This window comes from Tasmannia lanceolata, unplaced genomic scaffold (assembly GCF_043159265.1).
Source record: "Tasmannia lanceolata isolate RefF3 unplaced genomic scaffold, GAP_Taslan_0.1 ptg000007l, whole genome shotgun sequence".
Lineage (NCBI taxonomy): Eukaryota > Viridiplantae > Streptophyta > Magnoliopsida > Canellales > Winteraceae > Tasmannia > Tasmannia lanceolata.
Genome location: NW_027518684.1, coordinates 9,241,967 through 9,345,721, shown reverse-complemented (window position 1 = coordinate 9,345,721; position 103,755 = coordinate 9,241,967). Strand labels below are relative to the sequence as shown.

Sequence of the window (103,755 nt, the reverse complement as noted above, 5' to 3'; positions counted from 1 at the left end):
GCCTTCCTTAAATTCAACTTTCCTACAATGTACATCAGCGGTTAGTTTGTAGTCAACTTTACTCGTAGCAATCATACAACGTATTTCAGCATGGAGGTCACGAATGTGCCGGGCAAAAGAATCAGCTGACTAAGAGGGACAGGCATCATATTTTGAACCATAAAGAATTTGAAGGAGCCAGTAATGAGACAGGGCATATGTTGGCTTAAGTGGATGAAGGAGCTCTAAAGCTCTCATCGGAGCCACTAGTTGACCTACCACCTGAGGTCAACCAGTTATTACAGGAATTTAACGATGTGATTCCTGATGAGCTTCCTGCAAAATTACCACCCATGAGGGATGTTCAGCATGCGATTGACCTAATTCCAGGTTCTAAATTGCCTAACCTTCCACACTACCGCATGAATCCTCTTGAGCGAACTGAGTTACGTCGACAGGTCGAGGAATTATCAGCACAAAGATTGTCGATCTTTGTGCTGACACAGAGGAACATGTTACGCAGTTTGATCAGGTCTTAGCATTTGCAGAGAGATTGACCTTGTAGAGCAACGATTGATGCTTCCCATGGCCATCACTCCAATACAGGAAGAGTATGTTGCTATATTCCATGCAGCATTACTTGTTAGGAGAGGTTCATTTCTTTATGGTTCTTCATGGATGATGCCTTCTATATCACTACGCTCGTGTTCCATACCACTTTCTCAGACATCACGAGCGTTGTACAGCATTCCAGAGTTCGACGGATTACGATTCATACGGCTTCAGTTGATCGTGTACATATTTGATCCAGGAGGACTATAACTCGAGGCCGAGTTCTTTTCAAGAGGAGGAGAATGATGCAGTTATTAGGATTTATTTCCATGTTATTTAGTTTCTAGGATTTTATTTCCTCTTTTTTTTTTTTGAAATGGCAAATTGAATTCATTAAGAAAGGAGAGGGCCGAGATGGACCCCATCAAAGAATACAAGAGATAATACAAATACAGATAAAAACAAGAAGACCCTCAAGGAGGAAGTCAAACCACTCCAACTCAACATGACAAACCCCACCCCTAGCCAAAGAATCCGCTTCCCCATTTGCAGATCTCCTGACATGATTAAAACCAATAGAGGAACCCGAGATTAGATCATCTATTTCATCAAAACTAGAAGAAAATCTCCAAGGCGGCAACACCGATCCACGCATCCATCTAATCACATTGAGTGAATCACCCTCCACTATAGCGTGATACTCATTCTATCAACCCTTTTGACACCTTGATATGCTGCCTTCACCTCAGCCTCTGAGGCATCACATAGCCCAAGAGGACAGGAATAGGCCCAAGTAACATTTTCGCAAGCACAGCAAAGACCACCGACCCCAGCTGGACCCGGGTTCCCGAGACTCGACCCATCGAAATTAACTTTAAGCAGCCCATTAGGCGGAGCCTCCCACCGCTGCATTACCTGAGGCCGATCCTCTCTACTGAAACATACTTCCCTACAACCCTCCCATAAGTCAAAAGCCGATACAAAACGAAATGCCGAAAGGCTCCTCGCCCAAGATATAGAGAGATCAATAATTTTCAAATATAGCCAATACGGAGATTTAGTTATTCCCTCAAAAACTCTAGAATTTCTCTCTTTCCAAATCACCCACCAAGTTACAAGAAGACAAATATTCCACAACAGTTTACCTTTTTTTTTTCCACGGCACAAAGACCCACAATCCATCAATTCCAAAATAGTAAATGGAAAAATCCAACAAATACCAAACCTCTGAAATATGAAACTCCATATCTGATGGGCAAAAGAGCAATGCATGAAAAGATGACCCACAGATTCACCATCTTTCAAGCATAGGGGGCAATGGTCAACAAGTATCATACCACGATTCCGAAGGAAGTTAATCATTTGAATCCGATCGCGACAAACCGCCCACCCGAAGATACGAACTTTAAGCGGGCAAGGAACATTCCATACCTTGGCAAAGAGAGGATGCACCACGAGAGAATAAAAAGATTTCACAGAGAAAATACCTGAAGATTTCACAGTCCATACTCTCTTATCCAACCCATTCCTCTTAATATAGCACCCATCTAAAAGCTTAAGAAAATGGAAAGATGAATCCAACTCCCTATCAAAGAAATTTTTCCTAAACCTTGGAGACTAAACTAAGCTACCATGGCTACGAATGAAGCAATCACAAACAAAAGCCTCTTTCTCAGAAGCAACGATATAAATCCGGGAACAAATTCATAAGAGGCTCAGAAGCACACCACTCATCACTCCAAAATTTAATACGATCCCCACAATAGACCCTAAACCTAACACTCATATTAAATGAGTGAGACATTTTCAACTCTGTTCTAAAAGGCGGCCGCCTAGGCGCTGGGCGCAGAAAAAACGCACCACCCAGGCCCTGGGCGTTTAAAAAAGCGGTCTCACCTCCTGGACGTTATTAAGCGGCCGCCCAGGTGATGAGGCGACCGCCCAAGCCTTGGGCGTTTGGCCGCCCAGCCGATGAGGCGACCGCCCAGGTTATGAGGCAGTCACCTAGGCCCTGGGCGTTTTTGACTTTTTATTATTATTTAATGTTTAGTGCTTATGCATAAAATGGTTTGGATTATTATGTATTCAAGTATTTGTATTTTACATAAAAAATGTAAGATATTATGAAAATATATTAATATGTAAAAAAAAAAAAAAAAAACGCCTCAAAACGCCTGAGCGCCGCCTGGGAGCTGGGAGGTCAGTTAGCCGCCCAGCTCCGCCCTTAGAACATTGATTTTCAATATATCATGCTACACAGTCAGACCTTGTTTATTAAAAAGGTTATTCAATTCCCACCTCCCTGTTTGCAACCATATTTACTCCCAATCACCTTTACCCACAAATGCGATTGTTCCTCCACAAACCTCCATAACCACTTTCCCAACAAGGCATGGTTAAATTCTTTCACACTTCTAATACCTAAACCACCATTCTTAGTAGGAAGACACTTTTTTCCAGTTCACCAAGGGAATCCCTTCTTCTCAGTAGTGCCTCCCCATAAGAATCTCCCTGAATTTGTTCAATACGACTAACTACACTGATAGGGCATTTAAACAAAGACAAAAAATAAATGGGAATATTGGCCAAAACTGCCTTAACCAACACAAGCCTACCCCCTCTAGAGGCAAGACTCCTTTTCCAAGACTCCAATCTCTTTTCAATTCTTTCAACGATCGGCTCCCACAAAGCTTTATTTGGTCTTCCTACCCCCAGAGGAAGGCCCAAGTAGGTCGAGGGCAGACTCTCTAACTGACAACCCAAGATCTCTGCCAGATCAAGAGCTTCGACCCGGGGGATGTTTAGGGCATACAACCTAGATTTGCAGAAATTAGATCTCTGGCCAGTAACCAACTCATAACATTTAAGGGAAGATTTCAAATTCAAAACTTGATTCACATCCGGCGCACAAAAATAAGGGTATCATCTGCAAATTGAAGATATGACACTTCAACCCGATCATTCCCAATTCTAAAACCATTGAATAATCCCATCCCAATCCCTTTGGAGATCAATCTACTCAGGGTCTCAGCCATGATGACAAAAAGGAAGGGGATAAAGGATCTCCCTGCCTAAGTCCTCATGATGACTTGAAAAATCCTTTAGGGGACCTATCAATCAGAATTGAAAACCAAGCAGAAGAAACAAATTTCTTCATCCATTCTCTCCACCGACTTCCAAAACCCATTCTTTCAAGCAAGGAATCCAAACAGTCTCATTCCACCCGATCATAGGCCTTTTCCATATCCAATTTGCATCCTCACCAAGTCTAGCATATGAGTCAATGACTTCATTAGCAACTAATGAGCAGTCTAAAATCTGCCTTTTACTTACAAAAGCACTTTGGCAATCTGAGATAATAGATGGAAGAACCACCTTACGATGATCCGCTAACACTTTTGCCAGCACTTTATATAAGAAACCCACCAGACTGATAGGACAGTAATCAGTTATCTTAGAAGCACCTGCAATCTTAGGGATAAGAGCAATAAAGGTAGCCCAGCCCCAATACCCCTATCCAAGGCCAATCCGTTATAGAACTCATCAAAGAATTTCATAATATCCCTTTTAACAAACGGCCAACACGACTGGAAGAATGCTAAACAAAAGCCATCAGGGCCAGGGGCCTTATCCCTACTAATCGAAAAAATTCCTTTTTTGATTTCCTCCTCAAAAGGTTTTTCTAAAGCATTTCTCTCAGACATACTAAGCTCACTAAACTCCAGCTCCACCGGGATTGGTCTAATGATAGATTCAGACGAATATAGGGCAGTATAAAAGTCCAAAATCACTCTAGTAACATCTTCCTTCCCCGACACTCTAGATCCCTTGTCTATCAGTGACTCAATCCTATTCCTCCGCCTTCGGGCACTGGCCATTGCATGAAAATACGCCGTATTTTTGTCCCCTTCTTTCAACCACTTTACTCTCGACTTTTGTCTCCAAGTAATTTCCTCATGAAGCAGCAAGCCTTTATGCTCTTCTTTAACTCTACCCAGTTCCTCCCTCGAAATAGCATTCCCAAGCCCAGATTCTTCCAACACAGATAGGTCCCTAATACGACTTTCCAACTAGACTTTTCTGCTCGATTCAACTAGTCTCCTTTCTGCCACCCATTCTAACTTTTTATTTGCATGCCTAAGTTTTTGCCCTATAACCACATCCGTTGGACCCTCAGACTTATGCGATTCCCACCATCCTCCCATTCTATCCTCCATGTGGGGAAGTTGAAGCCACGCAATCTCAAACTTGAAAGGTGGAGGACCCCAAGACTCCAATCTTGGATCAAAGAAGACGGGGCAGTGATCAGATACCGAATGGATGAGAACCTTCTGATAAACCTCAAAGACCAAGTTCATCCAATTGGGACAGATGAGGAAACGATCAATCCTACTACAGCTGTCTCCTCTGGACCACGTGAATCTAGCTCCAAATAGGGGTAGATCTATTAAATCATGCTTTGCAATAAAATCTGCAAAAGCAAGCATATTCTGATTTGCTCTCCGACAACCTAATCTTTCACAGACATACCTAATTTCATTAAAATCACCCCCAATACACCAAGGGAGAGACCATCTAACCCTAACTCGGTTTAGCTCTAAACACCAGAAAATAGCCACAAAGATGCATCTTCCACCCTACGAAGGACTATGGAAATCGAAAACCTTCCCTCCCATTCCTCAGACAAGACCCAACAAGACTCATCCCAAGCAACTAAAATGCCCCCCGAAGCACCAATAGCTTCAACAAATGAAAAATTCCATTCAGATCTTACTCCTAAACTTCTAATTGTATTCTTGTCTATAACCTCCAACTTTGTTTCTTGGATACAAATAAGATATGGTTTAGATTTTATAACAATCTCCTTTACTTGAGCCCTCTTAGCCAAAGATCCCAAAGCATTAATGTTCCAAGATAGAATCTTCATAAGGAAACAAATTTAGCACTCTTACTCCCCTTCCTCACACTCCTTTTTCTACCCGGCATAGATCTAATTGACTCCTCGCCAACAAAACTCCCATCATAGTTGACCTCAGATTTTCAACCTTGCCGATTCCCTCAATTTTTTCCTAGGTGTTTCAGTCAAGGTACTTGGCTTATTACCACAAACCTCAAAATCCCTAAGCTCAGAAGATCTGATCATGTTTCTAAATTCAACCATAGGACCAGAGTAAGATAGCCCAAGCCTTTTACTGACCTCTACCGTACGAATCACAAATTACTTCCTCCCTAATCCTCACCCCATCATGATTTGTATTAACAACCTCCAAATTAGTATCAACGGAACTACAGAAGTGAGATGCCCCAGCCAAGATCAAACGCTTCAGATCGATCACTACACCTTGAGGCATAGATACAGGAACGAGAGAGTATGGACCAGGATTATTGGTAATTTGACAGTCAAACGAACTGAGAAACTCCTTGGTACCCATAGATGCACCCTGCACATCAACACAAGAATAGGAATACACGTTACTCTTAACAAACTTTGAAAATTTCATACCTTCGGTAGGCAAGTCGCAAGGGCTGCAAGACCCCATGTTATTTAGATTTAGTTTCTAGGATTTATTTTCTATGGAACTTTATTTCCATCCCATTGCCTATATATAGGCCTCATTGTATTATGAATTTTAGCTTTGGATGATTAATAAGATTGAGTGATATTTCTCCCCTCTAATATTCCCTTCTTATTAGTTCTCTTCTTCCCTCTTCTCTTCTCCCCCTAATTCCTCTTCCCTTCTCCCCCTATTCTTCCTATGTTCTTCTCCTTGTCTTCTCTTTTTGTCCTCTTTTTCTCCCCTTTCGTCTATTTCTCTTCCCGGTTCTACATCAATGAACTACATATAAAGAAGAAAATATTCTAATCTAGATGGAGATATCCACTCATTCATAAACATATTAATCACGACGCAAACGGAATATCCTGTTTCAGACATTTTAGCAAAAAACTTGATTCTGACATTCTCATTATTATTTAGGAAGTGATAAATCCGCCCCTCTTGATTGCTTGGGACACCCAGAAGCAGTGTACGTGGCAATCAGCCCCAATGAATCCGTCTGACGTGAAATACATCAGCCCCTCTGCATTCATCGATACGCTGCTGCTGGGTGTCCCAAGTAATAAAAAGGGGCGGATATATCACTTCCCTATTATTTTAATGAACAGATTTTGGTTAATTTTCTACAACTCCAGTAGAAGAGAAGCATTTGTACAACTGAAATACATGGAATCCAATCTTCATTTTCACAATGCATTGAGAAGGAAATCATAGATGAAACAGTTTGACCAGGAAAACCCACATCACAAAACAAAGCATATGTTATGGATAGACACTTGACTGAAATATACAGCTTAATACTTAGAAAAGGAGTTGATGATATGTAAAACAGCATAAGAGGGAAAGCGAAGACAAAGAAATCCAGATCGCATAACAATGTAAACTGCCAAAAATGTGGAAAGTAATGCAGAATGCTAACAAATAATAGAAACACAATAGCACACATTTGAAGAGTAACAACAACCAAAACAATCATTAGCACAAAATAAACTACCAATAATATAGAAATTAGTGCAGAATGTCAAAAGAGAATACGGTATGAAAGTGAAATGAAGCAACGATTAAAAAAAACTCCTCTTGGAAAAGGGGAAAAGAGAAATTGAAACAGCGATTGAAGCAAACAGGAAACAAATAGAGAAATTCGATGGGGACAAAATGCAGAAAGGGAAGAAATACTTACGGAAAAACTCCATCGACGGGATGTTCTGTTAACGGGGCTCTGGAAGGTTTGCTTTTTCTTAACAAGTGGACGAATTTGAAGGCCGAGGGACCAGGTCCAAGTTATAAGTGGGACCACTTTTTAGAGGATCTAAACTCTTTGCGCCTCAAAGATCATCCTAACCATTCATGTATTATTGGCTTTATAATGAAGAGAAAAGCAACATTCGCCACTGATCGGATGGTTAGAGATGTATTACTCCAGGAGATTTTCGATCTATGGCCCAACCTGTAAATGAACGGTTTGGATCATCAAAATGGGTCCCTACTATTCATTTACCACCAATCTATTTCCTTGCAAAATATTGCCTGGTGTGAAGCATAACTTCTCAAAAAAATAAATAGTTCATAACACAAAAATACCCTTCATTGTTTTAGATTATGGCAGCCGAGTGTGGAGTTCCCAGCCGATTATTCGACTCAAATTTAGTGCAAAACAGTAAAAGGTTGTGGACTCCACAATCGGTTGTCATAATCTAAAACAAACAGAGGGATAGGATTGTTCGGTGAATAATATTTTTCGCTGGGGACCCAATTATTGCAGGGCCCATCCAAAAAATGCTGTGGATCACCAAACCTCTGGGCATTCTCGTATTTGCCCACCTTTGATCTAACTAGCGACCACAAAGGCGTGCCAAATACCGTCGATAATACCTCGGTGAGGATTATTTTAGTTACTTGATTCATCAAGCCTTGTTTAGTGCTAGGCCAAGGAAAGCTAAAGGGTTGATTTTAGTAACCCTTTATCTCACATAATATCCGATTTTCTTTTTGCCCTCTAAGCATCGCGATATGTTTATCCTTAATACCTTTTACTTGGTTAAGTTAGACTCATTGCCTAGAAAAATTGTGTAAATTTACAAAAGCTTCTGCTTTGGCATGTGACTTTTGCATTTTTTGAATGTTTCCCTTATCCTCATGAGAATCTAACGGTTACTCTAGCCAAGGGAATGGAATCGGCTTCTGCTTTGGCATGTGACCGTTCTATTCCCTTGACTAGCCAACCACTAGATGGCTATGGAAGACCATGGAGTTTAATTCTTTCAATTTGATCTCCATTTATCAACTTAATATCATAATAGTGGGAGTGTGATAACAACATGTCATGCATGTTTCAACATAAGTAACTATCCAATGGAAACAAAAACATGCATCAGAAAAACAAACCATCCACAAATCATTCATCACGTGAATACAACAATCAAACCATAAACTCAATTTGGTATTTGGGTTGTAGGAAACTCCGACTAACCTTATTTAAATAAGGGTATCCCCACAACTCAACGGTACCAAACCGAGGGTGAATTTTGGGCAACTTAGTGCTTTCGCACTAGGAATATTCTTCGACCTCAAGGCGAATCATCCAAAGGGGCAAAACTTAGATATATGCCTAATCATATAATACCATGTACATCAGTAACATTGATGTATAATTCCGTCCTTGGTCGAATCAAGAGCCGCCATCATTTTCTAGACCATCTGAAGCATCTCCATGCCACGGTTGATTTGATTCGTCCGCCGGCCTCCAAGTGAATGATCCGATCTTCAATTGGAGTTATATGAACATGAAATAAACTACCCTAGTGTCCTACACTAACCTAGGTAATCTATACATCATGATCAAATCTCCATGGGAAACCAGTTGTCCGCACAACTGTCCAGATGGAATATAACAATTAAATAAAATTAAAATTAATACATTGCAGACAATATGTGGAACAAACCACGAATGAGAAGATAAATCACTTGCACATCAACACATAAAATCATAAAATAACTTATGTTTGTAGTGCACAAGTTGAGGTCCAAACTCCCTTTCTGCCCAATATTCACCTTAAGCGATTATTTCGTACTTTTAATAGGTTGAATAATTTTTATTAATACACAACCATTCTGATTTCCTTTAGAATCATCATAAAACAATTTTATATGATCTAAGAAATCACCATAAAAAATATTGCGCGAAAACAATATCGTTTGATAGGAAAAACAAAAATTCGTCCTGTGCCGGGGACATTATCCGGATAGCATGATCTTTCGGATAATTCTGAGTAGGATTCAACTATCCGAAAGACCTATCATGGTTCTGCTAATGCTACAGACTCTCCAAGGTAGTGTCTGAAAAATCCATGCCTGGGTTATAGGTTTTTCAAACTTGTTTGGGTGAAAATCAAAAACCCGTTTTGATTTTCGCACGAAAATTTCAGCAATTCCAGCAAATTACATGCAACTTTAAAAAATCATCTCCTAATCCGCCCGTCGGATTTCAATGATTCTTGATGCGTTGGATTCGTATTCGAGTGTACTATCCAACCATGTAAAGCAATCATCCGAAAAAAATCCAGCAAGTAGATCAGATCCGCTGTTTTCTAAAAACAGTCCTATGTCTAACAAAATCACACAAAGACTAGGAACCTCGGATAGCCGGGATAAACGTCCGGGCTCACAGCGGGTAACCGCATGATCTATCTTTGGTTCGTTAGCCTCCTAATCTATTCCCTAATTGCTTTGATACCACTTGTTAGAAGGGTCGTATAACCCCGGGGCAAAATCACTATGCGCAGCGGAATCTAATCACATAGTATAATAATAATTTTTCAATTTCGCCCTTAGCCCAAGATTTCTAAGAACTAGATTATATTTTGGTGATAAAATAAATAAATTAATTCATACATTTGAAGAAGTTACCACGAAGAAAATCGTCTGGTTGATCTACTCCCCGAATCGTCACGAACGAACTCTTCTTCTCGAACGCCGCAAGTTGATCCGATGAGATCCGTTGCTTTTGCACAGATGAGAGATAGAACAACTCTTGTTCTACTACTTTAGATGTGATTGAAATAAGATCCAATGGATGGATTATCTTAATTCAAGATGGAGCTTTAATGGTGTTTGAGAAAACTTATGAGAGAGAGAGAAAGAAAAAACGATTTTTTTTACTTCTAAAGATTTTCTAGTCGTTTCTTTTTTCGTTTCTTTTTTTCATATAGGGTTTTTATAGAATTCCAAAATCAAAATTCCAAATCCCTTAAAAATCTCATAATAGAGATTTTGTTCAACTAGGAAACAAAGTTTCCATAAAGTTGTAACTACAACCCAACTTCCAACTAGTGCTGGACGTTTTCTCCATCCAAAAAAATAACGAGTGCAGTATTTTTGTTGCTATCCAACTCCAAAAATATCTCCAAAAATATCTCCCCTCTTTATGGATAAGGACGAAATTTTATTTTGTAGGGCACATAATCTAACAGATTTTTCTGAAATAACAGCCTATCAAGCAAAGACTTATAAAAGAAGACTTACAGGCAAAAGCGTCCATTCTTGGAAGGGGTAAAATTTTGTTTCCTGACCAGCCTAGATGCTAAATTCGGAAGTTTAGAGTTCTCTGTATAGACCAAAATAACTGAAGAATAAATGTACATACAAACAAATCCTCTTAGAAGCCAACACCAACAGCAACAAACTATAGGTAGTGTTTCAAGGCTACCCACAAACTCATACAGACAGACCAAGTTCAAGGAACTTGAAACTGCAACTACCTAACAATTCTGATATGGAATTCAAGGAAAATACCCCATGCAAATCTACAAATTTTCACATAAACAGTCAGAATGAGGCTGAACTTGTTCTTCGTAGCTGATACTTTGGTTCTTGCGGTGGGGCACAATGCAATATCCTTTCCAGCTCCTGCAAATAGAATAGTATATTGAATCGGATTTTTCTAATGATAGGGAGACTTTATGTGACAATTTGTCGTCTACTCACAAATAATAGAGTCAAGTAATTTTTATTAATAACCAATAGAACAAGCCGTAGCCGTTTAATCAACTTAGAAGGTAATGGTTTTCTTTCTTTTTTTAATCAATATTGAAGGAAACATGAAAATCCAGATCAAAATATGCTTTAACAGGTAGAACTGCATTTGTTGTCTCTCACTTAAAAGAGTTTAAAAAACTAACCAGTAAAGTCCCAATAGCAAATACTTATTTAGCAGCAAACCTTTTCAGCATAGAACGAATAACTAATAGGTCACTGGAGGTTCTTACATGCCGGATTTAAAAAAGATATATCATAGCAAAAATACCATCTCTTCATTCTTCTGTGATCATCGTCAAGTTGAATCTATGACAGTGGTCATTAATATGATAAAAGGGGGTATACTCACTGAAAGTAACTGTTTTATCCATTAGGAGAAATAAAGCCAAGGCTGCAACAAAAGACACAGACATGAGATATAAAATAAAGCAGTGCTGAAGCCTTAAAAGTTGAAAAGACTTGGGGACCATTTGTATACGCGGATTTTAGAATCCGGGATTTCTTCAAAATTGTAGCTAAGAGACAAGAGAAGAAGTGGACCAGCCGTCGTTTTTGATTTGTTTTTGGCTTCTCACCCTTCTTTTTGTCAGAAAGAGAGTAGCAGATCCTCCCATATTCCAGGTTTTAGAAATCTCAGGATGCAGGAGATTTTTAAAACCTGAATTTCTCACTTAAAATCCAAGAAATGCTGTCAGGACAGCATACAGCAACTTGATCATGAACCCTCTTTTACACTGTTTTCAAACTAAAAACCTGGATTCTAAAATCCGCGTATCCAAACGTCCACTTAAGAAATGACAGACTACACCAGAGGAATTAAATGCAGCAATGTAAGTGAAAACTGGATACATAAGCAATTGAAGGTTTTGCTTATTTTTAAAAGCTCCAAAATGAAGTTTCCATGGAATGCCATTCGTATACAACGCTCAACTCACCATGTAGAGAGCTTTCCAAGTTTTGCCCGGGAAAAGAATGACGCCAAATTTAGAACCGTAACTAAAAAGCATAAATCATGTCTGTTGCAGAGTAACTCTCCCTAAGAAATATTCCGCCTTCAAGAAGGCATTCTCTTCAAAGGAAGCATTTGGTTTTAGGACAGTAGTTTTAGCAGCCCTGTTGGACACCCAACCAGGCTTCTGGTTTCTTCCCAGTTCTGTCAAACTGAATTTTGACAGCTCCAGTATTGGCAACCCAAAGCCAGCTGGAGTCGGAGAGAATCTTTAGGGATCACGGAGGAGTAGTCAAACTTGCCTTTTTGGCCCATATGGTATTAAAGACTCCAATGAGGTGGAATGCCGAATCTTTAGGGACCACGAAGGAGCAGTCAAACTTGCTTATTTGGCACAGTTGGTGTTAAAGACCCCAATGAGGTGGACATTTTGAGTCATTTGACCCTTGATTAGGGCACCTAGCTGCCTCTGACATTTTAACCACATCCTAGATCTGCACGTAAGTGAAAATTTAAGAAGACATAAAAGGGTGCAAACCAATGCTCAACCAGTTTTCAACACAGGAGACACGGTTAAAGTTGGCAGTAGGAGATGGCATCTGTTTATCCCCTCATTAACAAGTCCCTAGTATTATTTTGCCTAAAAAATTCTGTTTCCTCCAGGTTACCCTTTCAGTTTTATAACTGGCAAAAGAAAACCTAACTTATAGTATCTAGTATGGTTGGAAGTGGAATTTGTAGATTCCAAATACTCTCAATCATTGGAAAATTTGATCCTCAGTCACATAAGCAGTCGCAAGTGGAGGTAGAAGAGTCCAGAGCATGGAGATTACAACAATAAGCAGAAAATAAGCTACTTTTCAGGACAAAAGCGGCTAGGAATTACAGTATAGTGAAGCTGGAAAACCACCACAAGTATTGCATTCTAGTCAGTGAAATATTCCAAGTACTATCTCTCAGATAACGTGGTCCCTCCCATGTGGGTCCACTTAATGTCAATACTGTGACACTTCTATGTATCTTTAACATATTTTTTTCTAAATGGTACAACAAATTCATAATTATCACATTTTTTTAGTGTTAACTATCCTAGCAATAAGTTTTTTATATGGAAACAAAAGATTATACTCACTTAACCTACTAAAATTCTCAACATATAACCATATTATCATGGAAAAGAATTTAAGATTAGTTGAATCCATGAATCATTTTTTAGGCTACAGGCGGATCCGACAATATCCATGTTGGATTCAGGCACTCATATCCATACTCATGCAACACAGAATTTCACCCATCAATACCATTTTGAACACCCATGTGTGAGGAGAATAAACAGCTCAAGTTCCTCCAGTTTTTGAATCACACTCAATTATTCTTACTATTCCAAAGGTAGGCTTGCCAATGGGCCAAGAGTGTCAGACGGATCCTTTGGATCCAACTAAGTTTAGACACAAGCTAGACATGCAACCAGATCCAATTCATATTTGAGGTGCACTGTCCAAAATAACGTTGGATCGGGACCTAAACTAAGTGTATACTCCATCGGACTCTCCCGCGTTCGATTATAATCTGTTAAAGTATAAAAGATTAAATACTGCCCTTCTCCAACAGCTTAAGCTTTTGGATAAGTCGGTAAGTTTCTAACATGGTACCAGAGCCAAAGGTCTCGCGTTCAAACCTCCCCGATATAAAAAAAAAAAAAAAAAACGCATGCAATGGTCGGCCCAAGGTGGGACCACATGTGTCACGTGTTTGCCAAGTGGGCCACACGTGACGGGGAGTGTTAAAGTATAAAAGATTAAATACTGCCCTTCTCCAACAGCTTAAGCTTTTGGAGAAGTCGGTAAGTTTCTAAAATAATCCATATGTACGAAAATACCCCTTTGCATTTTGTATATACATCTAAATAATGAGCATATTTTCAGTATTTTTGTATGAAAATTAGTTAAAAAAAAAAAAAAAACATTCCATATAGGATCTAAATGGATCGTGACCCATACATAGATGGATCCAATCCAAATTGGATCCGTTAGCAGGCCTATCCATAAGATAGTGCTCAAGTGTTCACAACAACCGTGGGTTTCCAAGCTCTCCAATAAGTTGTATATAAGGACTTCACTGTTTTAGCTGACACTAGGCATAGCAATCAAGCCCTCTAATGTTGATTTTAAATACTAATAACATGTGCCTACTTCATCAAAGTAAACTTACTAAAGCGCCTTTGCAATTCATAATATTAATAGGGTAGAACTAGAGGTCCAAAAACTTCCAATATAACCCTGATAATTTGCACCAATTAGATATCGTCAAAGCTCCAGAATGGGTATCTATTGAATCAAGAGAACAAATTTGTTCTTCATTTTTTAGCTGTAGGACCAACAAATCCAACATTCAACCTAACAGGTTAACAGTTTCATCATAAGAACTATATGAAATTTTCATATTATAAAAATGAATGATCTGGAAAAACATCTCCCAGGCCGCAATGTGACCATCTAGTTGATCAACTTCACAAAATCCATAAGTTCAGAGCGGGAGAAAGTTCTGCCTTTCAAAATTCTAAATTCTCTCAAACAGCTTAATAGATTCTTTCTTCCCTACTTTCACTCTTTGTTTTTATTTCAAAGAAATAAGTGGCCTACTTTAACAAAGGTCTCACCCATAATCTTAAATAAAGTTCCAAGGAGAAAAAGTTAGCCTTCATTAAGAAATATTTATCAACTAATGGCATGCAAGTATTGGAACAATCATGTTTTGTTAACAAAAAGGTACCTTTATGGGCATCAGCCTAAAGAAAGAACTTTTCGGGGAAAGATGAAATCCCTACCTCCTTCTTCTTGAGCCTTTCATTCTCTTCTTCCAGGCGATTAACCTTGATCTCTAGCTCATTCGTGTAAGCCTATTTGTAACAAGGAATAACTTAAGGTCAAAAAGGATAAAAAAACAAAACAATAAGTTTCAAAGAAGCAACACAATCATGGCCCACCTGTTTCCTGGCCCGAGAGCGAGCAGCAGATTCCCTGTTCTTGATCATTCGCTTTTGCTTCCTCTCAACAGTCTTCTCAACCACACCTCCTGGAGCAACCCGTTTATACCCTGCTGTTTGTGTATCTGGGGACGACATGGGCATTTGATTTTCAGAATATGCAGCATCCAAAAGAGGACTTGCACTAACAGACAAAGTCTGTGGCATTGAGTGGCCAGACATATAAGCATTCATCATATTTTGCTGGTGATGTTGTGTTTGTTGTTGCTCCTGATGCAAAGAAGGAAGCTGATACTGCAACCATTGTTGCTGTTGTGGGAAATTTTGCGAGCCCACCATTGAATCGACACCCAAAACGGAACCCACATTGCCGATCCCTTGTGAAATATCTAGATTATTTAAATCCTCTTCTCCCCTCCTTTTCTTCTCCGAAGCCTCAGAAACAACACCAGCCTTAGCCAAGAAATCTTCCAATGTCATTTCTCCGAGAGTCGGCTGCCTATCCCGATTCTTTATCGCTTCATTATTATTATTCTGTCCTTGTTGAATATCTTTCCACACCTCATCGACAGTTTTCTTGCTCAAGGTCCTATTTAAATTAACACTATCTTGGTGCTGCAAACCAGACACTGAGGCAAATTGGGAAGCACTTTCAGCATCCATCCCCATACCCATGTTTGCTTCTGCTGACCAAACATTCCTAAGAAGTTCGTCGAGATTCATACTACTTAAGGGTTTCCCTAAATCTCCTAACTGGTTCTGTACTTCATCAAGAGTAAGGTTATACAAAGAGCCCTGCCGAGACAGAGTCTGAAACTGAGATTGATGCCTACCCCCTTCAGACCCCATTGTCTGGATTCCCATTCAACAGCTTTCACCCAAATAATCAAACACCAAAATTTCCCAACCAAAACATCAAATCCAGAAACCGCGAAGAAAATCCCCAAACCCTATAAATAACTAAACATTTTGAGTTGTTAATGATAAATCTATCCCCAAATTTTCAACCCCAATTGATAAACTGAAATGAAAAATGGAACCAGAATACCTATAAAATATATCATAAACAATAATCCTTAAAAACACTTAAAATGTGTTAGGTTTTTTACTATTATACACAATTCCCATATCTCATAATAATCAGAAACTCTTAAACTAGCCCAAAAATAATTAGTATGGGCAAGAACATTTCATCTTTAATATACAAAAAACTCATCTCTGACATCCCATTAAAACATCTCAACCCAATCCAAAAAACTCAAACAAAGTAAAAGACAAAAAAAGGGCAATTCTCACTCTAACCAGAACAAAAATAAAAACCCATAAAAATGGCAGCCCAGCAACCACAATTCAAAACCCAGAAAATCTCCAAAGCATCTGACAATAAACAAACACCGACATTTTCAACAACACGTATAATTTTATGAAAACCGAACCCACAAAAAGAAAATAAAAGAAAGAGAACCTGATAATCCAAAGCTGAATAAAACTTATCTCAATTCATTGATTATGTTGTGAAGAAACAAATTCCCACAAATTACTGATAAAATAAAATAAAAATTCCCACAAATTGGTAGAGAATATTCTAACCCATTGCACTTACATGCTACTGGATCGGATCTGAAAGAAACCCTTCTTTCTATTCTGTTATATTTTTCGAATCCACACGTACTTACAATGGGACAAGTGATATGGAACCCAAAAAATAAATTCAGGGAACCCAAGTACTTATATGCAGGGGATATGCTCATATGCCTCTTTGCATGGGCCCCAACTAGTTGTGTAGAAAAACTTGTATTAATGAACACAAATGGGGAAAGTTTAACAAGTCCCTCATTGGTGACTAATCACGTACATGGGTTAAGATCTAGACCATCTAGACCATGCATTCAATGGGCCCCACAGCACAAAAACCATACCAAACAGAAACCCATTGAATTTAGACCTCGTTCTGCGACTATCTAAGAGTCTTCGAATGCTTAGGATCATCCAATTGATATAATGTTGAGCTATGGCACATCCAAAATAAGACACATGAGATGTATGGTCAAGATCTTTCAAGTGCCTGCACCATCAATAGAATTCTGAGTGACGATCCCCGTTGGATCAATGCTAACGATCAATTTTTGCGTTCCTAAGCGGTACATGTGTGTGCGGTTGAAACCATCAGTCATGTAGAACATCTTGAGGGGACCCACATGGTCTTTGTGACATGCAGAATGTACATCTCATTCATGAGATTGAGTGCCAGAACCCTGAATGAAACTTGATGGATTATGAGTACTCTGGGAACACCCAATCAAGATGTTCTCGATGGCATATGGAATCCATATGTGGCACAAACAGACCCTTAAAAAAAGTTCTGAGGAAAGAGCTAGTTAGGATTGTGCCCTAAATAGTTTGAGTACAATATTGCCCTAATTTGGGTAAGAGCAAGATGCCAAAATACAGGCATGGTTAGTACCTTAGTCCTTATATGTAAGGGATTCTAGGGTTAGTGTTTTGCTCATCAATTAGTTTGGTGGGGATAAGGGAAGTATTGAGGATGTGAGGCTAGGTGTGATCTCTATATGTGGATGTTACTGAAAGGTAGCCCATTCACTTGCCTGATGGGGTCTATATGGAAGTTCAAAGGATTTTATCAAAATGGCTAGGGAACAATAAATGGCAGGCGATGAGAATTATTGAAGAACATGCCTTTCTGCTTAAGAATTTACCCAAAGTAGACCTAATACTATGTGCTCCCAAATGTACTTTATACGCTTCACATAACCGAATTCTTCATTTCTTTTATTGACAATCGATTGTCCTACTCTTACATGTTGACATTACATGGCCATGTTCGTTTCAGATTGTGACAATTGGGCCAATAATCAGTTGGAGCCCTCACCATCGATTGTCTCAATCTGAAACGAAGAGGGCCTAAGCTGTTTCGATGGATATTCGGTAATGTTATGGATGGCAAGAAAAAACATTTATTATCAAAAATTATTTCTTGGAGATTTTTCTTTTCTTTTCTTTTCACGATTTAGAGGTTAATTTAGAGGGATTATCATAAATTAAAGGCTACACTAAAACAAAATTGAACTGGTTGGGTTCAAGGTATCTTTTTCCATATGTAGAAAAATGTAGGAAATTTTAGAAATATTTTTCCTCTCCAAACAGCAATCCAAACAGGCCTTAAGAAAGAGTACCATTAGCAAAACCAGGGTCTCATATTTTTTCAATTTACAAGATCTTTTTATTTCTAGCATGTGCCATCCATGTGCAATATAATATTCTTATATACAAAAAACAAGGACATAGTAGCTCTGCAGAATACCATCATATAGTTAACATATTTTTCTTCCCAACAAGTACACAAATTCCTCAAATTTCACTCATCTAGGGTAGGGATATTTATAAAGTGGCAGCAAAAATTATAACTTAATTCAGCTTTGAAATCTTCATGTCCTGTATTCCTAAGATAACAAGCCACTACTTACCTGTTGCTTTCTTGCATATTAAGGAAGGCTTTCAGTGTTTCTATTTCCTTCATTTTCTATCCCAAGTTAGTGTACAGAATAATGATGTGGAATTCCACTTGGCACTCGAATCTTGTGTAAGTGTGGATGACAAGTTTAGTAGTCTGCCGTGGGTCTTGGTGATCCACCTACTCCCATTGGTAAAAGTTATGTGGGTCCCACTAATCCGACCAATGGCGGATGGTGGCCCACAAGTTCCAAGGTTCTTCAAGGACCACCTGACCATCGGGATCTCAGGAAATGCTGGGGGGTGTGTCATGTGGCATTTGATTTTAATACTGGCACTATCAAAAATCTTATGTACTCGACTATGAACTGAAAAACCCTATAAAAATCTAAAAAAACCAAAGGATGTTATTTTTTTAGGGTGAAAGGGATGGCGGGCTTGAAAAGCCACCTACATATGCTTTGTGCTCAATCGTGCTCAATCAGTTTGAATAATGCTTGCATCCTCTGTCTTACTGCGGCTGCTGGCACAGAGTTAGCCGACACATAATCTCCCAGTACCGTCATTTGTACTTTTACGGGAAATCAAGTCTGCTAAGATTTTGCATTCCTCCCTCTGCTGTCTACTTCTTATTCATTTAGTGGGGCCTATTGGATCCATGTCGTCAAGGTGCCATCATTATACCTTTACTTTTACATTTTCAGTGCTATTATAAATACATTTTAGTGACGCAGATCCAATGAGGGTGTGATGCCTAGAGTTTTAAGGGCGCCCTTCACTTTAGCATTCTTTGTGTGAGTGAGTGCGTGCGTGCGTTTGTGCATATCAAAAGTTCATCACAGGCTTTTAACATACCACAATGTGAAGAAGTTGTGGTCTTCAATGCGGATCATATAAGCAACGACGAAAGGCAAGCAATGATGGTCATCCCAACTCACTGTCCTCGATGTTTATACCCTTGCTATATTCAAAGGGAAATAAGATTACAATATCCCCACTTGACAAACCACAAATGAAAATTATATTTATTTTCTATGTAGAAAATTATGAGATTTGAAATAAAAGAGTGAGAAAGAAGAATCAGAACTATGTTCATGTGTATTGAATACTGAAATACAGCCTTTTACTTCTCTATCCTCAGTTTTCTAAGCTCGTTTTTTGTCGCTAATTTCACACGAATTCATTAGAGATGAAATAAGAGAACAGGGATGTCAGATGTGTTGTCTGCCCGTGGAAAATTTTACATATAATATCCAAGTAATAAAATTTATTTTTGTTCTTGTAAGCTTTATTAATATAAGATCGTTAAGTACCTTCTCTACAGTGCAATGAAGTCGGGCATTGGTCGAATGATTCCCTTCTTGTGGTTTTCTTTTTCTTTAAGACCATGTTCAGCTAGACATGAGAGGATGGGAGTAAGGGAGGAGCATAAAGAGTTCCTAAAAAGTAGGAAAACAAAAAACCAATTCCAAAATAGGTATTTTCTTTTCACTAGTTTTTAGGGAGTTCTTATGCTATCTTTACTCCGACCCACTGATCAGCTCTCTCTCTCTCTCTCTCTCTCTACCTAAACCTATATATGCATTAGGGTAGGGCCCACCATTTTACTCGCATGCATAAGCATGGGGCCGGACTACTAGTAATGATGCATATGCATACAAGCATACCTCTTGCAATAAAATAAGAAGCAAAGTTCATCTTCCAACATGCCATTTGGTTTTAAAATGAGCAGACTATGCAAGGGATACAATCTCAAGTCTCAAATCAGAAGGTAGCTTGTAACTTTCGAGATTACAAACATGAATTTAAGTTAATAAGCTTAGTAACATTTTTTTTTTTGTTCAGATGTATAGCTTTTACAACTTCAAAGCTCTGTGAATTCAAGAGATATATGTGTTATATAATTCCATCCTCTTTCAGTGGAGATTGTCTTCACATTGCTAAACATTTTTCAGGACTCCAATGCATATATTATTTAAGAAACCAACACCAAACCCTAGACAACTAAAGCAGGTAATGTATGCATAAGAGAGACGGGTAAAGTAGGTTTTTAAGAACAAAAAAGTACGAAAGTGTGATTAAAAGTAGGTTAATAAGCACAAGTGTAGGGGAAGACAGACAAACGGATGCATGTGGGCACCCTAATAAGGTTCCACAAGTGTGACAGAGAATGTGCTGGTGTGAGCCATCAAACCGTACGTGCACTAACTGGAACACCAAATACAAAAGAACATGTAAAGTTTCAAAAGAAAATGTAAGGAATGGCAAAGGCAAGTTTAGCACAAATTTTCTAGTTTGAGAGAGATGCTAAGGGCATGATTGGCAACCATGAAAATAAAATTCATGGAATATTTGTTTTCTCAAGGTGATAATGGGTAGGGGGATATGTGGTGATATAGAGATTTGAGAGGGCCGTGTGTGAGGAGAGAATGGATCAGGTTGGTAAACAAAGAAAAAAAAATCTTGTTTAAAATAGGGATTTTTATTTTTTTCCTGTATTCCAACCCCATACTCATGCTCTCCTCAGCAAGGTTTTAAATTTCGGTTTCCGGGTATATTTCGGTCCTCATCGAAACCGAAATTTCAGCCAGAATTCGGTAAAGGGTCTCGAAATGTCAGTTTTTGTTTTTTTTTTTTTCTGAAGTTTCGACGAAATTACCCGAAATTTGGTACATTTTGCCGATTTCAGATTTTGGACGTTTCGGTTTCAGTCTTGACCGAAATCCGAAATTTAAAACCTTGCTCCTCAGTCACCACTCACCACTCCCTCAAGTCTCTCTCTCTCTTCCATCTCTTTGCCGCTCTTACATTAGGGAAACAAATATTCTATGATATTTTATTTTCACGGTTGCAAAACATGCCCTAAGGAGCTAATTTAACTACTTAAGCTAAGCAAGAGTTAAATTAGAGATTATACATATGGGGTATAAGTAATCTTGTTTGGAATGAACATTGATAAAGATAGAGAGACATCATCGACATGGGCATGCCCTTTCTTCTCCCAACCAGCTATAACCATGTAAGATGCATGATAATGGTGAAATGTCGTTTCTTTCTCTTAAAAAATTGGATGTTTTAGAGAAAAAGAATGAAAGTATTCCACACCCATGAACTAAAGGGAAAAAAAAATAAGAGAGAGAATTAAATGAAAAGTTGAGTGAAAGCTAGGGTATTTGAATCAAAAGGTGAGAAAGTAAATTGGAATGAAACAAAGATGTCATTATCAAAACAAGGTTATGAAGTCCAACCTGTTTTAAAGATTTAAGATATTTGGGGGTTGATTTATCACTTCCCGTTTTAAAATAGGAAGCAGTAGGTGTCTAGTTATCAAAACAAATATCATAAAGAAAATGTCATTATCAAAACTAATAGCATAAAGCAAGTGTCATTATCGCTGGATCAGGTTGACATAAATAACGGTTAGTTTCTAAGGAGCTTATGGCTTGCGAAATGTGCTCCATCAAATGAAATCTAATCTAAACTCAAACCCTAATCTCTCTCTCTCTCTCTCTCTCTCTCTCTCTCTCTCTCTCTCGCGCTCGCACGCCCGGCTCAATATCCCGTAATTATTTAAAATCTCTTGTTTTGGTCAATTCTCCGCTACAACCCCAGTCATCAGATCAAAAGAAAATTATTCACCAGGCCCTAATTTATCTGTAATCAATGATTAGAAGATAACATGTATCATTTTCAATTGATTTACACAGAAAAGCAAGGCTCGGTTTCTTTCAACCTAAAATGGGAGTAAAACAAATTTTGGTTAAGTGAGAAAATGAAATTAAAATTTGTTTCAGACTCATTTTATGTCCAAAAATAGCAATGCGCAGAAAACTCAACTCAACTAAGCCTTTATAAACTAGTTGGAGTCGGCTAATGAATCCTTTAGAAAATTTTCATGAGCAAGGCGCATAAATAACCAACTTAATTATAACCTGTAATGGTTCCTGAGGTTCATTTTCACTTGTTTTTCTTTAGCAATTGATAGATGTAACTTGTAATTTCATAATAATGACATCCGTTCACAACTAACGTGGATATGAAAACCACAACTTTTGGCTGAGTGTACTTACACAACGATCACTTACATTGGGGTTGGGCCTGTAGCTCAATGGTTGAGGTCGGTGGTTCGATCCCAGCTCCACGGCATAGGCAGCTAGAGAGTAGAGACCTCACGTGAAAATCATTCCACTAAACTATACTAGGAAAGCGTTTGGATTGCCCAGGAATTGGAATCGGCGATTCCCTGGAAATGGAATGAAACCAATAAAATAAAGGGACTTGCTAGCCAATTTTGCGGAAAGCCATTTCGCAGCTGGCTTTTGCTGTGAGAACAGCCACCTCAGGTGTATTAAATGAATAAGACAAAAATGTGCCAAAAGTCAACATGTGTGCCTGTACTGTACAGCCCAACTCTAAGCCCAAGGTTTTAAATTTCAGTTTCGGTACCTAGATTTCGGTCCGAAATTTGGTATTAAGCTTTGAAATTTGGGACCGAAATTCCAAAATTCCAAAATTTTGCAACATTTTTTTTTTTTTAAATGCCATTTTCTAGAAATTTCGAACCCAAATTTCCAAAATTCCCGAAATTTGGTATTTCGCGAAATATTATATCAGCACAACCATGTTTTGTTATATGCACAGGGGTCTACTTGTAACTTTTTAAACATTAGGGGTTAAGTTGAATGTGTCATCTAAGTGTATTTTTCCCTTTATAATAACATGGTTGTGCTGATATCATTTCCCTTTTTAAAAAAATCTAATAAAAATTTCATTCCGACCAGAGGAAAATCAGAATGCCCCAAGGCAGATTCGAAATAGGTATTGCCACAAAGCGAAGGTCCTGCCATATAATCAACCCAATAAGTCATTAAGGGCCCGGCAAATGCCAAGAAGAATTTGATTTGGATTTCTCACATTTGCAGAATTGCAGCCCTTTTCGCTTTGTAAATTAAATCCAGATCAAATTCTTGGATTTCCATTTCAGCAACTGATAGTGGAAAAAATCAGATTTCCAAATATGTTGTGAAAATAAGTAATTGGTAATCCACAGATCTCGCAGTTTCCTTCACCCTCTTTGCTCCTCAACCTCTCCCCTCCACTAGGAAGTACCCTCTCTCTCTCTCTCTCTCTCTCTCTCTCTCTCAACATGAGCTGGTGGATCTATTCACTTTGTATTCAAAAGTCAATTCCATATCCAAATACAAAACATGAGGTATCCAAACGGGCCCTAAAACATAAGGGGCCGTTTGGATATGCGGATTTTAGAATCAAGGTTTTTAGTTTGAAAACAATGTAAAAGAGGGTTCATGATCAAGTTGTTGTATACTGTCTTGACAGCGTTTCTTGGATTTTATGAGAGAAATTCAGGTTTTAAAAATCTCTCCTGGATCCTGAGATTTCTAAAACCTGAAAATATAGGAGGATCTGCTACTCTCTTGCTGATGGAAAGACGGGCGAGAAGTAAAAAACGACGGCTGGTCCGCTTCTTTTCTTGCCTCCTAGCTACAATTTTAAAGAAATCCCGGATTCTAAAATCTGCGTATCCAAATGGCCCCTAAAAATCTATATATATTAATGCTAGCAATAATTTGGGATTTAAGGAAGCTTGATAGCTGCCACTCCTTGTTTTCGTATCATCCACCCCTACCTAAATTTTAGATTGTGAAGGAATTTCTACATAGGAGGTACCAAGACAAGCAGGGTTGCTGTAGTAACAAACTAGAAATCTCAAACCAGAGGGAGGGATGTTGTCAACTATAAATTTGAATAATCTAAAACCATTCAAAAGAAAAAAATTGAATAATCTAAAACCCATAGCCATTTAGTTTTCCACCATTAGTCGTTTTCTAGAAAGCCATCGTCATCAAAGTATGAATAGGCAAAGTGCATGGTTCGAATGGGAATCCACCAAATAGATGTTCCTTATTAAAAGTATTTTTAGCCATTTGCAAATCCATAGAAAATGGCATTTGGCAGTTCAGTAGATATGAGAACAATCTGAGATATCAGACAACGAAAGCTCCTTGCATTCGGATTAGACCAAAATTCCCTTCTATGATATTGGACTACTAAGAGAAACAAACAAGCAAGGATGGCAGACAAACATATGTTCCTTCCTAAACAAACTAAAAGATTAGTAATGTCTGTTTAAGATGGCTAGTACCTGATTGAGGAGCATTACCTTCTGCTAGAGCTATGACCACTTCTGTCAACGGGCATATTGTTTTGCAGCTGTGAGGGGCCATACCTGAAAGAAAATGCAGTTCGGTTTCAACAAGCCAAAACTATGCAAATATGACGAAATAATCTGAACTTTTGGCTACAAATAAGGCCCTGTTTGTTTGGATTTTGAAATTTTGATAGTGGGTCCAAAAATTATTATTGGACTCGAATATTACATTTAATTTCGAGTCCAACAATCAGTTTCCGACTCGCAATCGGTTCTCAAAGTCCAAAACAAACAAGGCCTAATGCATCAAGTAGGCATTCAGATTGAAAGTGGAGAATTGGAACAGATAGGAGGTCCATGACATACCCATAACCCATGATTCTGTCTTAACACGTGTAAGCAGGCACACAACTAGTCAACTAAGTGAGTGAATTATTTGCCTGCTTTTCTATTAACGAAGATATTAATGTGGTATAATCTAATGTTGAAGTTGAAGATGAAGTGGATCAGCATTTGTTAATGATGGAGCAAAGATTCCTAAAACCTTGTCTTTCAAAAAAAAAAAAGATTGCTAAAACCTATTTAAAGAAACCAAGATAGGGATTGCTTATGACCCAGATAACGAAGTAAAAACCTATTGTTTGTGAGACAAGTCTTGACGCAGATGATCTCTATCCTTTAGTACTAAAGCGACTTCATTTTAGTTTTAGAGTTTTACACGAGTCTTGGAGATAGTTTTAAGTGATAGGGGTATAATAGGCATTATTCTAAAGTTTCAGTTGAGTTACTCAAGTGAATTAGAATGTGCATTCTCATGCCTTAACCAAGTGATTGATGTAGTACAATCTCATGTTGAGGTTGAAGATGAAGTGGCAGCATGTGCAAATGATGGAGCATCCAAAAGGTTGTTCAAACCTATGTAAGGGGAGCCAGCGATGGGGAATTGTCTGTGACCCAAAATTGGACCCGCGACATGCTCTAAAATGAAGGGAAAAGCTATTGCTCATGAGACAATTTTTGATGTAGATGAGGTCCATCCTAAGAATCAAAGTGAATTTTTATTTTAGTTACAGTGTTCTACATGAGTCTTGTAGATGCTTTAGTCATAGGGTTATGATAGCCATGGTTTTAAATTTCGGTTTCGATACCGGTTTCAGACCCCACCGAAATTGAAATTTCGTTCGAAATCCGACAGAATAAAAAAAAAGGCCTTTTTTATCCCACCTGAAATTTCGAACCGAAATTTCAGTAATTTCGGCCGAAATTTCAGGGGAATATTAAATAATGAATAAAATATAATTTTTCCTAAAATTTCGGACCGAAATTGCAGAAAACCGAAATTTCGACAAAAATTCTCGAAATTTTGGCGAAATAAAGTACCATTCTCGGGTATTAGCTGTTTCGGAGTCGGTCCCGACAGAAACCCGAAATTTTGGTCCGAAATTTCGGTCGAAATTTAAAACCATGATGATAGCCAATATTCTTAAGTTTCACTTAAGTCACTTAAGTGAACTAGAATAAAGAAGTATCACTCCCCAACCACAATATTATTCATATCACTGTTCACGACACTATTCATCTCATTGTTCATAATTGTATTCACTTCACTATTCAAAAGGTTTTGTAGGGAATTTAGGGCATTCTAGGCCCAAGTGTGGAGTTTTTAGTTTAAGATGTTTTGTTTTAAAGACAACTTTCCATTTTTTGGAATAAAGAAGAGTTTGGGTTTATTTTCTGCAAACAAATTTCTACAGATTCGTTCTTGAGCTACTGCAGGTTTCGTTTGTGAGAATTTTCCATAGATTCGACATAGGAAATACCAACAGATTTGTTTGTGGAGTTCTCTTGGAGGAAATTTCAATCTTTGAAGGTTTTCAACATGGAGTTCTCTTGGAGAAAATTTCAATCTTTGAGAGCCTTGTTGCAACAAAATTTTATAAGGTTTTCAACATATCTGAGCTACAATTGTAATCGACCTAGCTTTCGATCTATTTGCAACAATTATATCATCACGTGTTTATTATCAACCAAAAGGTGAGTGCTAAGAAATTTCTGCAATAATTTATCCCTTTATATTTGACTCTAGATCTGAATTATATCCTGGATATTTGAAATGAGAGCTAGCCATCAACTTTTGATTCATAGTTTTAGTATAATTCTCCTCATAAATTGGGACCGGAACATCGATTGTAAATTTGTTCTACATTATCTAGGATTTATAGCTAAGATGACTCCTAGAAAGCCCTCTATTCCTAATTCTACTGAAGATATGCCCAATAAATATCCCCCTTGACAATAATTTCAGCCAATGATTTGAGCTGCATAAGAAAATAATCAATGACAAAAATAAATTAAGGACAAAATTTTCAAATTGCTTTGAGGATTAGAAGATGAAGTATCTTATGAAAATTTGAGTGAAGAATCTTGAGGTATGTGAATCTTTTCTAATACCACACTAATATAGGAGAAAATTCCGTTCAATACCACGGTCGATGGAATTAGTGGCGTGAAAATTATGCATGATGAAATCCCTTCAAATGAAATTAATGCAAGAAAATTGACACACTATAACCTACATTGGGGTAGATCGATCGATGGATATATAGTCAATCGACGGAAGATAAGGTTGATCGAGTGGACAAGATATGTTCGTTGAGTTCTCTTAGAAGAAATTTTAATCTTTGAGAGCCTTGTCGCTGCAGATTTCTGCAAGGTTTTCATCATATCTGAACTAAAATTGTAATCAACATAGCTTTCAATCTATTTGCAACAATTTTATTTTTTTAGATTTGTTATCAACCTAAAAGTGAATTGTTTTGGGGGTCATTTATCCCTTTATTTTGGATTCCATATTTGAAGTATATTGTGGACATTTCTATGATAATTTGGTATCAGATTGTCAAACATAGATTTATTCTACATTAGTGATGCATCGCACAAAAGCGATGCATCACGACATCAAGGAGTTTAGGAGCTTATCCATTCATTCCTATAGTAGACAAAAGTTTACACTTACCATGAAGCAGATTAATGTTGGAGAAATAACTTGTCCTCAAGGAGGTCAGATGACAAATCTGAAAGGTGAATATTTTTCATTTTATCTTCCTACTCGCCTCCCTCAGTAGATAGAGCTCTACTCCCATTAACTATAAATCGGCATCTAAGCTATAGACACAAAGAACAAGGTTCATCAAAAACAAAAGACAAATTCATCCCTCTTTTGAGGGTGAATACTCAAGGTTGAAGGGATTGTTCCAATGTCATCTCTTAGAATCAATATTAAACTTGGGACCTTAGAAATAGGCAAATATTACACTAGCTATTAGAGACTTAACTAGATAGGTCATTTTATTCTTTAAGTATATTTCTAGCAGTGGTAATGTGATGGAGGACAGGCTTGATACAGAAGGAATTGGGTTGGGACTTGGGAACCCTCATATATTGGTTTTATACTGCAATCTTTCATTGCCTATAGTATTTGTATTTCTTTTTGTGGTTGTTTCTGCTGTTAAGACGACCTCAACTGTCACTCTTTGGATCTTCTTAATATACTCCCTTATTATCTCTCGACAAAGGGCTAAAAAGTAGGGGTGGCCAACCGGTTCGGTTCTCAGTCCTTGGTTACTTTTTTGTTCGGTTCTCGGTTCCCGGTTCCATGAACCGTAAGACCGAACCGAACCGTAGTACATAGTAGGACCGAACTGAACCGGACCGAACATAATCGGTTCGGTCTGGTCCGGTTCTCCGGTTCTAATGGCTAATTACTAATTACTAATTATAATTTATAAAAACTTTTAATTAAAGTTATAATATAAGTTACTTTCTTATTATAAGAATAGTATTAACTATTACTTATTAATATTATAAGTAATTTATATTAATAAGTATATGTATAATAGAAATATAAAAAATATTATATATAGATTCAAATAGTTCGGTTCTTCGGTTCCAGAACCGAACCAAGAACATTAGACCCAGAACCGAACCGAATAAGTTCGGTTCTTCATCAGTGGAACCGACCCATACCCAAAGTATTTTCAGTCCGGTCCGGTTCGGGTTTTTTTATTCGGTTCTGGCCACCCCTACTAAAAAGAATAAAACCACAACAGAGTAATCATTCAGGGAAAAAAAGAGAGTAAAATCCAGCCAGAAGTCAAAGGCAGCCTAACAGAAGACAATATCACCACCATATTTCTTATGCAGAAGCTGCAACACCCAGATATGGGTACAACATGTTACGCAGAGATAATTTCTAAGATCTATTTGTATATATATATATATATATAGGGGAAAGTGATGGTGAGCGGTCGCTCATATAGCTTATATGCGCAGTCGATTAATAACCGTGGATTTGAAACGATCAAAGCCATTCCCTGACCTTTTCAGAAACAAAAAAAACATATGTTCGACGTTCTCTCTCCCTCTCTCTTTCTCACCCAAAACCAGACGCCATCTCCGACGGAGAAATCTGCCGTCTCTCCGCACGGTGCCATCTCCGTAGCCATCCACGGTGGTGCCGCCTCTATTCGACGTTCTCTCTCCCTCTCTCTTTCTCGACCGATGCCATCCCCGCACGGTGCCATCTCCGTAGATGCGCCCAAAATCCGCCCTCCCCTTCCTTCTCGACGGTGAAATCTACCTTCTCCGCACGGTGTTTTCCTCCAACGAACCAGGCGTCGTTCTCCTCCCCAGGTAAGTTCTATATTTCATTTTTTATCTTTTTTTCCCTCTTCTAGGGGTTTCAGTTAGGTTTTTTTTGTTTCTAGGTTTTTAACTGTTAGGGTTTTGATTTTTTTAATAATTTTTCCTTTAAAAAATACTGGCCATACGAGCAGCTTCAATGGCGATGAGGAATTTGTGGGATTTAGTGATTTTTTTTCTTCTGTGTCTGTGTCTGTTTCTCTCTGCAGCTTCAATGTCGATGAGAAATTTGTACTGCAAAATTTGTACTGCAGCTTCAATGTCGATGAGAAACTTGGGGTTTTGCAGGGATTTCTCGATGAACAATTCGTTCAGCTGGAGGAATTACAAGACGATGTTAATCCCAATTTCGTGGAGGAAGTTGTCACCTTATTCTTCAAGGATTCAGCTAGATTGGTTGTTAATATTGAACAAGCACTGTAGGTGGAATTAATCCATATTTCCATATTGTTTAGAATTTCCTAAGATTTTTTCTGAAACTAAATGGAAATGATTTGCATTCTGAATATCATTTTTCCAGGGAGAAAAGGCCCCTAGATTTCAGCAAGCTGGATACATACATGCACCAATTCAAGGGCAGCAGTTCCAGGTAAATAATTAATAATTATAATGTTGATTAATTGTAATACTAATAAGGGTAACTATTATTATTTTATTATAGGAAATTATAATTCCACCCCATCCCTAGGATTCCTCCCCTTCTGTTTGTATTTCCAAAAATTACTGCTTTTCCATTCTCTTTTGTTTGTTTCTTCCTAAAATAAAGTCATTTTCAGGAAAAGACAAACAAAAGTGGGTGGAAAATGCTGAGGAGGGGGTAGAAATATCATTTCTCTATCTTTCTATAGAAATTTATTATAATCATTAGGGATTTGGTAGAGACCATCACCTAAAGGCATTTCGCGGCTGGCTGTTGCAAGCAAGGTTTAAAATTTCGGTTTAGGTAACCGTTTCGGACCTCACCAAAAACCGAAATTTCGTAATTTGGTTCCAAATTCCGGACCCAAATTTTGAAATTTTGGACGAAATTTTGTAACACTTTATTTTTTTAATAAATAATGTCCTTAAACCGAATTTCGGACCGAAATTACCGAAATTTGGTAAATGGCGAAAAATTGAATTTCGGAAATTTTCGGTTTCGGTCCCACCGGTATTCGGATTTCGGTCTAAATTTTAAACCATGGTTGCAAGTGAGAGCAGCCATCTCAGACGAATCAATGAATAAGATAAAATCTGTTGAAAAGTGAGCCTATGTTGCTGCTTTCTCATGCAATAGCCACCCACGAAATGCCTTATGCGATGGTCCCTAGCAAATTATTATTATTATTATTATTATTATTATTATTATTATTATGAGATTTGCTGGGACCATTGCAGAAGGCATTTCGCAAAACGGCTGTTCCATGAGAGAGCAGCCACATAGGATGCATTAAATGAATGAGACAAAAAGTGAGCCTATGTGACTGCTCACTCGTGACATGCCTTGTGGGATGGTCCCTAGCAAATCCCTGTTATTATTATTATTATTATTATTATTAAAATGGGGCTTTATATAGGGAAGTGATATATCCGCCCCTTTTGATAACCAGGAACACCCCTGTCAGTGTTTCTGGCAATCAAGGGCATCGAATTCTTCTGACATAAGTACAGCAGCCCCTCTTTTCTCATTGGTACACCGACAGGGGGTGTTCCTGATGATCAAAAGGGGTGGATATTTCAGAGCCTTTAGGGAATTGTAATAACTTTTGACAGTTGGTTGTTATAAAAGACAAGGTGAGTTTGTCTCGTTATCAAAACATGGTAGTGGGAATATCAGTAGTCTCTTTCATGCAGCATGCAGCCGCAAAATGCCTTTCTACGAAAGTCCCCAGCAAATCAAAACCCTAACAGTTAAAAAGCTAGAAACAAAAAAAACCTAACTGAAACCCCTAGAAGAGGGAAAAAAAGATAAAAAATGAAATATAGAACTTACCTGGGGAGGAGAACGACGCCTGGTTCGTTGGAGGAACACCGTGTGGAGAAGGCAGATTTCACCGTCGAGAAGGAAGGGGAGGGCGGATTTTGGGCGCGTCTACGGAGATGGCACCGTGCGGGGATGGCATCGGTCGAGAAAGAGAGGGAGAGAGAACGTCGAATAGAGGCGGCACCGCCGGGGATGGCTACGGAGATGGCACCGTGCGGAGAGACGGCAGATTTCTCCGTCGGAGATGGCGTCTGGTTTTGGGTGAGAAAGAGAGAGGGAGAGAGAACGTCGAACATAAGTTTTTTTTGTTTCTGAAAAGGTCAGGGAATGGCTTTGATCGTTTCAAATCCACGGTTATTAATCGACTGCGCATATAAGCTATATGAGCGACCGCTCACCATCACTTTCCCCATATATATATATATATATATATATATATATATATATATATATATATATATATTTTTTTTTTTTTTTATTTTTTTTTTTGCATGGCTGTATTATATAGTAGAACTACTGTATAATTTATTATATAGTAGAACTACTGTATAATTTATGATATAGTAGAACTACTGTATAATTTATTATATAGTAGAAAGATAAAATACATAATGCATTATAATAAATCAATAACTATTTGTATAATATTGAATTTGAAAGTATATGGTGTTCATGCATTGTTGTGCGTACCAAGGAAGTACATGGCAGCATAGACTATTATACATGTTTTACGTAAAGGAAAATCAATGCCAATAGCAACTATTATAGAACTAAACATACAAAAGTTCCAACGAAGCCAACAAAAATAATGGAAACAGAAGAAAACCAAGAACTAATATCAAACCATAGGAAATGCATTGTATGCAATGCCTGACCTAGCGTCCAAGGTAAGATGGATAGCTTCCAATTGATCCAAAACCAGATTGAGGCCTTGTCGCTGCTGCTGCTGCTGCTCCTGATGACTGACCCAATGGTGCACCCTGAAAAGCACTCAACCCTTGCAAAGCTGCCTGAGAATCATAACTACCAATAACACTTGGGCTAATGCTATTGATTCCCGACTGCCCACCAAAGCCCACGCCTAATCCCGCCCCAAATGGCGATGAAGACACTCCACTCCTATTCACTGAAGTTGATAACCCACTACCAACTGAAGGCGAAAACCCCGTCTGATTCAGTGATGCGCCCAATGATGGATTTAACAACCCAACAGCTGGATTCAGATTTTGACCCATCAAGCCAGGATTCAAACCCATCAATGATTGGGACGCATAAGTAAGCGCGAGATCATTCGGCTGCAGAACTCCCCCTCCTGGCCCCACAGCCATACCCGCCCCCAACTTGTTGTTTCCCTTTAGCCCATCAAGAGCTCTCTGGCATTGCAATTGGCACCCCTCAAAATACTTTGCAGGCTCTTCTAAGGCCTTTTTACACCCTTCTGTTGTCTTATAAACAAAAATAGCAAACCCTCTTAGCTTCCCTGTAACTCTATCATAACCCAGTGGCCCTTCCTCAATCTCCCCAAATTTCGCAAAAAAAGCCCTAAGCCTCTCCGGATTGACATTTGCCCCCACATTGCTAACAAAGATCTTCCTTCCAGTAGCCTCCGGGACGGCATGGTTGGGGACCCCTTGGCTCGGGACTGGACCAGACGAAGCCAGCTGGCACGCGGCCATGCGATTTCCAATATTCTTCTGTGGCTCCTTTAGGGCTTTCTGTGTAGCTTCTCGAGTCTTGAATAAGAGAAATCCAAATCCCTTGGATTTTCCAGTGATCTTGTCCATGACAACATTACACTCCTCAATTGCGCCGTACTTTTTGAAGACGGAGATTAGGGTTTCAGATGTGACGTCCCAGCCAAGTCCGTGGATGAAGATCTTACGGTGGAGGGGGTCCGATTCGGCCGAGGTAATAATCCTTTCGATGATTTTAGGGTTCTGTAGTGCAGCTTCTCTGAGGAGATCGATTAGCTGGTCTTTGCCGAATGGTTCTAGAAGCTTCCGGACGCTCTCGCGCTTCGAATTCTCGGTTTCCTCTTCTTCTTCTTCATCTTCTTCTTCTTCTTCATCTTCATCGTCTTCTTCATCGTCTTCTTCATCGTCTTCTTCCTCTTCTTCTTCTTCTTCTTCTTCTTCGTCATCTTCTTCTTCATCTTCGGATTTTTCTTCATGTTCTTGTGGTTTTGGTTGCTGTTCTTCTTCGTCGGAAGAAGTCTCTGGTTTGGGGGCGGATTTTCGTTTTTTCGCCATTAGAGCAGAAGGAGAAGAGAGCTAGGGCTAAAGAAAGGGGGCGATTAGGATTTTGAGAGCCTCTGAAATTTAGGGTTTTGTACTGTAGATGGGTCTGTTCGGCCACACAACGTATAATTCCTCGTCATTAGAGATCAATGGTAAAGAGAAAATTTTTGGACCCACTGGGGCAGGATATCAGGCTATCAGCATCCTTTGTTTTGGATAGATACACGTATCTTCTTCACATGTTGCTCCACAAGGATAGAGAAAAGGATAGTCAAACAAGGAACGGCAATGATGAATTCGCACCCCCTGTAATATAATTCGCACCACTGTAAAGTGAATTGACGTTAAAAAGCGTTAAGTCTGCCCCACGGTCACACCCTCCTTTAAAGAGGTTCGAATCATCCCACAGGGGTGCGAATTTATCATCGCCTAAAAAAGAAACAAAATTCTCATTTACAGACAGTACTTAAAAATGAACGGTTTAGATCATCAGTCACAGATGGGTCTCGCACTTGCGCCGTTCATGCAAGCATCATATAAATCTCGTGTTTTTTGCGCCTATGCAACTGTCACTCTCCCTCAAAACCCTAATCCCGCTCTTTTCTCGAAACCAAAGCCCTAACTCTAACCCTAATACCTCTCTATACGATCCTCTCCAAATCTCCACACTGCAGGCAACGAAAAATACGATGATGATTCATCTCGAAAAGGTAAGCAAAATCGCACTTTTCTGCTGAAGAAAAAAACCCTAGACCATAAAAAAAAATAAAAAATAAAACCCTAGATGCAAAGAATTCATTCGATTAGGTCAATTTCAGGCTAAATTCCGGCTCCGGCGATGGAGTCCCCCTCCATTCCGGTGGCCGGCGATGGTGTCTCGGTCTCAACGACGATCACAACCTCAGTAACTGAAGATTCTGTTGAGTTTTTTGGCGGAAAGACCAAAAAGAGTACCAAAAAAAGCGGGTTGGAGAAGAGAGAGATCGGATTCATGGTGACGGTGGTGAAAGATGGGGAGAGTGTTTGTGGTGAAGAGCAGAGAGAGGCGAATGGAGTGAAATCGCCGTGGAAAAAACCGGTGGAAGGACGAAGAGTCGAGGCTTCGGTTATGGGAGCGGAATCTTGGCCTGCCCTAGATGATGCTCGGCCTAAGATTTCGGATGTGAAGTCACAATCTGTGGCGAATGCTAATACAGTTCCTCCTCTGCCGCCTCCTCCTCTTGTGCAGGTTTGTTTTGGGTTATTAATTTGGTGCTTTCTAAGTGTTTTTAGAAATAATTGGAAATGGCATGGAGATGACAGATAAAACCCTAATTTAGGGAATTAGATGTTTTCAACAGACAAATATTCTAACTTTTTTCTATTCTGATTGAGTTTGTATTTATGTGTTTTTTCCGCCATCAAAGGTGCAATGTAAAATAGAAGAATCAGACATGAAATTAGGAAATTAGTCCTTTTCAAAATGGAAGAATCACACATGAAATTTGGTGCTTTCTATGTGATTTTAGAAATAATTGGAAATGGCATGAAGTTGACAGATAAACTCAAATTTAGGAAATTAGGCCTTTTCACAATACAAAATTCTAACTTTTTATGTATTTTATTTTGATTGACTTCTATTTATGTGTTTTTTTTCGCCATAAAAGGTGCAATGTAAAGTAGAAGAGTCACACATGAAATTAGACTCTCTGAATACAGGACCTTATACCCGGAAACCAGGAAAGTGCTATTTTTATCTTTGATTTTATTGTTCTTTCTTTGATTTTTTTTGCAAGTGCAGTTGGATCCAGGAAATGTTTTGGATTGCAGTGAACGTGGAATCTTAAAAATGAAACACAAGACAATTGCCTTTTGTTCTTTGATTAGTTCTATTTATGTGTATTTTTTAAGAGTCATGGGGGTTCTACAAGAATAACCACTTGATAGTGCTCTCACTTCATCCTTTTAAAACAACTGACATCTTGAACATGCATAACCGATGCTTATTGAACACGTGCCGAACATCTCACCTGTAACAAAACCTTAGATTATGTATACATGCACAAGTGGGGCTACTTGCTCAATGATCAAACCATTTATTTCGTAGTCCTTGCTATGGATGGGCTATGGAGTAAAATCCACCCCCATTGGGAAACTTGGGATACTTTTATATTTGCTCAAGCAAAGATGGAAATGCAGGGTTCACAGATTACTTTTATGGCAAATGGGGTGGCCTTTTGAGCTTGGTGCTCTAGTCATCTAGATGCATGTGGTCCCAAGAGAGAGAGAGAGAGAGAGAGAGAGAGAGAGTTTGGGGGAGGGTAATTTAGAGAGAATTGAGACACAAGCAATTAGGTTATTAGGAGTAATCTTACAAATTAAGAGAGACCATAAGGGAAAATTGGAAATTTGAAAAGGCAAAGTAACATCAATATTTTTCAGGGGCCAATTTCCACCCCTCGTCCGCCTTGGCTCCGTCTGTGCTTCGAACACATTAGGACTCCTAACTCATAATGGGAAATAACCTACTTCTAGTCCTACAAATACAAGGGATCCCTAATGTCCCAATGTGGGCCCTTGTGGTCACTTATCAACTTAAGTGATTAATTACAAAAGACTTAAATGAATTTTCAAAAAAAAGAAGAAGACTTAAATGCCCCTATCATTTAAGATTTTAACAAAAAGGCATGGACCCTATCTTAAGCATCTACAACTTGAAAGAAACCGAGTGATATTGGGGGAAAAGACCATGGTACTCCTCCTATAACTTAAGGGACTTAAAAGGCACATAAAAGGGTTCATAATAATTAGAATATGGCCCTAGGATGGCCGCCATCAAACAATTAGAGGTTCTATGTTAGTAACATATGAATGCGTATGAGTTGATGCGTGGTACTAGAGGGAGGGGGAGGCACAAATCTGAAGGCATCGGTATAGTTCATTGCCTATAATATGCCATGAGCTGGATTTGGTTTTGTTATCTGTAATTCTTGCGTCACCTTTTTATATGCATGCAAACCATTTTCAGGTCCGTATAATGCATAAACATTGAGAGATGAGATGCACAATGATGAAGGAAATATTGGGGTTGATTGGTATGATTGCCCCTATGTGACCAGTGGTAACCAGGATTAGGCTTGCTTTGTGTGCAAATTTTCTCTTTTCTTAGCACGAGTTACTTTTTACATGAAGCTTACGCTTGTTCATGGTTTGCTGCTGTTTATACTGATATCACTGTTTTCATATCTTCTTCCAGGGGTCAACGGGGCCGCAGAAATCTGAGGGGTTTGGTAGCCGTAATCCCTCACACAAACATCCTCCATTTCATCATCAAAAGCCAGGTTCTAAGCGGAATGGTCCTGCAAGTGCAAATGGTGCACCGCCCTTTCCCATTCCATTACCCTACCCCCAACCACCAAGACCACCTTTTTTCAATACTGTTGTACCCACGCCACATCCTCCTGTTCATGAGTATGCTTATCAGCCTTATCCAAGACCATTTCCAAATGCTGAACCTCATATGGTAAAATATGGATCCGATACCCCGGTGCAAGCGTTTATTCCATCTGCACAAGTGGGTGGCATTGAGGCCAATCGGACCTTTCAGCCTCCACTACGAGGTGGTCCCAATGCATATGGTGGCAATTTTGCTAATAGACGACACATTCAAGAAGCTGGAGGCCATTTCAATCATACATGGCGTCAGCAGCGACCATTTAATCCAAGAGCAAACATTGGTATGCAACATAATATTGGGCCAAGGGCTTTTGTTAGGCCCCCTCCACCATTTTTCGCTCCAGCTCCTGGGATCATAAACGGTCCACCTTTTCCTGGTAATATTTCAAATGAGGTGTTGTTATTTTCTGGTTTTGATTCATTATTTCAATCTCTTACCTCTCTTCTTGCAGCTCTTTTTAACTAATTCAGCTTTTTACTGTTCATTTCTTAATGTGCTCTTGCATTTCCCAATCTTTTCATGCCCTTGCTTTCATACCTGCTGCCTTTTTGCCTTTATATACGATGCAGGTCGTGCGCCTATGTTCTATGTTCCAGTTGCACATCCAGAATCTACAAGGGGTCCTCATTATATTTCTGATCCTCCACTTCCTGGGTATCCTATGCCAACGCCTGATATGCTATCATTGAAGGCTAACGTAGTACAACAGATTGAGTATTATTTCAGGTGATGATTCATTGATGAGCTTGGTGAAAATGCGGAGCATTTTCTACCCAATCTTTTATTGTAGACAAACAGGCGCACATAAGCACATAGATGTATATTTATGTTGGAACGCATATGCTTACATAGTTATTTGATAAATTCTATATTCCCTATATTAAGATTGAGAATTTGAGATGTATGTTGTCATTTCAACTGAGCTTGCAGACACGCACACTGTACCAGTCAACCAATATTTTTTTCCTTTTTTTCTGCAGTGACGGAAATTTGCAGAAGGATCACTACTTACTTTCCTTAATGGATGGACAAGGATGGGTTATGATATCTAAAATTGCTGACTTCAATAGGGTAACTTTTTGGCATAAATTTACGTGATATTCCGTGTGATGTACGATGCTTGGTTCTACGATATTTCAATTTGTCATGCATAAGTTCTGCTGGTTTGATTCTAATGTCTTACAGTTTAAGGTCCAGGTTAAATTTGCATGCTACAGTCTTATTGTTTTGGTTGTGGCTTGAAGTAATGCAAAGTTCTGAAACCCTTGTGGTAATTATTGTATTACACACTTCAGGTTAAGAAAATGACAACAGATATAGCGTTTATCCTGGAATCATTGCAGAGCTCAAGCTCTGTGGAGGTGCAGGTTAGATATAATTTAGATTCCATGTTTATGAATTGACATTAATACCATCAAGTGCATCTTTTATTTTTAATGATGTGTGCTTTTCTTTTGGTTATCCTGCCTTTTCCTTGGTCACTGTATATCGGCAGGGTGACAAGATAAGGAAGCGCAATAGCTGGTCAAAGTGGCTTCCAACTGCTGGACTTCATACATTTTCTCAGTCTCCAATTAGCCAAGTTGATGATAAAGCTACTGTGGATGTGAAGAATATTGAGTTCAATGTTAGTAATCAAGTGGATTTCCATGAAGGACACAGTGAATATCCATCTGGTAGTGAAGGCCAGGGTGAACACTTAGCCTGTATCAATGATACTTCAAAAGTAGAATCTGGTAGGAATTCGGAGTGTTGCACTGAGAAAGTGCTCCCTGCTAAAAAACCACGAGCACCCCCTAGAGAGCCTGGGTATTTAAGTGGGACACTGAATTCTGGGTTATATTCAGAGATCAAATTATCGGAGGCAGACAGTGGTTATGACACTATATCAGACAAGAATTCAGGTCATGGCATTCCTGGTTTCAGGAGTACTAGCACAAAAGGCTTCGTTAGCTCTGGATGTTCAAAGGGAACTACCAACCCTTTATGTAGTGCTGACCCTGAATTTGAAAACGTGGGGATTCCAATACAAAATCATGGTGGCTTATCAAAAGCTTTTGCGAATGAGTCTTCTAGATTTGTAGGAGAACAAAGTACCTTCCTTCTTGATGAGGAGCTGGATTTGGAGCATACAACAGTTCGAAAATATCATCTATCTACCCGAAGGTAAATTTATGCCTCTTTTGGCTATTGGTTTCATATCCGGCATCCCTTCTGATTTTTGTGCTGAAGACAATGGTGATCATTTCACAATTATTTTGTGTTGACATGTATTGTTTTTTGTTTTTGATTTCTGAGAGCATATGCTATGCATGACAAGAAAATTTAAAATGCAAACATTAGATCTATAGGCATATTAAGCAATGGCACATGTCATGCTTTTGGTTAACTGGAATGGTTAATTTTTTGCAGACAGTTATGTGATGGGTGTGGTATGGTTTCACCATGTTTATGTTTATGTTTTAAGCTGTGGAGACCCTCACTGCTGCTATGTTTTATTTCAGTGGGGTCCATCAATTACTGTTCACACGAGCAATAACGTGAATCGTAACAGGTAGTTCTAGTCCTATTAGGGACTCTATTAAGGCAGTAATAGGAGATTAGAGACAAGTGATCTGTTTTGAATAAGAAATGAAGAAGAAAAGTTCTGCGTAGGTTTTGTGCTGCAGTATTTTTTTTGTTCGCATGTATTTTCTTAGAAGGAGGTCACTCATATGGGATTTTTTGCAGTATTGTTCTACAGCGTATTGATAGATTGGACCTAGGGTTGTAATCAACTAGGTGCCGATTTATTTTTTAGTACAGATTTATACCCTTTTGATTTGTTTTCAACTGGAGGTAAGTTGCTGTAATTTTCCTGCATTAATTTTGTTTCTTAGGTGATTCCAGTTCTGAATATATTATTTGAAAATTTAAATCAAGAGTGACTCATCGACTCTTGACCTTATGTTATATCATTAGGATGCATGCCTTCTATTGATAACGTCATTCGATCAGCTAAAGTGGGTACAAAATGGTAATTTTGTGTGTACTTTTTCAGCTCGTAGTTGGTATTTAGTTTCTGTGTCGTGATAATAAACTGCAAGGAGCAATGGGAATTCCATCAACAAATCTGTGCCTCATAAGTCTGTCAATGTAATGATAAGCTTGGTTTTGGTGGTAATAGCTGAAAGACCAATTTTCCTTGCATGCTTAATTGTTGTCTAGGCTTCAAATACTACTACTGATACCCGAACTTGTCACCTACTAAATTGTGGAAGTTTAGCTTTGATTGTTGTAACAAAGGAACCATAAGTCAATCTGTAGATCTTTGTCCGAGTGATGTAGTTTTTTTTTTCTGGTAATGTTGAAAGATTTTACTACACGAACTTGTAACTCAGTAAATCGTGGATGTAGTTTTTTTTCCTGATGATATTGATAAATTCACTACATTCTGTGCGAATATACTTCTCTATTTCTTATGTTCTTGTAATTGGCTTATCCTGCTTTCCATTTTTTAAGATCGTTGTTGGGCATTTTTGTTTGAAGTAATAATGAAGTGCTGGTGCAATAAGTGTTGGACCTATACCATTCCAAAATAAATAAATGCGTTGGACCTACACAAATATTATCTTTCATTTATTTGGTTTATCCCTTCGTTGATCTACGATCAATGGGTTCCGTAATTGGTCTTCTGTGATTTACATTGGACTTCAAGTATTTTCCTTTACTGGCTTAACATGGTTTTGTATTATCATATTCCTTCCTAATTGGCATTTTCCCCATAGGATTGATGATGAAGAGGATGAAATGGATGTGAATGACCAAGATGTACATAGGCTTATAATCGTTACCCAGGTAAGGCCTTGAAGCACCTTATGCATTGTATGGTGAATATTCATGTCGTTAAGCACCTTATATGGTGAAGATTTATATCATTTAGTTGCTTTTAAGTGGTCTATTTATTCGGCTCTTATTTGAATTTCCCTTCAATGTTGCATCTTTCCCTCATTATATTTGACTGAGAATTGAGTTTTTTTTTTTTTTTTTTTGAATGGTAAGAAGTGAGTTTTTTTATGTATGTTTCAAGTCAATAAAACATATGTATGAAAGGGCTTACTGTTCCTGCGCTCGAGCACATATAAGCTGATCTGCGATCGAGTGCAAAAAACAGGGTGGGCCCACATTTTTAGGGTGATCCAAAGCATTCATTTGGAAGGCCCTTAACTAGATAGGGTGTCCATAAAGAATCAGATCCATAGGATTATCCTAACCCATCCAAAAGTGGAGGGAAAAAATGGGCAGAATTGTGGACAAACAGTGTCTGTCCATTTTCCCCTCCACTTTTGGATGGGTTAGGATGATCCTATGGATCTGATTTTTGGTACTCACCCTATCTATGGAGGGGCCTTCCAAATGAATGCTTTGGATCACCCAAAAAATGTGGGCCCACATGATTTTTTTGCACTTGAGCGCAGGAACACTTTTCTGTATATGAAATGGTTGAACAAAATATATGCATTTCCAGGGGAAAAAATAAAATATTAGTTCCACAAAGGTTGTTGGTGATGGAGTTGCTTTTACTTATTTATTATTAGTAATATTTATATTGTAATAATTATTTGTTTGTAAGCTTTATTATATCACCCTCAATTCTTTACTATAATTCTAGAGCTTGCCTCTGTTTCTCCTTGTATGTCATTTGGTTATGTATTATTTCCATGGATTTTTTTTCTGTTGTTGGACTTATTTTCCTTTGGTTGAGAAGAGGTGCAAACGTACCATTGGACCTGAAGAGCCTGTCTCTATGTGTATCAATGCCTTCTTTCCTTTGTATTGTGTTTTTACTCCCTAAAAACAAAGAAGACGATTATTGGTTGCCATGAAAATGGTGGTTTGTGTTGTGTCTTTACAAACCAGATGGTTCGATAGTTCATTACAAAGCTTGCTCAGTACGAAAAGGGTTCACTCAACACTATTACAAACCAATTTCAAGAGGCCTCACTGGTCGTGAAATTCAACTCTGCTAGAGTTATTCTCTCGTTGGCCGCCAACAAAGACTGACTCCTTCATCAACTTCTGATGTAATGTTGCCTTCATAGCCAAGTTGTCAAATTCGTTTCATTTCATCCTAAACTGACAAAACGTCTCACATCGTTTAGGAAAACAATACGAAGACTAGAAACAAGACTTACCGGTCAAGAATTCGCTCTGTACCAGTTTGATTCGTTTTGTTCCAGCCATTTCGGTCCGTTTTAGATGATATAGGATGATGAAATGCCATGTTTCGGAAATGTTTTTTTTTTTAATTATTTGTTTAGTTTTTTTTTTTTTTTTTTTTTTTTTGGGCATTGATTTTGATCTGTTTTATAGCTCTTTTAAGGGAATTTTGTGTCCCTTGAGAACCAAGACATTTACACAATAGTTTTCTTAATTTTTATGTGCTTCTTTTACTATCAAAGCATTCTACACTAAAGTGAGGAGTCCTCTCTAACAAATTTTTCTTTTTTATTTTTTCTAAAATTTTAACTATTAAAAAAAATCTTTGGTGGTACCATCTTTTCCGAAATTAAGTACCGAAACTGATGAAACATCTTAGTGACCATAACACTGTTTCTTTCCTCTATCAAACCAATTACTGACAGAGGATGGTATCTATGGTAACGAAGATGACTACTAAGCTTCATGTTGATCTTCGAGAAGTCTACATAGAACTTCCACCTGGGTTTCAGCCTAAGGATGAGAGCGGCAAAGTGTGTAGGCTGAAGAAGGCGATCTGTGGGCTGAAATACTCCCTCATGCATGATTTGACAAGTTCAACGCTTCTATGTTACGCATAGGTTTTTAAGAGAAGTTCTGTAGAACTGTAGATCATTCTGTCTTGATCAAAAGGGATGGTACAAACACCGCAATTTTAGTGGTTTGTCTGACATAAGTCATAACAGGCGATGGTGCTAGGACCATCCAAGATCTGAAGGATTACGTTGGGCGAGTATTTGACATACACAATTTGGGTCCCCTCAAATACTTCCTAGGAATTGAGGTAAGCCAAACCAGAGACTGGCATCTTCATATCACATCAGAAGTATGCACTTTACTGGTATAAAGAAACAAGTAAACTAGAGGCAATGCCGGTAGAATGCCTTATGGAACCAATTCATAGACTAGATATGACCAGCAATGGGAGTTGATCACCTACTAATGAGTTTATTAATAACTTGTAGGGAATCTCATTTTTCTCATGATCATTCTCCCAGACACTGTATATGACGTGCATAGAGAATAAAATGAATCGTATAATTCATGATTTCAATCCAACTATGTAATTTTAAAGCCCAACAGAAAATATTTATTAGTGCATTTTGGCCAAAAATCCTGATTTAAGAAAAATGGAGTTGATTTCCCTGAAATTTAAATATTTTCGAGCTATTTTGTGCAAGTACCCCTGAATTTCTCCCTATTGGTTTTTACGTAGATCAGTCTTGTAAAGGTTGAAAGTTGCACATTCCGTCAATCCTTCTATATGATGTTTGAACTTTGAAGATTGTGGATAACCATATATATTCTTTCTCTCTGCTTCTATCTTTAATTCTTAAATGTTATTTAATGAAGTCCATGTTTGTTATTGCCATCCATTGCAAATTTAGGAAGCACTGTTGAAAGGTATGCAACAGAGCTATTACACCGTTGGATGCTGCTGTCTTCTGTATAGTGCATATAATTTATCATTTGTTTAAATGCCTTGCAGAATATCAGGATAGATGGAGATGATAGAGCTAGTGCGAGGGAATCTGGGCCCATTTCAAATGACCTTGCAAGTGCAATCAATGATGGCCTTTATTTCTATGAGCAGGTTGATGGACCCTTGGTTTATATTTGTGTCTGATATTCAATCCTGTGTTGTCTGTGGAAGTTTTTTTTCTTCTTATTTCCCAAACAGCTCTTAAATAAATTAAGTTTTCTGGTGATGTTTACTCCTGGAAGGGGTTTTAATTTATGTATGCTAGCAGGAATTAAGAGCTAATCGATCTAATAGGAGGAATAACTATGGATTAGAAGCAAAAGAAGGAGATTATAGATCTGTTAGTATTGCACCTGGGTTACTAAATTCAAAGGTAAATACGGATTTTGCTGGAAACAACTCTGAAGAACCAAGAAATTCTGCACCTGGATTACTAAATTCAAAGGTCCATATGGTTTCTGCTGGAAACAACTCTGAAGAACCCGGACATTCTAACTCTCGAAGGAAGCAGAATAAAGGTGTTAACAAACAGCAGTCAACTCATAAACAGCGCTTATTTCCAAGCAATTTTAGGAACCATGGTAGCAATCATAATCGACATGGCATCATATCAGAAAGCCCACCAAGCAATTCAGTTGGATTTTTCTTTGGGTCAACGCCACCAGAAACTCATGGGTGAATTCTCACCGTTGCTTATGCTTTTATTTTGTCAAATTGTCGAAAATCACTATTTCAGTTTTCTTGTTTCCAGTAAATAGCTCTAATTGTGTTGTCATTTTCCAGTCCTATGTCCTCCAAGTTGAGTGCTTCTCCTCATGGGGTCCTTTCTGGGAGCAGTCCGCCAGTGGGTTCTATGCCAAAGCCATTCCCACCATTTCAACATCCAAGTCACCAGCTTCTGGAAGAAAATGGTTTCAAGCAGCAAAAGTAAGTGGATTTTGTGGCTCTTAATATTGTAGTAAAGGCCGTTTAACTGACTGCTGCTTGTTCTAGGTACCTGAAGTTCTACAAGCGTTGTCTAAGTGACAGGAAGAAATTGGGAATTGGTTGCAGTGAGGTTGGTAATATTTCTAAGCAGTGTTCTTGAATGTAGGGAGATAATTTCTACAGAATAAGAATTGTACTTTGAGAATCATCTTGCCAGCTTCCTTTTTCGTGATTGGGTTTTTGCTGTTTCTTTTAGGCTGTTCTTATTCTTGTTACTAAAAAAAGTCAAGCCTTAGATGGTTTCCTTCTTTCATTTGTTTGTTATTGGTTGAGTTTTATCCATGATGTTTTCCTAGTTTTCCAACTTTAGTTTGTCCTTGGTGTGGTCTTGTTTTCATTTCACTACTCAATTTTAAAATTGCATTATTTAGTCTAGTTTTATAGCTAAACTTTTGTTGGCCTACTTTTGAGTGAAATATCCGCTTGGTATTGTATATGCAGGAAATGAACACGCTGTATCGCTTTTGGTCATTTTTTCTCAGAAACAGGTTTTCCCCTAATATGTATAATGACTTCCAGAAGCTAGCACTAGAAGATGCTGCTGCTAAGTATAATTATGGAATAGAATGCCTTTTCAGGTTTTACAGGTTTGGTTCCCATTTCCTTCATTTTTACACTCAACAGATGAAGATTTACTAATTAGGGTGTATTTTTGTCTGTTCATGCCTTTCCTTAATTTTTAAACACTCAAGGTTTGAAGACTAACTAAGGGAAATGATATCAGCACTCCAATGATTTGATAATTCCACTCCACTTCCTTGTATATTAGTGTTTAAAGAGCTTGTGAGAGCTTTTTGGGAACTGTAATAACCTTTTGACAGCCTTTTAAATACTAGAAGACAAGAAAGTGGAGCTGAAATATCAAAACATTGAAGTGTGGATATCCTTTCCCTTAACTAATTAGGGTATATTTTTGTTTGTTCATGTCTTTTCTGCCATTGCCCCTATCACTTCTACTCACCTATGATTGCTCTTTGTGGGCTTCTTTGGGGCTCCTTTTCCAGTTATGGGTTGGAGAAGCAATTCAAAGAAAACCTGTACGAGGATTTTGAACAGCTCGCCTTGGAATTCTACGACAAGGGCAATCTTTATGGCCTCGAAAAATATTGGTAATTCTTGCTCTGTTGCTGTTATTTATTGGGGACATATATCGGCACAACCGTATGTTGATAATGGGATGAACTCACCCCTTTTTTTTTAATATTTTTTACCCTGTTCCATTATCAAAACATGGTGGTGTGGACATCCATTGCCTCTTTATTTTGTGATGGGATTCTACTTTTTCTACTTTGTGCATCTCTCTTATTAATATAACTCACCCCTTCTGATGTCCCGACTTTCTATTTCTGTGACTCCGAACCGCTATCACTTCACCACTACAACCACTAGCACTAATACTCATACAACTAGAACTACTATCATATACTGCCTGTTCTGCCATCATCACTACCACAACTTATTACTAATCCCACCACCACTCCTCAATGAGTGTTAGTTTGCTGTTTTTTTTTCTCGAATGGCTTGAGTGTTTGTTAACTCATGTGAAACCCCTGTAACATTGTTATTGTTGCTGGCTGGCAGGGCTTTCCACCACTACCGTGAGGCCCGACCCCAAGAGAAACCTCTGAAGAAGCATCCAGAATTAGAAAGGCTACTCAGGGAAGAATTTCGTAGCTTGGATGACTTCAGGGTGAAGGAGAAGATGGCTAGAGACTGTTGTGGAAGTGGCAACAGCGGTTACGATGACAAAGATGGAGAGAGCCCATTTGTAACAGAGGCCAAAAAGAGGTCCAATATGTCAGGGGAACTGGAGTTAACAGCACATTAGGCGAGAGAGGGTTAATTGAGGTTGCAGAATTATCTTTTGGGGTTCATAAACTTTGACCTTGAAACTTGTTTTGTTCTCAACCTTTTTAGCCCTGCACATTTTTGTGCAGATTCTGAGGTGTCCTCTGCTGGTGAGAAATTGGTTGGTCTGATTTTTTTTCCAACTCGGATTTGTACATAAGAAAAAGAAAGAAAAATAATTGTTGTATCTGAGATTGTGGAAATTGACAAATAAGAGTTGGAATTCGGCTACTTTTAAGCTGTTGTCATAATATCAGCAAAAATAAAAGAATAAAACGGTTAGACTCAATATGCTAATACCTCTATTTACTGACTAGTTTGGAAGGTTGGCCTGGGCTGAGATTGGAGCCTTTCGGATACGATTACATCTTGGCTTCCAGGTACCCCACAGGGTGGCCTTCCTGTGGGGTTTTTGCCATGAAATTTGAATATCATTTGATTTTACCACCTTCAAGTTGTTTTACATGATTTTAATGTATGGTTATACATCGCATCTTTGATTTTCTGTATGCCAAATCCATTCCTTTTCAACAATTTATTATCTTTGGCTTTCCTTTTCCCTTTGATTCATTCCTTTTTAACAATTTTACTGCTATTTTTTTTATTATTATTCTCACATGGGCATGTGTAATTTCAGTGTGGATCATAAAAAGCACCAATCCAAATATCAGCGCATATTTTCCATGCTCTCAAAAGTATCTTCTCAAACCCTACATGCTCTCAGAAGTATCTTCTCAGATCCTACTTTGAGAAAGATGACAGCTTACTTGGTTCAGATTTTGAATGGTTTTTTTTTTGTCACATAGAGTTCTGTTGCTCATGACTCGTGTAAAGGGCGTGTTCTAGGTGTCTCCTAGTATGACCAGGGAGGAGAGAGAGAGAGATGTTGAATTGGGGAGATGAAAACCCACGGCGGAGTGGGGGAGTGAGAAAAAAGAAGTGTTTCTTCGAAATTTCTCATGTGAAGGGAAATAGAGATGAGGTTTTTTCTGGAGTTGTTTTTTGTGCATGATCCTAGTCTAGAAGATAGGAAAACAGTTTGTGAGGTTCAGGTTAATCCCTTTGTAATCTTTACTTCTTTCTCATTGTAGAAGATCATGATCTCGCCTGTGGATGCAAGCATCTCGACCGAACCACAAAAACTTAGGTTTATATTTTTTTTCTATTGCTTTGCACGCGATCAGATCGGATTCTTCATTCACTATGGCAACAACAACGCCAATAGATTAATGTTTGAAGCTAGATTCAAGCTCAAAAAATTAGCTCATCTCCACCCCGCTAAAAAATGCTTCTTTATTCCAGATTAGCGATACCCTCCTTTTCTTAAGGGCCTCTTCATTTAAGATTACGACATCCGATTATTGGGCTCAAATTTAAACGTAATTTTGAGTTCAATAATCAGTTTGGTACTCACAAGTCACAACATAATCTTAAAGGAACAGGGCCTAATTGTGTTAAATTAAATTTGGACGGTGCGTCAAGAAGGAATCCAGGCAATGGTTCTGCGGGCAGGTTTTTTTTTTTTTTTTTTTACAGCCAATCTTGCTGCCGAGTTGACTCGCTTTGTGGACGGTGCGTCAAGGGAGCAACTTAAGCTGGTGAAGAAGACACACAAGTCAAGAAAGAGGGCATTCAATATTGTGAGATTTTTTTTTTTTTGAAACGATGGGAATTATAATAAAACAGAGGGAAAAACCTTAAACACAAGATGGTCGAACGGAGAAACGAGAAGAAAGCAATAAAAGAAAATACAAAAAAAGTTTTAAGTTCTAAGCTCGCCCTATTAACTCCATCCCTAGCCAATCCACCTCGCTATTCGCTAAACGTTGGACATGCTGAAATCGGATTAAATGACTGCTGATATTTCCACTACCACTACAAGAAAAGTGACATTCACCGACGGGTGCATATGCCAATGAACGTCGGTGTAAGTTACACCGATGCTTTTAGTGATCGTCATTGATGCTACCGTGCCTAAAGGTATTTATAATATAAATATACCGACGCTAAGGACCATTGGTGAATATAATATACATCGACGTTTTGTAAACCGTTGGTGTATCTAATGCACTGAGGTAAGAGAATACCCCACTAATAACCATTTTTCTTGTAGTGTACCATGTATTGATAATGATACGAACTTGCCTTGTTTTTTCCTTTTTAATGGGTTGCCGAGAGCTTTTTGGCAATAATAATAAGAGACAAGGTGAGTTTGCGTCACTCTCAAAACATGGTAGTACAACTATCAGTAGCTTTTTCAAAATATCCATATAGACGATATATTGGGATAGCCTGAAAGCCATTACGCGGCTCACTTTTTTGGGAGAGAATAGCTACATAGATCGTCTTATGAAGGGGGGGCTGTTCTCTCCTAAAGAAGTTAGCTTTTTTTAAACCCGGAATTTATTTTGTAACCCGGGGCGGCACCAAAAAATTTATTGATAACATTAGGAATACGGAGCTGATCAGATCTAACAGCCCCCTTGTGTCTCTTGGGAGATCCAACCAGTTCCAAAAGGTATCATTAAGTATAGTAGAAGAAGCATGATCAGCCAACGAATCTGCAGCACAATTACCTTCTCTATACTTGTGAGATATGAAGCAATTTATTTCAGAAATGAGAGTGTATATCTCTGAGAAAATAATAGATAGACCATGGATGCTTATTGTTGTTTTTAATGAGATTAACCAGGATTAGGTTATCAGATTCAATCCAAATATTAGTGAGGCATAAAGTTTTGCAATATCTAAGCCAATGTAATAAGGCTCTAGTTTCAACTATCATAATCGAAGAGCAAAAACAAAAACAAGCTTGCCAAGAAAATCTCACCTTAAGAAGTTAGCTGCGAAATGCCTTTTGTGAAAAGACCAACTCATTTCGAAATGAATGAAAAAAGGCTACTCAAATCACCATGACCATGTTTCTAACTCTCCTTATTTTACACTCTTTAAACCGCTCTCAATGGCTAAGACAATTCCCCAAAAGCTCTTATCAGACCCAATGGAAAGGGAAATAATATATTCGCCCCTTTTTCTTCCCTGGGCCGCCCCATAAAAAAAAAGTGTAAAAAACATGTTGATTTGGCCCTATTATCAAAACATATGTTCGTGTGGATATCAGTAGCCAAAACAAAAGCAGAGATAAGGAGGAAAAAACAGAAAGCAACTGCGGCACATGCTTCAAGAAAGCAACAAAGGTCGACGAAAGAAAACTCCTACGACACATTTGAACGACTTTAAAATAAAAGGCTGACCATGTTTTGATAATTGCACTACCTGAACTTGTCTTTTACTATTTAACCAACTCTGAAGGTTACTATAATTTCGAAAAAGCTCTTAGAAGCCAATTAGAAAAGAAAAGACAATGTGAGTTAGTGCAATTATCATAATGTGGTAGTGCATATATCAGTAGCCTAAAAAGGAGGAAAATACTTTTGCCACTCACCTTTAGAAGTGGGCCCCTTTCCTCAGTTTATGGACTTTGATTTGAAAAGTGCGAGAGAAGGATATCTGTTAGTCATTTTAGCCTCTTTCTAAGTGTAAAACACACTTTTTTAAATCTCAGATTGACTAATCTGACCCATTGAATTGAAGGAATGATCTTAGCCCTTGATCCCTCAAACCTCTTTTAAATTTAGCCAAGAAAAATCTGAACCATTAACTTTAAAGTCCTTTTGTCTTATCATATTATTAGAAGAAGACAGAGCCCGATAAATCTCCGATATTCTTCAGTTTCCCGAATGTCTCTCATTCTCATACTTATCCTTCATTTCCACTCCTTCCTTTAAACCCTAGAGAGAGAAAGAGACAGAAAACGAGTCTCTCTCTCTCTCTCTCTAAACGAAGATGAAACATGCATATCTCTCTCTCTTATTAGCAGCCCAGTTATTCAACTCTGTCACTGCAAACAAGGTTCTCTCTCTCTCTCTCTCTCTAGAAAACAAAATTGAGAATCTCGGATTTTATTTTCTTTCTCAAATTTCTCTTTTTCTTCAGATGGGACAAATCTGTATTATGGATAGAAACTGCGACCAAGGGTTACACTGCGAAACATGTTTGTGGAACGGCAACTTTCACCCTAGATGTACTCGGATCCAACCTTTGGATCCGAAATCAAAGGTAGCTACAAAGAAAGAACTTGGACAGCTTCAATCTCCTCTTTCATATTATCATTGATTTTGTTTTTGTTTGTTTTTTTGAAGGTGAAGGGGCTCCCTTTTAATCAATATTCATGGCTCACTACTCATAACTCTTTTTCTATTTTTGGAGAAAAATCAGCTTTGGGAATCTTTCCTATTTCTCCCACCAACCAACAAGATTCCATCACCACTCAGCTCAATGTGAGGTTTTTCTCTGCTCTCTCTTCTCCATTTTTTCTTTTGTCTGTTTTACTCAGCGGTAAGTTTTGAAACAAAGAGGTGCCAGTATCAAAACAAGGGGATGCAAATACCAGTTTGTTTTTTTGCTTCACGCAAAGAGAATGATTTACATGGTGGAGTCGTGTAGAAATGAAGTTAGGTAAAGTGTTAGATACGAGCATATAAACCGATTATAATTAGTAAAGTAGTTGATGCATCAAACCCAATAATAGATTAATAGGCCCCCACTAAACTATCCCTTCACTAGAACCCAAAAATCCAACGCTCATTTTTTTATGGAGTACGGCCCACCATTTCCATCTAAAACCATGCATAGGGTGGGGTCCACCATTTTACATGTTTTGTTTTGATGGAGTGGGACCCCCATCTTACATCCTTGCATAAAAAGTGCCAGGAACGCTAGTAATAAACAGTAAAGGAAGGGATTCGATAAATTGGTCATGGGTGAATGATTGTAAAATGGGGCCCACTAGTCTAGGGATTAGGGGTGTAAACGAGCCGAGCCGAGCTTGGCCAGGCTCGGCTTGGCTCGTTAAGCTCAAAAGCTCGGCTCGGGCTCGGTCAGGCTCGCGAGCCTTACCGAGCTCGGGTTATATTAAGTTCATACCCCTCATCTTCCCTGGACAGCCCTATCTAGTGTAATTTGACTACTTTTTTTACACTATGGGGGTGGTCCAAGTAACAAATGGGGTTCCAAAAATGAAGTGACATATTTTGCCTCCCCCTTTCACTCCCTGGACAACCCTTTTAGTGTGTGTGTGTATATATATATATATATATATATATATATATATATATATATATATATATATATATATATATATATATATATATTTAAATATATTAAATTCTTAACGAGCCGAGCCGAGCTTGGCCTAAATCGGGCTCGGCTCGTTAAGGATTCGAGCTGAGCTCGAGCTCGAGCTGATTTTTTTCGAGCCGAGCTCGAGCGAGCTTCCGACCAATATTGACACCCTTACTAGGGATGCCTACATTGCTAACATCTTTAATGACGGACTTTTACCCATAAAATGTGATCGGACGGTTATGATCGTCACGTAAAAAAAAAAGATCTTTGGGCGGACAGCAAAAGCATTATCATATGGCTTTAATGTTGTAAAAATCTGTTTTGATTATGTAATTTCTTTGTAAATTGAAAGCATTTTTGGATTTTCTTAACGAGGATTATGTTTCTCGCAGAATGGTGTTAGAGGATTGATGCTTGATATGTATGACTTCCTTAATGACATTTGGTTGTGTCACTCCTTTGGCGGCCAATGCTACAATGCCACTGCGTTCGTAAGTAGATATTTTTTTTCATCTTATTAGTCCAATTAATTGTCTGGAATCCGATTAATGTATTTGATTAATAATCAGCAACCTGCTATTAACGTACTGAAAGAGATTCAAGTGTTTCTCGATGCGAACCCATCGGAGATCATTACCATAATCATCGAAGACTATGTCACGTCTCCTCAAGGCCTAACCAAGCTCTTTAATGCTGCTGGCCTACGAAAATTTTGGTTTCCAGTGTCTAGGATGCCAAAAAATGGGGAGGATTGGCCTCTGGTAGATGATATGATTAGTAAGAATCAGCGTTTGATCGTCTTCACCTCAAAATCAGCCAAGGAGGCCTCTGAAGGTATCGCGTATCAATGGAGATACATGGTAGAAAACCAATGTAAGCCCATTTTTCTTTTGTGAATGCACATCCAATTAGAGCCTCTATGGATTCCACTAAATTTAGCTCTTATCAAATGAGATATTAGGGCCTCTTTGGAAGCCAGTAGATTTAGGTTATTGATAACCGCACAACCATATTTTGATAACGAGGCAGACTCACCTTGTTTGATATTGTTTAACGAGCTGTAAAAGGCTATTACGATTCGCAAAAAAAGCTCTCAGCAGTCAATTATACAATGTGATTGTTAAATCATCAAACGTGATCGTGCAGATATCAGTAGCCTAAATATATTATTTTGAAGAATATTATAAGCGTTATCTGCAAAAGCCTAAATCTATTATTTTGAAGAATATTATAAGCATTATTTGCAAAATCAAAATGTGCTTGTGTGGATATCAATGGCCTAAATATATTAGGGAGATGATATTTCACTCCCCCCTGCATTTCGCGCACGCTACCATTCCGTATGAATCGGTTATTCTATTTGTATAGAACATGGTAGAGGAGCACATCCAATCCCTAATCCCTGTTCGTCTATTAGTTCCCCTTATGAAGTGATTTGAGGTAAAAAAGGGGAGCGTGCGCGTAATGCAGGGCGAGTGAAAATATCATCGCCCATATATTATTTGGAAGAATACTATAAGCATTATTTGCAAATACTTGTACTTAAACTTCAAAATCATTTGCCTATAAGATTGTTTGCAAATGATTTTTTGAGGCATCCAAAGAGGTCCTCAAACTTTGTAGCGTAACTAACAAAAGTTATTCAATTGAAAGCTCAAATACTATTCAAAAGCAGAGATTTTTCATCGGGCAGTGATAAATCGACTCCCCATGTGTCTATCTCTCTCCTCTTTCTCTCTCTAACCAAGAGGAGAGAGAAAGACACATGGGGAGTCGATTTATCAATTTGGGGAGTCGATTTATCACTCCCCTTTTTCATCAGAGACATTACTGAAAGGCAGGCATTGGAAAATACAAAGTCCTATTGTTCTTCTAGAGCCAATTTGCATTGTGCATAACTGAATATTAACAAAAGCTTAAATTAAAATAACTTTGGAATGATGAATTATGTATTACTGATCCTTGCAATGCATCTAAATCTGTTTGAGTTTTTCTTGTTCATCTGACTGATAGTGTGACTGAAACGCAGATGGTGATGGTGGGATGAAAGTGGGTTTTTGTCCCAATCGTGGAGAATCATCTCCTATGAACACAAAATCAAGATCACTTGTTTTAGTGAACTATTTCCCCGATACCCCAGCGTTACCAAGAGCTTGCAAGGATAATTCGGCTCCACTAATTGCCATGATGAACACGTGCTATGAATCTGCAGGCAAACGATGGCCCAACTTCATAGCTGTAGATTTTTACAAGGTAATACATGATTGGTTAGAATGATTAAGGGTCTGTTTGGATACGCGGATTTTAGAATCTGGGGTTTCTTCAAAATTGTAGCCAAGAGACTAGAGAAGAAGCAGACCAGCCGTCCTTTTTTTACTTCTCGCCCTTTTTTCCGTCAACAAGAGAATAGCAGATCCTCTCATATTTCCAGATTTTAGAAATCTCAGAATGCCGAGACTTTTAAAACCTAAATTTCTCACTTAAAATACAAGAAATGCTGTCGGGACAGCATACAACAACTTGATCATGAACCCTCTTTTACACTATTTTCAAACTATAAACCTGGATTCTAAAATCCGTGTATCAAAAAATGGCCCAAAAGCATTCTATTTCTCTCTTACATTTGGCTTCCTATTCAGGAAATATTATTTCTTATCTATGTTATATTTATATATTTGTTCCGGGTTGCAGAGAAGTGATGGAGGGGGAGCCCCAGAAGCTACAGATGTGGCAAATGGTCATCTAGCTTGTGGGTGTGGCAACATTGCCTATTGCAAGGTTAATTAATTATACCTTTGGACTTAAATGATTGTTTTTTATCTTCAGGGGCAAAGAAACAAAAAATTAGGCCCTTTTTTAAGTGGAAAAATGGGCCTAAATTTTGTTTTACACCCATTTCATGTGGAAAGAAACAGAGTCTTTTAGAAATTACAGTTAATAACAGACCGAATTCTAATCCTTATTTGACTTACGTTTTGAGTCTTTTAACAGGCAAATTCCAGCTTTGGTGTATGCAACCTTCCAATGGCGGGTCTACGCCCTCTAGCATCTAATCAAATAACACAAAAGTCTGGTGCTACCTTGGGCAGGAAGTCGCTCACATGGTGGTGGCTGCTTAAGACAGGGTCAGGGGCAATGTTGCTCTTGTTATGATTCATTTAATAGCTTTAAAATGTTCAATTTTCTCTTATAACAAAATCATGTTAATGGTAGAAAATGGTTGCTAACCCATTTATTTATCATTTTGTTGATTGAAATTCAATAACAAACGTTGTGATTGCCTTTCTGCAAGTTTCTTCATCTGCTGAATAGTGTCCTTTATGAAAAGTGGGTAAAAGGACTATTTACTAAGAATGAAACAGCTTTACCAGAGTTTTAGCCCCACTTGAATGGACACTTATAATGTGACTGCCATGTGAAGAAGTTGGACATGTGTATCCATAGATACAGTTTTAACTGAAAAGAAAAGCCATTAACGAATAGATCGACCAGGCTTCTTCAGAGAGTAGTTCTCCATAAAATCGTGGGATCAATCTAATGAACAAAGGGAAGTGCCATATGGGCCTTGTTTTTTGTACTTGGGACAGCACCCTCTGCTGTATTTATGACTACTCTTTTACTGTAGAGGGAGGCTGTCCCAAGTAAAAATAAGAGGCGAATATATTATTTCCCATGTTTAAATTTGAAAGATACAAATTTTGAAACCCTGTCCGGCATGTGATGATGATCTGATCCTACGTTTTCCATAACCAGGTCTGATTTGAAATGCACACCCCCTAGTAGGTTTTGAATTTTCCAATATAATGGAAACCACGATTAGTATAGCTTAGATGGGTTTTTTATGCAAAGTTTCAAAGTATTAGGGTTCAAGTCTGTCAAAATGCCTTCTCTCAAAATATTAAACACCTGAAATATTTACTATATTAATGCTAATATCATTCACAATTATGGACCATTTTGGGGATACAATATCCCAGTAAACACATGCTTCCCAAGTGGCAACCGAGGCGATTCATTTTGTGGGCCACACATGAGATTGCCCCAGCTTTGGCCCAATGCAGAATAGACAATCCTAGCCCTTCAATACAAAGGGGCCTTAAGAGTTTTCTTGAATAAATTCAATTGTAGATACTTTTAAGGTCGAAATCTCCAATGATATGGGCAATCTCAAGATGGCCCCACACTACAAACAGTGGCTCGTTGTTGTAAGTTTGTAACCATGGTTTAAAATTTCAGTTTCGGTAACCGTTTCGGACATTCAGAAAACCAAAATTTCGACCAAAATTCCAGTCGAAATTTGGTACTCCCGTTCGGAATTCCGAAATGCCGAAATTTCGGACCGAATTTTTGTAACATTTTTTTTTTTAAATAAAAAATGCATTTTCTCAAAATTTTGGACCACCGAAATTCCAACTGGCGAAATATTTTATTTCGCCAAATACCGGTTTCGGTCCCCACCGAAAACCGAAATTTCAAACCATGGTTGTAACTAGTAAGCACATACCATGCTATGTTGCATGAGTATGGAGGAGTGTCAGAATCCGAAATCTAAAATAGGACGATTCATGGATTCGCCATAATATTTTAATCAATTTTCAAATTTTATTGTTTCACATAATAATATGGTTATAACAAGTAGTATATTGAACATTTTAATAGGTTAAGGAGATATAATATGTTCATTTAAGAAACTTAATATTACGATGGGTAAAACTCAAAACATCGTGGCAGTAGTATTTAGAAACAACAGAGATAGAAGAGATCTAAAGTGTCTTAAAGAATGTTAAAGTATTAGAATCCGAGACGTGGATTCTTCGCCCTATAGAAGAATTCACGTAACAGGGATATACCATGTCAACCATTCATACTTCAAGGAACAATGCATATGGGGCCATCAGCAGACATTCAAACAAAAGGAGATGGATATTATCGCACATAATACAAGCATGTCAGCTCAAACAGGAAAGAAAACTAGGAATCAAAATATCTATTTAGGTCGGGGAAAGATGCTTTTACTCAGTCTTAAATACAAAATTCCCAACGGGCTAAACTTGCATAATGTGGCAAACAAAAGAAGATGCCAAAAAACGAGAGAAAGAAGACACTAACTACTCAAGTGACGAAGATGCGGGCCCTGCGCCATATCCACCACCACCTCTCCCAAACCCAGGCCTACCACCAGCACCAGCACCACCCTGCAAGGGTTAACAGAAGCAAACCTATTAGAGATTGACCACTATAATTTCCTGCTAATCACTAATGAGTTTCAATCATCCTCACATACTTAATAGTTTCACAAAATAATTGAAAGAAATTCTCATGACATTTTCTTTCAAAAAAAAAATTGTCATGACATTTGCTTCAACCATATCAAATAGTTCAGTTGCCATAAAAATTCACAAGTTTTAAGTTGGGATTGAGTGAAAAGAAAACAAAACCTTAGGTATTATGATTATTGCAGGTACAGCATGCATCCAACACATGCCATTGTTTCCCTTTTCATTCCTCTTTCCTTCGGTAGATAAACTTGTAGGATGACCTATAGGCTATAGCCCTCAACAGCCTTCAACACCACCTGCTTGTTTCCAGGGTGAACTTGGAGAACAGAGAAAGATCTAGCCATGCGAGAATTTGGAAATCCTTTGTCCCACCAAGAGCAGTGGCTTTTGCTTGGACGGTGGTGAACAAGAAGATCAACACAATACCCCTCTCTCACCACTCACTAGGAGAAACCGAGACAGACTTTGTCCTGGTTTTTTAGCCACCGCTCACCCTCCACTCAATCGTGCCCTCTCAAGTCTCTCCTCCTCCCACCCACCTATCCCTCTCCACCACCACTAGGAGAAACCAATTTATCATGAAAAAACAAAATCCTGGTTGCTAGACATGGCCTAAACCATTTATTGATCTGTGTCCATTCTCCCATAGATTATGGTAGGATATGTATTAAGTATTTTGGGCCATCATGTCATTTCTCTAAGAAGATAAAAGTCGTCCCCAAGCTACAACATAGGGGTATTCTAGAAAATAGGCAAATGGTTATGAGCGAAAGAGGAAAAAAAGTTAAAGCTGCACCAAGAGGGATCCCTCCACCATGAGGATGGATGAAGCTAAATTTTGATGGTAGCTCAAAAGGAAACTCGGGACGAGTGGGCATCGATGCCACACTCCAAGATTCTAGTTGTAGACTACTAATCTGCTTTTCGGGCCCAGGGGGAATTTGTGATGATAACGGGGTGGAAGCAAGGGCTCTACTTTGGGAGCACAGATGCTACATGAATATTAGGCCTAGTCACTTAATCAATTAAGGCGATTCGGCTAATGTCTTGGCATGGGCTTCCAAACTAGGGGGCTTTGGACGTTACGTCAGCAAGCAATACGTTGGAAATCAAGGATCTAGTTCGGAAAACTGGGTCACAATTTCAGCATATGAAGAGGCCATTTACTGAAAAAGCTGACAAACTGACAAAAGAAGGTGCAGAGGAGAGTGTGGAGATATCGTCAAAACCCTCTTATCACCCCCAAAAAGGGAGATGTGGGAACCCTCAAGGATGCTAAGCAAGGAAGCCAAGCTACCTATGCTGTTTTACTTAACATACCTCCTAAACAGGGAGATGTGGGAACCCTCCAAGGATGCCAAGCAAGGAAGCCAAGCTATCTATGCTGTTTTACTTAACATACCCATTCTTACACCCCTCCTTCCCTCCCAGCCTCCTTCCTTCCCTCCCTCCAAATCCCATATTTATGAAGCATAACATTGTCCCAGAACACATCATGTTTTTTTTTCCAAATGTCAATAACCACTTCCCAAGAGTACCTTGTTGCTCAATTTCAAGCTTCCAATGCTAGTTCCCCCTTTATCTTTCAAAAAAATGCTAGTTCCCCCTTTCTTTATTCATAGTCCTCTAAATTAATGGTATACTTTATGTCGTTGTTCAAATTACAACACGAATTGTGAGAAGGTCTGAAAGATCTAAAAGGAATTTAGGGAAGAATAGAATAAATTAAAACATTTCTAAAACCAAAAGATAACAAATCTTTGTTTCCATGATGCAAGTTTCTTTTCAACTCTTTCTACCATTAGTCCCCACAATGCCTTGACATAGTGGGAGCCCAAAAATAAATCATAGGAAGCAATCAAAACTCTTTTTCCTTATTTGGGAGCAATAAACTATACACTACCATGCTGCTTATTGCTTTAATGTCATTCTACTAGAAGTCCTATGAGGGACTTAAGAACCGACCAGTGCAATAAAACAATGAAACCATAATAAGGACGAAATTCTAACAACAGCAGGGACTTATCTCCATAGTTAAATGCAGTCCTTGGACACGAGAAAATATGCATGCTAATAATGAACTACATGTATTCTATGTAATATTGATCAGGAGGCAAAATACAATTCCATAATTGATCAAAGAGATGAGAGGTGTTTACCCTAAAGGATGGTTGAAATTCAGGTGGAGCACCACCCTTGTCACCAAATTCCCCTTGTCCCCCACGAGGACCTCCACGATAACCATCCCTATCACCCCCGAACCTTGGTCTGTCACCTTCAAAGCGAGGTGGCCCCCTGCAAAAAAGAGAAATTAGAAAGAGAAACTAAAACATGAGCTGGTCCAGTTTCCAAGGCATTAACCAGAAAACAATAACCATAATCCAAATCACGTCTTTAACCAAACCTTACATATTTCTTTTTACCAACTCCAACCAGTTAGCATGGTCAGCTTAACAAAATAAAAGAAAAAAGAAAATCCAGTAAAAATACATGTGAATGATTTTTTTTTTTAATTGAAAGCAATTTAAGTTGAAATTTGTGTGATATTTTTTATTTTATTTTTACTTCATAAAAATTTATTGACTATTTTTTAACAACATAAGCACATTAAATCAATATTAACATTGCAATTGAAACCCTACTTGGCAGCATAATGCAATTCTTGACATAAAAAATACATGAAACTGAGTAAGTAATTGAATTTCCACTAATAGGTGATATAAAAATCAATACCCAAGAACCATGAATTGAAACCCTAGTCGAATAGGTGATATAAAAATCAATAGCCAAGATCCATGAATTGAAACCCTAGTCGAATAGGTGACATCAAAATCAATACCCAAGATCCATGAATTGAAACCCTAGTCGAATAGGTGATATAAAAATCAATACCCAAGATCCATAAATTGAAACCCTAGTCGAATAGGTGATATAAAAATCAATACCCAAGAACCATGAATTGAAACCCTAGTCGAATAGGTGATATAAAAATCAACAGAATCAATACCCAAGATCCATAAATTGAAACCCTAGTCGAATAGGTGATATAAAAATCAATACCCAAGAACCATGAATTGAAACCCTAGTCGAATAGGTGATATAAAAATCAACAGCCAATATCCATGAATTGAAACCCTAGTCGAATAGGTGACATCAAAATCAATACCCAAGATCCATGAATTGAAACCCTAGTCGAATATAGGTGATATAAAAATCAATACCCAAGATCCATGAATTGAAATCCTAGTCGAATAGGTGACATCAAAATCAATACCCAAGATCCATGAATTGAAACCCTAACAGTCGAGAAACTGATAAAAATCACATTCGTGACGTCAAAATCAATGCACAAGATCCATGAATTGAAACCCTAACAGTAAAAATTTCCTTTAAAGAGAAACAGATAGAAATCGCATATACCTAGGCCTGTCTCCACCGGGCCCGCCCATCGGACGGCCAGCGGGCTTCAACGATTTCTTGAGAGTCGCAGGTACGATCTCAGATGGAAGATTCAAGAAAGTTCTCAAGAACTCGATCCCATCATTAGTTAGATACCAATAGTAATGCATCCAAGCAAAAGTCTCCTTCACATATTCCTTAGATTTGAAGCTCTGCATCAGCTTAATCACTTGGAGATTTGGAACATCGATAAGGGGATGCTTCGCGAGATTGTAATCTTTCTTCGCATACAATACGCCCTCTGTAATTCACAAAGAGAGACGATAATGAAAGAATCAAATAGAAAGTGCATATGAAAGATGAAGAACTGACCTTGAAATAGGTATTTGGAGATCTCATGGCGATTTTTCTTTGGGATAATCTGAAGACAGTTGAGAGATTAATAGCGTTTTGAAAGGGGAAAAAGAAAAGAAAAAGGGGTATTGATTCTACTTACCATGGTTGATGATCAGAGAGAGATGGAATTTTTTCCTGAAACTGTCTACAAAAGCAGGAGAGACACAAAAACCCTAACCCTAAAATTTGACGCAAGGGATGTTTTATTTATCGGATTCTATAAGCAGGGGTAATCTTGTCATTTAATGAAAACAGCTGCTAATTTATTTTCACCAGCGTTCGTGGGCCGTAAAAACTCTTTGTCAATGATAATGGGCCAAACTCACAATGTTTTAGATGTTCATCCAGCTGTCTAGCGCTACTGCAATTCCCCAAAAAACCCTCAACAGCCAAATTGAGAAGTGCAAAACAAAGCGAGTTACCCCCATTATTAAAGGATGGTCGCGCAAATATCAATAGCCTTTTATTATATTTCCTACAGGGGAGCAACTCGGGTCGGGTTCAACCCAAAAACAACAGTCGGGTTGGGTTTGGACTAAGTAAATGGTTCCTCAACCCGACCCGAGTTGCATCCCTAATGCTCTGTTTGGTTGCTGGGTTTTTTTTGTTCCTGGGAGTTGTGTGGGAGAGTAAGTTAAATTTTGGTCCCATCCCATGTTTGGTTGCCTTTTAGCACTAGGTTTTTTTTAATCCCACTCTTGTAATGATTACTTGTGGGGTGAATTTTTTAATCCCACTTTTGTAATGATTGCCTTTTCATCCCATCCCAAGATAACCCCAGGAACAAAAATAAACTCAGGAACCAAAAATAAGCTTGAGAAGAATTTTTTTCTATCCAACAGTTCAAGCAACCAAACAAAGGTTTTTTTTTTTCCCACCATATCTCCCCGGGTATTTTTTTCTCCCACATAACCAAACATGGGATTTTTATTTTACCAGGAAACTTCTAGGACTTTTTTTTTCCCACCTATCTCCCAGGGTATTTTTTTCTCCCACATAACTCCCAGGAACAAAAAAAACCCGGCAACCATACAGAGCATAATTTTCCTCTTAGCCATTTTTCCCTTCACAAGACATTCAGTGGGCACTCCTGTCTAAGTGGGGTGATTTCCTCCAACCCCTTCGGCTTCTTGTGACATGCTAACCCCTAGTCTGGGGCTAGAACCTTAGTTGTGTACTTAAGGGTTGTACGAAGATCTTGTTTGCGTGAGGCACAATGCGAAATCGACTTGTAGCTATGGTTATGATTGTTTAGGCCCTTGTTGGATTGCAAGAAAAGCATTTTTGATAGAAAATATTTTCTTGAGAAATTTTTTTCTTTTCACGATTTAGAGATAAATGATATGATTATCATAAATTTAGAGGGATAGTATCATAAATTGAATGTCCCGCAAAGTAAAAATTAAATAAGGTTGGTTCAAGTTATCTTTTTTCGTGTGTAAAATAGGAAATTTTAGAAATATTTTTCCTTTCCAAACTTTTCCGATGAGATTAAAAAACATATTTTTAGTGAGATCAATCTCAGCCATTCACAAAAATTGAAAGGTTGATTTCTGGTGACACATTTAGTCACGATGGGAGGTTAAGCAACCTCCATCATGATTGAGTGTGTCACCCAAAAATCACCCTTTCAAGGGCTAAGATTAAAAAACATGTTTTGGTGAGACTAATCTAAGCCTTCTATATAAAAGTGGAAAGCTGATTCTGGGTCACACTTTGGTCACAACAGGGTGAAAACACCTTCGACTCACTATCATCTTGAAATTTATCCACTACTAAAGACATGAAGAGGATGTTTTGGAATTCATAGGGTCCGAGATTTTATACGGTGCGTTCGCATGGAGTTCTGTATTTTTCCAAGAGGAATGCTATATCTTTCCTACTCTATTCGAGATCTGCTATATCTTTCAAGAACCCTACCATATCCGAGAAATAACTATTTCTTTTCACAACCTTACCTAAGTCCAAGACATAACTATATCTTTCCAGAACCCCACCCTATCCGAGAAATAATCTCAAGTCGGGACGGCTCGAGGTTTTTTATGGCCGTGATTTGTAAATCCGACCCTAGCTACTCAAGATAGTTTCTCAGGTCGGGTCTACCCAAGTTGCAAGCTTATTCAGCATTCTTTGTGATGGCCTTAACCAGTGGATACATGACTTAATGATAAAATCAAAATTATTCATAAATTTGATATATATCCCGACATGAGTACATGACCTTGTCTTACTTTCTTCGTGCACCAACAAGAAGACATGGGTCCCTCACTCAACACAACAGCTAGCCGAGCGTATTGGCCTACCGTGACATAGTATAATTAAGGCTGATGAAACTTATCCTAGAAGCCACAGTACAAACTTAGAAAACTGGAAATGCTTCACTTTTATTTGATTTATTTTATATCCCCGTATATAATTTTATTTTTATTTTGTTCTTTCTATTTGTTGTTTCTGATTCAAGCACACCCATTTCACTTTTATATTCCAGATCTTGTTTTTAGTGTATTGCTTCTCTACCTGTCATTGGCAGAATAAGAATTTACGGTGAATTACAGGATAATCATGAATTAATGAAGGAGAAGATCTAAAGAACTTCAATTCATTCCTAATTCAAGAAAAGGCCACGTCTCATATATCTAGTGCATGTTGCAATAAACTAACATGAAGTTAGAATATACCAACAAGAAGAAGATCCATATTTCTCTCTCTCTCTCTCTCTATCTTACACATCATATATATATATATATATATATATATATGATGTGTAAGATAGCAACAACCCACTTGACTATTAATAGAGTAGGATTCAAGGATTGAGAGGATATATAGTAGAATGTGGCTATAAGGGTCCCACATGGCTTCTTAAGTCCATTTGATTGAGACCCATCATTTAACTAAATCCTAGCTTTTTTAGTAGGATATTAATATTGGATGAATGAAAATCCGAAAGACCTAAATAAGTAAATAATGTTATCTGTCGTCTTCACATTACATAATATATATACAATTTCATTTGGGGGAGTACATTCTTCAATGGTTCAACCTCATGCTTATGTGGTGTAAGTGTCACGGCTACCGTGGACAATTGAAGACTTAGGCATGTTTGGCCATCATGAAAAAATATTCCATGAAATCTTGGTTGTAAAAATTTCCTCCAAATATAAATATGGCATGCCTGTATTTCTGCAAAAAAAAAGTAGAAAAGAAAACTAATGAGTAGAACCTTTTCGATGCGGTGAGATGGGGCACGGACTAGGTCGCTCTCTTTAAGGTGATTTTGCGCCTCTGCGGAAAAGCCTTCGGTGCAACAGATGTAAATGCAATCACCCTCGGGATACAACAACCCGACGCATCGTCAATATCTATCTGAAGTGCACGATCAGATAGATCTGAACCAGACGATGAACACTCCAGCTGCCTAACAAGAAATAATAAAATAGAGAAGGAGAGAAGAAAAACGTAAGGCACTATTTTTATCACAGTAGGAAGAAGTGAGGAAAGGAAAAGCAATTCTCTGCTCTGAACAGAGAGGGAAGACAAAGAATGATTGTGTGTGAAAAACGTTGGTAAAGATATGAATTTATAAGCAAAACGTGTCTGTTAAAGACACCTTGTAAAGGCACAGCCCTTTAAACGCTATTTTAAAAAAATAGAGCCGTTTGTTAAAACGTTTTAAGAAGGGTTTTAATGGTCACATTTGAAGAGACTGGTAACCCACACCCACAAGCGACCCAGCACGGCTCGGCGTGTGCGTGTGTTTTTTATTTGTTCTTGTTGTTCTTTGTAAAATTCCCAAGGCAAACAAATTGAATGCTCTTGAAAGGCCTAAGCCTTTGTCTCAACACTCCATCTTATATGGATAGGAGAATCTCTTTCACTTTCCCATCTTGGACTAAATTTTTGAGAGGTAAGGGAGCCTCCTCCAAAAGTATTTTGAAATTTTGGTGGGAAACCTCAAAAAGAGAGAATCTTTTTGAATACTTAAAAACTTGGGTGGGAAATTCAAATGTTTGGAAACTTTTGAAAAGTTAAAAGTCTCATTTTTAACCATTAAAATACTAACAATATTTGTAGGGCAAGTTGTGAGAGATGGGTGGGACCGTGGGAGATTGAATGAATTGAGAAGGTGTGAGTGAGGGGTGCATGAAAAGCTCCTAAAAACCAGTAAAAGACTGGTAACTCACCTATGAAAAAACTAATACTAATGCACACGGAGTAAAAGTGAGCTGTGTTCTTTTTGTAAAATTGCCTAGACATGCCTACACTCATGATATACTGATATCCGCACGGCCATGTTTTGATAATGTGATGACACACGATATACTAATGTCTGCGCGGCCATGTTTTGACAATGTGGCAAACTTACCTTGTTTGTTTTACACTTTTTAACAGACTGTAGACAGCTTTTTGGGAAATGTATAGCCTTTGACAACTGGTTAAATGATATCTTAACTCCCTTGTTGTAATAATCCCACTCTTCTCATTGTATAAAAAAGTGTCAGGGTAAAGTGTGGAGCACCCCTATCAAGACAATATGGAGTGCATATATTATTTCCCAATATACACATATCAATAGATAGAGAGTAGATACATGCATGGTCGCAGATAGAGATACAGCCTATGTCCTGCTCGGTTGGTGGTTCATTAGGGATGGATATGAGAGAGGGTCCTGGACTAAACCAGTCCTAGCTCCTCCTTGGATGCGGCAAGAATCTCACTCCTAATTTCTGCAAAATCATGTCACCCCAACATGAAAAGTTAGCCAAAACACAACATTCTATTAAAAAAAAATTAAAGAGAAAGAGGAAAAAAAATACAAGTATAGCAGATTAAATGCTGATAATTAAACCCTGCTAATTAATATGGAATATGTTGCTCAACAATTCCTAAATGGCCAAAAATCAAAAGAAGGAAAGACGGAAGGTTAAATAGAAAGACTAGGGTGCGTGGTAGAGAATATGTTTAATAATTGGGTTCTGCTAAAGAAACACTACCCATTCAAGCAGTCCGAGTCAATAAAATAAGACGAGCGAAACTCGGTCAGCAGACTTGCTATACCTGACTCGGCTTTCAGCTCTCCTCCCTCCGACTCGGCTCAAACTGAGTCATATTGTTGCCTTCCACACCTTTTCCCTTATAAGCGACACAAAGTTCTATGATCCTCTCAGCTGCTTCATCAGCATCTTTGCTTTCTTCTATCAGCTTAACCACCTGAGCTTTGGGCAATCTTACCCGAACCCGAACCGGTCCGACCGAGTCACCACCTCCCTCCAACGCGGATGGTACTATGGACGGGTTCGCCTTTACTATCGATACGTCCGACATGGACCGGCGAGACAACATGAGGCTCTCGAGCCTCTCCTTGGCACTCAACTTGATGACCCCAGAGCGGACCCGGGCCGGCCTTATAGGGTCCGGAAGCTTGGGAAGTTGAACTAGAAAGTAGAGTCTCTTGGGCTTCAAATTCTCCTCTGGTTCTAATGGCTTTGCTCGGACCCCCATGTGCCGGACCGCATCCGAGTCCATTAAGACGTGCTCTGGGTAGTCCTTGAGCACGTCTGCAACTTGGACCGGAATTTTCAACTTGAACGTCTCGCCGTCTAATTTCATCACCTTGGCCCTCCTCCTTCCTCTTATGCAGTTTCCCATTTCTTTCTATGTTGCTTTCTTTTTTGTTTTTAGAGGAAGTGGAAGGGTGTTAATGGAGGATAAGAACGGTTAATTAGTAGTTGTGGTCGGAGGTCAAATGGCCTCGGATGCTTTAAAGATTGTTGCGTGAAGGTTTGGATTTCATCAATCTATGAAGAAGTTTTTATACTGTAGCCGCTGATGTAGGGAAAAGTAGAATGGGGCCAACATGATTGGATGATCAAATTTGCACCACCCCGTCCCTTTATAATCACACATATACTATGTAGTACATCATTAGAAATGGCTGACATTCTCTCTTCCTCTTTCTCCTATATATGTTTGCAGAGGTTGCTCAGTGATGGTTTCCAAAAGAAATCTGGGTTTTTGTTTGACATTTGTTTGAAATTTAAAATTGATTTCAAAACTAAGGAATCTTGTTATTTTTGTCTCATATAAATTTAGTCATAAAAGCAACTATTTTCTGCATGAATAATGCTTGCACATAGTATGTCATCTCCTTGTGAAGTTTTGTGATAATTTTGACTAACTACAAGCTTTATTCGCCCACTAAGAACACAATTAAAAAGGCCAAGTGAAACTCACCTTGCTTTAGTTTTCGACTTTGTAAGGGTACTTGTTTTTGTTTTTGACAGGCAATCCGTAAGTGGGCCATGTGCATTCTCCCTCAATTAATAAAAGGGATTTGCTAGGCAATTTCATAGAGAGCCATTTCGCCGCTGCCAAGGGAGAACAGGCACACAGGCTCACTTCAGCAGATTTTCTCTTCTTCATTTAATTCATGTTTGATGGTTGTTCTCTCGTGCAAAAGTCAGCTGCCAAAAGCTTAGCAAATCCCTTAATAAAGACATAACTTCTGTTTATTTATTTCTCTTCTGATGTGTTTCTGAGTCACTCCGATACTTTGTAGACATCACCGTTCAATGTGACACAAATGAGTTTCGTGAGTACTATAGAGCCGTTGGAGGAATCTAGATTTTCTTCTTTAGAGGATGTTAGGCCAAAGGGATAAGGACGGGTTGAAGCAATAATCCTCCCATTTAAAAATGAAGATAGACATAAGTTTATTCAACCATATCGATGCCAATGTTGATAGCAAGCCATGGAAGATATTATCCTTGGATAGTGTTGCTATAGTATATTTTTTTCTTGGATAAAATATTACCGGAACAAATTTAGTGAACAACCGACAAGATGATTTCAGAATATTTTATCAAAATAAAATAATCAATCCTATTCTTATCCAAGGACTTTTATCCTCGAGGAAGATCTAAGTAACTACGGTGTACCCTCGAGGAGACAATCCCTCAGGGATGATCTCGTAGTTCCCATGTTGTTCCCGTGTGGAAGGGCGCGATTGTCCATATAGCTTCCACGTGGAGGAGGAGATTGTTGGGGATTCCACATGAAAGCAAAGACCCCACATTAAAAAAATGAATGGTTGTGGATGAGCTTATAAGGACTTGGGTACCCTTCCCTTAGTAGCTAGCTTTTAAGGATGAGTTCTACGCATGTCCTAGGGTGCTAATAGAGTCGGATTGTGGTAATTCTTGTATGCCATTGAGGATGAAAAAAAATTATTTGGGGAAAATCTTGGTAAACCCTGTGTACCTTTGAGGACAGAGAAAATCCCTCAAGGAAGGTCTCATAGTTCCCACGTTGCCCTGTGTAGAGAGACGAGATTGTCTTCTGCATGGATGGGGAGATTACTGGGGGTTCCACACGAAAGCAAAGATCCCACATCGGGAAAGTGAATTCATGTGAACGAGCTTATAAGGACTTGAGACCCTCCCTTTAACAGCTAGCTTCTAATTGTGAGCTCTACCCAAAACCTTATAAGCACATATATCCACATGGACCACATCCATTCACTTTTCCAGTTTAGGCTCTTTGCTTATGCGTGGAACCCCCAACAATAATTTTGAGTCCATAATCAGTATTGTACTTACAATTGGTTGTCAAAATATAAAACAAACAGGGCGTTAGCAATGGAAATAAAAGTCGTCGCTGTAAAGAGTCTAGATTGACATAACGGATTTATTTTCCTTTGCTGTAACTCTGTAAGGGTTGGCTGGTTTATTTTATTTTATTTTATTTTTTACAGTGCTTTGCTATCCCCAAACCAAACAGCTTTCTAAAAATGAAACCTCCGCCTGTCCCTGATTTCCTAAAACCCATGAAGGGCGTGAAGGCAAGCAATGAGATGGATGCCTAAAATCCTAGCGAATGTGCATAGCAGATTCTTTTCTTTTCACCAGGAATTGTAAGATGAATGGGCATACAAACTCATACTCATCATCTCATCCTTGATATTTGATCCAACGGCATCTCACTTTTTGAGAAGCTGCTGTTGGATCAAATATCAAGGGTGGTACTTCCATCTTACCACCTAATGTGTTTGTACACCCAATCATAATTTAATTTGGGAGATGATATTTTCACCCCCCGCTGCATTATGCATGCGATCCCCTTGTAAGGACGTGAACAGTGTGCAACTTTAACGCTTTTTGACATCAAATCACCTTATAAGGGGAGCGCATACCTAATTGGGCGGGGTATCATTGCCCTTTAATTTGTCTCATTTCACAGTCACTCTCTGTCATTTCAATTTATTTCATATAATGTTTCATTAGTGATTTGATCTTGTATTTCCGATCCAGTAGAAACCAAGAGATCTTTGAGAATGAGGTGACTAAGAGAGGGCTTGAGATGACTTGCATGGCCCATGCTTAAGCAAGGAGGAAGACCAAAAAAAGATTCCTTCACAATCTACCTGTCGTGAGTTTTTCAGAAACGATATACCGATAGAAGGTTACATCAATATGATCAGGAGAGTGGATAGAAAGAAAAATAGCTTTCTCTTGAGGGGCTAAGAGAAAAGAAAGTCTACAGTTCAGATTCAAACAACAACAAAAAATAAAGTGAAGAGTGTATGATGAATTCATGACTCCAAACCTCGTCAAAAGGCAGACAAGGAGATAAGATATTCTTCTACTTGACTCGTGAATGATGCGGCATGGGCGGTGATTCTCTCCCCTCACCCTCCCCACCAAAATAGGTACATACAACACCTACCTTTCTAACCCTATAGTGGAATACTTTTCCCATTCTCTCCTCTCATGCCCACTAGCATGAAAAATGCTAAAACCGTTGATTTTTGTATTGTCCTAAGGGCCCAGAATTGATTTTTTTTCTACAAGATCAAAGGTCTTGATTGCATATTAATGTCCTCCTGTGGGCCAGGAATTGATTGTGTTCTACCAGTTCGAAGGTCTTGATTGCACATACATAGTTTGAAAAATGTGTTTAAGACTTGGTTTAAAGCTTTTACAACAGGAAAGAGCTCCGTTTTACACGTTAAATGTATCAAATGCATTTTGGCCAACTTTTCAATTTTACCCTTTCATAAATGACAGAATTTAAAAGAAGAGAAATTATATGGTGCCCGACCGTCAAATCTGCAAGGGCTAGGTGGCAAACCACTCAAAACACTTGATTTTTGATATGGTCAAAACACTCAAAAAAGGTGTTTTGACGAGATACAAAATCAAGGGCTAGGTGGTTTGTTTTGCCACCTAGCCCTAGTTACTTTGACGGTCAGGCATCATACATAAACTCTTAAAAGAAAATGACAAAATGTTAATTGTTAAAAGGAAAGGGGAGTGATAAATCAACCCCGTACATCTTAAATTGAATCCCCAAATATCTTTCTCTCTCCTCTGGTTTAGAGAGAGAAAGAGGATAGAGAGAGACACGTGGGGTCGATTTAAGATCTCTGGGAGTCGATTTATCACTGCCCGTTAAATGACAAAATGTTAAAGGGTAGTGATAAATTGATCCCCAAATATCTTAAATCAACCCCCTATGTTCTTCCTCTCCCCTCTGGGTTAGAGAGAGAGGAGAGAGAAAGACACATAGGGGTAGATTTATCAATCCGCAATGTACATATTATTAAACACATTTTTGTGTTTTCATTTATTTGACCTTTTATTTTGGGCAGTGGTAAATCGATTCCCCATGTGTCTATCTCTCTCCTATTGCTTTCTCTCTAACCTAGAGGTTAGAGAGACGGAGTCGATTTATCACTCCCCTTTAGTTTGAACCAATACCCTATTAAATCAGAATATTCACGTTTTGCTAACTATATAATTGCATATACATATCGGCCCCCAGAATCGATTGTCACCGTTGATCTAGATCGTAATGTAATGTCTGCCTAGTGTTTGCCTAGTCATTATATTGGATAAGTTACTAACGCCACCCTAACTTTCGGCACGCCCAAAATCTTCGCTGGCGATTGATTGAGTGTGTGTGTGTGTGTGAGAGGGACAAGAAGAAAGGCGAGACGCCAACTTAAAGTACTTCAAAAAGGCGATCGTATTGTATTTCTTTACCCCTCGTCTTTCTCCTTCTTTTTATTTTTAAAATACTGTTGTTGACGCCCATGAAAATGGAATTTTCGAACCCAAAGCCACAATTTTCCCCATTCGAGATGCGAACCGATTTGCAGAGAAAGAGAACCTTCTCAATCCTCATGCTCCTTCTCCTCCTCCTTTTACTCTTACTCCTAATCCTTCCATTAATTTAGCAACTAAATCTCAGATAAGTTCTTACTTTCTCTTTCTTTCTCGGTTGCTTGCTACTGTAACAGATCTCGAATCTTTTATTTCCAAAATTAGGGTTTTTTTTTTTTTTTTTTTTTAACTTTCTCTTCTCTTTTAATCCTAATCTGTGGGATGAGATTCTGCTTCTTTGGAGTAATAGAGAACGCGTTTTCTATCTGTTCTCGACGAATCAGGGATAGGTTAACACTTAACAGAGGATTATACTGTTTCTGTGTTGTGATATGATTTTTAGGGTTTTTTGTTTTCAATCTCATATACGTGTTTCTATTCTGTAACTGTAAATAGTGTCGGGATTCTCTTCACACGCGAACAATCATTTTATCTGTCTGTTCACTTACTCCCTTGAGATTTTTTGGGCTTCTCAAGAAGATATTTCAGATTTTTTGATTATTTGCCTTGTTTTCAAACACCAGAGAAAGAAAAAAACACTTAGTACAGATTCTAACTCTCCGAGGCCTGTTGTTTGTTTTATTTTCGTTAGGGCAGAAATTACCTACTGTGCTTTTCGGTTTATACCTTTCACAACCCACACCAATTTTATCTGTGGGTTGGATAGTTTTCTCCTCTCTTGTATTTTTTCCAGAGGGTACTGAGAATTTTCAATGTCTTGTATCATTTTTTTAATATTATTTTTGAGTTCCTGTTTGTGAAAAGCAAGATGCATCAACTTGTGGAAGAAGAAAAATCTGTGAATTATTGGGTCAGAGAGGGATTGTTTGGTATATTAGAGAGGTGCTTTTGTCTGTCTATGGGAATACCTAGCAATTTGTTTCTGAATCTAGTAGGGAAGTTTAGATCTTGGATTGGTTGGGAAGGCAATCTGTCTAATATCCACGAGGAGTTTTGGATGTCGGAAGGCAGTTGTAAGATGTGTTATGAGTGCGACGTGCGTTTCACGGCCTTCAATCGTCGACACCGTTGCCGCAGCTGCGGTCGAATGTTCTGTGGGAAATGTATGCAGAGCGCAAACAGTGTGTCAGATGGCGGTAGAGGCATCAATGGGGACAAGGGACGGATCGAATTCTGTAAATTTTGCTTTCAGGCAGTTGGGCGGGACACTGCGGGAGAGTATGGTGAGAAGTTGGATTTTTTAATATCCCGGGAGAAACCCATGTTGCCACTTTTCAATTCCAGTCATGAAAAGCTCAACAGTATTAAGCCTATTCGGAGTGACATGCTTCCTCATTTTCTAGAAGTTCAACAGGGTTCTCCTCATACAGCAACTAGTAGCAGCAGGACCTCCTCGGCTGATATGTTTTCTGCAGTTTCTTTTTGCCGCTCTGGTAGTAGGTAGGTAATTATTTCCACTTATGCACATGTGATCTGAGATAGATATGGTTTGCTTTTCTTGTCTAATTCCATTTCTTACTATATATCTCTATTTGTGTAGTGAAAGTCCAATGGGTAATTTCTTGATGAATGTAGGAGTGATGAAGAAGATGCTGAGGATTTTGGGAAGAATTTTTTTAGCCCAACTGAAGAATATGGGCTAGATGTTTCTGATGTAGATGCCAGTAGTATTAATACCGGACATGAGTCATACAGTTTCAAGTCAGTGGCGTTTAGTCCTTTGGACAGCCCATCTATGATGACTAGTTGTCCTAATAGAGCTGATCACCCTTTACAGCATGATCAAGAGGGAAGTCCTAGATCTCAGGATGTTCTTTTGGAACCAGAATCTATAGGGGTTCAAAGACGGCATGAACTAGAAACTACTGATTATTGCACTGATAGTTTGTCTATATTTCAGAATCAATGCCAGGAGGTACAAGGGCCACTGGATTTTGAAAACAATGCTCTTCTTTGGTTTCCTCCACCGCCTGAAGGTGATGGGAATGATGCAGAGAACAATTTCTTTGATTATGATGATGAGGATGACAATATAGGTGACTCAGGCATGGTATTTTCATCAAGTAGCTTTTGTAACGAAACCTTCCCATTCAAGGAGAAGCCTAATGATGGGCAGAAAGAACCACTGAGAGCTGTAATACATGGGCATTTTAGAGCTCTTGTTTCACAGCTATTGAAGGGAGAGAACATTCAGGTTGGGAATGAGAATAGTGGGGAAAGCTGGTTGGAGATAGTTGCCTCACTGGCATGGCAGGCGGCCAATTTTGTGAAACCAGATACTAGCAGAGGAGGCAGCATGGACCCTGGTGATTATGTAAAGGTGAAGTGTATGGTGTCTGGACGTCCATGTGAGAGGTATGGTTTCATATGGTTCTATATTTCATAGATATCCTTTTTCTTACAACAGTAAACTGACCGAAGATCATTGTACTGGACAGCACCCTTATTAAAGGAGTAGTTTGTACAAAAAATATAAAGCATAAGCGCATGACATCACAGTACAGAAATCCTAGATTACTTATTTTGGGAGGAGCACTAGAGTACCAGAGGGTTCCATATAAGCTAACATCTATTGATACTTCACTCCAACAGGTTAATTCCTGAGTGTTTTACATTTTTGTCATATCTGCTATATATTTACACACAATCAGAGTGAAATCTTAAACTGTTTCTAAACAGGAAATTGATCACCTCAAGATGACCGTTGCAAAGATAGAGGCCCATCGCCCAAATGTTCTGCTTGTAGAAAAAAGTGTATCTTCATATGCTCAAGAGTATCTGCTGGCAAAGGACATATCTTTAGTCTTGAATGTCAAAAGACCATTATTGGAACTCATAGCTAGGTGTACTGGCGCTCATATCGTTCCATCGATTGATAATCTCGCTTCAACAAGATTGGGACATTGTGAAGCCTTCCGTTTAGAGAGAGTCTCTGAGGAATGTGGAAAGAGATGTTGCAAGAAATTCACTAAAACTTTGATGTTTTTTGAAGGTTGTCCAAGGCGTCTTGGGTGCACGGTAATCGGTTATACCAACTTATTATTTGATTTTCTTGCATGAAAAGAAGTAACTTTCAGTCAACTGTAAAATCTTTGTGAACTAATTGGTTAAGCATGTGCTACTTTTGTAGTTTAGGACCGGACTGGAAGCGTGAAAGTTAGGTTGTAGCAGTGTTATGTATGATGTGCTTTTTTTTTATTAGACACTAGGTTGTGTTATCCCCTTGTTGCACAATTAAATGGTAAACCGACAAGGTCTGGATGTTTTGGCACCTGGATTGTTCCGACAAAATTGCAGTCTTGAAGTCCTTGTGCCAGTATTTACTGTATAAAATCAAGAAACAACTTTCCAAGCATGTCCCGATGATGGTGATTTGAAATCGATGACTAGGGATTGTGGTCAAATACCAAACCTAGCACCTGCAGTTTTACAAATATTTAATCGAAACTAAAAGGAATTATGCATCTCTATATGAGCATCGGCGAGAACAAATGGGTGCTTTAAGATGGAAATACTAATATATCATTGGAAGTGATCCTTTTGTATAAAGATGAACTTGAACCCCAAAGTAGTGATGGAATGCTGGAAGTCAATATTATCAAAAGGGAAAAGAACAATAAGGAAAGAAAAAGAAAAGAAGGCTGGCTTCCAGAGACATTATATGTTTGGGATAACTCCAAAACAGATGAAATCAGGATAAGTTGTAAATGATAGGACAAATGTACATTAGGAGTACACATCTGCCTTAAAAGGCACCATAATGTTTAGAGTTTGAGACAGTGGGAAAGCATACATTATTATCTAGAAACAAAACGATGTAATGGAATGCCAATTAAGGCGAAGCACGTGGAATTGGAAGCTGTTCTATCACTAGCTTTTCTTTTCTTTTTGAATGATGAGCCATTTATTATTATAGAAAATTAAAGAGCCCGACCGAGGGGCTCGGGCTATAGAGGAAACATAGTACAATCAGGACATACGGAATAGATAGGAGCAGTAACAGATTAAGCTTAAGGAGGTAGGACCGTAGGAAGTCGAATGTCTCCAAGCTAGCCCGGTTGAGACCCATCACCAGAACGGGCCAGACAATATCTGCCTTGCTATTTGCCGACTTCCCAACATGCTGGACTCTAACAGGAGCACTTGCTAGGTGGTTGTGGATGTCATTGAAATACACGCCTAAATTACCCTCTCAACGGTCACAACACATGCAATACAACATTTAACACTCTCTGGTTAGCACTCCCCAAAGCTTTTAACATAAATCAACCATTTCAAACTTATGAATAGCTGAAATTATTCTCATAGAAATGCTTCAATCAAACATTCAGTATCCCGTTTTTTGGTATCTGGCCAATTAGATCTTCAATAAGCCCGTGCTACTTTTTTTCTAACAAAAAGGAATCAATTTCAATACATTTTATCCTCTCATGAAACAAGATGACTTATGCTGTTGGCACTTTTGTTTTCATAATTCAGATTTTTAGGTTCTTCCATGAGACAACCTATTCCTGCCCTGGGTTGCTTCACGAAGACTTTCACTTGCACCATCGACCATTGTCTTTTATTGGGCAACCATTGGTCATGCAATACCAATAATGTCCCAGTTTTTACACTTCTAGTTATTTTTTCCCCCATATGCACAAGATACCTTGTATGCTTATGCCAATCTGGATATCGGGCATGATTAGCATCATGACAAATGACAAATTTATCTAGAATTTGCCATATGGGGTTAGAAATTGAGATGACTTATGATTCGGTAAAGGGGACTGGTCGCTAGGTTCCAATGAGTCTTTAATTAGAGAAGTTATAACTTCATTAGTTGCAGTGCATGTGTCTTGACAAATGACAAATTTATCTAGAATTTTCTATATGGAGTTAGAAATTGAGACGGCTTGTGATTCGGTAAAGGGGACTGGTCGCTAGGTTCCAATGAGTCAGTTATTAGAGAAGTTATAACTTCATTAATTGCTTGTTTTTGTTTTTATTTTTTAAAGTTTTGACTACACTCAATTCAACATTAGGGAGTGAAATAGAATCTATTCATGAACAGAGATAACATCTTCATGTGCCCATGACTCATTCTCATATCATGTAATATAAAGTTAAAATCTTCATGAAACTGGTCCTATACACAGTTTGAATTTATGAGCCACAGCAAGAGCTGCCCCAACCCCCAACCCCAACCCAATATTTGGAATCATTAATCTGAAGAGTAAAGACATTTTTAAAAAAATGAATTTTACCATTCCAAAAAAAAAAAAAAGATTCTACCTAACGATGTAAAGACATCCTACCATGTGCACAGCATGATGCATTGTAAATGTAGTGTTTTCTTCCAAATTCGAGCTAATATACATGCATTCTTTACACTTTGTTGAAGTGTTTGAGCTCATAGGAACCAAGTGGGTACGTGAATTGTCCCTCTTATGGCATTTGCAATCAGCTTGTTTCGATGCCACTTTCCAGTTTAAACTTGATGCACTTTATGTTGATGTTCAACTGCCTCTGTCGTTGCATACTTATATTTATGTATGATGTTACAGGTTTTTCATCATGTATCTGGTGAAGGAATGCAATAATGATCAAAGCCCGTCTTATATCATTTATTGAATTATTGTGTATTTTAATTCAATGATATTCGAATGTACATGCATATTTATTTATGTAGCTGTGTCTCTTAGAAACTTAAAGTGTATCAACTTCCAAAAGTCTGTCTCATGTATCTTATTCACTATAATTGCCTGGACTTGGGATCATTTAGTTTTTTTTAATGGTACGGATCATATGAGTTTGATATCAAATTAAGGCAGTCCAGGAGTTAACCTTTTTCTGCAATAGCTCTGATTTCAATGGTCTACCAGGTTCCTTTATAAGGATCTTCCAGGAATTGGTTGTCTGTCATCAACTTAATCTACTCTTTTTTAGGTACTTCTGAGAGGCACGTGTCGTGAAGAACTAAAGAAGATTAAACGTGTCGTTCAATATGCAGTCTTTGCAGCTCATCATTTATCCCTTGAAATCTCTTTCCTTGCAGACGAGGGTGCAACTCTGCCAAAGATACCGGTGAGATCTCCAGATGCCTCACTAGAAAGTTTGATGAATGGTGATAGCACCATTTTGGAAATGTCTATTTCATCTACGTCTGCCCCGTACCAAGAAATAGTAGGCAACTCTCAAAGACTCAATTCATTCAATGTGATAGGGAGAGCTGGCCTCCACTCCACAGACACTTTAACTCAAAATGAGGGTATTCTGGGTGATCCAGAGCTTGACAAATGGGAATCGTGTGAGCATTTTAATCCTGGCTTCATGGAATCTTGTAGTGGAAGGGCTTGTTCTTCCATATCCACTTCCGATGAGGTCTTATATGAGGTTCCGAGCCTATGTTCTGGACCACAATACAAGTACTTAAGGGACCCTTCTGGGCTTCCTTCCGACATTAGAACCAATGCTAAACTTGCCTTGCTGGAAAGACTTGTTCAAGAGGAAGAAGGAACGTTAGAAAATCATAGGCAGCCCACAGCTGCTCGTCAGCAAACAAAACCTTATAAAGTTGATTGGGATGAGGTCTCTAGTGAATACTTTTCAACTGCCGACAACCATCAGAGCATCTTGGTTTCCATGTCAAGTCACTGTGTACTGAAAGGATCATTATGCGAACGCTCTCAGCTCTTCCGTATCAAGTTCTATGGCAGTTTTGATAAGCCACTTGGGAGATTTCTTCAGGATGACTTGTTTGATCAGGTATTGTTCTGGTTTTCGTTCCTTGAATGACTCAATTCTGCTATTATTTTTTTTGCTACTTATTTTGGCCTGCGCTCAACTTTGGCAGAGATCGTGTTGCCGGTCTTGTAATGAACCGGCAGAAGCTCATGTTCGATGCTATACACACCAGCAGGGAAGTCTTACAATAAGTGTTCGACGGCTTCCCTCATTTAATCTAACTGGGGAGCGTGATGGAAAGATATGGATGTGGCATCGATGCCTCAAATGTGCGCATAAGGATGGAGTTCCACCGGCAACACAGAGAGTGGTTATGTCAGATGCTGCTTGGGGGCTTTCTTTTGGAAAGTTCTTGGAGCTTAGCTTTTCAAACAACGCTACTGCTAATCGTGTTGCAAGTTGTGGTCATTCCCTGCAGAGGGACTGCCTTCGTTACTATGGGTATGCTGTCAAACGTTGGGACTATTAAACCTGTGATGCGGTCCTTTATCTGAAAATATTTCTTCCTACATCTAAGAGGTATCTTTGATTCTTTTCCTTCTACAGGTTTGGGAGCACGGTTGCCTTCTTTCGTTATTCTCCAATTGATATTCTCTCTGTTCATTTACCACCTTCAATGCTAGAATTTAATGGCCAGATTCACCCGGAGTGGTTCAGAAGAGAGACCACAGAGGTATGATATTCTCTCTGTCCATTTACCACCTTCACTAGGTGGTGCATTCTGTAGAATGTCCTGTGCCAATGACCTGTCCGCTTTCATTCTTTGCAGGTTGCCAACAAAATTGAAATCTTCCATGCAGAGGTGTTTGATGTACTTAGAAGCATCGAAAAGGAAGTAACATCCTGTGGCTATGAAAATTCAGATACAAGTGACTTTTATAATCAAATTACAGAGCTAAAAAATTTGCTGAAAAATGAAAGAACTGAATATGACGTAAGTATAATGAGTTCATTGACGACTCCTGTAATGTCGAACCCATTTGTGCTTCTTTCTGTCCAAGTAGATATATTATAACTTCGTGTGTCTTGCTTGCGTGCAAACAGGGATTTTTAAAACCAGAGAATTGGCAATCAGTACAGCTGGCACCAGACATTCTAGAACTTAATCGCTTGAGACGTCGCCTTCTTATTGATTCTCACAAGTGGTATAGACGGCTCTCTGTTATGGACTCTTTTCTTAAATCAAGTTCTTTGTCCAAAAGTGATCATAAAGAGCTTAATTTCGAGCATCTGGAGCCTAACACAGAGGATTTGTCAATCAAGTCCTCTGAAGACAATGCAAGTCGAGAAGACCTAGAGTTGACATCTGGTCATTATCACGAGCAAGATGAAGGACACAGTTGTGAAGTTTCAGTTGAGAAGGCATCCCTGGAGAGCTTCCAACTGCCCGCATCGAATCTTTCTGATAAAATAGATTTGGCATGGACTTCCGGTTCAGGTCATTCAGCCACAGTTCATGTGTCACTGTCATATGTGCAGGAAGCTGGTTCCATTGGCCCTGTAAATTTAAAGGATAATGTGCGCTACAGAGAAGCCATCGCGCCAAAGAGAGTGTTTTCTTTTGATTCCTCATTGAGGTTCCAAGACAAAACCACCCACAGAAGGTTATCTTCTGCCTCTTTGCATATGTCCTCAGCCAAGTCTTTCCATGCCTCGGGAGATTTGGGGAGCTTGTTTAGGGACCCAATTCCTAATATTCCAAAGTCCTACTTCGAGACTTCGCCAAGGGCAGCCCAGAAGTTAAATTTAATTTGTGGTTATGCACCATTAATAATCTCGTCACCGTCTCGCATGGCGAATGAAGGCGTCCGGTTGCTGCTTCCACAAACAGGTCAGAATAATATAGTTATTGCTGTTTACGACAATGAACCCACCAGCATAATATCATATGCCCTCAATTCAAAAGAATATGAGAAGTGCTTAGCTGAAAAAGTGGATGGGCATGAGTGCTGGAATGAGAATTGCAATAACACAGAGGATGAACTGGGTAATCTATTGGGCCACCGAGCAAGTGTTTCCACGTTGTCAGCTTGGCAGGCCATTAGCTCCCTGGACTCGAATGATATACGATTTAGAAGTCATGGATCTGATATCCTATTTTCAGATCCCAAGAGATCTCCTCACGTTGCAGTTTCTTTTGCCGACGAAGGGAAAGTGAAGTTCTCTGTGAACTGTTATTTTGCAAAGCAATTTGATGCTCTTAGGAGGAAATGTTGCCCAAGTGAAATGGATTTTATATGTTCTCTAAGCCGTTGCAGGAGATGGAGGGCACAAGGTGGAAAAAGCAATGCGGATTTTGCAAAAACACTGGACGATAGATTTATCATAAAGCAAGTCCCAAAGACCGAGTTGGATTCTTTTGAAGAATGCGGACCTCAATACTTCAAGTATTTGACAGATTCTTTGAATTCAGGAAGCCCAACATGCCTTGCTAAAGTTCTTGGTATTTATCAGGTCAGCCATATTTTTTGTTTTTCCCCTCCTTTCAAAGAGTATCAGAAACTTTATTGAAATACATATAGAAAAAAATTTGGCAATAGGGGCAGAAATCCCCCCATACTAAAACATCCCTACGAACCCCATCCTTGGCCACAATTTCTGTTTCTTTAATGAGTTATGGAAGAGCACATGTTTTTCTTTAGTCCTAATTGATTCATTCAACTCCACAGGTCACTGTCAAACCTTTGAAAGGTGGCAAGGAAACAAAGACGGATTTCATGGTGATGGAGAATCTCTTCTTCAAGAGAAGTATCTCAAGGGTTTATGATCTTAAAGGCTCTGTCCGCTCTCGTTACAACCCAGATACAACAGGCAGCGACAAAGTTCTGTTGGATCTGAATCTTTTGGAAACACTACGTACAGATCCGATATTTCTGGGGAGCAAGGCGAAAAGAAGCTTGGAACGAGCGGTGTGGAATGACACCTCATTTCTGGCGGTAAATCCCTGTCCTCGTTATATAATTTCACTTCCGAGAATTGGTCTTATTTTCCGTTATATTTATACTTGTTTATGGTTTTTGTGGCATTCTTTTTTCAGTCAGTCGCTGTGATGGATTATTCGTTGCTGGTTGGGGTGGATGAGGAACGGAAAGAGCTGGTTATGGGGATCATTGATTTCATGAGGCAGTACACATGGGATAAGCATTTAGAGACATGGGTAAAGGCATCTGGTATCCTTGGGGGGCCGAAAAATGCATCCCCCACTGTTATTTCTCCCAAGCAGTATAAGAAAAGGTTTAGAAAAGCCATGTCTACATACTTTCTCACTGTTCCTGATCAGTGGTCTTCCTGAGCGAGTAAATCCTATTCAAGGGAGGATTACATGGAGATGAAAGAATCTTACAAGAGAGGTATGCACAGCTTATTAGATTTAGTGATCTATTATGATAGAAGTAACTGATTTATTTTTTAATCTTTCCGTACGAACCATGGCAATTGTCATTCCCTTCCAACGAAAGGCCACAATGTACATGCAGTAACAGATTGTGTGGAACAAAAAGGATATTATATGCGTAATTTATGGTGGAGCCCATCAAATTAACGGCTTGAAATACATTTGTCACGTGGGTAGTTTCGATCTATTTTGTGATTTCTGAGAAAATGTACAATAGATTCATGCATGTGGCGAAGCTCTGATGGGGTGATTGGATGAAAAACTCTCGGATCATGATGAATTGGGTGCACCCGCCGTGGAGCAATGGTTCTGTGAGGCTACTTAGAAATACCCCCCTTCCCTTTGTTTGGTGAAATTTTGAATTTTAAACACGAGAATATATATTATGGTTAAGGTTTGTATCAATATTTTTTGGGTATCGACGTAATTGGTTTAGCAGGAGAGCACTTGGTGGAAGCTTTTGAACGATATCTATTATTGGTTATTTTTTTTCCTTAGGCTACTATGTTATCTCTGCCAAAGAGGAGTTTTTATATGGTGGTACCGTCAGCCCCTTGATATTTGATCCAAGAGCGGCGCACTTTTTTAGATGCTGCCCTTGGATTAAATATCAATGGTGGTACGTTTGACGTGCGACCTTGACGGGACTTCACGGTCGGCCACTATATAATTTCTGGCCAAAGAGAGGCATCTATTGACACCTCTTTTTCCGTCGAGAGAGAATGACAGAGAGTTATTTTGATGGTGGTGATATTCCGATGACGAAGTTTCTTTTCAATATTTGAACAGTCAGTCTTTACAGATAGTACAAAGTGGATGGATGAAACTTTTTTTTGAAAAAAATTGTCTTTCAAATGACTTCTTAAAATCATTTTCTGACAATTTAATGTTTAAAATATGATGATATCTTCAAACTTTTTCAGAATTTCAAATGAAATTACACAACTGAGGACTTGATTTTGTTTTCAAATTTGTTAACAATTTTGAAGTAATTGGTTTATGGGTTATTAATCTTTTCTTCTTCTTGGTGAGTGAGCTGGGTGATATTACTGACCACTGCAATTTCCATTCCAATGTCAGGCTTATTAGCAAACTCATCCTCAGAATTTGAAAATTAATCATAAGGGAACATATTTATTGGTGATTTGCTAGGCAATTTTGCGGAAGGTCATTTTGTGGCTGGCTTTTGCATTTGAGAAGAGCTACACAGGTTGACTTTTTTTAACAGATTTTTTCTTATTCATTTAATTCATCTGAGGTGGCTGTTCTCACGTGCAAAAGCCGTCCGTGAAATGGTTTTCCGTGGAATTGCCTAGCAAATCCCTGTTTATTTTGGTTCTAGGTTTGGAGAAATTATATGGTGCCCGACCGTGAAGTATCGTCAAGGTGGTACTTCAAAAGTACCACCCTTGATATTTAATCTAACAGCAGTCTCTTAAAAAGTGGGCAGCTGTTGGATCAAATATCAAGGGCGGTACCTTTTTTTACGGTACTTGACGGTCCGGCATCATATAAAAACTCCTAGGTTTGTATCATCATCTTTTTGGTATTAATGTAATCGATTTTGTATGAGATCACTTGGGCCCGTTTGATTTACACCATGTTCCTTCAAGATTATGACAACTGATTTTGAGTGCCAAACTGAATATTGGACTCAAAATCTCGTTAGAATTTGAGTCCAATAATCGATTTTACACTCACAATTGGTTGTCATAATCTTTATCGAACAGGGCCTGAGATTTTGAGAACTGATTGTGTTCAAAACTGATTATTGGACTAGAATTTAGACTCATGATTAAAGGTAAATTTGGGTCTAAAGTCCATTAATCAGTTTTGGACTCGCAATCGAAATCGATTCTCGAAATCCAAAACACACAGGACCTTAATAGAAACTTTTGAACGATAAATGCCTTCTGCGATGGTCCCCGGCAAATGGACCATCGCATGTGGCATTTCGCGAGCCAGCTGTTGCCTAAGGGAGCAGCTAGCAAATGCCCTACCTATAATATGGGAATCACTAGGGTCCAATGCAACTTGTCCGGCATGCGACAGACTAGCCGCAAAATGCCTTTTGCGACAGGCCCTAGCAAATCCCCTGTATGACAGGCCCCATCCATGTTATGCATAAGGTGCCAAAAAAAAAAAAATCGACCGAAAAAAAAAAAAAAATCTATGAAAAAACTTTTCAAATAAAAGTATTTCTTGAAGAAAAAAACAAATGACAAACGAAAGAAACATGTTTCGTATATATTTTACACTGTGTACCCACCGAAATCAAACAAAACTGAAACAGCCATTTATTTTGGCCGAAATTTTCGGAATTTTGGTTTTTCCGAAATTTGACCCAAAAATTCTGTTTTTTTAATATTAATTTAATATTGCACCGAAATTTAATTTGAAATAAAATATTGTTTTCAGGTTGTGTGCCAGATTTCGACCGAAATTTCGGGGTTACCATCTTACACCTCATGTTTTGATATGCTAGGGCCTACCATATGGTCCATATGTACCCAAACCCATGTGGCACGATTTTACCCCATGAGTAGGCCTACCCCAAATCCTTGAACTAGGGCGTGGGCCACCTTTTTACACCATATTTTGATAGGACGGATCCCACCATCTCTAACAAAATCCGTACATATATGATGAATCCCACCATCTCCAACCCAATCCGTACAGCGGGTCGGGCCCTCCATTTTAAACCATGTTTTGAAGGTGTGGGTCCCTCCAATTCCCCTCAACCCCGGGGCAAGCTTATACATGCTTATACATAAGGGGGGCAGGCCTTCAAATTTTAAAGGGGGCTGGGCCCAATTGAGTTGGGCCTATTAAGAATTTGACGCAACTCAACAGAGGCAACTGCCCCCCTTATGCTACATGTAGCTCCGTCCCTGCATAGGGTATGGCCACCATTTTAGGCCTCAAGTTTTGATGGGTGAGGCCCATTATTTTGAATCCAAGCATAACATGGGCCAAGAATGCTGGTTATATATTAAACATGGAGTTTTTATAAGGTGTAAGCCCTTATAGTACCATATTTTTCAATTGTCTTTGTTTTCTTTTCCATCATTTTATACGCATGAATAGGTTGGGGTGGGCCCACAGTGTAAAATCTATGAGTCGGCCCAACATCTCCAACTAAAATCAATGCATAAGGTGGGATCCACAATTTTACACCATGTTTTGATAAGGTGGGTCCGACCAACTCCACGCAAACCCATCCATAGGGTGGGACCCATAATTTTACCTGGTGGGGTCCCATGCCACCCAATCCCATGCATCGGTGGGGCCAACAATCTTACCTCAGGTTTTGATGGGGTGGATCCCACGATCTCCACCCAATCTCATGCATATTTTGAGGGCCACCATTTTAGACCTCATGTTTTTTATGGGGTGGGGTCCATTATTTTACACCCATACATTGATGCATAACATGGGCCAAGAATGCTACATATAAAATTTTGATAAGATGTGAGCCTTTGGACCCCGATCCGAGAGAGGCGGGGATGGGGTGTCTACAGAGCCCCACCTATTTAACTGCTATCAATTTGTACTCTTGCTAGGATCAATGAAGTAGTTGGTTTATCTTATTAGGAAATGAAGTGGTTAGTTGATGCTACCTTAATTTGTACAGGGACGATATTTTTAGGGAAGTGATATGTTTGCTCCCTGTTTTTTTTTTTTTGTAAACTTGGCACAGCCTCTTCTCGTGTGTTTATGACTACTCTTTCACACTATGGGTGGCTGTCCCAAGTTAAAATAGCCAATTTATCAGTTCCCGGCCTATTTCCATAGTTTATAATCTTAAATTATGTGCAGATGCAACGCAGTGTACTAGCAAGTAGTTGTGATTGTCCCTATCAATTGTTACTTACACAGAGAAAGAAGAGATGAGAAGACACTTTTGAGTTCTGAAAATGATATAAACGCAAGAGAAAAGAAGGAAAATGACTTGAGAACGAGTAGGGCTGCAACTCGGGTCGGGCGGGTCGGGTTTTGGAGAACCCAACCCTACCCGAGAAATATCTCGGGTCGGGTCGGGTCGGGTTTTTTTCCGGAAAACCCACGGTTCCCAAACCCGGCCCTACCCATGATAAATCTCGGGTCGGCTCGGGTTTTTTCACGTTGATGCAATTTTTAAAGGAAAATTCTTGTTTGGCAAGGCAACTCAATTCATAGAAGCAGAAATTACACTCACATTACACTTGAATCAAACAATGATGTAATTACACTCACATTACACTTGAATCAAACAATGTTGTAATTACAATCAAACAATGCTGAATCAAACACTTGAATCAACTCAACTCATAGAAGCAGAAATTACACTCACATACAGTAACAGTGGGTGCGTGGGTTTTCACTTTTAACTTTTAACTAACAATAGAAAAAAATGTACATACTATAACTTATGTAACTCGGGTCGGGTCGGGTCGGGTCGGGTCGGGTCGGGTCGGGCCCCTTCAAACCCGGCTCGACCCAAGATTCATGCGGGCTTTTGAATGCTAAACCCGGCTCGACCCGTAACCCATGAAACTGAACCCAACCCAGGGTATTTTCGGGTCGGGTGGATGCGGGTCGGGTAAAACCCGGCTCGAGTTGCAGCCCTAAGAACAAGCTTGCATTAGGGTGAAGGCCTCTGATGTATTGGAACACTCTCGACTCCGATATTTATCATTATATTCCCCAATATACACTACATGTGTTCACACTAATTAATTGCTCATTTTATGAGGTCAAGCAAATGTGGTTGGATGTTGATACAACCCTAATTAATCCAAGTCCTTTAATCACATGGGAGTGACATGGGAGTGTACACTCAGTCTTAAGGAGTTAAAGCATGCTGACGTTGGGTAATAGGGTTCGGTGTACCGGTATTTTGCTTCATTAACCGGGCAGACCCCACACTGAGTATGTAGGGATGCTTAACATTTGCCGGTTTCACATGAAAGTGGTAAAACAAAGTGTGTCGCCTCATGCTGGCCCACAAGATCGACGGTCTCTATTTCACATGACTATATCCGGCCCCACGATCCTTCTTCCCTATTAGACTTTATGTTAGTGATGTAACCACCAACAGCCCTATCACAGCCACCTTGGTGTGCTATTACTTATGGTCTCATGGACCACATTAATCGTGGGCATCAGGATCACTTTTTTCAACTTTTAGGCCATGTTTAGCTCTCAGGATTTTTTTTTCCATGATAAATAGGTGTCGAAGAGGGGTAGGGCAGTGAGAGAGATTTGAGAGGGCAGATCGTAGTTAGGAAAACGTGATACGGTAAAAAAACGGGACGGGAAAAGTTCGGGTTTAATACAGATTTAGATTAAAAAAAAAAGTAGTAGAAAAATGGTCAAATAAACGGAAACGTCAAAAATACGTTGAATGAAAAAAACGAGTTTAATACGTTTCGGTTTTAAAAAAACGGATTAAAAAAAATGGTTGTTTTTCTCATTCAGAGAAGGATTAAGCTCTTAAAATTGATGCCCATCAATGGGTGTCTTCAACAAATTTGTGCCTTATTTTTAAGAGTTTCAAATTACAAAAACATTCATAGTTCTCCCCTCCTTTCCATTATTTCACCCATTTTGTTTGTCTGTTCCTAATCCTTGTTGGGCGTGTAACAAAATTTTATTTATTTCACTTTTAGTGAAAAAATGGTCATTAAATTTGCTAGGAAATGATATCACAACTGCCGTATCATGATGATTGCACTCCTCGCATTATTAAAAAGTACGGTATGACCCGCACCAGAGGATGATCCAAACCGTCCATTAGATGGGCCACAGTCTAAAGAGGTTGTGCCCCAAAAATCATATTCATAGGTTGATCCTAACCCTCAGATCAATAGAGGGTTAGGATCAACCCTCTAATATTCAGTCCCTCTATAGATCGGAGGGTTAGGATTAGCCTATGGAAATGATTTTTGGGGCACAACATATTTAGGCCGTGGTTCATCTAATGGACGGTTTGGATCATCCTATGGTGGGGGTTCCATACCGTACTTTTTAATAATGCAAGGAGTGCGATCATCCAAATACAGTAGTGGTGATATCATTTCCCAATTTGTTTTAGTCCCATTCTCATTGCGCCAGACGCATTTCCACTCCTCATTGTTTGACATTTCATAAGAATGGATTAATATCAGAAAAAGAGAAACAAGGGTGGAATTACTGGGAGAGGTGGGGTTGGAAATATCATTCCACTATCATCAAATGGTGACTTAGCACGACGCCTGGAGATCCAAAGGAACGGCGACTGAGACACATGTATGTATGCATGCCAAATTGACAACATATCTATGCCTAGCATAGTTTATAATAGATACGGTAGCTGTGATACGCGTGAACCATTTGTAATAAAGCAGGTAAAAGGTCGAAAAAAAGGGAAAAGAAAGAGGATAGGGTTACTCAAAGAACGCTGAAGGTACGTATAGGATATAATGTACAAGCAGCCTAGCCAATCCCAATGGCTTAATCGAGATAAAATTATCCAAAGCATAGCCAATGCCTAGAATAGGTTTTCCAAGAATTTCTATCCTGGCAGAGAATATAAGACTAAAAGAGAAGGACAAGGAGGGTCTCGGATGTGGGTCGGACTTTTAGTACTCCCATTAAAGGCCAGACCTGCCTTTTTAGTAGGGTGCAACAAATGTTCGGTATACCTGTAGCATGACTTGTCCTGTAATCTTTAAGCTCCAACGCTTGGGTTGTCCCATTGATATTTCCAACTACCGATCTACAGCTATTAGGAAATTATGATACCATCTCACGGCTGGGATTTGCTCATCAATTTTGGATGAACCCATTTCTCGGTTCACTTTCGCAGAGGAGAACAGCCACCTCTTATAAATTAATAAATTAAATGAGTAAGACAAAATCTGCTAAAAAGTGAGCCGCGAAATGGATTATATATGTTTCCGAAGAGTTCGGGAAATTTTTTAAAAATCATATGCGTTTTTCGATATTGATATTGGCATTACCATCTTTTGATAACGAGACGAACTCGCCCTGTCTTTTCTTTTTAATTAACTGGTGAGAGCCTTTTGGGAATTCTAATAGCTTTTGAGAGGTGGTTAAGTAACAAAATATAAGGTCACCTCGCGTAGGTATCAAAAAAGGTGGTAGGATTAACAGTAGTCTATATAAAATTATTTTGCCAGATAAATCGTAACGATAACTTTGGAAGAATGGTTTAGTGCGTGTGCTTTATAAATTAGGTTGTCTATCCAATATGGGAGATGATATTTTCACCCCCCTTCAGTACACATGCGCCCCCCCCCCCCTTTATAACATGAACGGTGGGCAATTTTAATGCTTTTTGACGTCAAATCATGTTACAAGGGGGGCGAATGCGTACCGCACGGGGGAGAAAATATCATTGCCCGTTCAATATTTTACTACAATATCTTTTTTTTCTAATAATTTTCAATTTATTACAATATTTACAAATAATTTATGAGAAATTGATAAATTATTTGTCAAATTCATGTTCAGTTCAGAAAATTCGTTTTTAATTTGAAAAATAAAGTATTTTTTTTTCGCCCTACGAGTTTATTTTGAAAATACGGGTTTATTTATGAAGTTTAAAATGGCGATAAAAAATTCGGAAATATTTCAAGAAATTTTCAATTATTAGGAAAATTTTCTTAAAACGCACCTCCGTGCCTTTCTCTTATTATATCCAGTGGGCCTCATACCCTAGAAATTAAGGCAAGACAGCAATATCCCATATGCAAAGACACAACGACTATTTATGTGTTTCATTAAATTTTGGTGCCACCCAATTCTTTTCACACTCTAATCTAGACCACACAATGGGTGAAAGTTAATCTATCGGTAGGATCTCTTCCTAATTTCCAAATGCCAAAAAAGGATTGGTGTGTTTGAAATTATGAACTTCTGTACCTTCAAGGCATATGCCAAAATTTCCAAAAAAACACCAAAATTGTAAATAAATATGCCAGGTTTTTCTGATTGCTTTTGTTCTTTGGATGAAAAAAAAAAAAAATTGCAATTTTCTTTGAGGATTTCAACAAGGCTACTAATATTGGCACTACCATGTTTAGATAATTGCATGCACTAAACTCATCTACTCATCTTGTCTTTTTCTTATTTAAACAGCCGTCCAAACGGTTATTGGAGTTCCCAAAAATATCTAAGAAGCCAATTTAAAAAGAAAAGATAAGCTGAGTTTGTGCAGTTATTATTAAAACACGGTATTGCCAATATCAGTAGCCTTTCAAAATACCCCTCGTTCGGGGTTATTTTTTTAAATAAAAACCCATACTAGTGCAGCTCTTTGGGTTAATGTCATGGGTGTGTTCCCAGTGACGAGAGTTCGAATCCCCCCGGGCTTATCCGATGCGCGTGGTTTACGGGTGATTGCGCGCATCCATAGGGAATAGTCCCGCCCTAAAAATTGGGTTGGGGATACCTATGTCATCAATAAAAAATTAATTAAATAAATGCCATCTTAACATAAGCTACCACCGGCGCGCCTGGCCACATAGAGGAAAGTCTGGCCAACATAAGGTGATACACTGGCCGTAAAAATACCAAGCTAATTGAACATCAGATTTTTAGATTTCTTTTAGGGCGACAACCAAGTGACCATATTTTGCAGTCCAAACTTGTGGAAAGTGAAATATAAGAGAGCTGAAGATATAGAAATTGTAAATCAAATTGACCACAGAACTCTATGACTTTTATGCCAGTTTGTAATTTGCTAATTTACCACATATCTCTTACGTCATTTCGTAATTCAGTAATTTTAGAATACTATAGTAAAGCGTAAGCTAATTTGTACATAACTACATACCGGTTTCGTTGACGACGCCAGGTAACATAGATGTCCTGTATCCATTGATTTAGAGAGAGAGAGAGAGAGAGAGAGAGAGACATAGGGGGTCTCCTATTCAACCATCTCCATAGTAAAGAAGAAGAAAACACGAGTTTAGAAGCGGTTGTTAAAATCTAGAGTCCAGATGTTTGGAATTGGTAGTTGGTAGTTCAGACTTCAGAGATCATAATTAATAGATAGAGATCGATATCGTTAGTAAAATAAAGAGAAATATGTAAAGAGAAAAACAAATCCAGCTAAGGAAGCGTTGGGTAAAGGCTAAAGGGAGCTCTTCATTTAATCAACCCATCTACCCTCATTCATTGCCTCTTAAAAAATAGCCTTTAAATCCCTTCCCAACTTGCACTCTTCTAACTCCCTCCCCACCTCAAAACAAAGAAACAAAGACTCCTCCCCTTTCTCTTCTCCTATTCTTCCCGTCCGTCAACATGCCCACCACTCCGTTACCTGATTTTTCCAACTCCGTCAAACTCAAATACGTAAAACTCGGCTACCAATATCTAGTCAACCATTTTCTCACTTTCGTTCTCGTCCCCATCATGGCTGGAATTCTCTTAGAAATTATTCGTCTCGGCCCAGATGAAGTTGTGGGCTTATGGAAATCCCTCCACTTTGATCTCCTCCACATACTCTGCTCATCTTTTCTCATCATCATCATCGCCACCGTCTATTTCATGTCCAAACCCCGCCCTGTTTATCTCGTAGATTATGCTCTCTTTAAACCCCCAGCGTCCTTTAGGGTACCCTACGCCACTTTCATGGAACATTCTAGAATGATAAACCCTAACGATCAAAAGAGTGTTGATTTCCAAATGAGGATTTTGGAAAGATCGGGTCTTGGTGAAGAGACGTGTCTGCCGCCGGCAAATCATTATTTACCCCCTAACAGCAGCATGGAAGCTGCTAGACGGGAGGCTAAACTTGTCATTTTCTCGGCCATTGATTCTCTTCTGGAGAGAACTGGAATTAAGCCTAAAGATATTGATATTCTCGTGGTGAATTGTAGCATGTTCGCGCCCACGCCTTCGTTATCGGCTATGGTTGTAAATAAATACAAGTTGAGGAGTAATATTAGAAGCTTTAATATTTCGGGCATGGGTTGTAGTGCTGGTCTGATTTCTGTTGATTTGGCTCGGGATCTCCTCCAAGTTCACCCCAATTCCTATGCTTTGGTGGTTAGCACTGAGATCATCACACCCAACTGGTAACTGTTAAAATTTGATTTTCTATTAATCTCTCCTAATTTTCATTAATTGGTGCTTAAATCAGTTTTTATATGGTATAAGCCCCTATAGTCCAGTATTTTTCAAAAATTACTGCCCATTTGATGAGTCACAATGTAAATAAGTTGTTCCCAAGCAATCATGTCCATATGATGATCCTAGCCTTCCGTTCTGTAGAGGAACTGCATAAGATGGGAACCTTTATAGATTGGAGTTTTGGGATCATCCTATGGAAATGATTTTGGAGTATAACCTATTTACATTTTGGCCCATTAAATGCACAGTTTGGATCATCTAATGGTGTACGCGGTACAGTACTTTTTTAAAACTACTAAACTATATGGGCTTGCACCATATAAATTAAATCTCACAATTACAGATAAAAGACATAATTAATTAGATAGCCTAATCTCATCCTCTAATGATCCAACGGTCAGATCTTATCATATATGATTGGATATATCTAAACAGGTACGCTGGAAATCAACGGTCGATGTTGCTTCCCAACTGCCTCTTCCGTATGGGAGCAGCCGCGATCCTCTTATCGAACCGCCGGAAAGACAGCCGGCGAGCCAAGTACCGGCTCATCCACGTGGTTCGGACCCACAAAGGTGGCGATGACAAGGCCTACAAGTGCGTCTACGAGGAGGAGGACCCACAAGGGCACTCTGGCATATCTCTGTCCAAAGATCTCATGGCTATCGCGGGTGAGGCACTAAAATCCAACATAACGACGATCGGACCGTTGATTCTCCCAGCATCAGAGCAGCTCCTCTTCCTCTTCACACTCATCGGACGGAAGATATTCAATCCTAAGTGGAAACCTTACATTCCAGACTTCAAACAAGCAGTTGACCATTTTTGCATCCACGCCGGAGGGCGGGCCGTGATTGATGAGCTGGAGAAGAACCTCCAGCTGTCGGCGGAACACGTGGAGGCGTCGAGGATGACACTCCACCGTTTCGGAAACACGTCCTCGTCATCGTTGTGGTATGAAATTAATTACATAGAGAGCAAGGGAAGGATGAAGAAGGGTGACCGGGTTTGGCAAATCGCGTTTGGGAGTGGGTTCAAGTGTAACAGTGCTATATGGAAGTGTAATCGGACCATCAAAACGCCCGTTGATGGGCCGTGGGCGGATTGTATCCACACCTACCCGGTCCATATTCCAGACGTGGTTAAGCTCTAGATTATATATTACTTCTGTATCTGCAATGGGCCGGATCCGGTCCTATTCCTCTTATCTCCTTTCACTTCCCCACTATTCGAATTTATTTTGTCATAAAATCACAAACCCATGTCTCTCCTTTTCTTCTTCTATTGATACCTCTTCTATTGTCCGTATTAATTAATGGAGAGAGACAACACAAGTAGTCCTCTTCTCTGCCATGGGAGAGCTTGCAAAAACAGACTCTAAGACCCGCACGTACCACAAGAGAAGGCTCTTTCTTACAATATTCACCTCTATCTGCAAGGGAAAACGGTAACTTGCTTTGACTAGTGCTTTTTCTTAACGTTTTAAATGTCTCGTGGTAACTGCGAGGATTGTTCTTTAATGGGTGTGTCTGTTCTTGTATGGAAATTGATGTCTCAATCATTTTAGTCCCCCACTGTATTGTAATTTCTTCTCTTCTTGGTAAAGATTTACGATTTGCTTAATTCTGTATGGGTCGGCCTCAGAAAAGTTTGTGTGGGCCAATTGATTCTACTATAAATCATAATGAAGTGTAGATGCTTTGCTTTTAATGGGCAAGGGTAGATCTTGTCTATACATGGCTTGTGTAGTATGGTGTGGACCATTTATATATGATGGGTCCTACTGTGGATGGATCTTGGTACAAAAGTCCCCAGTAATAAAGCTTGCTGTTTACAGTGAATTTTTAAGTGTCATCAATGCTAATTAATGATAGTATTTTTTTGGGTGTCACATTTGCTTATGTATATTTTAATCGAAACCATTGATTTTCTAGATCACCATTAGTAGACCGGATGGTACTGGTCAGTGGTCACATGTCATAAGATCATGGTTTTAAATTTCGACCGAAGACCGACACCAAAACCACCAAAATCCGAAACGGTCATTTATTTCGGCCGAAAATTTTCAATTTCTGTCGAAATTTCGGTTTTTCCAAAATTTGACCCAAAAATTCTATTTTAAAAACAAATTAATTTAATATTACACAGAAATTTCGACAGAAATTTCAGCCGAAATTTAATATTGAATAAAATATTAATTTCGATTTTTGTACCAATAGTTTAGATCCACATGGTACATGCTGGCCCGAAAAGTTAATTTTCTTTAAATATTTTCATCTAACTTAAATTAAGTGGATAGAGATCAAACGAGTAGTATTTTGTGTTTAAATGGAATGCACACGGACTGAAAGGGACAAGGGAAGTAATACGTGTTCAATTGTGAGTATCCATTACATTTCTGTGATGGAAGCTGTAAATGTTTTATTTTTATTTTTAGGTAAGGTGGGATTGAACTCATGACCTCAAGGTTGGGGAAAATAGCCTCAAGTAATTGAGGTACGGGTTTAATTTATGACTGAAAAGAAACCAATGCACACATGAAACATCAACTCTCACATTTATCTCTACAATTTCAATATTTTATATATAAACTGATGCCCTTCCTATTTTTTAGGGCCTAATTAAAATCGATTTCCTAACTTTCGGGTGAAGGGAGTTAATCGAACAATAGCTGGATCCTAACTGTGTTCGTTGGATCCACATCCTTCGGTCCAAAATTATCCCAGTTTGTGACCTAGACACAGCCACAAAATTTGATGGAGCATCCTAGATCCGAATGGAGGGCACCCAATTGATCATTGTGCGGAACCCTCCCCGGGTCGGACAACAAACAATCCGATCCAATAACAAACATGATCAACACTTGCGTTCTTCTCCACCCTCTCTTTCAAAACAATAAGCCTTCACTTCTTTTCTTCTTTGCACAAGAGAAAGCCAAAAACCAGTAAGTGTGCCCTTTCTTCCTTTTTTTCAAGAGATGAGAGTTCTCAACTCCTTTCTCTTTCCTTTTTACTCTCTTTACATTTTCAAAGAGAACAACCGTGCACCTTCTGAAACTCAATACTCAACCTCCATGTCTCCTTTACCCCCACAAGACAGTTTGATAACTGTTTCTCAACTCTTGTGAAACAAGACACAACACAACAGTCATTATTCATTCAGGATCTCTGCCGTCCTAAATGGATAATGACCAATGGGGGCGTGTTTATAAGGACCTTCATCATATAATTTCTCTAGTGTCTGAACCAAACCAGGATCAATGATAACACATTCTTGGACTAAAAATCAATTCTCAAAAACTTAATAATCGTTTCCTCATGAGTTTAGATGTCAAGTGAAAAAGTAGTGTTGAAAGCTACTTGAATTACATGCATCTCTAATTATCCTAGCAAAAAAAAGTAATCCATAGATTACTTCTGTGTATGCGTGAATCCAATTTAAGTTCTTTCAATAATACGTGCACCTAAATTGATTAATGTATTTGTTAATTTACTATTTGCCTGATCACTTGATAGAGCGTTTTCACGTGGAGAAGGAGGTGAAATATTCACCTAATCACCGTATGTTAATGTATTTCTTGTATTAAGTTAGAACATGAAGTGTGAGGTGGACAACACAAAAATACTGGCTTGGCGGAATATGGAGGCAAAACCAAAGTAGGGTTTTGGAAGAGAAGAACGTGTCTAGAGCCATTGACGATAGCCATGGTGGGGGGTCAGGGGAAGAAAAGGGGGCAAATATATCACTTCCAATGTGCTATTAATTTAACGTTAAAAACCTTATCAGAACCTCTTTCTTCTGATGAAATGGGCGAGTGGCTTTATATTTGACTTTTACGGTTTTTTTATGAACTTACTTTTGCATTGTTGTAGTTTAATCAAAGCATATTGAGTGCCTTGTTTCCGTAAAAGAGCATACAACAGGTTGTCTTTTACAAATACTTCAAACCTGAGGTGGTCTTTTATTGTAAGCCCCACCATAGAGAAGTAGCCAAAAGCCACTCTGCTTGGACAATCCTAACCATTCAATTGATAGCCTACAGAATGGACGGCTAACAAAATATTGAAGGACGACCCACATTTTAGTCCTCAAAGCTGATGGCTAGGACTGTCCAACAGAAGCCACTTTTGACCTTTGGCACCTTGGAAGTAGGACGAACCAAATGATTGGTGTAGATCATATCTACGTCATGTGGATTGGACCAATTAAAATGCTTCTTAGAGTGTTACATTTGTACTGTTCATGTTATAGGGCGCGCCGCGGGGGGAGGGGCAAATGCGTACTGCACGGGAGGTGAAAATATCATCACCCAAAAAATAATAGTATGAAATCAATTCATCCATTTGATCAACAAAAAATTGGTACATAGGCGGGACCAATTAACCAAAACTATCCCCATTTTTGGCTCGGGCTCGGAAGCTCGCTGGAGCTCGGCTCGAATCCTTAACGAGCCGAGCCCGAGCTAAAAGGGTTGTCCAGAGTGAAAGGGGGAGGTAAAATATGTCACTTCTTTTTTGGAACCCCATTTGTTACTTGGACCACCCTCGTAGTGTAAAAAAAGTAGTCAAATTACACTAGATATGGCTGTCCAGGGAAGATGAGGGGTGTGCACTTAATATAACCCGAGCTCGATAAGGCTCGCGAGCCTGGCAGAGCCTGGCCAAGCTCGGCTCAGCTTGGCTCATTTACACCCCTAATCCCCATTTGAGTGGTTATTAACTGGGGCATAATTTTTTTTCCTTTTTCAAATTGAAGAGGAAAATGGTATCGTTCAATTTTTTTTTTCATGATATTTGTATATAATCTTATGTGCATTTTTTGTAGAGTTAAATATAATTATTTGCGATAATGATGTAGAAATTGTATAATTAATGGTTTGTAAAGGAGCCCTAATGACCTGTTTAGAAATAAGATCAACATAAAATAATTTTATTGGCAAATAAGGACAGACGTTGGTTTCTTCCTAGGAGGCTTTATATCATCACTGTTGTCTTTCTCGATAGGAGTAACTGATAGTAGGCGGTCCAGTTTGGATTGCAAGGAAAATATTTTTTGAGGAAATTTTTTTCTTAGAAATTTTTTTTATTACCACAATTTAGAGAAAAATCACAAATTTTAGGGATGTCGTCATAAACTAAGAGGAATGTTATATTGAAGAGTGCCCTTGCAAAAAACCAGCCACAAGGGCACCCCGATCATATTGGATCTAACTTCATAAAAATGCATTTGTAATAGCACTGAAAAATGTAAAAGTAATGGAAGAATTATTGCATTTTGATCACGTAGATCCATATGGGGAGCCCTTGAAGCTGGTTTCTGTAAGTGCGCCCTTCAATTTAGTATTCTTCATAAATTAATATAACTTGAGCTGCAGTAGGTCGCCTTTGTTTCATGTGCAATCAAACCATGGAAAAAAAAGAAAGAATGAATTTTAGGAAAGTTCTTCTTTTCCAAACTTTATCCAAAAAATTCCTGAAATCCAAAGTGGGTCTTAGAGAAATGGCAGGAAAAAGTACATACTAGGCTTCATATTTACAACCCAATTTTTTATAATGGTATCCCATTACCTTTCGATCATTTTCTAATCACTATGGCCTTGGGTGGTAATAGTTGCTAGCTGCAACCAATTATCCATACGTAGAATCCAATTTCCTTACTTTTTACGTGATTCTATGGTATCTTTGTTTCTATGGTGCCTAGGAGATATGTCTTTTGGTTCCCATTATTTAGATAGAAGTTTTCCTAGCCAAAAGAAATTCTGAAAAACCTTAGAAAAGAAAACCTTTGCGGTAGCTCTATTTTCTCCTTGTACCCAAACATGCCAAGTTCGAGGTCTTTCTACCATTTCCATGACTTAAAATGGTATTTCCACCAGGGGCAGAGCAACATTGAGCATAAGGGTAAGCAGTTGCCCTGTTGAGGGGAGAGTTTGAGGAGCAAAGAGAGCGAAAGAAACTGCCACGTATGTGGATTTTCAATTTCTTATTTCCACAGCATATTTAGAAATCTGATTTTTTTCACTGTCAGCTGTTTAATTGGAAATCCAAGAATTTGATCCGATCCAAATTACAATGCAAAAAGGTCTGCAGATGTGAGAAATCCAAATCAAAATCTTCTCGGCATCCAAACGGGCCCTTAATGTCTAGGTCACAATCGATCAATTTCGAATTGGACCGTCCATCAAAGTGTCTTACCTATGTTGTGCACATTTAGTATTTCAGAAAAAGATGCTTTGTCCACTAGTACATGTCTACACAGTTTACTCAGTTGAATCAATCTCTTCTCTCTGACTATTTTGAGATAAGAAATATGCACAGTAATATTTGCAAGTAATGAAATTAATTTGAACTTTGTAAAAGCATCTAACCTCAAGAATTAGGTTAATGCATAATTGATCGGGGCTTAGGGTTAGACAGAGAGAGACTTTGTTTTTTTTAATGGGCCAATTGAGACTTTGTTCATTCCAAGGAAGGGGAAATGGTTTTAATATGAAGGGTACTTTCATACATTAGCAGTCTCCAATCGGATCTAAGATCCCTCCACATATTCTATGACTGAGATGTGTTCGATCAGGTACAATTTCAGATCTTACGATCTTTTGTTCATATTTCTAGGAGTGCCAATGATCTAGCGGATTGGCTGGCGAAATCGGGAGCATTGAGGGACTTTATTTACTCTGGCTCCACTCTCCCCACTGATGTGTGAATCTGTAATCTAATATTTTATCTCAATATAGCCATCTTTCTTCTTCAAAAAAAAGAAAGAAGGATATGGATTTGTTTTATTAGGGCGTCCCAAGAATTCCAATGTAACTTCACAACGCTAAAACTAGGCTAGAAGTTAAATTTGAAGCTTCAAGCCGAAGAAAGTAAACTTACTCCTAAAAACTAAGAAACTTACTCCTTACATTGAATTGACTTTGGCCAATGAAGCATGCCGCCAAAGTCAGACCAATCAACGATTTTTCTTCTCGACGGATCTCCCTAAAGAGGCAACCGTCTTAAGGGTTGATCATGTTTCTTGTTTTTAAGTAAGCTTTAGACAGTACATGCCTTCATTGTCTTGTAAACCTCTTTGAATGGGCCCTGTCCTTTAGAATTTTTTTTCTAATAAATCATCGCGTCCGTCCCAGGACCACAGTGCGAAATTTTGGGTTAAAACAAATGTAGGGATATGACATGATTCAATGTATGGAGTGTGTGAACCGTGCTGAACTATCCACTATTAGTAAAACTATCAAGACCTCTCTTGTTCATAGTAAACGCCCCATATTGACTTCTTTGGCTTAAAATCAGCAAATTAAGGCGTCTCATGTGGTATGGAATTCCATGCCACAGTGTCCCAACTAGACCTGGCAAACGGGTGGGCGGTCAGGGTTTCACCCAACCCGTACGATCCAGGTAGTACGGGCCGGGCCGGGTCATAAATGACCCGGAATTTTACGGGTCAAAATTTGGTGAACTAAGACCCCACCCGTACGGGCCGGGTGGACCCGTGGGTCCCGTTCTTTTTATTTTTTTCGATGTTTTTATTCCCACACTATAATAGGATGATCCAAACCGTTCATGTGAAGGGCGATAATGTAAATAGGTTGTACCCAAAAAAATAATTTCCATAGGATGTTCCTAGCCCGCTGATCTATGGAGGAATTGCATATTAATATTTATGGAAAACTCTATTGATCGGAAGGCTAGGATCATCCAATGGAAATGATATTTGGGGCACAACCTATTTACGTTGTGTTCCATCACATGGACGGTTTATGTTCACCCGCGGGGTCCACCCGGCCCGGCCGAGTTTTGAAGAGACCCGTACAGGCCAGGTGAAATTTCAACGGGTCACTAATTTAGTAACCCGGACCCGAAAATTACAGGCGGTCCAGGTGTACCCGCATGTCCCGGTCACATTTTGCCAGGTCTAGTCCCAACTATCACGACATCTAATGCGCCATTATGTGGATTGGTCGTAAGCAGAAAATGAAAGTGATCTGGGTTTCCGGATCAGTAATCTATAGTTGGGCAAAGAAGTCATGGGCAAGATGTTAGTAGGAATGGTTGGATTCACCTATGTCTGGGTCATTATCTATTTGGATCTTTTATTGGTCAGATCCTATTTAGAGTGTTCTTTGGATTCTACTTCCAGTATTGTCGAACTGTTATAGAATATAGGTCCTTCCTATATTGTACAGTGTTAGAATTTCGGAAAAAGTTGAATGTTTTGCAATTGATGCTAGTGCGACCACGGTTTTAGACCTTGAGACATGGACATGAATCCCCCAACCCTTATGCCCCAGCCCTCTCCAATTTAGTTCTAACTCTTTTTGGATCCTTTGGATTGCCTGGATCCATTGACACCCTTACATGTTGAAAAAAAATCACACCAATTGAATGGTTAGGATCTCTAGTACCATCGAATGCCTAGAATCTAGAGTCTAGACCACCTTTGTATCTTCAAGGTGCATTTGGATTGCCGGTATCAGGTGCTGGAATCGGCATTGTATTCCAATCCGATTCAAAAAAACTAAACTAGGAGAATTATCTCAACCGTCCGATTTGTAGTCTCGAAAGTCCTTGCGGTCAAGATTCCATTCCACAAAATTCCACCCATACGCGGTTTATAAAAAAAGGGTCAGATGTCCAGAAAGGCGGAAAGCGTCTTTTTCTCAGATAATTAGCCCAATGGCAGAGCCGAAGATATTAGCAAAACTAGAAGGCTAAAAGAGTAAAGACATCAAGCAAGCTGGCCACTGTACATTATTTCTTTGTCGCACGATATCCTCTTTCTCTAAAAACCGTGGGCCCCACCATGTGCTCTCCTCGAACTCTCTCTCTCTCTCTCTCCCTAAACTCTTTTTTTTTTATCCTTGGCCTTCCTCACTCTTTCTCTCTGCAATGCAGCTCTCAAAAGAGGGCCTGCAAAGCTAAAAACCCTCTCTCTCTCTCTCTCTCTCTCCCTCTCTCTCTCTCTCCAACCATGAAAACCCACCTCCGATTCAGGGTTTTAGCCCTTCTCTTACCACTTTCTCTCTCCTTTCTCTTTCTTCTCACGGCGAGAATCCCGGCGATATTTTGGCGATGTAATCTCTATCCAAAAACTTAAACGCTGACGTGGCACTCGGATGGACCGACCCAGACCCGTTCAAATGGAAACTCGTCACGTGCTCAGCCAACGGAGCAAATCGGAAACCAGAAACTCGGAGGAAATCTCCCACCAGATATCCAAAACCTAACATCTCTGACTCGGTTAGAACTCCATCTCAACAATCTCACAGGTCATCTTCCGACTCTGACCGTGTTGACTCACCCGTCATCTACCTTGGCGGTAGCTCTGTTTTCTCCCTGTAGCCAGACATGCCAAGTTCGAGGTCTTTCTACCATTTCCATCACTTAAAATTGGTATTTCCACCCACCTGCTTTGGTATCGTTCTACCCATCTCTTTATTATTTCTTATTTATTACATTGGATTCTACAACTATGCGTGTTGTAACTTGTAAGAACCGCCAAAAATATTTTAAATGGATGTCCGAATGCGATCTACTTATCGAGTAATTTCCAAATCCTACTCTTACTGTCTAGTTCACAATCGATCAATTTCGAATTGGACCGTCCATCAAAGTGTCTTACCTATGTTGTGCACATTTATAATTTTATAAAAATATGCTTTGTCCACTAGTAGTATGTGTCTACACTACACACTTTACTCACTTGAATCAATCTCTTCTCTATCACTATTTTAAGATAAGAAATGTGCAGAGTAATGAAATTAATTTGAACTTTGTAAAAGCATCTAACCTCAAGAATTAGGTTAATGCATAGTTGATCAACGCTTAGGGTTAGACAGAGAGAGACTTTGTTTTTTTTTAATGGGCCAATTGAGACTTTGTTCATTACAAGGGAGGGGATATGGTTTTAATATGAAGGGTACTTTCATACATCAGCAGTCTCCAATCGGATCTAAGATCCTCTCCACATATTCTATGATTGTATCAGTGTTCGATCAGGTATAATTTCAGATCATAGGATCTTTTGTTCATATTCCTAGGAGTGCCAATAATCTAGAAGATCAGCTCACTAAATCTGGTGCATTGAGGGACTTTATTAACTCTGCCTCCACTCTCCCCACTGATGTGTGAATCTGTAATCTAATATTTTATCTGAATATAGTCATCTTTCTTCAAAGAAAAAAAAGCATATGGATTTGTTCTATTAGGGCATCCCCAGAATTCCAAATGTAACTTCACAACACTAAAACTAGGCTAGAATTTAAATTTGAAGCTTCAAGCTCAAGAAAGAAAACTTACTCCTAAAAACTAAGAAAAATTACTCCATACATTGAATTTGACTTTGGCCGATGAAGCATGCCAAAGTCAGACCAATCAACGATTTTTCTTCTGGACGAATCTCCCTAAAGAGGCAAAAGGAGCAATGAGATGCAATGCATGGGGATCTCTAATCTCCGTCTTAAGGGTTGTTCATGTTTCTTGTTTTTAAGTAAGCTTTAGACAGTACATGTGTTCATTGTCTTGTAAGCCTCTTTGAATGGGCCTTGTCCTTCAGATTTTTTTTCTAATAAATCATCGACCATAGTGCGAAATTTTGGGTTAAAAACATTGTAGGCATAAGACATGATTCAATGTATGGAGTGTGTGAACAGTGCTGAACTATCCACTATTAGTAAAACTATCAAGACCTCTCTTGTTCATAGTAATGACGCCCAAAATCTGACTGCACGATCTAACTTCGCAGAACCTATAATCCTGCGCTCACAGAAAAAGTGTCAGCGGGCCCGGAGTTTTGGCTTCGGACGGCCACTTCGACACTCAAGTCAGAGACGGGCAATCACAGACAATCGACGGGGAATGGGAGAGAGTTCAGTCAAGTTACCAGACCCGAGAAGAAGAGAGGGTGAGTTGGATCCCTTTGCTTGAGTGCGTAGTCCCCTTTTTATAGGGGTGGAGATCCACGATTTTAGCGATTGATATGCCTTTGGTTTCGCCCACGTGGAGCATGATGGCGGGGGAATAGGATCGTGGAGACATCAATCATACCCTAGATTCGACCCACGTGGAGCTTGATAGCTGGCGAATAAACACGTGGAGATACGATTTCCGATGATTATGAGCGAAGATCGGGGATGGTGATTTAGGCAGGATGTTTTGAATTCGAAAGCCGCGCCTTACGCGTACCAACCGTCCGGATTTCCCGTTTGGGGGCGAGATCTCCGTGATTGTGTTTCGTTGTGTTTGGTTCCCTTGGTAGCTCCGTACCGTTCAAGGGAGGAGTATCAAGAAGGTCCAATCAAGGTTCATTACCGAGTGTTGCTGCGGGGACTGTGTCGATCCAGTTGAGTAATGGAGAAGGGGTTTGAGGTTCGGTGCCGAATCTACCGATTTTACCCCTAATACAGAGTAAACGCCTCATATTGACTTCTTTGGCTCAAAATCAACAAATTGAAGGCTTCACATGTGGTATGGAATTCCATGCCACAGTGTCCCAACTAGACCTGGCAAACGGGTGAGCGGTCAGGGTTTCACCCAACCCCTTTTTTTGTTTGTTTTTTTTTGCTGTTTTTATTCCCACACTGTAATAGGATGATCCAAACTGTTCATGTGATGGGCGATAATGTAAATAGGTTATGCCCAAAAAATCATTTCCATAGGATGATCCTAGCCCTCTGATCTATGGAGGAATTGCATATTAATATTTATTTAAACCTCTATAGATCGGATGGCTAGGATCATCCTATGGAAATGATTTTTGGGGCACAACCTATTTATGTTGTGTTCCATCACATGGACGGTTTAGATCATCCTATGATTTAGTCCGTACAGTAGTTTCTGAAAAATACAGGACTATAAGGGCTTACACCATTTAAAATCTCGATCATTTGGGTTTTTCCGTGCACCCGCAGGTCCACCCGACCCGGCCCAGCCCAGTTTTAGTGAGACCCGTACAGGCCGGGTCAAATTTCAACGGGTCACTAATTTAGTAACCTGGTCCCGTAAATTACGGGCAGTCTGGGTGGACCCTCGGGTGCAGGTAACGTTTTGCCAGGTCTAGTCCCAAGTATCACTACACGTTTACATTGATTAGATTATTGATCTAGTGGGTCATGACGTGGATTGGTCGTAAGCTGAAAATCAAAGTGATCAGGGTTTCCGGATCAATAATCAACAAAAAAAAATGGTTAAGATGGGCAAAGAAGTCATGGGCAACATGCTAATAGCAATGGTTGGATTCACCTATGTCTAGGTCATCGTGTATTTGGATCTTTTATTGGTCAGATCCTATTTAGAGTGTTCTTGGATTCTACCTTCCAGTATTATCCGACTGTTCTAGGTCCTTAGATCCTATGTAGAGTGTTCTTTGGATTCTACTTCCAGTACTGTCGGACTGTTCTAGGTCCCTCCTATGTTGTACAGTGTAAGAATTTCGGAAAAAGTAGAATGTTTTGCTATTGATGTTAGTGCGACCACGATTTTAGACCTTGAGATATGGATATGAATCCCAACCCTTATGCGTCCCACCCCCGTC

The 103,755-nt window shown here is 38.9% G+C and overlaps 10 protein-coding genes across 19 annotated transcripts in view; 5 read left to right on the top strand and 5 right to left on the bottom strand.

Moving 5' to 3' along the window:
* The window catches only part of LOC143881778 (histone deacetylase HDT1-like), a 12,933-nt gene extending 5,580 nt beyond the window's left edge, over positions 1-7,353 (bottom strand). Inside the window, exon 1 of the mRNA XM_077385057.1 lies at positions 7,270-7,353. The gene's annotated coding sequence lies outside the window, so the exon portion shown is untranslated. The remainder of the gene's footprint in view (positions 1-7,269) is intronic.
* A 3,344-nt stretch (positions 7,354-10,697) lies between these two features.
* Positions 10,698-16,763, bottom strand: LOC143881775 (ABSCISIC ACID-INSENSITIVE 5-like protein 2). Of its 3 annotated transcripts, none has more exons than XM_077385055.1 (4): positions 15,059-16,763; positions 14,900-14,971; positions 11,473-11,514; positions 10,698-10,994 (listed from the first exon to the last, which is right to left on the bottom strand). In XM_077385055.1, exons 1-3 carry the CDS (start codon positions 15,920-15,922, stop codon positions 11,494-11,496), a joined length of 957 nt encoding a protein of 318 aa, XP_077241170.1. In that variant the 5' UTR covers positions 15,923-16,763; the 3' UTR covers positions 10,698-10,994; positions 11,473-11,493. The 3 variants fall into 3 exon arrangements, with proteins under 3 accessions (XP_077241170.1, XP_077241168.1, XP_077241169.1); XM_077385053.1 differs by lacking the exon at positions 11,473-11,514 and having other exon boundaries at positions 15,059-16,018; positions 16,662-16,751; XM_077385054.1 differs by lacking the exon at positions 11,473-11,514 and having other exon boundaries at positions 14,845-14,971.
* A 3,713-nt stretch (positions 16,764-20,476) lies between these two features.
* On the bottom strand, positions 20,477-33,800 carry LOC143881774 (UBP1-associated protein 2B-like). Of its 4 annotated transcripts, XR_013252018.1 has the most exons (4): positions 32,238-33,800; positions 24,691-24,776; positions 22,615-22,668; positions 20,477-20,737 (listed from the first exon to the last, which is right to left on the bottom strand). XR_013252018.1 is itself a non-coding variant. In XM_077385052.1 (3 exons), exon 1 carries the CDS (start codon positions 33,609-33,611, stop codon positions 32,238-32,240), a length of 1,374 nt encoding a protein of 457 aa, XP_077241167.1. In that variant the 5' UTR covers positions 33,612-33,800; the 3' UTR covers positions 24,418-24,710; positions 24,743-24,776. The 4 variants fall into 4 exon arrangements, 2 of the variants coding, with proteins under 2 accessions (XP_077241167.1, XP_077241166.1); XR_013252017.1 differs by lacking the exon at positions 20,477-20,737 and having other exon boundaries at positions 22,439-22,668; XM_077385052.1 differs by lacking the exons at positions 20,477-20,737; positions 22,615-22,668 and having other exon boundaries at positions 24,418-24,710; positions 24,743-24,776.
* On the top strand, positions 29,290-30,482 carry LOC143880556 (uncharacterized). Its single transcript, XM_077383554.1, has 3 exons — positions 29,290-29,390; positions 29,534-29,818; positions 29,920-30,482. The coding sequence occupies exons 1-3, from the start codon at positions 29,290-29,292 to the stop codon at positions 29,990-29,992; spliced, it is 459 nt and encodes a 152-aa protein (XP_077239669.1). The 3' UTR covers positions 29,993-30,482.
* A 352-nt stretch (positions 33,801-34,152) lies between the features above and the next one.
* LOC143881773 (la-related protein 1A-like) lies at positions 34,153-46,822 on the top strand. 3 transcript variants are annotated; one of them, XM_077385049.1, is made up of 15 exons: positions 34,153-34,309; positions 34,418-34,827; positions 36,835-37,411; positions 37,605-37,761; positions 38,016-38,106; positions 38,331-38,402; positions 38,531-39,201; positions 40,803-40,872; positions 43,763-43,867; positions 44,022-44,431; positions 44,540-44,683; positions 44,750-44,813; positions 45,185-45,330; positions 45,748-45,852; positions 46,325-46,822. In XM_077385049.1, the coding sequence occupies exons 2-15, from the start codon at positions 34,438-34,440 to the stop codon at positions 46,569-46,571; spliced, it is 3,249 nt and encodes a 1,082-aa protein (XP_077241164.1). In that variant the 5' UTR covers positions 34,153-34,309; positions 34,418-34,437; the 3' UTR covers positions 46,572-46,822. The 3 variants fall into 3 exon arrangements, with proteins under 3 accessions (XP_077241164.1, XP_077241165.1, XP_077241163.1); XM_077385050.1 differs by having other exon boundaries at positions 34,155-34,827; positions 44,025-44,431; XM_077385048.1 differs by having other exon boundaries at positions 34,155-34,827.
* Positions 46,823-50,294: 3,472 nt separating this feature from the next.
* Positions 50,295-55,064, top strand: LOC143880932 (PI-PLC X domain-containing protein At5g67130-like). Its single transcript, XM_077383911.1, has 8 exons — positions 50,295-50,503; positions 50,588-50,710; positions 50,794-50,931; positions 52,171-52,269; positions 52,348-52,651; positions 53,808-54,031; positions 54,470-54,556; positions 54,770-55,064. Exons 1-8 carry the CDS (start codon positions 50,438-50,440, stop codon positions 54,929-54,931), a joined length of 1,203 nt encoding a protein of 400 aa, XP_077240026.1. The 5' UTR covers positions 50,295-50,437; the 3' UTR covers positions 54,932-55,064.
* Positions 55,065-56,678: 1,614 nt separating this feature from the next.
* LOC143881772 (small ribosomal subunit protein eS10z-like) lies at positions 56,679-61,090 on the bottom strand. Its single transcript, XM_077385047.1, has 5 exons — positions 60,953-61,090; positions 60,829-60,877; positions 60,478-60,757; positions 59,217-59,352; positions 56,679-56,973 (listed from the first exon to the last, which is right to left on the bottom strand). Exons 1-5 carry the CDS (start codon positions 60,953-60,955, stop codon positions 56,887-56,889), a joined length of 555 nt encoding a protein of 184 aa, XP_077241162.1. The 5' UTR covers positions 60,956-61,090; the 3' UTR covers positions 56,679-56,886.
* A 4,286-nt stretch (positions 61,091-65,376) lies between these two features.
* LOC143880931 (uncharacterized protein At1g66480-like) lies at positions 65,377-67,019 on the bottom strand. The gene is made up of 2 exons (XM_077383910.1): positions 65,911-67,019; positions 65,377-65,579 (listed from the first exon to the last, which is right to left on the bottom strand). The coding sequence occupies exon 1, from the start codon at positions 66,499-66,501 to the stop codon at positions 65,923-65,925; it is 579 nt and encodes a 192-aa protein (XP_077240025.1). The 5' UTR covers positions 66,502-67,019; the 3' UTR covers positions 65,377-65,579; positions 65,911-65,922.
* A 3,851-nt stretch (positions 67,020-70,870) lies between these two features.
* On the top strand, positions 70,871-81,540 carry LOC143881771 (putative 1-phosphatidylinositol-3-phosphate 5-kinase FAB1C). Of its 3 annotated transcripts, none has more exons than XR_013252015.1 (12): positions 70,871-72,416; positions 72,552-73,331; positions 73,415-73,568; positions 73,656-73,994; positions 76,908-77,726; positions 77,815-78,146; positions 78,252-78,378; positions 78,475-78,639; positions 78,750-80,159; positions 80,375-80,641; positions 80,743-81,055; positions 81,182-81,540. XR_013252015.1 is itself a non-coding variant. In XM_077385046.1 (11 exons), exons 1-11 carry the CDS (start codon positions 71,785-71,787, stop codon positions 80,995-80,997), a joined length of 5,280 nt encoding a protein of 1,759 aa, XP_077241161.1. In that variant the 5' UTR covers positions 70,872-71,784; the 3' UTR covers positions 80,998-81,540. The 3 variants fall into 3 exon arrangements, 1 of the variants encoding a protein (XP_077241161.1); XR_013252016.1 differs by having other exon boundaries at positions 81,164-81,540; XM_077385046.1 differs by having other exon boundaries at positions 70,872-72,416; positions 80,743-81,540.
* Positions 81,541-90,299: 8,759 nt separating this feature from the next.
* Positions 90,300-92,959, top strand: LOC143881770 (3-ketoacyl-CoA synthase 6-like). The gene is made up of 2 exons (XM_077385045.1): positions 90,300-91,166; positions 91,657-92,959. Exons 1-2 carry the CDS (start codon positions 90,391-90,393, stop codon positions 92,372-92,374), a joined length of 1,494 nt encoding a protein of 497 aa, XP_077241160.1. The 5' UTR covers positions 90,300-90,390; the 3' UTR covers positions 92,375-92,959.
* The last annotated feature ends 10,796 nt before the right edge of the window (positions 92,960-103,755 follow it).

Bases quoted from the DNA above. Each gene is read 5' to 3' on its own strand.
- LOC143881773 (XM_077385049.1), top strand. From the start codon at position 34,438: ATGGAGTCCCCCTCCATTCCGGTGGCCGGCGATGGTGTCTCGGTCTCA. The intron at 37,412-37,604 runs GTAATATTTCAA...TATACGATGCAG, and splicing joins AAACGGTCCACCTTTTCCTG to GTCGTGCGCCTATGTTCTAT. The intron at 37,762-38,015 runs GTGATGATTCAT...TTTTTTCTGCAG, and splicing joins CAGATTGAGTATTATTTCAG to TGACGGAAATTTGCAGAAGG.
- LOC143880556 (XM_077383554.1), top strand. From the start codon at position 29,290: ATGCGCCCAAAATCCGCCCTCCCCTTCCTTCTCGACGGTGAAATCTAC. The intron at 29,391-29,533 runs GTAAGTTCTATA...CCATACGAGCAG, and splicing joins GGCGTCGTTCTCCTCCCCAG to CTTCAATGGCGATGAGGAAT. The intron at 29,819-29,919 runs GTAGGTGGAATT...TCATTTTTCCAG, and splicing joins GTTAATATTGAACAAGCACT to GGAGAAAAGGCCCCTAGATT.
- LOC143881772 (XM_077385047.1), bottom strand. The intron at 60,758-60,828 runs GTCAGTTCTTCA...TGTGAATTACAG, and splicing joins CTCCAAATACCTATTTCAAG to AGGGCGTATTGTATGCGAAG. The intron at 56,974-59,216 runs GTAAACACCTCT...TAACCCTTGCAG, and splicing joins AATTTCAACCATCCTTTAGG to GGTGGTGCTGGTGCTGGTGG.
- LOC143880932 (XM_077383911.1), top strand. From the start codon at position 50,438: ATGAAACATGCATATCTCTCTCTCTTATTAGCAGCCCAGTTATTCAAC. The intron at 52,270-52,347 runs GTAAGTAGATAT...ATTAATAATCAG, and splicing joins GCTACAATGCCACTGCGTTC to CAACCTGCTATTAACGTACT. The intron at 54,032-54,469 runs GTAATACATGAT...TCCGGGTTGCAG, and splicing joins TAGCTGTAGATTTTTACAAG to AGAAGTGATGGAGGGGGAGC.
- LOC143881770 (XM_077385045.1), top strand. From the start codon at position 90,391: ATGCCCACCACTCCGTTACCTGATTTTTCCAACTCCGTCAAACTCAAA. The intron at 91,167-91,656 runs GTAACTGTTAAA...ATATCTAAACAG, and splicing joins GAGATCATCACACCCAACTG to GTACGCTGGAAATCAACGGT.
- LOC143880931 (XM_077383910.1), bottom strand. From the start codon at position 66,501: ATGGGAAACTGCATAAGAGGAAGGAGGAGGGCCAAGGTGATGAAATTA.
- LOC143881775 (XM_077385053.1), bottom strand. From the start codon at position 15,922: ATGGGAATCCAGACAATGGGGTCTGAAGGGGGTAGGCATCAATCTCAG. The intron at 14,972-15,058 runs GTGGGCCATGAT...TGTTACAAATAG, and splicing joins GCTCTCGGGCCAGGAAACAG to GCTTACACGAATGAGCTAGA. The intron at 10,995-14,899 runs GTAGGGATTTCA...TTCTATTTGCAG, and splicing joins AAAGGCTCAAGAAGAAGGAG to GAGCTGGAAAGGATATTGCA.
- LOC143881774 (XM_077385052.1), bottom strand. From the start codon at position 33,611: ATGGCGAAAAAACGAAAATCCGCCCCCAAACCAGAGACTTCTTCCGAC.
- LOC143881771 (XM_077385046.1), top strand. From the start codon at position 71,785: ATGCATCAACTTGTGGAAGAAGAAAAATCTGTGAATTATTGGGTCAGA. The intron at 77,727-77,814 runs GTATTGTTCTGG...CAACTTTGGCAG, and splicing joins AGGATGACTTGTTTGATCAG to AGATCGTGTTGCCGGTCTTG. The intron at 80,160-80,374 runs GTCAGCCATATT...TCAACTCCACAG, and splicing joins AAGTTCTTGGTATTTATCAG to GTCACTGTCAAACCTTTGAA.